A 142,259-nucleotide genomic window follows, 5' to 3' on the forward strand; every position below is an offset into this window, starting at 1 on the left:
CCTTTGTTTTGGGTCATGATCCCGGGGTCCTGGGATCGAGTCCTGCATTGGACTCCCTGCTCATCGGGGAGCCTGCTTCTCCCTCTCCCTCTGCCTGCCGCTCCCCTTGCTTGTGCTCTCTCCCTCTCTCTGTCAAATAAATAAATAAATAAATAAAATCTAAAAGAAAAAAACAACAACAGAAAGAAATTTGGGAAATCCTTGAATATTTAAAAATTGAACAATACGTTAATAAATAGCCTATAGATCAAAGAAGAAATCACAAAGAAACTTAGAAAATTTTTCGAATTAAATAAACATGAAAGCACAACAGATCAAAATATATTGGATACAGCTAAGGTTGTAGTTAGTGGGAAATTTATGGCTTTAAAATCCATAAAAGGAAAAAAAATCAGTAAATTAGAATTCATTGAAATTTAAAACTTTTGCACTACAAAAGACATCATTAAAAATGAAAAGATAAAAAACAAACTGGAAGAAATATTTACCAATCATATCTGATAAGAGGCTTCTATCCAAAGTATAAAAAGAATTCTTGGGGCATCTGGGTGGCTCAGTCGGTTCAGTGACCCGCTCTTGGTTTCAGCTCAGGTCATGATCTCAGGGTCATGCGATTGAGCCCTGAGTCAGGCTTCCCACTCAGCAGGGAGTCTGCCTGAGATTCTCTCTGTCTCCCTCCTCCTTGCCCCTCCCCCTGCTCATGCGCTCTCTAGATAAATAAATGAATAGATAAAATTTTAAAATAAATAAATAAAAATTTAAAAGACAATACCAAGTGTTACCAAGGATGCAGATAAATTAAGACCCTTGTGCACTGCTGGTAGGAATGCAAAATGCTAGATCCACTTTGGAAAAGTCTGGTAGTGTCTTAAAAAATTAGACATAGATTTACCATAGGACACAGCAATTCAATTCTTAGGAATCCACCCAAGATGGAGCAGGCTCTTTCAGCTGGGCTGCAATCAGTATTCCAGACAGCCTGAGAGGTGATCTGCCCGGAGGAGCAGGGGGCTGGGTTTTGGAGTGGAGGCTTGGAGCTGAAATGGGATTTTCAGTAGGATCACTGAGAAGACAATACAAGAGTCACTCCTTTGCTCTACTCTAGGATTGGGAACTCTATGAAGAGGCAGTCTTTCCCTTTCAGTAGAGACATCAGGGACACTTATATGGCCTTTCCAGCTTTGGGAGAACACCAGGCAACACAGCCCGGAGAAGGGTAGGATTCACTCTGCAGGCTGGTGAACCACAGAGGAGGTTTGGTGAGGCTTGGCATGAGAAGGACCCTCCCAGGAATATCTGAGGGGAAGAGAATTTCACAAGTGGCAGCCTCAGGAGTTACATAAAACCTTGATGTTAGATTGTTGATGTATCCTTAGTGATACCCAAAGTCAGATGAGCTTTAGGGATAAACTGGGTAGAGGAAGATGTAGCCTTTGGCCTTTCCTTTGGTCGATAAGGATGGGACTCAGTTTCCTTCCATTCTAGATTGGTTTCAAAACTGATTTCTTCTAAGAAATTTTCCCTGATGATTCTCCCGTCTCAAATGCCTCGTGTATTCCTGTCTCCTTAGCACCACTAGTTATTTATGGGATGGGGAAAATTATCTTAAATTTATTAATATATTTATTCATTTGAAAAGCTGTGACCAAGGCCCCTGGGTGGCTCAGTCAGTTAAGCATCTGCCTTCAGCTCGGGTCACGATCTCAGGGCTCCCTCCTCAGCAGGGAGTCTGCTTCTCCTTCTCCCTCTGCCCCTCCCCTCCACCCATGTGTGTGGGCGCTCTCTCTCGCTCTCATATAAATAAATAAAATTAAAAAAAAAAGAAAAGATGCCACCAATATCTAATTAAGTCGGTCATTCACAGGCCTGTTACCCTATGTGCAAACTCTTAGCATGCATCATGCTATAGCAACATGGCCCGGGCAAAAAGAGAGTATGGGCTCCATTGGAGGTCTCTGGATAGGAGGCATGGGCCTCACCTCACAGTCACTGACACCTTGTAACTCTAGGTTTCACAGTGTCCTTTGAGTGCAACTCACGGAGTTATTTTTCTATTTTCCTTCATCTCTGTGTGGGAGTTACTGCATCTAGGAAGAACAGGAAATAGAGGAGAAAATGACTCGGGTGCCATATGGACTTAAGCAGCTTCATCCTACATGTTGAGATGTGAGTGTCTCTAGAAGGTATTCCTGTCCTCACAACTGTCACTCTAACCCAGAATTCCAGCAGCAGAAACTGGAGGGACATTTGCTCCTCTAGTTAAATTCCTCTAGGTAGCATCCAGAAAAATGTAAGCTTCCCCAGGAACAGAGCTCTGTGAGGACAGGGACCTCATCCTGTGTCCTCCATGCCTTGAACACTGTCTGGAAAAAGGACTTGTTTAATGCAGGTTTTCTGGGGTAGAAGAGTATGAGTGGCATTCTTCAGGGAGGGGTGTTGAAAGGCTCTGTTGAAGGAGGAGGCAGTCCTACCTCCAAAGTGCTAAAGAGCAACCAAGACCTTGGTCTAAAGAAATAGTGAGTCTTATCTTATTCAGCACAATTGTGAGATAGAAAATGCTAGCTAATTAAAGGTTTTGATTAATGGGGACTTTATGATCCATCTGGTACATGGTTCATCAGTTTTGGAAGGGTTAATACACAAAACATTAAAACTCCATCTAACACACTTTCATTTGACCTTGATGATGATGATCAGGGCACTTCAAAGACTTTCGTTGAAGTAGTGTGGTAAATGTGGCAAGAAAGTTACAATGGGAAGACTTAATAAAAAGGTTGACTTTGAAATTGAGGACGCTGGCTTCAGTGAGCCCTTGCAGTCTTTGATGTATGGGTAGATGTGAGGAATGCTGTGTTTTAGAAAGATTAATTTAGTAATGATGTTCAGAGAAGACTGGAGAGGTAAAGGGGCTAAAGCAAGAAGAGCAGCTAGAAGACAGGTGTGAAACCCAAAGCACAAAGTGATTGTGGTAATGTTAGAGATGCTGAGAGAAAAAGAATTTTGACTTGTTTTGGTGTCTAAGTGTAGGACACAAAGAGCAGAGAGGGGAAAGGGTAGTGGAGGATTCTGAAGCTTGTTTCTTAGGCGTATGACCCTTAGGCCCATGTAAGAAAGGTCCTTGCTTTAGAGGCTCCCAGTCTGACCCTACTCTAGCCATGTCCCTCCCTATGAATGAGACGTTTGTAAGGGCAAGGGGATATGGCCCCTCCCCCCCTTTCTAGACTATGCTAGGTACCTGAGAATCAGAATTCATGGTCCAAATAGCCCAGCTCTTGTCCTGAGCCTACACTGGTTTCTTCCCAGGTCTATTCTCCCAAGGGTTGATGACATTGCTGGTATGTACATCCCTAGGGCTGGGCAGTGACCAAATGGCAGCTGTATGTGGGAGGTGCTGGGTGAGTAGATGGAGTCAAGGAAGGGAGGAAACAGGGGCAGGCCATGGGTGGAGGCCAGGGCCTTCTCTCCCAGTATTTCCAACTTCTATGGCAGAAGGCATTGAACTTCTATGAATCTGAGAATTCTAAAACTCTTGGCCTTCCAGGTCATCCTTATCATTATATATTTGTAAGGCGGGAAGACAGACATTTTATGTAGCAGCTTATGGGCATGGTTTATAACTTTAAAATATTTAGACATATGGTAGACATTTGTACTCTTGCCCTGCAACTATTAAATGTGGCCTTGCTTTTTAGCCTAACATATTCCTTATTTAGTGTCTTCCTATGACTCTTCTCCAAATCCTCTCTTGTGCTGAGAGTTCACCTGTTGGATTGTCCCTTAAAATATCTAGCTCAATTCTTTTGTTAATTGGCTTGCCAGTTTTTTAAATTATTAATTTGTAATTCCTCATGTTCCTAAATATGGGTCCTCTGGCAGATATGTATGTGTACACACACACACACACACACACACACACACACCAGACATCATATCCTGTTCTGTGGCTTTCCTTTTCATTCTCTGGATGGTGTTTTTTGATAAAGAAAAGTTTCTTATTTTTAAGGGTGCTAATTCACTAGTTTTTTCCTTTATTCCTAGGGATTTTTGTGTCCTCTTTAAGATCCTTACCTAGTGTAAGATCATAAAGATTTTCTCTCGTGTTTTTCTGTTAAAAGCTTTATGGCTTTACTTTCATATTTAGATGCATCAGCTCACAATGACTCTGGCAACTGATTTTGTGTGTGACAAAGGTCAAGATTAATTTTGTTTTAGTTGAAAATAGAGCTACCATATGATCCAGCAATTGCACTACTGGGTATTTACCACAAAGATACAAATGTAGGGATCCGAAGGGGTACGGGCACCCCAATGTTTATAGCAGCAATGTCCACAATAGCCAAACTGTGGAAAGAACCAAGAGGTCCATCGACAGATGAATGGATAAAGAAGATGTGGTATATATACACAATGGAATATTATGCAGCCATCAAAAGGAAAGAGATCTTGCCATTTGCAACAACATGGATGGAACTGGAGGGTGTTAGGCTGAGTGAAATAAGTCAATCAGAGAAAGACATGTATCATATGACCTCACTGATATGAGGAATTCTTAATCTCAGGAAACAAACTGAGGGTGGCTGGAGTGGTGGGGGGTGGGAGGGAGGGGGTGGCTGGGTGATAGACATTGGGGAGGGTATGTGCTATGGGTAAGCACTGTGAATTGTGCAAGACTGTTGAATCACAGATCTGTATCTCTGAAACAAATAATGCAATATATGTTAAGAAAAAAAAGAAGAAGATAGCAGGAGGGGAAGAATGAAGGGGAGTAAGTCGAAAGGGGAGACTAACCATGAGAGACGATGGACTCTGAAAAACAAACTGAGGGTTCTAGAGGGGAGGGGGCTGGGGGGATGGGTTAGCCTGGTGATGGGTATTAAAGAGGGCACGTTCTGCGTGGAGCACTGGGGGTTATGCACAAACAATGAATCATGGAACACTACATCAAAAGCTAATGGTGTAATGTATGGTGATTAACATAACAATAAAAAATTTTTTTAAAAGATTAATTTTGTTTTCCAAATGTATATCCATTGACCCAGCTTCATTTATTGAAAAGTCCACCCTTTTCCCCACTGATCTCCAATGTCACCTTTGTCATGAACCAAGTGACTACAGCTATCAATCGATAGTCTACTTTTCTCTCCTGTGCCCAAACCATACTTTCTTAATCACTGTAGCTTTGTACTTAAATACCATAACTTTTATAGGTCTTGATATCTGGTAAAGTCTTCCAACTTTCTTCTTCAAGACAGCTTTTGTTATACTTCGACCTTTCCATTGCTGCATAAATTTTAGAATTGCCTTTTCAATTTCCCTTCCGCAGACATGGGATTGTGTCTTGGAACGTTTCATTTTTATCCACAAATCGTCCCTTTGGAACAGTGGGGGTGGGAGGGGAAATCCTCCGCTGGCACCGCCCCCTGGCTGGGACCCGGGACTCACTGGGACGCGCGCTGTCTCCGATCTCCCCCGGTCGCACATTCCCAACGCTGCACCAAAGCCGCGCTCGCCCCCGCCAGCCTCCGGGGAGCCCCCACCTGGGCCCAGGACGCTCTGCCGAGCCGCAGCGAACACCCGCCCCACCCCAACCCGGCCCGGGCGGGGGCGGCCGCGCGGCATCACGGGGCGGAGGCGGGGCCGCGCCGGGAGTTGATGAAGGGGGAGGGGGCGCGGCCTCCGGGATGACGCGCGGGCGCCCGGGCGCGGCGCCACCGGGACCCCAGTGGCTCTGGGAGCCGGCGCGGCGGCGGGCGCCCGGGCGGGTTCTGCGCTGAGCCGCCACCTCGGCCGGCTGGTCCCTGCGGCGGCGGCCCGGGCAGCCCGGGCGCACGGCCCTTCGCCATGTACACCTTCGTGGTGCGCGACGAGAACAGCAGCGTCTACGCCGAGGTCTCGCGGCTGCTGCTCGCCACCGGCCACTGGAAGAGGCTGAGGCGCGACAACCCCAGGTTCAACCTGATGCTGGGCGAGAGGAACCGGCTGCCCTTCGGGAGACTGGGTGAGCGCTTCCTCGTCCCCGCCCTCCTGCTCCTCCCACGGCTCGTTAGCACCAGCGCTTTTGTCTTAAGGTCATAAGTCTCCCTCTCCGTCGTTCCTCGGGCAGAGAGAAAATGGATCCATAAAGGTCTAAACCCACCGCTTTGCATGCCTTCTCGTCCCGTAAATCGGATTCGGGGCCGCCGCTGCCCCGGGACAATGGCAAGTCCCTGCAGCCGGGGAGCCGGGGCGAGGGGCGGGGGGCGTCGGCCGCTCACTCCCGCACTGCCCCTGCCGGACGCCCCCAAATCGCGCGGGGTCGAGCTGGGGCGGGGCCAGGTCCCACCGAGCCGCCGAACGACCTCAGGCTGGAGTCTTCTTGCGAATTTTCTGCACTGAGGATTCCACCCTGCCTGATGTTGGCGCGGGAGGGATCCTTGTGTGTGTTGAAAACCCTGAGGATTCAGCTCCCCGAAGGCTCAGATAAAGCTGGGGATTTGTAAGAGACCTCCGGATTCCAAAAGCAGGAGTTTCAGAAGTAAGCCAAGCCAGGGAGACTTTTCCGTAGCTTCCCCAAAGAATGTGTTTCCACAGTTGTGTGTTGAATGCAGATTTTACAGGGCACTGGTTTCACCCTGCGTCCCACTTCTCCGCCCTGCTCATCCCGAGGGAGTTACCTTCACTCACATGGTTGATGCTGGCTTGGCATCATATGCACATCCTCGCCTATAGGGAGGGGCAGGGGAAAGGAGAGGACCAGCAGCTCCTATCTAGATGACGTAATCCAGAAGTTGTGCAGATCACTTCAACTTAACAACCCGTTGACCTGAACAGGCTCGTGGCTTCTCACTGCGCAGTCATCCCGGAGATGCAGCCTCTCTCACAGTAGCCAGGTTCCTTGCCAAAATTCTCTTGGGGTGGGGACCAGATCGAATTGCCAAAGGCAGGAGAGGAGAATCAATAATGAGGAGAAGTCATCTCTGCCGTGGAGGGCAACCCAGAGAGAGCGGTGTTCAATGTCCAGCAGAGGAAACGGTTTTTAGAAATAGGTGTGGTCAGAGGATGGAGAGGTTGAATGGGCAGATTGAAAACAGGCCATTGGGAACTGACTGGCCACTGGTGGACTGCTATTAGAGCCTTTGGGTTGGGGGGGGTGTACAGTTGTAGTGATTTCAGGAATGAAGGGTGTTTAGCATAGCCTTATGGAAATTTTTTCTTCGGAATGGTACCATGGACAACTTTTTATTGTTTTACAAATTTAGGATGTATGTATGATGGAGACTCCATGGAGGGGCTGAATCCAACCCCAACCCCCAGAAATCTGGGACTACAGGGAATATGCCTGGAGATTCCCTTTGGTTAACCTGTCTCTCCAGGAAGCCCTCAGCAAAGAGAATACCTTCCCTGAAAGAACTACCTATAGTTGAGAACATATATTTCCTTCTTGCTTTTGCATTTCCCTGCCCGACTGACTTATTTTCCTCTGTGGAAAGTCTCTGACAGGGCTGAAGCAGGGGTGGTTGGCATTGCTAAGGTGCTAGGGCTAGAGGGAAGGGGCTAGAGGGAAGGAGCAGAAATGTACAGGGTCCAAATCCTAAACAGGTACCACAGAGTCTACAGATGATAAGTAAATTTTTTTATGGAAAAGAAAACAGCGTCTCACAGCCATGTGGTTATATGTCTTCACTGTTAGGGATATTTAGTTTTTGCTTAAAGTGTGAAACCCAAAGAGATGGCTTATAGAGCCAGGTAAAGTCTCGGGAATGCTGGTGCCATGGAGATGAGAAGGTAGGCAGTTGAGGTGTGAGCCAGGTTCATCTGCCCCAGGGAGACAATGAGAGCTAGTTAGTGCCTAAATATTTTTATTTAATTATATGCTATTCTCAGATGTAGGCTTCTTACCTCTGGCATCTTCTACTCAAACTCCCTTTGTTTGGTTTTACTTTTTTAAAAAAAGATTTTATTTTATTTATTTGAGAAATAGCGAGTGAGAGAGAGAAAGAGCATGACCTGGGTGGGGGGGAGGGGCAAAGGGAGAGGGAGAAGCAGGCCCCCCCTACACTGAGCAGGGAGCCGGACATGGGGCTCCATCCCAGGACCTTGGGATTGTGACCTGAGCTGAAGGCAGATGCCTAACTGACTGAGCCACTCAGCGCCCTGTTTGGTTTTACTTTTATTTTTGTTGCTGGAAATTCAATGCATTTTCTTAGGATTTTAAACAAAAGTGAAGGCTTTTGTTTTTGTTTGTATCCTTTCTGCTCTATTTTATAGAGGAGGGGACATGCAATAAGATTTACTGAAGATGAGTTTCTCTGTGGAGGATACACCGAAGAAAGTCCTCAGGGCTTCTGATTTTATAGACATGGCTTCTCCACACCTTCGTTCACCTCTTGTGGCTCTCCTAGAAGCTCGCAGAGGTAGACATGCTTGAGAACAGCAATAGCATAGTTCTACTGCCCTCCCTGCTGGCTGTAGAAAAGCAAGGTTAAGGGTGTTGAAGCATGACTGTTAAAGTTGTATTGTACAGAAATTATTAAATTCCTCTGTGTTAAGCCAAGAATGGGGTGTGGTGGGGATCAAAGAGAAGTGACATAGAAAATACCCTTCCACCCTAAGAAGAAAAATAAAGGCAGCAGTGGTCTTTGGCAGACCTGGGAGGTTGAGACCTTAGTATCCACTGTGGGGCGGGGGAGGGTTTCCAGTGCCATGCTGCGGAAGGGGAGTACAGGTGCAGGGCAGCGGAATGTTCCATTTCCGCCAACCAGTCCTGAGATGGGAGGAAGAAAAGCTGGGCATGACACAGCTGTTCTCTCCTATATGCTGGTGCTGACATTGTCATTTCCCACCTGTCCTCTTTCCCTTCTGAGCCTTCTGTTTCCTTTGTAGGTCACGAGCCTGGGCTGATGCAGTTGGTGAATTACTACAGAGGGGCTGACAAACTGTGTCGCAAAGCTTCTTTAGTGAAGTAAGTGTTTAAGATCCTTTCAGTGTATTACATAAATGTTTTTACCTTTCATCCTGAAGGAACTTAAGCAAAAATGTGGGATTTTTTTTTTTAAAGGATAAAAATACTTTTATCTAAAAAGCCAATGATATTAGTTCTGGAGCATCCTCTGTGCTACTTTGATTGCAGTCTAAAACATTGCTGTTTGTGCTTGATAAAGCCTGTCTGTCTCCTAGGTGAGGCTCCTGAGAAGTAGAAGGGGAAACCAGATTTCTCGTGTGGGTGATTGTTGGGGGGAAGAGGTGGAGGCTCCTGGGAGAAGCTCACTTGGAAGCAAGCGGGGGGAGGACAGACAGCAGGAGAAGAAGCCAAGCAAAGATGCGGTTTCAGCTGAAGTCTGTCCTCAGCCTGACTCCATGGAGCTCAGGAGTTAAGGGTACCTCACAGTTGAGACAAGAGGACCTGGCTTCTGTCCTCCAATCTCAGGCACTGGCTGTAGGGAGGAGTGAAAAATGTAGGGCATCCCCCCCCCCATTTCTGGGCAGGGCCTAGACCCTGGAGAAAAGGCATGCATAAGCTCTTGGAAGCCACCTCACAGCAGCCAGGGGTCCCCTCAGAAAGGACACCCAGGCAAGGTCTAACAGTAGCTGCTACACCGCCTGTCTCTGAGCAGTGCGGTTACGGCGAGGTGTCGGAAGAACGGTACCGTAAGGTGGAGGGAATCACTTAGACAGTGATTAAGATCTAGGATCAGAAGCTTGTGTTTTAATCCCAGCTCTTCCTCTTCTTAGCTGGGGCAAATTTCCTCATTCCTCTGAGCCTTAGAATCTACCTCATAAGGTGGCTGCAAGGATTAAATAGGGAGACAGTGTAAAGTGGTAAATAGTATTTGACTCTGCCTTAGTTTCCTTTTCTATAAATAAAATGGGGGTAGTAATGGTAATAGTAACTACCTCAGGGTTGTTGTAAGAATTAATTGAGTTAATTTGTATACCGGCTTTGAGTAATGTCTGTCTCATAGTTCACACTACATAAGTAAAAGCTCTTCTTACTATTGGTATGGCTGTCACTGCTATGACTGTTTTCATTTGAGTAGGGAAACACTGGGTAGTGCCCCTAAAATTGGGGCTGTAACAGGTCTGCAGTATTCTTTCCGTGATGACCAATGAACACGTGTGTATAGCCAAACAAATCACCTGGGGAAGAAGATACTGGAAGATATGACTCAATGTAAATGCTCTTTTCCCCACTCACATTTCTCTCTGGGCTCCATCTATTTACTAGGTTGGGTGTTCATGGCATTATTTTCCCCTTTTTGTTTACACTCACTGGCCCCAGTAACGTATGTATCCACTTCTCTCTGTGTTGGATTTTCATGATTCACCAGCTACCCCTAAAGGTGAGCAAGGCTTTGTGAAGTCCTGTTATTACCTTTTTTTTTTAAAGATTTTGTTTATTTATTTGACAGAGAGAGGGAGAGTGCATGCACAAGCAGGGGGAGGGGCAGAGGGAGAGGGAGAACCAGGCTCCCTGCTCAGCAGGGAGCCTGATGCGGGACTCCATCCCAGGATCCTGAGATCATGATCTGAGCCGAAGGCAGATGCTTAACCGAGTGAGCCATCCAGGTGCTCCTTGTTACTACATATTCAAATATTTAGAATGCAAAAGATTGTTTCACCAGGACTAAGAGTAGAAGTGGGACATGATTGTTTATTTAGATTATTCGTTTAGAAAATCTCTAAAAAGGTGTATTCAATCTTTTTTCTACTATGATTTTTTAATCTGAAGATAAAGGTAGAATTTAGCTTTTATAAGTATGAACAGAGGATGCTGTAAAAATATATATGTATATATATATAACATTCTACATATTTGCGTAGTTAGCAGCTATAACAAAGTGGAGTCAGTACATGGCTGGAGTCATGATCGGGTCTGAGTAGGTATCTAGATCTCTGTGACCATGGGCAACGCCACTCTGAATCCCAGTGACCCATCTGTAAATGTGGATGGTGGTGATCATACTTGCTCTGTGTCCTTCTGTGGCATGTGACATGGTCTGTAATGGCACCTTGTAAATGGTGACATGACTTATGCAGGCCGGGGCTTGTCATCATCCACATAAGCTTCCTTCATTCTCTCAGGTGTCCTGCAAGGGATTGTGGTAGTTCCAGGAATTGATTGTCCCTTTGTCATTTTGTCTCATAATTTTGTATGGCTCGAAAGGGCTCCAGAGAGTTAAAAATGTAATTTTCTCATTTTAATGTGGGACAAAATGGCAGCTCCTGGAGGACAGCTGGGTTGCCCATGGCCATAGCAGTTAGTGTTGAGCTAAGACAGTTCTAATCTGTACAAATGGGACCCATGGGCTGTATGACTGGGCATCCCTCACAGGGCTTCCCAGAACCTCGATAGGGTTCTCCACTGGACCATTTACAGCAAGTCCCTTCCTCCTGATACTTCAGGGAATTTCAGAAATTCATCAAGGCCCTGAGGCTGTAGTCTCAGAGCCCTGAATGGCTTTTCTTCTGACCCAGGGTGGAGGCTTTCTTTTCCTACTGTGAGTTTTTCTCCCTTGTATACATAAATAAGTCTCCTTTTGTGATTTCTTTTCAAATGGGCTTATGAGGAAATGCAGCAATTGCAAAGGATGCTGTCCAGCAGAAATAGAATGCTAGCCACGTGTGTAATTTTAAGTTACCTAGTAGCCACATTAAGTACAAAGAAAGAGTGCAATTTATTTTAATAATATATTTTATTTGGCCAGAAAAATCCAAAATAATCAGTTTGACATGATATTAATATAAAAAAACAATTAATGAGATATTTTATGTATTTTATTTTCATTCTGAGTCTTCAAAATCTGGTGTGCATTTTACATTTTTGGAACATCTTAATCCAGACACTAAATTTTCATCTGAAACACTTGCCCTGTATTTAGATTTCATAAAAATTTATGGTTGAAAAAGTAGATTTACATACTTAAGTTGTTCCCACATAACCTTTTTCAGTAACTGAATGAAAAATCCTTTTTCCTGTAATAGTCACATGCACATTGACAAAACTGGTTCATACTTTTAGAAGAGTTGACTTGACTTTTCAGAACTATGTCCAGGTTAAGTAAATTTGCTAACTCTTGTGTCAACACAGTATCATTAATATCAAATTCAAAAGAAATATTGAATAAATTAAAAAGAAATTCTAAATTTAGCAATATCAACCAAGTGTTCTTCAAATTTCTCTTTAGTTTTTGCAGCCAATTAACGTAATGCTATTTCAACTTAGATCTACATGTTGAGTCATGTTATAAAAATATGTCAAATCATTATTATTGACTTGTATTATGAAGTTGAAACATAAATTTTCACACTTGTATGGCTAGGTCATAAGATCTTTTCCCTTCCTTGGACCTTTAAATTTAGCTTGATCATATGTAGTGTGGATATTGGTGAGAAAATGTCAATCCCACTGCCATGTTTCATCTTTGATTATTGAGTGAAATAATTATTTCTTGATTTGGGAAGCATTTTCTTTTATTGCAAGGAAATCTGATTTGGAGTTGACAGTACAGTGAATTGTAGAACTTTATCTCTCAGTCAGTGAACACTGGCAGAGAACACAGAATCATTAAATTCATTGTCTTCTGTTTCTTTCAACAGTTCCATACTGGGGAATCATTGTAGCATTTGCAAGTATATACTAAGGCATTTCAACAACTGTATCTATGATAGTTTTCATAGAGCCTGCTTCAGAAAACTGAGTGCAAGTGTTTCCAGTATGTAACATACAGTACAATGAAGCAATAAAAGAAACATCAGTCTGTTAAAATCCCAGTAAGTCAGATTTCAACCCAACCTAGCTGAAGTACTGTCACGATAGAAATTTTCACGTATAAGTGAAATTCGTTTTTGACAGATGTAAAAGATTAAAAAAATATCTACACCATAAGGTTAATAGTTTTAAGGTTACAATTCAGTAATATTTTTTCATGTATTTGAAAATTGTTTGAGACAGAACATACCCAAAGTATTAATTGGGCAACATCTCGTGTCATAGAACTCAACTAAAACTAAAGAAAAATATTTGAGATTTTTTTACTTTTGAATCAGTCTTTGATATTATTAGAAAGGTTTTATACTCCTTGGGCAATGTTTGTGACTTAGCCAAAGACTGTTCACTTTTTGTAAAATATCTTTTTACTCTTTTCCTCAGAATATTTCCTCTAACTGTATTTCTATCTAAAATGGTATTCTTTTTTTTTTAAAGATTTTATTTATTTATTTGAGAGAGAGAGAGCATGGGGGGGCAGAGGGAGAGGCAGAAGCAGACTCCCCACTGAGCAGGAAGCCCTATGTGGGACTCCATCCCAGGACCCCGAGATCGTGACTTGAGCTGAAGGCAGACACTTAACCGAATAAGCCACCCAGGTGCCCCTAAAATGGTTTTCTTTTGGGGCTCCTGAGTGGCTCAGTCAGTTGAGTGTCCGACTCTTGGTTTTAGCTCAGGTCATGATCTAAGGGCCGTGAGTTCGAGCTCCTTATTGGGTTCTGTGCTTAGTGGGAAGTCTGCTTGAGATTCTCTCCCTTCTTGCCCACTGTGTGTTCACACGCTCGCACTCTCTCTCTCACTCTCTAAGAATAAATCTTGAAAAAAATTGTTTTCCTTTTTGTGCAAGAATCCATGCCATTTTATCACTGACCGGAGTTACAAGCTCAGAGCCTGTTAAAATTGTGTTTAAAATTTTTTTGTAAGGTATTTAATTCTGACTTCAGCCACAAATTTCACTGATTTAAGTTTTTATTTAAATTCCAGTTGGCTAACAGAGGGTGTAATATTAATTTCAAAGTGTACAAGTTAGTGATTCAACACTTACATACAACACTTACAACACTTACATACAACACTTACATACATACCCTGGCGCTCATCACAGCAAGTGCACTTCTTAACCCCCATCACCTGTTTCACCCATCCCCCCCACCTTCCTCCCCTTTGGTAACCATCAGTTTGTTCTCTGTAGTTAAGAGTCTGTTTCTTGGTTTGTCTCTCTCATTTTTTTGTTTTTGTTTTGTTTGGTGGTTGAGAGGAAACTGCTTATGAAATTCACTATGTATTTGCTGAAAATGCCTCCTTTGTACAGCAGACAAACTTTCATTTTACTCTGCTATAGCAAGTTGCAATTGCCATTCATTATGAAATTTCTGACATACTTCTGCCAGTTCTTTTTTTTTTTTTCCTTTACTGTTCTGGTCATAGTTCTAGCTTTGGCATCCTCACTCAGTTCTCCATCAATCTTTGATTAAAAAATAAGAAGAACCAAAAACTGAGAGAAGAAGAAATTGCTTACACTCTCTAACAAAGCCATGCTAAATGCATATCTTCTATACACCAGAAATGTGCTGGAGGATGTGTTCATGAAGTTGGTTGTCAGGTTAAGAGCTGATAAAGGAATTCCAGCAATGAAGATGTGGATAATATACAAACTCAAAGGGAATAAATCTATCACATTAACTTGACAAAAAAAAAAAAAATTCGGCATCAGTAGTATTCCTTTGTTTTAAATTTAAAAATTTGTCCATACTTATTTTTTAACTTTACGTTTCACATTAGTTACCAATTATGATTTACATAGCTATCATTGTAACTTGTGCTGTCTGCGTAATAAACACCAGATAATGTCTCATCAGTGCATGGAAGATAAAGTCACTTGAACTGAATCAATCTATTGTCCCTGAGTAGAACAGTGATGTGTTTATGTATCCTACTAGAAACACATGCGCCTGACATGCACGCTGCCGTACCACAAAAATATCTTGGGTCGTGCGGTGATTAATGTCATCTTACCAAAAGAGTACAATTGTGATTAATGGAAAAATATTTTACAATACTTCAGTTTTTACATTAAAACTAAACAAAGTTTAAAATTCAATTCCTGTGTCACATTGGCCATATTTGAAATACTCAGAGGCCGTGTGTGGCTAGTGGCCACCTTATTGGCCAATGTAGATAGAGTTGAATATTTAGTGAGTTAGAAATATATTGGGTTTTGGGGGCGCCTGGGTGGCTCAGACAGTTAAGCATCTGCCTTCAGCTCAGGTCTTGATCCCAGGGTCCTGGGATCAAGCCCCTAGTCGGGCTCCCTGCTCAGCGGGGAGCCTGCTTCTCCCTCTCCCTCTGCCTGCTGCTTTCCCTGCTTGTACACACACTGTCTCAAAAATAAATAAAATCTTTAAAAAAAAAAGAAAAAAGAAGATTGGGTTTTGTTCCTTTGAATTCAAGTAATTGTCATATTCTATTGCCTTTGGCTTAAAAATAACTTTATTTTTTTAAATTTTTATTGTTATGTTAATCACCATACATTACATCATTAGTTTTTGATGTAGTGTTTCATGATTCATTGTTTGTGCATAACACCCAGTGCTCCATGCAGAATAATACCCATCACCAGGCTAACCCATCCTCCCACCCCTCTCCCCTCTAGAACCCTCTGTTTGTTTTTCAGAGTCCATCATCTCTCATGGTTTGTCTCCCCCTCTGATTTCTCCCCCTTCATTCTTCCCCTCTTGCTATCTACTTTTTTTTTCCTTAACATATATTGCATTATTTGTTTCAGAGGTACAGATCTGTGATTCAACAGTCTTGCACAATTCACAGCGCTCACCATAGCACATACCTTCCCCAGTGTCTATCACCCAGCCACCCCATCCCTCCCACGCCTCCCACTCCAGCAACCCTCAGTTTGTTTCCTGAGATTAAGAATTCTTCATATCAGTGAGGTCGTATGATACATGTCTTTCTCTGATTGACTTATTTCGCTCAGCATAATACCCTCCAGTTCCATCCACATCATTGCAAATGGCAAGATCTCATTCCTTTTGATGGCTGCATAATATTCCATTGTGTGTGTGTGTGTGTGTGTGTGTGTGTGTGTGTGTGTGTATATATATATATATATATATATATATATACCACATCTTCTTTATCCATTCAACTGTCGATGGACATCTTGGCTCTTTCCATAGTTTGGCTATTATGGACATTGCTGCTATAAACATCGGGGTGCACATACCCCTTCGGATCCCTACATTTGTATCTTTGGGGTAAATACCCAATAGTGCAATTGCTGGATCGTATGGTAGCTCTATTTTCAACTGTTTGAGGAACCTCCATACTGTTTTCCAGAGTGGTTGCATCAGCTTGCATTCCCACCAACAGTGTAGGAGGGTTCCCCTTTCTCCGCATCCCCGCCAACATCTGTCGTTTCCTGATTTATTCATTTTTGCCATTCTGACTGGAGTGAGGTGGTATCTCATTGAGGTTTTGATTTGTATTTCCCTGATGCTGAGCGATGTTGAGCACTTTTTCATGTGTCTGTTGGCCATTTGGATGTCTTCTTTGGAAAAATGTCTGTTCATGTCTTCTGCCCATTTATTGATTGGATTATCTGTTCTTTGGATGTTGAGTTTGATAAGTTCTTTATAGATTTTGGATACTAGCCCTTTATCTGATATGTCATTTGCAAATATTTTCTCCCATTTTGTCGGTTGTCTTTTGGTTTTGTTGACTTGTTTCTTTTGCTGTGCAAAAGCTTTTTATCTTGATGAAGTCCCAGTAGTTCATTTTTGCCCTGGCTTCCCGTGCCTTTGGTGATGTTTCTAGGAGGAAGTTGCTGCGGCTGAGGTCGAAGAGGTTGCTGCCTATGTTCTCCTTTAGGATTTTGATGGACTCCTGTCTCACATTTAGGTCTTTCAACCAAAAAATAACTTTATTTTAAATCTCAGTTAAAAATTTCTTTTTGGGACCCCTGCGTGGCTCAGTTGGTTAAGCATCTGCCTTTGGCTCAGGTCATGAGCCCGGGGTCCTGGGATCAAGTTCTGCATCAGGCTCCTTGCTCAGCAAGAAGCCTGCTTCTCCTTCTGCCTGCCACTCCCCCTGCTTGTGCTCTCTCTCTTACTCTCTCTCTCTGTTAAATAAATAAATAAAATCTTAAAAATTTTTTCTTTTCATTATTATTGTCATTATTTTCATTATTCATTTCTTTTCATTATTTCTGCAATTTGCTCATAGATTGGTTTTTGCAAGTGGATCTTAATACAGGCTTAACATTAATAGTTCTAGACAGAGGAGGGAGCACAGCTTAAGGAAGGCCTGCAGATGTCTTTGGGTGAGTTCCCTCCTGCCTCCGATTCCTGGGGAGGAAGTTTCGAGTAAGGACTGGGAGTTTGGGGCTTGCTAATGGCTGTTTCTTAACTACCTTTATGATCTTGGGAAATTTACTTCTTTGTGACCCATTGGCTAATCTGTGAAATGAGATGCTAGTGCCGCCCCCACTGAGGGTCTGACTGGAGAGTAAATGCAACGGGAAGCCCTTCATAAGCCCTTGTGTTTATTAAGTGCCTTGCCCATGGCCTGACTTTATCTTCCGCTGTGTTATATTATTTTGGGGGCCAGAGGTACGTTTAGTTATGACCACTGTAGTCGTGTGCCCCATTAGAAAGTTTCCTCCTTTACATGTCATTGAAGCCAGGCTGAGCTAAAAGCAAGAAATGAAGAACTAAAATAAGTCTTCAGATAATTCAGATTCCTAAGGAGTAGCCTTTGCTCTCCAGAGAGTTGGGCCAGGATAGTATTTTTTCTAGTAAGCCAAATAGTTTTCTAAGTTCTCTACTTTGTTTTTTTTAGCATGTGTCTTGCTCAACCACAACGTGTATGTTGAAAAAGTATTGTCTCAGAATTACTTCAGTTTTCCTTAGAGATGCATTTTAAAAGGCGCTAAAGTCCTGGATATTGAGCTCCTTTTTAACTACTTGAAGCATGCCTTTAGGGTTGCATGTTATAGCTGAGTACTGCCCAGTAGTGCATTACAGGTCAGCTCAAGGAGGACAAGAGCAAAGAGTGGGATAAAAAGACTGGCTCCTAAATAAATAAATCTTAAAAAGAAAAAAGAAATGAAAAGACCAGCTCCCAGCCCCAGTATTGTCCTGCCTCTTTGACAAGCTCTGGGGGAAAGCACTGGCTTTTCTGAATAGAGTGAGTGGCAGGGTGTACTAAGAAGGGAAACTGACCTTCTGTCGTCTGTCAGGCTAATCAAGACAAGCCCAGACCTGGCTGAATCCTGCACATGGTTTCCAGAGTCCTATGTGATTTATCCAACTAATCTCAAGACCCCAGTTGCTCCAGCACAGAATGGAATTCACCCACCAGTCCATAATTCAAGGACAGATGAAAGGGAGTTCTTCCTGGCTTCTTATAACAGAAAGAAAGAAGATGGAGAGGGCAATGTTTGGATTGCAAAGTCATCAGCTGGTGCCAAAGGTGAGTTGGCGTTATTGTCCCCTCCTTCCTTTCCTGTAGGTTCTCATGTATTTTGTTCAATTGTGTATTAGAATTCAATGATATCTTCAGATGAGTGAATCTGAATCCTCAAGGGTAGAGACCATGTCTAGTTACATAGTTTTAAACATTTATCTAGGTACTGATGACTTCTACATGTATATCTCCAGCCGAAGTGTTTCCCTTTAAGCTCAGATCCAGTGTGGTGGGCCTTTCAAATGTAACATGTCTGATATAGAACTCTTCATTTCCTGCCCAAGTTAACCCACCCCAGCCTACCCCTCTTTCAGTCTTCCCATATAGTATGTGATCCCACTCTGCACCCAGTCTCTGAAACCCAAAACCTAGGCTTCATCCTTGACTGCTCTTTTCTTTACAGTCCATACCTGATGTATCAGCAAGTCTTGCCTGCTCTAGCTTCAAAATATATTCTGAATTAGACTTTTTCTTTCCATTTCCACTGCTATCACTTGAAGTCAAAACTACTTTCTAGTCTGTATAATTGCTATGCCTGCTCACAGCCAGTTTTCCTCTAAGACAGAGCGATGTCTAAAAACGTAAATCTGGTCATGTTACTCCCTGCTCAAGACTTACCAGCTGGCCTGCCAATGCAGTTCAAATAAACTTCAGATTGCTGATGGAGCCTACACTATTTAACATTTGCTTCTATCTCTGGTACCGTCTTCTATTCTTGGCCTTGCTCACTGTTCTGTAGCCACGCCTGCCTAGAGTCCTACAAATACCCTAAAGTTGTCTGTGTATCTCAAATGTCCTTATGGATTATTTTCTATTTTTTTCAGCTCAGATGTTGCTTTGTCAGAGAAGCCTTTTCTAAAATAGCCTTTATGTCCATTGCTCTCTGTCCTTTTTCCTGCTTTATTTTTCCTCCTTGCACTAACCTGTTTCTAGCACTTTTATTACATATCTGTTTATCTGCCTGTCTCCTCTCTCATACCATAAGCTCCATGTAAACACAGACTTTCTTAACCAACTGAGCCACCCAGGCACCCTAAACACAGACTTTCTGTCTTGTTCATCTCTACCCTCCCCAGAGGCACTCAGTAAATGTGTGTTGAATGAATGCATAGAAGGAGTGAGGTTTATAATATTGACTCAAGCTCAAAATACAGGCAGTTCCCAGTGTAGTGAACACATAAACACGGTCTATCTCTATAGCTACCATCATATGCTCCTTTTAAAACCATTCTATTTTGAACTTACTTCTTCTTTTATTGCCTTGGAAGACCATCTGGCCATTGGTACTCATTTCTATCCCTGGTCCAGTGGACCTCACCTTCTTTTCCACCAACCATGAGACAGGAGGGCATCACCTGGAATTTCCTGAAAGGGGGAGAGTTGGACTCTTGCCACAAGCCAGGTACCTCACCTACTTCTCTCTCCCCTCGTATGACCTCTTCTCAAGTACTGTCCCCTAGTTTGGTTCTAATGATAAATGAGGGAATTGGAAGAGGAAGTAGACATCTGCAGTATTCGATATTCCTTCTGTGGATTTGGGCTCGAGTCAGGATGGCCACTGTAAGGACATCTTGTATAATGGAGCCTTAGCTGGCGTGAGAATCAGGAGTGAGGCAAGGCTCTCAGTGAAGCGCGTGTCAGGTCATGGCTGCGATCCCACCGGGGTCGTGTCTGAACCCTCACCAAGACAAGTCAGTAGATTGATGGTCAGCATCAGGAAAAGGTAAAGAGAGAATAAAATGCCAAACAAAGAAGAAATTTTGCTTTAGGAAGTTGAGATAAGTGGTATGCATTTGTTTTGTTTGGGAACTACAAAATGAAACCAATAGGATGAATGAATGGCTTTTATTCTTGTTAAAGAAGTATTTAATGTGTACCCATTATGGGAATAGTTGGCTCAACCTTCACACTATATCCAGTATAAAGACCCCCTGTTCACCGCCTCTACCACCGATCTTGGACCCGAGCCACGTTCACCTCTCACCTGGAGCACTGCTCCTTGTCCTCCTGCCCTTGGCCATTCTCCAGAGTCTACCACAGTACAGCAGTCAGAGATCCTATTAAAGCACAGTCAGACCCTGTCACATCTGTTCAGTGCTGTCTCCCTGGTGCTGGGGCAGCACATGGAACCCAGCAAAAGTTCAATATATGTATTGAGTGATGAATGAACGAATGAATGAAATAATGAGTGTTTGGAGATCCAGGGATAAATAAAATAGATATAATCTCTTGCCCTTATGGACCCAATCTAGTCAGAAAGAAGGCTAGTGATGCATCTATTTCCAGATAAATAGTTGAGATGAGAACAAATAACAAAAAAAGACTACCACCTTGAAGCTCCTTAAAGAATTGCAGAGTTTCTTCATAATTTCTCCAGGTTTAGTTAGTGAGGATATAAAGAAATAATATTAGAAATACAGTTAACGAACACATGGAAACATGCTACACTGGTAGGCAAAACTTACAAAATATAGGTAGATTTTATGCATCATTTTATACCTACAAAATAAGAGAGACCTTCAGTGATACTGTTGCTGAAAGTTTGTTATGAACTGCTTCCTCTTAGTTGTGATACACTGCCTTTTGAAAAAGCAATAGGATAATACAAAGGAAGAGCCATAGAGAATGCATAGGCTTTGGCTCACTAATCTCATTCCTGAAAACTTAACTCCAGGGAAATACTTTAAAAGAAACAAGAGTGATCTATAGCAAAGACATTTACTACTATGTGACCTGTAACAGCAACATTTTATTTAGAAACAACCCCACTGTCCAGCAATCAGTAAACAAATGTGTAATTTTCTTCAGCTGCTAACATAATTGTAATGTTAATGTAGAAACAGTGAAAATATTGACAACATGAGAAAAAAATTGACAACATAAGGTGAGTTCACTATGACTGAGCCAGTCTTTGCCCTTATGGAAAGGAAGGTGATATTAAAAGATAAAAATAATTATATTAGGAAGTAAGACTAAAGATAACTTTTCTATTTTACTTGAATGCCATGTTTTTATTTTCAATAATAGTTCTTTAAAGTTATCAAAATGTATCTTTCTACCTTCTTCCATTATTTTTCCCATCTATCAGCATGAGGTATATTTTGAATAAGAAATAGTTTACATAAGGAAATAGCATTAAGGGAAACAAAGTTGGAGCAAATAGGAGGGAGTGTGAGTATATTATGGAGAGCAGGACATCAAAGGTGGTACAGTTCCAGGGCATTAGTAGGAAGGGACGTTTTAGGATAACTATTTTATTTATTTTTCTTAAGATTTTATTTCTTCATTTGACAGAGAGAGGTACAGCAGAGGGAGTGGCAGGCTGAGGGAGAGGGAAAAGCAGGAAGCCTGATGTGGGGCTCGATCATGACCTGAGCTGAAGGCAGACACTTAACCGACTGAGCCACGCAGGCGCCCCTTAGGATAACTATTTTAGAAGAAGTGAAATGGAAGAGAGACTGAGGTCTGTATAAAAAAATTGGCAAATGGAAATAAAGAGGAACCAGGATATCTCAGTGTAGTTCCTGAGGGAGATGAAACAGAAAGAATCCTGTTCCTACAAAAAGAGAGGAAGGAGCTTTTCCAAGTTGATTCGCAGTTTCTTGTTTAAGAGCTAACCACATGATGGACCAAGTGACAAAAATGAGATAGTTGTAAAAGGGGTTGGCTTTTAGGAAAGTTGAATTATTAAATTAATTAACAAAATTAAATCAATTTGTACTGAAAGCATGAGACCCAAGTAGAGATGAGCTATAAATCAAAGCATAGGTCAGAGGTCCTAGAACTAAAAAACTGAGTTCAGCAAGGTTGCAGAATATCAGATCACACAAAAATCAGTTGCATTTCTGTATATTAACAGGGAATATATTGAAACTAAAATTAAAAACAATACTTTTTAATAGTTACCCCAAAGAAAATGAGATGCTTAGGTATAAGCTTAGCAAAACACGTAGAGGATCTTAATGCTGAAAATTACAAAACAGCTGAAGTTCAGAAAGGATGTAAGTAAATGCACAGACGTACCATGTTCATGGATTTTAAGACTCAACATTGTAAAGATGTCAGTTTACCTCTAATTTGAGTTCTTGAGGCTTAATGCAATTGCTGTCAAGACCTTAACCAGGATTTTGTGCAGACATAAAGCTTCTGCTAAAATTTATATCGAAAGGCACAAGCCCTAGAATAGCTTAAACAATTCTGAAAAAGAAGAATCAAGTGGGAGTAATCACTGTACCTGGTATTAAAGCATACTACATTAGTACAATAATCACTCCACTGCAGTATCGGTCGGGGGACAGAAACATAAATCTGTGGAAGGGAGAACTCAGAAATAGACCCCACGTATATACCCACCTGATTTTTGACAAAGGTGCAAAAGCAGTTTAATAGAAGGACAGACTTTTTGGGATGCCTGGGTGGCTCAGTCTATTAAGCATCTGCCTTCAGCTCAAGTCATGATCCCAGGGTCCCTGCTCAGTGGGGAGTCTTCTTTTCCCTCTCCTTCTGCCCCTGCTTGTGCTCTCTTGCTCACTCTCTCTCAAATAAATATAATCTTAAAAAAAAGAAAAGAAAAAGGCTCTATAGATTAAAAAATAAACTAATGAAAAGATTTTCAATATCATTAACCATTAAGGAAATGCAAATGAAAACCACAACACTCCTGTTAAAATGGCTAAAATAAATGGTAATGACAGCAAATGCTGCAAGGGTCAGGAGGAACTAGATCAATCACACAGTGTTGGTGGGAATGTAAAATGGTACAGCGACTCTGGGAAAAAGTGTGGTAATTTCTTGTAACATTAAACCTGTAACTACCATATAACCTAGCAATTGCACACACTTGGGCATTTGTCCCAGGAAAATGAAAACTTATGTCCATGCAAAAACCTGCACATGATTGTTCATAGCAGCTTTATTTGTAATAGCCCCAAACTGGAAACAGCTCAAATTCCTTCAAAAGCCAAATGATTAAGCCAGCTGTGGTGAATCGATACCTTGGAATCCTCCTCAGCAATAAAAGGGAATGAACTATTGATACATGCAACAACTTGGATGAATCTCCAGAGAGTCATGCTGAGTGAAAGAAACCAATCCCCAAAGATCACATACTGTATAATTCTATCTATATAAAATTCCTGAAATGACAAAATTATGGAAATGGAGAATAGATTAGTAGTTGTCAGTAGGGTATTATGGGAAGGGAGGTAGTTGTGGCTTTAAAAGAGCAACACTGAGGGATCCATGATAATGGAACTGTTCAAAACGGGAGAATATATTTGCAAATCATAGATCTTGTAAGACACCTGTATCCAGAATGTGTAAAGAACTTGGATAACTCAATAATAAAAGGACAGCCTAATTAAGAAAAGAACAAAGAACCTAAGTAAACATTTCTCCAAAGAAGATATACAAATAGCTAATAAGCACATGAAAACATGCTCAACATTGTTAGTCATTAAGGAAATGCAAATCAAAACCACAATGAGATGACCACTTCACACCCACTAGAATGGCTATCATCAAGAAGACAGTGTTGGCAAGAGTGTGACAAAATTGGAACACTCATATATTGCTGTTGAGGATGTAAAATGGCCTGGACATTTTGGAAATTAGTTTGGCAATTTCTCCAAAAGTTAAACATAGAGTTACCATATGACCCAACTATTCCACTCCTAGGTATATTCATGAAAGAATTAAAAACATGTCCACACAAAAACTTATGTGCAGATCTTCATAGCGGCATTATTCATAATAGCCAAGCAACAGTGGAAAAAACACAAATGTCCAACAGTTGATGAATGGATGACAAAAATGGTATATCCACACAATGGAATATTATCTAGTCATGGAAAAGAAGAATGAAGTAGTGGTACATGCTACAACATGGATGAACTTTGAGAACATTATGCTAAATGAAGAAGCCAGACACAAAGGCCACATACTGTATGATTCCATTTATATGAATCATCTAGACTAAGCAAATCCAGAGACAGAAAGTAAATTAGTAGTTGTCAGAATAGGGTAAGGAAGGAATGAGGAGTGTACCGCTAAGGGATATGGGTTTATGCAGGGAGGTAATGAAAATGTTCTAAAATTGTTAGTGGTGGTTGCAAATCTCTTGGATATATGAAAAATCATTGAACTGAATACCTTAAAAGGGGAAATCTTATGTTATGTAACATATATCTCAATAAAGCTGTTGAGAAGGATATTGTATCATTTATTTAAAGTTGATGGACACTACATTTATCAGATTTTTCCTATTACAATGCTGTAGGGAATTGACTTGTACAGTTGTGTTTATGCCCTAACTTTCTGGATATTTCTATAAGCTATAGTGTTGAGAACTGGGTTTATTAAAGTAGCCGAGTGACCAACAGTAAAGTGGCATTTACTTAGGATGCTTGGATATCTTGAATGTCTGTAAAAATAAAGTTACATATTTGGAGCCTGTCAAGGTAGTGTTTACAGTCGTAGGTGGAGAAAGAGTTAATGGCCCTGGTGCTGTTGTGGGCAGAGGGGAGAATGTGAGAGATTGGGGAAGTGATGGGATGGAGGAAGAAGAGTGAGCAGTCCAATAGAAGCCCCTCTCAGTTTTCTCCTGCTGTCAGTATTTCTCTTCTGGTTTTCTAGAGACCTTTTCCTCTTGGGATGAACTGGACTGATTTCTGTTACAATTTTGCCCTGTTAGGTGAAGGCATCCTCATCTCCTCGGAGGCTACAGAGCTTCTGGATTTCATTGACAACCAGGGTCAGGTACACGTGATCCAGAAATACCTTGAGCACCCTCTACTTCTGGAGCCAGGTCACCGCAAGTTTGACATTCGGTAATGCATTGGCGCCCAGAGTTTTTGTTACTAATCTGAGAGAAATGCAGTGGTGGGTAATAAGGGTAACATGGAATGAGAGGAAGTATTTGACCATGTTTAATACATAGCCAAAATTGAGCACAGCTGAAGAGAACTGACCCAAGTTTCTATTTTTCCTTCAGTATTTCTCTTTTCTTTCTAGAAAACATTACTAAAATTATGGGTTTTCCTTTTTTACATATATTCTCTTTAATCAAAATGACTTTTGCCTCCAAAGAGGAGAGTATAAATGTATGGGGCTTGCTTATGGAAGCAGCTGAGAGATGAATATAAAACATAATTCAGACACAACAAATAATATGTCCTTGCTTCATTACTTGTGTCCTCTAGTTTTTAAGGATTTCGTAAACACACCTCACATACCTTTTTGGATTCTAACTTGCATGAGCAAAGGGCCTGGCATAGAATAAGAGTTGTATCATGCCTTCTAAAGCTAAACAGCCCTCTCCCCAGCTTTCCTGTGGCCTTGCTGACATCTCCTCACTGAGGATTCCATCTTCTTGTTGTCTTCATAATGACTTGCTGCTTCTTGAACTCCAATCCTAGGTCAGATCAGCTTCAGGATAAAGAGTCTTCCTCTTAAGATTACTAATAGAGCAAACATGGCAAATGGAGGTTTTGTGGATAAACCTTAGGACCCAACCCATCCAGATCTCTTCAAAATGCTGTCCTTTGAACAGATCAAAGGCTCCTTGTCATGTATGGTAAAATGTTTTATTTGCCTCATTACAGTGGTAATCCACTATCTTGGCTAATTGTCATGGCTTGCCTCATAGAATTTTAGAACCTATCTCCTTCCTCTACTTCCCTCCAAAAATGTTAAAGTGTGGTGATGATGTATGTACTGTGGAGAAACTTTGAATGACTTGAGTGAAACTGTTTTTATTGACTTGCAGAAGCTGGGTCTTGGTGGATCATCAGTATAATATCTACCTCTATAAAGAGGGTGTGCTTCGGACTGCTTCAGAACCATATCATGTTGATAATTTCCAAGACAAAACCTGCCATTTGACCAATCACTGCATTCAAAAGGAGTACTCAAAGAATTATGGAAAGTATGAAGAAGGGAACGAAATGTTCTTTGAGGAGTTCAATCAGTACCTAATAAGTGCTTTGAACATTACCCTGGAAAGTAGTATCTTACTACAAATTAAACATATAATAAGGTAACTTAATTGTATCTTTTTTGGTTATGTGTCTTGAAGAAGCTTTGGGAGTTTGTGCCTTTCAAGGAATTATTCTATTTAAGCTGTCTAATTTAAGGACAAAAATTATTTGTAATATTCCTTTATTATCCTTTTAGTATCTATGGGATCTGTAATGGTGTCACGGCTTGCATTCCTTATATTCTCTGTTTTACCAGGACAGATTGGCTAGAGATCTATCAATATCATTAATCTTTTCAAAAGGTTACTTTTTGGTTTTATTGATTCTCTCTGTTGTTTTTGTTTCTTTGATTTATGTCCCTTATTATTTCCTTCCTTCTGCTTTTTTGAGGGATTTGTTTTCTAGTTTCCTTAAGGCAAAAAGTTAGATCATTGATTTGAAAGAATTCATTTTTTAAATGCATTTAAATGCTGTCAGTTTCCCTCTGAGTACTCATTAGCTGCATCCCACAGGTTTTGCTGTGTTATGTTTTCATATTCATTTTATTAAAATGTTTTCTAGTTTTCCTTGTTACTTCATCTTTGACTTGTGTTATTTAGAAATTTTTGCTTAATTTCCAAGTATTTGGGAATTTTCCAGATATTTTTCTATTACTGATTTTTACTTTAATTCCATTGTGGTTAGAGAACATTAAAATTTGTTGAAGTTGTTTTATGGCCCAAAATATGGTCCAATTTTAGTGACTGTTCCATGTGCACTAAAAATGTTTATTCTGCTATAGTTGGGCTGAGTGTTCTATAAATGTGAATTAGGTGAAGGTAGTAAGTAGTGTTGTTCAAGTCTTTTATATCCTTGCTGCATTTCTGTTCTACTTCTTCTGTCCATGATTGAGAGGAAAAACATTGAAGTCTCCAAGTATAATTATGGATTAGTCTATGTCTCCTTTAGACTTAGCAGTTTTGCTTCATATATTTGGAGATCCGTTTTTAGGTGCATATACATTTAGAATTATTACCTCTTTTTAGCAACTGACTACTTTAACCTTATGTAATTTCTGTCTTTATCTCTGATAATATTTTGAAAGTCGATTTTGTCTGATACTAATATAATCACGCTAGCTTTTTTTGATTAGTGATATGTCTCCATCCCTTTAATTCTATCCTACCCTATTCCATTCTATATTTAAAGTGGGCTTCTGGTGGACAGCATATAGTTAGGTTTTGTTTTTGTTTTGTCTAACAAAACATCCAATATGGTAATCTCTACCTTTCTAATTGGTGTGTCTTTATCATTTAAATTTAATGTAATTATTGGTTTGGTTGAATTTACATGTACTATTTTATTATTTGCTATCTGCTCCCTTTTGGTTTTTTTTTTTTCATTTTCCCATTTCCTGCCTTTTTATTTTTATTTTTTTTAAAGATTTTATTTATTTGTCAGAATGAGGGAAAGAGAAAGCGCGTGCGCGCACAAGCAGGGGGAGCAGAGGCAAAGGGAGAAACAGACTCCCCGCTGAGCAGGGAGCCCGATGCGGGGCTCGATCCCAGGACCCTGGGATCATGGCCTGAGCCGAAGGCAGCGCTCAACAACTGAGCCACCCAGGCATCCCCATTTCCTGCCTTTTAAAATTTATTTAGGGTTCCATTTTAACTTTTCCGTTGAGTATTTGGCTATCTCTCTCTCTCTTTTTAGTGGTTTTTCCTAGGGATTATGATTTATATACCTAATACTTATTTCACAGCCTTCTTAGAATTAATAATTTACCACTTCAAATAAAATGCAGAAAACTTACAACCTTATGGTTCCTTTAACTCTCTCCCTCTATAGTTGTGGTGTGCATTACACTTACGTACACTGAAATCTCTACTGCATAATATAATTCTTGCTATCAATAGTCATATATATTTTTATTTATATGTTAGATTGTCAGGTTGGATTTTTAAAAAAAAATATATATATAAGACCAAATGGTATGCTGTCTACAAGAAACCCACTTCAAATATAAAAAGAGAAAAATATTCTTTTTTATTTACCCAGATATTTGCCCCATTTTATTCTCTTCCTTCAGTCCTAAAGTTCCAAGTTCTCTCTGACATTAGCATTCCTTTTAGAGAAGTTCTTTAGGTAATAACTGTTTAATTTTCTGTCATCTGAGATTGTCTTTTTTTCTTTTCTTTTTTTTAAGAAATTTATTTACTTGACAGAGAGACAGCGAGAGAGGGAACACAAGCAGGGGGAGTGGGAGAGGGAGAAGCAGGCTTCCTGCCGAGCAGGGAGCCCGATGTGGGGCTCGATCCCAGGACCCTGGGATCATGACCCAAGCTGAAGGCAGACGCTTAAGGACTGAGCCACCCAGGCACCCCTCCTGAAGGATATTTTCACTGGTGTTACATAAACATTATATATATATATATGATGTATACAGATTGATTGTGTTCATATAAATTGAAAAACAAGCAGAACTAAATAAGTTATTTAGAAGAATGTTCATGTATGGTAAAAATAGAGAACTGAAAGTATGAAAAACACAAAATTCAAAATAGTGGTTGTCTCTGAAGTGGAAGGAGGAGGGACCCAAGAAAGAGGCTTAAAGGAATTGGATTGTGGGTAAATGCATGGTCATTAATGCTACCTATATTGTAAACTCACACAACATTATTATCATTATTATTATATAGTTAATTTAGATTTCCCCATACATTTTTACAGTTTATGTTGCTTCTCTTTCTTTCATGTATTTTCTTAATTTTGTCTAGGATCAGTTTCCTTATTCTTTTTTTCTTTTGAGAGAGAGGGAGCATGTTCAGGGGTTGGGGGGGTGGAAGGAGAATCTGAAGCAGACTCCCTGCTGAGTGCAGAGCCTGATGCAGGGCTTAATCTCATGACCCTGAGATCTGACCTGAGCCACCCAGGCGCCCCCAAAGCAAATGTCTTTAAAAAAATAAAGAAGGAGGGCGCCTGGGTGGCTCAGTTGGTTAAGTAACTGTCTTCAGCTCAGGCCATAATCTCAGGGTTGTGAGATCAAGCCCCGTGTTGGGCTCCCTGCTCAGTGGGGAGTCTGCTTGAGATTGTCTCTCTCCCTCTGCCCCTCCCCCTGCTTTCTCTCTCTCTCAAATAAATAAATAAAATCTTAAAAAAAAAAAAAAGACACTTGCTTTGGAAACATTTCTAAATCAGTAGAATCCTTTTTTTTTTTTTTAAAGCACTTTGAAGATGGCTTACCATTGTCTTCCAGCTTCCATTACATAGGCATTATAGTGCTTCTTGAATCTGTGGCTTCAGGTCTTTTATTTGTTTTGGGATATTCACGGCTACTATCTTTTCACTTATGGCTTTTGGCCCATTCTTCTCTCCTGTGGGACTCTATTTACATGAAGCCAGTCCTTTTCACCTTCTCCCGTTTCTCCCATGTGTATGATTTGATCTCTCTCTTCAGCAACTACAACCTATTTAAAAAGGAAAAAGCCGTTAAAATTTGTTGTTAAACTCATCTGTTGAGTTCTTGATTTTAGGTATTATACTTTTCAGTTCTAGAATTTCCATTTGACTCTTTTTAGATTATAGTTCTTTTGTGAAATCTCTCACTTATAACATCTTGAAAATGTTAATGGCAATTCTTCAACATCTTTATTTGATTAGTTTGAAACCAGAATTACCTGTAGTAGAGGTTAGCAAACTGTGTTCTATGGGCCAAATCCAACCTAAAGCTTGTTTTCATATATGCCACAAGCTAAAAATAGTTTCTACATTTTTAAAAGGTTATTTAGAAATAGAAGAATATGTAACAGAGACCATATGTAGCCTTCAAAACCTAAAATAGTTACTGTCTGGTCCTTCGTAGAAAAAGTTTGCCAACCCCTGACTTTTATAGGTCTTGTTTCTATTGTCTGTTTTTTTCTCTTGGTCCTGTTTCTTAATATGTCTGGAAATAATTTTTTAGTGTTATTCATTTATTATAGTTTACTAAATCCAATGGAGATTTTTTTTTAAATTGGGGTGTAACATGCGTATGGTAAAGTCCACAAATCGTAAGTGTACAGTGTAGTGAACTTTTAATTATGCATACACTCAGCTAATCATAACACGAATCAGAATATAAAACATTTACAGGGCGCCTGGGTGGCTCAGTTGTTTAAGCAACTGCCTTTGGCTCAGGTCATGATCCTGGAGTCCCGGGATCGAGTCCCACATCAGGCTCCCTGCTCAGCAGGGAGTCTGCTTCTCCCTCTGACCCTCCTCCCTCTCATGCTCTCTGTCTCTCATTAAAAAAAAAGAAAACAAACAAACAAACAAACATTTACAGCACCCCCGAGTACTCCCTTGGACTCCCTCAAAATATATACATCATGCCACAGAGAGCCACTCTTCTGACTTTTATCATCATAGATTCCTTTTGCTTACTCTTACATTTTATGTAAATGGAATTATACTGTAGTTCCTGTTTCGTGTTCCAACTTTTTTTATGATTGTATCTACGGATTTCATCTGTATTGTTGCACAGAGCAGTGATTTACCTTTTATACTGCTGTGTAATATTTCATTATGTGATTATTACACGGTTTATCCCTTCTATAGTTGATGGACATCTTGGTCTTTATCTTTTACATTTTAGACCTATAATCCACCTGAATTGTTATATATCAAGTTTCATGTTTTTCTACGGGGTATCCTGTTGCCCGAGGACCATTTGTGCTTAAGACTGGCCTTTTCCCACTGCATTTAGTGAGCTTTTATTATAAATCAGGTGGCCATTTATATTAGGGATCTCCATTCTGTTCTGTTGGTCTGTTGTCTGTTGTGTCATTACCACCTTATCACAATGACTGAGACTTTTTCCTTAAGGTATTCTTACATAGAGTCTGGCAGAATAACTAGTCCTCTTTCTTCAAGGATTGGAGGTGCTTAGAATTCTTTTTTTTTTTATTTTTTTATTGTTATGTTAATCACCATACATTACATCATTAGTTCTTGATGTAGTGTTCCATGATTCATTGTTTGTGCATAACACCCAGTGCTCCACGCAGAACGTGCCCTCTTTAATACCCATCACCAGGCTAACCCATCCCCCCACCCCCCTCCCCTCCAGAACCCTCAGTTTGTTTTTCAGAGTCCATCGTCTCTCATGGTTCGTCTCCCCCTCCGACTTACTCCCCTTCATTCTTCCCCTCCTGCTATCTTCTTCTTTTTCTTTTTTCTTAACATATGTTGCATTATTTGTTTCAGAAGTACAGATCTGTGATTCAACAGTCTTGCACAATTCACAGCGCTCACCACAGCACATACCCTCCCCAATGTCTGTCACCCAGCCACCCCATCCCTCCCACCCCCCACCACTCCAGCAACACTCAGTTTGTTTCCTCAGATTAAGAATTCCTCATATCAGTGAGGTCGTATGATACATGTCTTTCTCTGATTGACTTATTTCACTCAGCATAACACCCTCCAGTTCCATCCACCTCATTGCAAATGGCAAGATGAAGGTGCTTAGAATTCTAACACTAGATAAATCAAGTGTGCTGAAGAAAGGTTTCCTATTTTAGGCAAAGATTTATTGGATATTTGTTACTTCCCTCCGTCCCCCCCTTGTTCTGTACAGTTCAGAGATTTTTGCTACTTTGGTGCTATAAATGCTCCTAACAGCTCTCATGGTTTTATTTCCCCCCCAGCTAGCCTCCCCCTACCTTCCCACTCCTGCTGAAAAAAGATGTACTGTATAAAGTCTCTGATGATGAAAAAAAATTCTTTAAAGTGAATTATTAATCTTGAGCTTCTAGCAGATAAAAAAATAATATTTAATTTTGACTTGCTTCTGGCTCTCAGTTTTTCCTTTATGTGTTTGAGCCTAGTGTTTCTTTCACTTTGTTGGGGTATTTCTTCTTTTTTTTAACCATGAGTCTCTATTATATGTAAAAGTTTTCTTAATTATAATATTGGAAAGGGTATTTTAATTAAAACAAAAGTTAAGGGTATTCCCTTATAGAATCGAGATAAAGCTATAGAAAAAAAAAGTGATATGTGGCTTACCAGTGCAGGTTAAAGATGATTGAGAGAAGAAATTTTCATTCCAGTTGATTCTTAAATGGTTAACTGCCCAAAATTACTTTTAGAGGTTTAAACATAAGCATAGAAATATTTTCCTATTTTGGTGGTGGGGGAGAAGTAAGTTGATACTTGGGCTGGGGTAGGGGGATGTAGTGGTGGAGGGAGGTTGGGGGAACAAGACTCTGGCTCCAAGTTCAGAGAGGTCTCTGTTCTTTAAAGTCATGAGTCAAGACGTACCTGTATGGATACATCTTGGAGTTAATCACATGAAAGCCAGTTCCTTCATTTTTCCTTCTAAACATACAGTTGTGTAGGAGGAAAGCTATTTCTGGTAATCTTAGAGTCATCATAACATATTTTATGACTAAAATAGATATTTTGCCCCAACATTCAGTTGAGGGAAAAAGTCAGGGAACATCTGCATAAAACAGAAATGACCTAGGTTTTCTGGGATGGTTATTCTAGAAAACAGTGATTTATTATTAGTAAGGTTTATATATATATATGTGTATATATATATTTTTTTTTTTTTAGAAAGATTTTATTTATTTATTTGACAGCACAAGGGGGGGGGCGGGGCGGTGAAGGGCAGAGGGAGAGGGAGAAGCAGGCTCCCACTGAGCAGGGAGCCCAATGTGGGACCCCATCCCAGGACCCTGGGATCATGACCTGAGCCGAAGGCAAACACTTAACCGACTGAACCACCCAGGCACCCTCGTAAGTTCTTCATGTAATTACCTCCTTGAACCATCCCAGTGCTAGGACTAGGTATTATTTTTACCCCTTCCTTTATGGATAAAAAAATCAAAGCTTGGCTAAGAGAGGTTAAAGAACTTGTCCAAGATTCTGGCCTTAGGCCCCTGACCTTAGATCTCATGTATTAACTCAGTATGTTTCTGAGGTTCATGTTCAACATTTTTGTGTTTTCAGTTTTCTGTGTTTTTTTTTTCCAATTTTTTTGAACAGTAGTTGATGTTAATAGTAATTCTATTTTGTATTTTAATATTTAAATCTTTTAATTAGTAATAATTTGGCATTAGAACCAGAGCTAATGAAAGTATGAATGAGGCCAGCTTCACTGCAGATTCTGCTCTTCACCAAATGGCAGTCCATTTCTTTTATGTGGCAACAATGCATGGGAGTGTTTTATTTATTACAAACATGGTGGCCGTCTCCTGTTGGAGGAATCCACATTTCCAGGGTCTGTGGTGACTTAGCGCTGTGCTGGGAAAACAGCCCCTACCTGTAAGAACATGAGTATTGGCAGAGTTTTCTAAAAAATACCTTGATAAATAACATTGTCTTAAATAATCTATTGGTAATTAAAAGAGAATTGGGGCACCTGGCTGGCTCAGTTGGTGGAGCATGCAACTCTTGACCTCTGGGTTGTGAGTTTGAGCCCTACACTGGGTGTAAACATTACTTCAAAATAAAATCTTTAAAAAATAAAATAAATAAATAAAATTAAGTCCAAGTGGATTTTTTATCATCACTTTTGATATAAAATCATCCAAGCACATCTTCCATGTTCCTTCTCCCTCAACCAGCCCATTCTCAGTGAGCTCTCCCCCTTTGTCCTGCAGAAGCTGCCTCATGAGCGTGGAGCCCGCCATCAGCACCAGGCACCTCCCTTACCAGAGCTTCCAGCTCTTTGGCTTCGACTTCATGGTGGACGAGGAGCTGAAGGTCTGGCTCATTGAGGTCAACGGCGCCCCAGCTTGTGCTCAGTAAGCCTGAACACCACTGTGTTTTAACAAATGGGAAGTTGGTTCCACAGTTGAAATAGCCTGTCTTGGCAAGGTGGTGAGCTCCCATCTCCAGAGTGTTCAAGCGTAAGCCATTTAACTGCTGTTAGGGAGGGTGGCCTTTGGCAGGACCCTGGCCAGCAGGGGGCTCTGCTGCTGAGTCAGTCCTTCCCAATTCCCCCATGTGTGTTGACCAGTAGTCTGTGCTCAGGTGGGTGGTAGTTGCTATGAGAATTTCAAACGAAGCTAATAACTGTCAGAGGAGACCCTCTTATGTGACCAGTTCAGGGAATGGGGTCCTGTGAGTTGGAGGGGACACTGATAACCAAGAAATTGAGGGTCTCTCCAGGCAGGAAGTGTTCTGAGAAGGCACTGTAGACACAGTGGAGCTAGAATGGGGATGTAAGGGAAGAGTGTCACATGTACCATGGAGAGGAAGGGAGAGTCTTCAGAAGGGGGGCAAAGCATCCAGTGGGACCCTGCCCTGTGCCAGGCTCTGTGGGACATGCACAGATGAGGAGAACATGCCCACGAAAGCCTCATGGAGGCCATAGAAGTTAGGGGAAGTCCCCTGGACATGATCCTTGAATGCTGCTGGTTCTTTTAAAGATTCACTTTCATCAGGTCAAGACCCCTTCATGGTTCCCCACATCCGTGTCTTGGAGGAATTGAGGTGATGTTCCACAGGTTTCAGAAAAAGTCCTGGACCTACAAGGGGCAGCATTAACACACAAGTAGCTCTTTCATTAGGAGCCAGGCCTTTACCACTTGCTCAGTGACTGTGACATGGCAGGTGTGATTCGTCTCGTTCGGCAGTTCCTTCAGCTAACCAGTATTCATTAGCACCTCCAGTCTGCCAGGCCCCATAGTGGGGCCTGGGTCACAGTCATGAGCAGAGACACCGGCCCTTGTCCTTAGAGAGACTGTGGGCATGACAAAGGACCAGACAAATACAGATTACAAACTGGGACATGCTTTATCCTTGATAAAGGATGTTAAAGGTAGTATCATTGAGCAAAGGGCTGCTATTGAGCCGTGGCTTTTGGAACTGAGTCGGAAGGAGGGAGGAGAGGTGAGCAGGATGGCTCACATCTTCCCTTCACCAGACCCACAGCAGCGTGCCTGTTTTCCCCTGTCCTTCTAATAAAGGTTCAGTCCTCCCTTGTGCTCTATGCCCTGTCCACCCCTCTTCCTGTCCCGTGTCCCTTTGCCTTCCTCATTCACGGTGTCAGCCTCTCCCACCTTGTTCCCTCTTCGGGGTTCCCATCAGCATGTGCATATGCAGCAGATTTCCCCAGCTGGTGAAAAAGTGCCCTCCCCTGATGCCACATTCTGCTCCGGAGGCTCCTCCTCCCTGCACCTGTCACAGCCAAACTCTGGAAAGCAGTGTCTGCTCAGGCTGTCCCCTCTTCCTCTATCCTCACCCATGCTGTGGTCCATTCTGGGCTGGATGCCATCCCCTCCACCCCATAGAAATTGTTCTTTGAAGGTCCCCAGCTAAGTCCATATTGCCAAGTGCAGTGGCCCCTTTCTGTGCGGACATCCCTGGACCTCTCAGCAGCATTTGAGGCAGCTGCTCACACCTTGCTGAGATGCTCTTCTGCTGGGGCTTCGGGCACACTCTCTACTGGGAAGGTTCGACTGAGGAGGTGTGGGCGAGATTGACCTCTTGCTCCTCATCAGCGGACCCCAGTCAGTGCCTCAGTCTTGGGTGTTAGTCTTCTCTCTCCACGGCGCTTTCTCCGAACGGGATCTTACTCAGTTTCAATTCAATTCAATTTTAAAACCATCATATTACATCACAGCCCAGAGTTCCAGACCAGGGTCTGCACCTGCCTGCCCACCATCCTACAAGGATGTTTGTGGGTGTCTAAGAGGCACCCCCTGCCCCAGACTCGCCCAACTGCGTGGATGTCTACCTCCCCTCCCCACAGAATCTAAGCTGGAATGCTGATCAAGATCCAGCCTCCTTCTTTCCATTACCCTCAGGTTCTGTGCATTGGGACCGTGTCCGCTCAGCCTCCAGCCCTGGCAGCCTCTGCTGTCCGCCCCCACTGTCGCTCTCCCACAGGTTGTCCTCCGTCACTGTGGAGGCTTTTGCAGAGAGCCTTCTAACGGGGACCCCCCCTTCTGCTCTTGCCCCAATAAAATCCACTCTCAGTGTGCACTACTCCTGCCATTGGCAGAGCCCGTCTTCTCCCCCTCCCCCAACGCACTCTTTCTCTCCTCCTCCCTCCTTCCTTCCCCCCTCCTTCTCTCTCTCTGGGTGTATCTCTCCTCTCCCTCCTCTTTTCTGTCCTGTCATCCACTGTCTGACTTCACTCATTCCCCAGGTCTCAGCTTATTTGTCACCCTGGAGAGTCTCTCCTAGAGTTTGCTCAGCCACGCTGAAGGTGCTTTCCCTCCAAGTATCCCCACCACAGACAGGCACGATGGCTCTCACACTCGATTGAAGTTGCCCGTCTTCCCTGCCAGTGAGAGCAGGAGTCATTTGTCTGTTCACCTGAGACCTTCCAGAAATATTTGTTGAGGGGATGCTTGATCTTCGTGCAGCATTTGTATGTACCATGGAAACCAATACTATGAATTTGGTCGTGAGGTGGAACATCTAGGGCAGGTCCTGGTGAAAAAAACTTTGACTTTTCACGTGCACGTTGAGGAACATCTTCAGTGATACTCTTTAAAACACGTTGCAGGAAGCTTTATGCAGAACTGTGCCAGGGCATCGTGGACATAGCCATATCCAGTGTCTTCCCGCCCCCGGACGCGGAGCCACAGCACGTGCAGCTGGCTGCCTTCATCAAGCTGTGACCGAGGGAGGTGCTCAGAGCTGCCTCAGAAGAAGCACGAGCTCCTGCTCCAGGGGAAGGTGAAATGTCAGGATTGCTCATTACCAAGCCGGGACTGGAGAAAGAGAGGCAAACCGCAAAGCCGTGATCCAAGGGAGAACACAAGAAGAAAAGGCCACTTCCCCAAAGAGTGGTGGCTCAGGGGTTCCCAGGGGGCACTCTCAGCACTGCTATGGAGATGTGAAAACTGAAGCAAATTTCTCTGAGGAGAGAGCAAAATATTCTTCTAAGGGGAAAAGACAGGGATTTGATTATTTTACATTCTCACCCTTTAAAAAATCCAATTTTTATCCTAAGGCAGCATTGTGAGCAGCGCCTCTCCTCCCTGAGGGTTGAGACTGTTGGACCTTTGGTTGGTGTCTTTCCACCTGCTGCAGCCCTAGTGCCTTAGCTCTATGCCCAGCTGCAACCCTCCGTCCGGGGCAGGGATTGGGGGGTTGCCGAGGAGTTCCCTGCCCGTCCCTCTCCACAACACCCTGCCCTCGAAGGTCTGGACAAGCATGCACAAACAGTCCTTGGTTTTGTGCTGGGCGCCACCTCACAGCAAAGGGGGCTTGCCTCCTCATGTTCCTGATGGCCTTTGGTCAATCACCTGTCAGGATTGGTGTGGGCTGGGCACCAAAACAGCAAATGCTGCTCTCGATCTGCTCTGTGCATGTTTTAGAAACCAAGCAGCAAGTTTGCCACAAACCCATAAGCATCAAATAAGCATGAGAGAGAAAAAAAAAAAAAACAAAAAGCACGATGTCTTGCTTTACTTAATAGTTGGGTGTGGTGGGTCTTTGAAATACGATGATTCTCAGTTATCTTTGTTTTAACCAGAATTCTACATGCACTTTTGCGAAGTTCCCTTTTGTTCGTTTTTTTGTTGTTTTAACTTTTGGAAAACCCCCTCTAGGGGGCAGGAGAAGTAGAATTACACACACACACACACACGCACGCACACACACCAGGTGGCACTGCCCCAGACACAGGTTGCTCTCCCCCATTTTCTTGTCCTCGAAGCACCTTCTGCAGGAGCTGGAAGGGCAGGTTTTGTCCCAGGGAGGATTATCTGCCTGTTTGTGCCTCTTCACATCAGGGCGAGGGTCTAAATGAGTGTATGTCTGGCCTGAATGGGGGAGTCTCCTAAAATGGGAAAGACGTGGTTTCAGAGCTCCACACAGCATCTTATAAGTCAACAAATGTGTCCTGTTAGGTGTAGTTTCCACTTACTGGATCAAATGTTCTGTAGATTTTTTAGGAGGCTACATCACTAGCAGTGGGAAGAACAAGATGCTACTTGTGTTCATTGTGAGCTGAATGAACAGGTCCTTCCTAGAATGTACTGGGAACCACAGGAGTCCTCCTGTCCAGTAGAGTGCTGTGTTCTTCCTTTGTGTATATGTGTGCTCCATTATTCTTTCTATGTGGCACCAGACAACAGTTCCGCAGTCAGGGAGACTTTTCTAAAAGGAGAAAAGAGCAATACCTCCTGAAACATGAGATGTGGGAGCTTACAGTGAAGAAAGGAATAAGGAGTATTTCAAAAATGCAGCAGTGGGTGTAGGATGTGGTGGCATTATGTCGGGGTGAAGGAGAAAGGCCCAACTGGTTTGGCTCTTATGTGAATTTGGAATTACAAAATATTCTGGTTACCCAGAATACAGATAATAAACTTTGCATCCAGAGCAAAATAAAACAGCAGTGAAAGTCACTCGTGGAAGCCCAGCACTGTTGGGTTAGTGTTTAGGGACTTTGATCATAACAAGGTGCACACCCTTCTAGAAAGTGTAAGATACTGAGTCCTTGAGAAGTCTCTGTGGACTGGTGACGGGGAAAGCATGGAGGTTTTTGTCGTACTATCGCATGTGAACATAGATTTGTAATGATCTTTTGGACCTGAATTAAAGGGACATTTGAGAGTTTTCCAGTTCTTACAGTGACAGAGCTAAGAATGTAGATGTTGCAAGTCCATGGATCTTGATGGATTTTCTAAGAAACATAAATCACTGGCATATATGTGAGGGAAGTAAGGGTTTAAAAGAAAGTTATGCTTCATTCCTCACATGGTTTCAAATATGTATCTGTTTTATGCATTTGTTTTTGATCGGGTGGGATGGTTGGCTCAGAACTGTTCCATACCCTTCCATGATACCCTTGGCACAGATGGTCATGCCTCGCTCCTCAGTCTTTATACGTGCAGTATGTGTCCGTGTCGCCAGTTGCTGGGGGAGGAGGTGTTCTTTATTTAGAGATGTTAATTCCAATCTTGCCGCTGTCATTTGGCCTCACAGTGTAATATGATCCCGTTAACCTCTCTGTGCCTTGGTTTCTTATCTCATGGAGGAGATTGTTGCCTGACCCGGGGACTACCTCAAGGACTTTTAGTGAGGACAGGTGAGATTAGGAAGACTCAAGAACCTGTGGTACCAAGGTTCTCTGTGCTGACTATATGCTGGAATCACTTGAGAAGCTTTTTAAAAATGTTGGTTTCTATACCCTCTCTTTTTCTCCCACCTCTGACGAATGAAATCAGAAACCTGAGGCATCAGTCTGCTTTGAGATGCGTTGAACCACTGCTTGAGAAGGAAGGACAAACACATTGTTACCTTAGAATAATCAAATAAGACCTAGGACTTTTTTTAAAAGTTCCTTTTGGAAGGACAGCCATTTCTTTAAGAATGACTGTTGTTGGTCAACATGTTGACCTACGTATTCATGATACAAGCAACTGCTGTCTAAGCATGTTCTCTTTTTGCTTCTTGTCCCAGATTTGTAAACTCAAAACGTGCTCTCATTTCCTTAAATAGTTTGTGAAGTCTTGACAACAAATGTAAACAGACAGGAATTTATAAATCTGCTAAATATGTGTTAAGGGTATTCATTACTGAGAGAAAAGCCCCTTCCCTCACTCTGAACTCCTGTGGAAATTATAAACTCGATTTTACCCAGAACATTGAAGTGCCTCAGTGTCTGTATGATTCAGTGCAGCGGGTACTGGCATGCTTACCGGCTGACTTGCTGTTTCACTAGCGCCTCAGGATGATTATTCCAGACTAGGAATATCTGGTAGTGTTGGAAATGTATGGGATCCACAGAATCCGCAAGCAGCAGCAAAGCTACAGAGTGTGTTTTCATTGACAGCCAAGCTTGTGTCAGGCAGGTGTGGATCCAGCCCTGGTGTGGGTGTGGGTGTGTGGGGGTACTCTGCTGGAGAAGACAAGGGGCCAGAGTAGGTCCCCTGCAGCATGTGGGTGCTGTGGAGAAAATTCAGTGATACACTTGTCTCTGATTCTAGACACAGAATCTGTACCTAAGAGGAAATGAATTCTGAAATAAGGCGATTTTATGAATGTTTAAAATGCCCAGAGCATTAAAGTAATATTTCAAGCGTTTTTGTGCCCTTTGGTTCTATCATCTTATCATGGTGGTTGACTGTCCTAGGATATCACTGGTTATTTGAGTCCATGATTCTGTTACTCAGGTAGGCAGACTTTTTCCGGAAAGGGTCAGATTAGTAAATATTCTAGGCTTTGCAAACCAAACAGGTTCTTTGTTACATATTCTTCTTTTTAACCACCTCTTAAAAACAAACAGACTTAGTTCATAGGCCATACAAACGCAAGCCAGATGTGGCCATTGTTTGCTGACATAGCATGTTATTCAGTACATAAGCCAATAGATTGTCTTTTGAAACTGTAATGAGCTCCTCTAAGGTGAAGCATTGAAATAATTTCTGCTGCCAAAATCCAGTCCATCTCTTACATGTCTTGTGTATTGTCTGAATCATGATACAGATGGTCCGGTGAGACCCATGGTTTTGAGAAAGGATTATGTGTGCCTCAAACATAGGGAGTAGGTAGAGGGGCTTCTAATATGATTCTGCATTCAGCCAGAGGCCATGAAGTCCTAAGAGTTCACTAAGGCCACGTATATAAATACCTGTAAGTCTCACACACCTCAGCCATTTAGTGTCATTTATGTAAATTGTAGTTAACTTGTAACTTCCTGTGTAGAGAGACTGAATGCTTCGGACTTCTTTCCCATGTATGGCTGCTTTCACTCCATAAACATACTTCTGGCACAGAGATAAGGCCTTCCACAAATGGAAACCCTGGCTTAAGCACTCCAGACAGGTTTCTGATATGATATGACACACACCTACCAGACTCAGTGTAGCTTGCATGGGCAGGGTGCAGGGACAGGCAGACATGGACCCAAGCAGGAAACTACTTAGGATCCTGAGAGTGGACAGGTTCAAAGCCTTCAGAGGACTTCTCTTCGTGGCTGGTCCTGCTTGCTGTCAGTAGCTGCCCCTTCTCCTTAAAGAACCTGAAGTTATCCCATAGCCCCAGAGGTTCAGTGATATTTTAAAGATGTCTCCCACAAAACATCCCTAAGGTCAAAGGAAAATGAGCCCCTGTCCCAGGGGCTGCAAGCAAAATTCCTTTTCAAAATTCACATGAGAGGACATCAGTAAGAACAGCAGGGTAAAACCTCTGAAAATCCTATCTCCATGAAAGCGATGGGAACACTGGCAAAAACTTTCTAGAAATTAACCAGAGGCTTGCAACAATGCAGAAACATTTATTAAAGAAAAGTGGTACCACCTTGGTAAGAATAGCAAGTTTTGTGATGTTTTAATTCACCCTATTTTCATCCCCCTTTTCCTAGCTCCAGGATAGCCTTGGAAATGAAAAGCCCCACAATAGTAAAATCCAGGAGTCTAGCAACAATTGGAGGGTACAGAGTGGGGTTGGAGCTCCTCCAAAAAGCCCCATCCCCAGTGAATTGTCATTATTTGACCTGTGTGGCAGTTCCATGTAAGTCCTCATCTCAGGGCTTGTCTTTGACATTTCTCAAAGTGTGCCCACTGTGAACAACCTTTTCCCTAGGTGAGTTTGTTAAAAATAATCAGCAGCAATTGTTTAACACCTCAGCTTCCTGAGTTGGCTAAAAGAGTTGGAACAAACAACAAGCTGACCAAAAAACTTAGGAATAGATGGGGAATGAGATATCCATTGGAAGTTTTGAAAAGTTTCTGAAGAACATAGAAGGCCACACACATGTATAGGGCTATGTGCAGGCCTGGGGAGACCTGAATTCCCTCAGCCTTTTTTTTTTTTTCCTTTTTAAGTAGCATGGAGCCCAGCACTTGAACTCACAACCCTGAGATCAAGACCTGAACTGAGAACAAGAGTCAGATACTTAACAGGCTGAGCCACCCAGACCCCCTGAATTCCCTGTTTTTACCTCTATATGACCAGGAGAATCTACACAAGCCTCCCTGGCATGCGCGCACACACACAGCCCCTTGGCAAAGACTGGGAGACTTACTGGTGCAAGTGTTTAAGGAAATTAGTTCTAGATTGAACTAATGTTCAATCATTAGTTGACCACTAAGCTAGCAGCAGAAACTTCAGTGGCCACACACATCAAAGAATATAGGCTTTACAGAATTATTTCAGGAAACTCTAAATATTTAATCAATGACAACAATAAACCCTGGAGAGGATAGAGTATCTGGTTTCCAAAGTTGCCCCATCATATTAGATTTTTCTAATTTTCAGCACAAATTATGAGACATGCGAAGAAAAAAGAAAGTATGGCCCATGAAGGGAAAAGGCAATCAGTAGAAACCATCCCTGAGGAAGCCCAGACATTGGTCTTATTACACAAAGACTTTAATTAGCTATTTAAAATGTTTAAAGAACCAAAAGAATGATGAGAATGATGTGTCACCAGAGAGAGAATATCATTAAAGAGGTATAAATCATTTTTAAAAATAGAGCCAAGTAGGAATTTTGGCTTTAAAAAGTACAATAATGCAAATGAAAAATTCAGTAGAGGTGTTCAAAAGTAGTTTTGAGCTGGCAAAAGAAGGAATCAAATATGAAATCGATTAAGATTATCCAGCCTGAGGAACAGAAAAAAAAAAATGAGGGGCGCCTCTGAGGTGGCTCAGTCGGTTAAGTGTCTGCCTTCGACTCAGCTCCTGATCCCAGGACCCTGCTCAGCCGGGAGTCTGCTTCTCCCTCTCCCTCTGCCCCTCCCCCCTGCTCATGCACACATGTGCTCTCTCTCAAATGAATAAAATCTTAAGAAAAAAGGAAAAAGAATGAAGAAAAATGAACAGTGCTCCAGAAATGTATATGTATACCAACATACACATAACAGGAGTCCTAGAAGAAAGGAGAGAGGGAGGCAGAAATCATATCGGAAAAAATTGTGGCCAAAAACTTTCCCATTTGATGAAAAACATTAAAATGCATCCAAGAAGTCCAACAAACTCTAAGTGGGACAGGCTCAAAGAGATCCACACCAAGACACATCAACCACTAAGATAATAACTCTAAATACATAGTAAAAGAGACAAGGGAACTAAAATGTTACACTAGAAAATATCTTTAACAAAAAAACAAGGCAGTAATAAAAAAATGGAGAAGGTAGATAGAAAGCATATAGAAAACAAATACCGAAATGACAGACAGAAATCCTACCTTACCAGTAATTTCATTAAATGGATTAAATAACTACAACCAGAAAAGCAGACTGGCAAAATAAATAACAAAAACAAACGTAATCCAACTTCATGCTATCTATAGGGACATACTTAAATCCCAAAACACAAATAGATAAAAGTAAAAATATGTAAAATGTATCATGGAAATAGTAGCTCAGAAACCTTGAGTGACCATACTAATATTAGACAAAATAAACTTTAAGGAAAAAAAATGTGGGGCACCTGGGTGGCTCAGTCAGTTAAGTGTCTGATTCTTGATTTCAGCTCAGGTCATGATCTCAGGGTTGTGATATCTAGCCCCACATCAGGCTCTGCGCTTGGTGTGGAACCTGCTTAATTAAGACTCTCTCTTTGTCCTTTGCGACTCCACTCCCTACCCTACCAGCTCATGTGTGTGCTCTCTCTCTTAAAAAAAAGAAAAGAAAAGAAAAGAAAGAAAAATGTTACTATAGGCAAAGAAGGACATTTATAGTGGTAAAAAAACTTAATCCATCAGGCAGATAGAACAGTTATAAACATATGCACCTAGCAACAGAACCCCGAGATACATGAAGCAAAACTGGCAGAACTGAAGAGAGAAATAGACAATTCAACGGTAGTTGGAATTTTCAGTCCCCCATTTTCAGTAATTGAAGAACTAGTCAGAAGATCACCAAGAACATAGAAAACACTGTAAACCAACTAGATCTAACAAATATAGATAACTCCACCCAACAAAAGCAAAATACATTCTTCTCAAGTAACACATGGAATATTCTCTGGAATAAACCATATGGTAGACCTTAATGACTCAGTAAATTAAAAATTATTGAAATCAGGGGCCCTAGCTGGCTCAGTTGGTAGAGAGTGTGACTCTTGATATCAGGGTCATGGGTTCAAGCCCCACTTTGGATATAGATACTACTTTAAAAAATTAAAATTATTGAAAGGTTTAATGGTGTCAGCATTGGATAGAAACAGAAGATGACCTTTAAAAGAGATATAGGAATGAAAACTTCCATCTGATGTAGGTAAAGGTAAGATTGACAGAAGGGATGGATTCCCAAGGGGCAGGAGGACACTTGTAGGATTGGTGGATTAATTCATTATCTTAATTGTGGCAATGGCTCCACGGGTGTATACATAGGTCAAAACATCAACGTGCACACTTTAAATGTGTGGCTTATTTTATGTCAATTATACCGCAATACAGAATACAACTGTTAAATACAAACACAGAAGATGAAGTTGGAAAACATTTGCAGGTATTCCTTGATAAACCCATATTTTGGGGGGAGAAGTGATTCATAGGACTTATGGAAACTCAAAGGATCTTTTTTTTTTTTAAAGATTTTATTTATGTATTTGACAGAGAGAGACAGTGAGAGAGGGAACACAAGCAGGGGGAGTGGGAGAGGGAGAGGCAGGCTTCCCGCCGAGCAGGGAACTGGGTCCCAGGACCCTGGGATCATGACCTGAGCGGAAGGCAGACGCCTATCGATTGAGCCACCCAGGCGCCCCGAAACTCAAAGGATCTTAAGGCTGGAGGTCCCCTAGGATGTCCGGACCTCCCGGCCCCCTAGGAATCAGGTCTAGATGTGGGGAGAGGGGTAGCGAGGACAGACCACTCCCTCACCATCGCTGTGAAGTCTTTACGACTTAAGAGTTGGGTGGTGAGAGCAGTCGGTCTGGTGGCCAACATCTGCTTTTTTCCAGAAGTCAGGGTCAGCATCAGGTATCGGCATCGGAAAATGATCAAGGCGAACAGGGGGGTAAGGAATCTCTGAAGACCACCCTCCTCCAGGCCTAATCGACTGCGCGTATAAACGCTAAACAGATCACAGGCTGAACAGAACGTGGAGCTGACGTGAAGCGGATTTCTGCCTGCCTTCTGCGGAGAGGGGAATGGGTGGGGCGGCCGCGCTCTGGCTCTGTACAGTTTTAGACCGGCCCATTCATTCCATGGTTTAGATTTTCAAGTCGACCCTGTAAAATCGAAGGGCCAAGGTCCGGCGGAACCAGAGGAACTACATTTCCCAGCAGGCTGTGGGTGCCGGGGTGCCTGCCCTTCTTCCCGGCGCGTGCGGAGCGGTAGCTGGCTCCCGGTATACAGGCGGCCGCATGGATCCGGCCGGCCGGTGGCAGAATCTGCCCAGCGGGCCTAGCCTAAAGCACTTAACTGACCCGTCTTACGGGGTTCCGCGGGAGCAGCAAAAGCCAGCGTTGCAGGAACTGACGCGGGCGCATGTTGAGTCCTTCAACTACGCTGTGCGCGAGGGGCTCAGCCACGCGGTGCAGGTAAGCGCGGCGTCCTCCCAGTTCCCGTCGGCTCTGCGTTCCCTGGCGCCGCTTCCCCCCTGCGCGGCCCGCGACGAGGCGAAGCGCGAGGCGGGCAGAGGAGAGGGGCCCCGCGGGGCTGGAGGAGGGAGGCTGGTGGCAGGATGCGTGTGTGGCGCTGAGGGAGAGGGAGATCCAGGAGGCGGGGGTGAGTGGGGCCTGGGCGGAGTGGGGCACTGGCCTCGGGTAGAGGTCCCAGAGAGATGGCTGGGAGGTCCCACTATAATCCCAAATAGTTGTACCCCTTGATCGCGCCAGACTCCGCGCCGGGGCCTGGCACTTGTAGTCGAGTCGACTAGGGGAATACTAGATGTATTTGTGATGGGAACCGTAGTGTTCTGTAGGACAGTTTCACCGTGCGGTGAGAGTGAGGAAGTGCCCCGGGTGGGTGTGCTTCCCAGCCATTCACAACGCACGCGCTTTCGTATCCCTGGGAGTTTTACTTCTCCGAGAAACTTACTGAAAAGGTTCTGAGCCTATTCGCACATAGACTACTATGGGAGGTCATCCTTCCACGGTTTTCTTCTCTCAGAGCTTTATCGGGAGAAACTACTGGACACCTGTTCTGAATTAGGTGGGTGTTGAGGAAGATACAGATGAGCATAGAAGCGAGATTGAGTAGCAGTAACACTTGGTCAACATTAAGGGATTGATCTAAAGGATATAGTAGCAGAGTTCAAGTGAAGATGGTGGGGGGAGGTCGTGTCTCATTTAGTCAGCATAGCCAGTGTCTCCAGGTACTAGGCTCTGAGGGTGAGGAAGAGGCAGTCCTGTGTGAGACACAGTTCTTGCTTTTGAGTGCTTGGTATCATGTTTTGCCAAGTGGAGTGGAGGTGGTGGAGACATGGAAGCAGTCAGTGCCAATACTCTTGAGAAATGCTCTGCCAAGCAGGGTGTAGGGTACTTGGGGAGCACATAGGAGGTGCGGCTAATCCAGGTGCTTGAGAAAAGGCGGGGTGAGATGAATTGAAGGGGGAGGGGAGAGTGCATTCCCTCCAGGGGAAGTGAAAGAGCACAGCTCAGGGGACACTACTGTGTGGGTTTGTTGGGTAGGATTTGTGTTGTGAGAAATAGGGATAATGGAGAGCTTTGCCAGTTTCTGATACTTGAACTCTCCAAATAATATGTGAGCCATTGAGGTTTCTTTGAAGATTAATTAATACTCCTTCACCTTTCAGCAAAAGATAAGGCTGATGGGAAATATTTGTATCGTATCTGTGCGGAAAACCATTATCTAACTAAAGGTTAATTGGCACTGGGGTTTATTAAAATGGTGAAAAAAAGAGTCTGGGATTGAGATGATCAAGGAAGGCTTTCTCTAAAATATAAAAGCACATGTACGTAAGAATTTTTATGAGGAGTGATATATAGACTGGCAGTTCTCAAACTTTTTGGCTCCAGGACCCTCTCCCACTCTTAAAATTCTTGAGGGATCCTAAAGAGCTTTTGTTTTTCAGTATTTATTCTATTAGAAATTAGAATTGAGAAATTTTTAAAACACTAATTCATTTAAAAGATAAACCAAATATATATTAACATTTTAATAAAAATGTTTTTGGGGAGGAAGGTGAAGATGGTGGCGATCAGGGTGTGGGTCCTGGGAGTCTGATGGCTGCAAAAGGGCAGCTGGTGTTGTTGGGTGCACAGACAGCCTCCCACATTACCAAGGACATGCTCCTGGGACCCTATCCCAAGACCCCAGAAGAACCGGCCACCATCACCAAGAAGTATAATATGGGGGTGGAAGACTACCAACCAGTCAGATGACAGCATAGGGTGTGACAACTACCCGAAGCTCCCTGACCGCTCATGGCAGAAGAGTCCATGGTATGACTGGGACCACCCAGACCTGAGGTTGAACTTGGGTGAGCCGATGCACTGGAACCTTGACATGTATATCCTGAACCTTGTGGACACATCCCCCATGCCTGTTACCTGAAATCCCATGTGTAAGCACCTCTTGGGTTTCGTGGTCTTCATGGTGTTCATGTTTTGGGTTGGGGAAACTTACCCCACCTACCAGCCCATGGGGCCAAAGCAATGTCCTTATAATAATCTGTACATGGAACAAGGGGGCAGTTCCACCAAAGAGCCTGAGCTGGTGGTTCTTTATGATATTTGAGGAGGCTTCATCAGCTTTGTGCCCCCCTTATTTCTAGAGATTTAACCTTAATGAAATCCCTGATAAAACTTAGTGCTGTGGTTTAAAAATTTTTCTTTTCTAAAGCAGAAAAAATTAAACGTAAATGATATTTTTGCATATCTTTTAAATGTCTGGCTTATTAGAAGACAGCTGGATTCCCATTTCTGCTTCTGTATTGGATGTCTTATGATACATTGTTTTGATTGAAGTACATGTAGAAAGTGTAGCCTGTACAAATAATGATGCTGCAGCTTAGCTGGTACCATAAGACTAAGTGAAAATGTTGTTACAGAAAACACAGTAAAGTAAATGAGGGAAGAATAGCCTTTGTCATATTTTTGTTTATTTAGAGGTTTGCCCAATTCGGGGGGCAGGGGGATGGGTTCTTTCATTCTTTGAGTCCAAATTGATGCCTCACAGTCATCTTTTCGGAATACAGTCGATGCTCATTTTTCAGGAATTCATATTTGTGAATTGCCTACTCACTAAAATTTATTTGTAACCCCCAAATCAATATTTACCATGTGCAGAGTGGTGAAAAATTTGAATTGCCCCATGTGCTTCATCCCAACTGAGGTCCAAGAAGGTGATGCTCTCCTTTCTTGTTTCAGGCTCTCAGACTGTAAATAAGTATCTTTTTCAAAGTCTGTCCAGTTTTTCTTATTCTGGTGCTTTTTCTTGGTGATTTCACTTGGTCCTCAAGCACAGTGCTAAAGTGCTGTCTAATGTTCCAAGTGCAGAAAGGCTGTGACGTACTCCTTAAGAGAAAATCTGTGTTAGATAACCTTTGTTCAGTCATGAGTTAGTGCTGTTGGCTGTGAGTTTAGTGTCAATGAATCAAAAACATATACTGAGGGGCACATGGGTGGCTCAGATGGTTGGGCATCTGCCTTCGGCTCGGGTCATGATCCCGGGGTCCTGGGATCGAGCCCCGCATCTGGCTCCCGGCTCGGTGGGGATCCTGCTTCTCCCCCTCCCTCTGCCTCTCCCCTGCTCGTGCTCTCTCTCTCTCTGTATCTCTCTGTCTCAAATAAATAAAATCTTTAAAAGAAAAAAATATATATACTGAATAAGGTATCCTTAAAACAAGGTTATGTATTGATCAGTTGACGAAGTGTGATCAGAGACTCACAGGAACCTAACCTTGTATTTCCCCTAAGAACAGTGATTCAGTATTCACTACTTCAGTGTTTGTGGCAACATTACAGACCATAACTATCTCAAGTAATGAGATTGTATTGAGATAAAGATAGTGCACCCGTGGCTTGAAAAAGTGAGTCTTCTCCCTTCTAAAAATTAATGCTTCAGGGCGCCTGGGTGGCTCAGTTGTTAAGCATCTGCCTTCGGCTGAGGTCGTGATCCCAGGACTCTGGGATCGAGCCCCACATCGGGTTCCCCTGTTCAGCAGGAAGCCTGCTTCTCCCTCTCCCACTCCCCCCTGCTTGTGTTCCCTCTCTCGCTGTGTCTCTGTCAAATAAATAAATAAAATCTTTAAAAAAAAATTAATGCTTCTTCCTTAAATAGGACAGATTAAAATTTCATTTTAGAATAAAATAATAAATTCTAAAACAATACCAGCTTTAGATAAAATTTTAAAATTTAGAAAAGGTCAACTGAACTGACATGAGGAGAAGAACCTTCTTTATACTCTTGGCTCCATTTTTGGCATTCTTATTCTAACGCTAAGGCTAGGAGGTTGTTCACAGTTCATATGTACGAGAGCCCAGTGATACCCTTTCCTCAGAACAGCAGTGCTTCCCCAGGGAGTGGTGCAGAGAAGCAGCTGTTGTGGAATGGGAAAAACCTAACATCTAGGAAAAACCTAGACGCCTAACAACTGAGCCACCCATGCGCCCTGAAGCATTAATTTTTAGAAGGGAGAAGATTCACTTTTTCAAGGGCCCACCACCTGTGTGGTTCTGGCATCAGTATGAGGCCACTGGAGGATGAAATGTACAAATATCAAAGAAGGGCATTAGAGTGTCTGGTCCTACATCAGGAGGATGTTTCCAGATCCTTCCCTGTTAGCCACAGTCCCATTTGTCTTACTATGTATTTAGCAGACGCCAGGTATAATAGAGAAGGTAGGCACTTGATTCAGAGAACAGCTTTGTTCTGTACACAACTGTACCCTAGAGCCTACTATGAACTTGACATGTAGTAGACACCATCTGAAGTAGCGCGTTATCATTTCAGGGACTTGGGGTATGAGTAGAATGGATGTAGCTTTAACCATCTTCCTGTATAGGTCACCTTTGGCATGATGGGCATCGGTGCTTGTAGAACATGTGGGGTTTGGAAGGATCTTACAGAAAGAGGGCCTTGGAAATGCAAGCAGTTCATAGTGTGACTTGTATTTCAGGCTATCCCTCCCTTTGAATTTGCTTTCAAAGATGAGCGGATCTCTCTTACTATCGTGGACGCTGTCATCAGTCCACCCATGGTTCCCAAAGGGAACATCTGCAAAGAACTCAACATTTATCCAGCCGAATGCCGGGGTCGGAGGAGCACCTATCGGGGCAAGCTGACCGTGAGTACAAGTGACAGCATGTGACCCTCACACTGTATGTTTGCGAGAATAAGGCTGATGCCTAATACAGTGTATACCACAGTTCTGTTCTTTGTACTGTCATCTAAAAGAGATACCATCTTCTAAATCTAAAGCATAAAATCATTTACTTTAAGGCCTTCTTCCTTACTCTTTTAAAATACTTGTTCTTGTAGATCCACATAGTTTCTTTTTCTTAAGTATTTTTTCTCTCTCCTTTTCCTTTAGGCTGATATCAGCTGGGCAGTGAATGGAATCTCCAGAGGAATCATTAAACAGTTTCTTGGCTACGTTCCCATCATGGTGAAGTCTAAGCTTTGCAACTTACACAACCTTCCCCCCAAAGCCCTCATTGAGCACCATGAGGAAGCAGAGGTAACTGCGGGCGGCCAGTACGTACGCTGCAAGGCCAGGTGACGCTAGAGAAGGCCTGAGGTGGGGGTGAGAAGATACGACACGTGTCAGTGGGAGTCAGGTTTTCTTTCTCTGCTTCCATTTCTGGATAGGGAAAATGGGGCTGGCTGCCTTGTTGCATCCTGTGCAGGGCTCAGAATGAGGCTCAAAGGAGACAGTGTATGAAAAGTGGTGGTCCAGTTAGAGAACAGTATTACTGTGGGGGAAGAGTTGATAGGACTTTCCCGAATTTTCTGTAGCATACATATTTAGAGATGTCTGCTTTACCAGCAGTAAGATTGTGTGAGCACATTAAATGCTTCCCCTGCCTTCTCTTTGGCATCTCTTTTAGCTGCGTTAAGTGGTTTTGCAGTATTGAGTTGAAGTGATCAAGAATACAGACTCTGGGGCGCCTGGGTGGCTCAGTTGGTTAAGCGACTGCCTTCGGCTCAGGTCATGAACCTGGAGTCCCGGGATCGAGTCCCACATCGGGCTCCCTGCTCAGCAGGGAGTCTGCTTCTCCCTCTGACCCTCTTCCCTCTCGTGCTCTCTATCTCTCATTCTCTCTCTCTCAAATAAATAAATAAAATCTTTAAAAAAAAAAAAAAGAATACAGACTCTGCCTGCAATGGGAGATAGTGTAACGTGGTGGAATGAGGGTGATGGTGTCAGATCTGGGTTTGACACCCCGCCGCTCCACTTACCAGTTATGTGGCTTTGGGCACATTCCATCTTTCTGAGCCTCCATTTCCTCTGCTGGGCATAACAACGGTGCCACTCGTTATTATGAGGATTAAATGGGGTGGAGACACAGAGCAGCCCAGCATGCTTACGCCTGCTTCACAGTGGGGCAATGTGTAGTAGCTTTTTATTTATTACAGAAATGTGATACCAGAGCTATGAAAAATAGTTTCCTCTTTAGCTCGTCTGAATGTCTGGTTTCCAGAGTGTTTGTACAAAGTTTTTTTTAACTTATTTGGGAAACCTTATTTGCCTGGAAGCAAATGGCTATTGTTTTCATCTCTTTAGAGTAAGTTTTTTTGTTATGTTTTGCTTTTAAATATCATTTGAAGACAAATCGTTTTAGGGGACAAAAGGGCAAGTTAGGTCGAGCCTGTCCGTGGAAGAAATTACCCTGATTTTCTTCCATACTTTTCTCCCAGGTCCCTAGAACCTTTTTAATGCACTTGAGAAGGCTGTTAGTTCACACGCTGACAGTTTCCAAGGGGGTCTGTAGACCCTTTCGCCTCTGTGTGCCTCTTGTGCACGTTACACTGTATCTGGCAAGTAGCTTCATGTTTACAATTAATGTATCCTTGTCCAACAAATTATAATTCATCTCTTTGGCAGGAAATGGGAGGCTATTTTATAATCAATGGCATTGAAAAAGTCATCCGAATGTTGATTATGCCTCGGAGGAATTTTCCCATTGCAATGATAAGACCAAAATGGAAAACCAGAGGGCCTGGCTATACTCAGTATGGTAAGCTGTAGTGACTTTTGGAATGTTCTCTTAGAAAAGTTTTTCTAGTAAGCATTTCTGTGTTAAGATTTTATAGTGGGAAATCCTACTTTCTATTATGTATCATTTTTTCCATATTGAAAGAACACATGTATTTATGGTATTGATTATGAAGGTGGAGGTTGGCCTGACTTAACCAGAGGTAGGTATGGGCCTCAGAAGTCCTCTGGTGCAGGTTACCATGGCATTCCTCTTGGGGTCCCTGGCTGACAGCCACCTGGCCTCTGAGCACTCTTTGTGACAGTGCCTGGCTTCATAAGACAACATTTTACATTTCTTGGGAAACCCTGCAATTAAATAATTTATTCCAATAATTGAGCTAAAAATCAGCCTCGAATGATAGCCATACATACTGTATTTAGAATGATGGCGTCTCCGCAAGTCAAAATGGCTAGTCATTTGTTCTTTTGCACCACTGATCCAGAATGTCTTAGCAATTTTTGTTTAACACTGAAACAAGCTTAAAATCTAAAATTCTGCTTTTTTCCATTTGAACTCTTGGATCAAGCCATCATCTCCTCACCAGATTCCCCAGGGTACGAGGGATATAAAATGCTATATGATCAGGCTCTGCAGGGTGCTAGCGATATAATGTGTTATAAGACATGGACCCTGCTCTGGAAGGAAACTTTGAAGTTGGATTAAATTTCTGTAGCTTTGGTTACTTTGAGAGGTTTTCAACCCAGGGAGATTTTGCACCCTAGGGGACATTTGGCAAGGTCTGGAAACATTTTTGGTTGCCAGTCTTGGCTAACCTTCATGATTTGGCTCTATTTTTAAGAGAGTAAAAATAATTCAGGAAAAAAAAAACAATGATGGAAGCAATTATAGTATTACTGAGTTTCTGACTTCTTGCTTTGTTTCAATAGGCGTCTCAATGCACTGTGTGAGGGAGGAACATTCTGCAGTCAATATGAACCTTCACTACTTGGAAAATGGCACTGTTATGTTGAACTTTATTTATCGGAAAGAACTGTTTTTTCTTCCTTTGGGATTTGTACTTAAGGTGTGACTTCATGAATATATTTCTTTTGCTATGAAGAGCTTCACTGGGGGTCACATTCTGTGCAGAACGGATGGAAAGGGTCTCGTTGGTGGAGTCCATGCTGTACCAGCTGCGCACCGCTCCATAACAAATTACCCAAACTTCAGTGGCTTAAACCATCAGTAAACATTTCCCTCTTACTACTTCTATGGCCGGGAATTTGAAAGTGGCTAGGATTGGGGGTAGGTCTGCCTCAGGGTGTCAGGAGATTGCAGTGAGATGTCAGTAGGGGCTGCGGTCATTCAGAAGGCTGGACCAGGGCCAGAGGGTCCACTTCCAAGGTGGTCGCTCACGGCTGGCACGTCAGTGCGGGCTGTCGGCAGGAGGCCCCAGTTCCTCCGAGTGGGCCTTTGCAGAGGCTGCTTGAGGTAGCTGTCTTCCCCGAGAGGGCTAGCCAAGAGAGCAAGGCTGAACCCACAGTCCCTTCTATGACCTGTCCTTGAGAGTCACACATCCACTTTTTCACCATATTGTCTTGGTCACACGGGCCAGCGCTGACTTAGTGTGAGAGGAGGCTCTGCAGTACCAGAAGGCGAGGATTGCTGGGGCCATCTTGATGTCTTCTTATCATACAAGCCAGGCCTTATCTTGGAGAATTCATTTCGATTCCCCAATAGTGGAGTGCTAATTTGTCTTGGGTATTAGAAAAATAGAGGATTGTTACCTAATGGGTAAAATGGTTTAGTTATTACAAGCAATTAAAAAGAAAACTTTTTTTCTGTTCTAGGCACTTGTCAACTTCTCCGATTATCAGATTTTTCAGGAGCTCATCAAAGGCAAAGAGGAGGACTCTTTCTTTAGGAACTCCGTTTCTCAGATGTTAAGGATCGTCATGGAAGAGGGTTGTTCCACACAAAAACAGGTCCTTAACTATCTAGGTGAACGCTTCAGAGTAAAGCTCAGTCTTCCTGACTGGTGTCCAAATGAACAAGCTGCAGAGTTTCTGTTTAAGTATGTGTGCTTTTGCTTAAACTGTTTTTTGTCGGGCGGAAGATGTCAGTGGTTCTTTGTATTGATTGTAGTTAGGGCTGGTGAGTCCGCTGGGGCTCAGAACGGACCTGCAGGTAGAATTCTGGTCTAAGGAAGTAGGGGCTAGCTCTGTGGCTATGGCCATCTTTACCTTTCCTTTTTATGGCATTTTCATTTTATTTTATTGTACTTTTATACTTTTCTTTTGAAACAACTTCAGACTTCTAGAATTGCTGCAAAAATAGTACAGTGGACACTTTTATTCACTCGTTGTTAATCATTTTTACTACATTTGCTTCTTAATTTCTCTGCACATAAACACTTTTTTTTCTGCAATATTTGGAAGTTGTGGGCATGATGTCCCTTTCTTTCCCCAAGGCAAAGACTCTGTGTTCCGTAACCACTGGATAGTTCTTGGCGCCATCCAATATGGAGCCACAAGTCCCATCTTGAGCCCTTGAATGGCCAGTGCAACTGAGAAACTGAATTCTTAAGTTTATTTAATTTTAATTAATTTAAATGTAAATGGCCACATGGTGCTTGTCACACCGTGTTGTCCAGCACAGCTCTAGACCTTGTGGCCATGTCCTATCCTTTTGCTCATGCTGCCAGTGAAGATGAAAAGCAATTTTTTGTTTATTTGTTTATTTGTTTGTTTTTAGATTTTATTTATTTATTTGACAGAGAGAGACACAGCGAGAGAGGGAACACAAGTAGGGGGAGTGGCAGAGGGAGAAGCAGGCTTCCCACGGAGCAGGGAGCCCGATGTGGGGCTCGATCCCAGGACCCTGGGATCATGACCTGAGCCGAAGGCAGACACTTAATGACTGAGCCTCCCAGGCACCCCGAAAAGCAATTTTTTTAAAATGAGTAAAGCACTTCTAGTAAACAGGGATTGGGGACCATGGTCAGTAGATCATCAAGTACTGGTAGCAGCTAAACTGTTTTAAGCTTTGCTTTCTCTTTTGACAGCCAGTGCATCTGTATCCACTTGAAATCCAATACTGAAAAGTTTTACATGCTTTGTCTCATGACCCGGAAGCTCTTTGCTTTAGCCAAAGGAGAGTGCATGGAGGACAATCCTGATAGTTTAGTGAATCAGGAAGTCCTGACGCCCGGTCAGCTCTTCCTTATGTTTCTGAAGGTAAGCGCCTACTGCTTTCACCCCGGCCGGCTGTCCCTCTCTTGGAATGGTGAGGCACTTCCCAGCAGTATTGTTTCCTATGTGTTTATGATTTGTAGTGTGGGCATTTTACAGAGTCTGCCTTTTCTTTTTGTTTGTTTGCTGAGCAGTAAGGGACTTAATCAAAGATCTTAATTTATACCAAATTCAGAAATTTCCCTCGTGTTTCTTAGAGGCTAAGTGAAGACATCACATCTTGGTCATCACCTTAATGATAACAGGTAACTGTCCTAACGTGTGTGATCTCCTTACTTTTGCACCAGCTTTGTGTTAAGCTTCTGAACCTCTGAATGTGGGACACAGTAAGAATCTTCAGGAAGGTACACGACAGTGACATAATCTGAATTGCAGACTTCATCGGCCATTTCAGCTGAGTGTTGCAGCAGAGACTGAGGTGTCCTGTGATTTCTGTGCTTGGTTCTGAGGGCTTCTTAATGGTGAGGAAGCGAGAGAGATTGCAGAGCTGCCCTTGCTGAACTTGAGAACAGATAGGCTGGGCCCCGTTCATCATCTTTTGTGGTGTCTCCCCTCCTGCCCTAGGCACTGTCTGCTCAGCTTTATATGCCTCAGCCTTTCACTGGAAAGGCTGGTGAACCTCCCAGGAGGGCTTCTGAGAGGCCGCTCTGGCTTTTCTTGCTGTGTCGTGCGCAGCCTGTACATACATACACGTCCCCAGTCACTCAACTGCATTTCTAAATCCCGAAAGTGCTAGCACCTAAAAAATGCGAGTTGGCAGGAAAACCTGACCTGCACTGCAGGAGGCTATTTATAATTTTTATTGATTCTACTTAGTGTGACAGTTTGTGTGTTTCACTGTAGAAATGTGTTTGATTACGAGTCAGTGCCTCAGTCTTCGTAATAGGTGTTAGGTTTATGCACTTGCTAACTTTCTAAAGTCCGGGAAAAAAAAATTTTTTTTTTAAAGATTTTCTTTATTTATTTGACAGAGAGAGACACACAGCGAGAGAGGGAACACAAGCAGGGCGAGTGGGAGAGGGAGAAGCAGGCTTCCCGCGGAGCAGGGAGCCCTATGTGGGGCTCGATCCCAGGACCCCGGGATCATGACCTGAGCCGAAGGCAGACGCTTAACGACTGAGCCATCCAGGCACCCCTGAAGTCTGGAAAATTCTTAATACTGAAGTACATTTGGCCCAAGTGGTTCTGTAATGTACTGCTTTTTGAGGAAATGTTTGTTGCGAGGCTTAAATAAATATGCAGAGTGCCAGCATACAGTACGTGCCCAAGAAATGCTACTTGCTCACCTTAGCAAGTTAATGACAAAGTGACAGTAGGCAGACATGTGACAAGGGAGAAAAACCAGCTCCTCATTCCCCCAGTCTCCTGTCTTGGGCTACAGAGCTGCTACCGGTGTCTCTGTCTGTCTTATTTTATTTTCCATTGTGTTTCAGATTTCTAGAAGAAGAAAGAGTCAGTCTTTCCTACTGGTTTGTCACCCATCTTGTATGTTGGGTGTCATTTGGAGACTTTGACCTCTTCTTAGTTATTTGTTTTTTCTTCTTACTTTGTTAGGATAATAGGCTGCTCCTTGGTCTCAAAGCTTTGTTTTTGTTGTCTGTTTCTGCCTGTTGGAGCTGTTTTGACTGCGTGATAAGAGCATTTTAATGACAAACTTTTCTAAAGTCAGAGCAAACCATTATTGTCGATAGTCTTGACTGGGAGCAGTTTTGCCCCACTGCAGGGGACATTTGATGGTGCCTGGAGACAGTTTTGATTGTCACAGCTTGGAGGGTGCTACAGGCATCCAGTGGGTTAGGGCCAGGGACACTGCTGGACATCCTACACGCATGCTCGGCCCCTAAGAACTATCCAGCCAGAATGTCAGTAGTGCCGAGGTGGAGAAACTCTGATCTATAGGTGTTTGTAGCTTCTGTCTTAAGAATGTCCACCCATTGAATTCTGGTTTTCAGGTTTATAGGCCAGATGTTTTCCATGTCAAATGTATAAACTAGTGGGCCTTTGTTGGCAGACGTACAGATTATGTGGGAGTAGATATGAAACGTGAATAATTTGAATTTAATGGCTTAAATTTTATTTCAGGAAAAAATGGAATCTTGGTTAGTGTCTATTAAAATAGCTCTAGACAAGAGGGCTCAGAAGACGAATGTGTCCATAAACACTGAAAATTTGATGAAGATTTTTAACCTGGGAACAGACCTTACAAAACCATTTGAATATCTTCTTGCTACTGGGAATCTGCGTTCCAAAACAGGTAAAATTAAATCGATTGGCTACATTTTAGTGACATTTCATTTGCTCAGCGTAGATTTATGTATTGCTGAGAGAGGTTCTCTTTGAAAGTGAACTTGTCCCTTTCAGCAAAGACTGATTTCATGTTGTAAATTTGACAAGTGTGTATCAGTCTGAAGGACTTGAGGCAAGGTATCCGTAGAACTTCACACTTCTCATTGTCACATGCATCCCTGTGGCTCCTTCCAGAATACTAAGTACAGTGTAAATCTGTGAGGAATGGTCCCTGGGACAGGTAGTCTGGGAGGGTTGTAGATATGTGCCTGTCCCTAAACCAGTGCGTCAGAAAGGCCTACGTGGTCACCGAGGGCCCAGAAATCTCGTGGTTTTTTTTGTTTTGTTTTGTTTTTTCTTAAACAGATGGTACTGATGCAGATAGTTCTTAGGAATAACAACGTCTTACATATTCTCTAGCCCTCTCTGATGAATCCCATTTAGTTACTTGCTGTTTCATACTCATTTAATGTTCCCACTAAGGAGGTAATAGTAGAGGAGACAGGGAACCAGGGGCACTAATATAATTTGGGAAATCGGGAGTTTTACTGCCTTTTTACTACTAGTTTTGTAAACTCTTCCCACTCATTAGAGCTAATAAACTTCATAGTAACTCTGTGGTTTGTACTGTGCTCTGAGGTGTTTGTCCTCAGAGCCTCAAATCAAAATAGACTTGTGTTTTTAAGTTGAGCCTGTTTCTGAACGATTTTTGTTTTATGAAGGTCTTGGCTTCCTGCAAGATTCTGGCCTTTGCGTTGTGGCTGATAAGCTGAACTTCGTACGCTATCTCTCCCATTTCCGCTGTGTGCACAGAGGGGCCGATTTTGCCAAGATGAGGACCACCACGGTGCGCAGGCTGCTGCCGGAGTCCTGGGGCTTCCTGTGTCCCGTGCACACCCCAGACGGGGAGCCCTGTGGCCTCATGAACCACTTGACCGCTGTGTGCGAGGTCGTCACACAGCGTGTGCACACGGCCTCTGTTCCCGCCTTGCTCTGCAGCCTGGGTATGTGGCGTGCGACCGGAAGTCGTTGGTTTGGGGCTATGCACTTTCACAGGTGCAGACTGTTAAGGTTTGCTTCTTTGGGGGCTGAGCAGAGAATTCCAGCAAGAATTCTGTTTCCTCTTCTGTGCAGGAGTTGGTCTGGTCTCTTGGCTCTTCTATAGGTCAGGTGCCTTTTTTTGAGAATGAGTGAAGAAGTTAAATGTGGTAGTTTTGTTCTTTCACCATCACCCCCCACCCCACGCCAAAAAAAGTTGTCAAAGCGTTTGAAATAAAGCAGTATTCAGCATTTAATAATCAGAAATAACATTTGGGGTCACTCTCCTTGCGTCTGGTGGCGCAACCGCTGCATCTCTAAGTAGGAAACTGTCATTTTGCAGGAAGACAGTTAAAAAGGAGTTGTCTAGTCCGTACTCTGATCAGAGACATAGCCTTTGTTCCCGGGGACCTTCTAGCTGCGCTCTCTGCTTTGGCTGAATGTCCGGGAATGACCACAAAAGCAAATACATTTTAGCAAGTAGACGAATTCACAGGTGTGGAATCCACAAATAATCAGGATCAAATGTAGTTAGGTTTTGGGGAAAAAGTTAAATCTATTTACATGGTTCAGATCAAAATACAGAAGGTAGACAGTGGAAAGCCTCTCTTACACCCTTGTCCCCCAGCTGCTCTCCCCCCCCAGACAGAGTCACTAGTTGCCCATGTGTCCTTGCTGAAATGACCTGTAAACACTCAAGCAATACAAAAATGTACTGATTTAGAGGTAAGATAACTAGAGGTCTAAAATGACGAAGCGGTTGCTGAGCCCATCTGGAGGGAGTTCGGGCTGTAGGAAAAAGCATTCTGAAGTGAGCGTTCTGTTTGTTCGTTTCACCAGGGGTCACTCCGGTTGACGGAGCTCCACATCGACCATACAGCGAGTGCTACCCCGTCCTGCTGGATGGCGTCATGGTTGGCTGGGTGGATAAGGAGCTTGCTCCTAGCACTGCAGATTCTCTTCGACATTTTAAGGTGATCTTGCATCTTTGTGAATTGTACTATGCCTTGATCTTGATTGTCGGTCCTTTTCTCGTTGTTGAGGTAGCCCCACGGCCGTCTAGAGTGGTCAGGGGGTCTGGAGGTCAGAAGCTAATTCCACAAGGGCCCATATATCCCCAAAGTGGCAGAGTCTTGTCTTGTGCTGGCCTCATAGGTTGGAGTCAGTGACAGATACTTTGACCTGAAGGCATTTTTTTGGGTAGTTTCCTTGAGGCCCTAGTCTAGTCTAGTCTAACAAATGTTAACTTTTTTTGTTTTGTAAATATTAGTGACATAAAGGGAGCCTCAAAATATCTTCTTTATATTTCAAGTAGTATTAAAGATAGGCAAGATATAAGTCCTATCATATTGGCTTCTGGATCTTGAAAGTATATTTTTAAAAAGTCAAAAAGAACGACATCCTTTAACTAACCTACTTGGAATTTTCCTAACAAGAGTGTTGCTACGAAGAGTGTTGCATTGAAGAATTGTTCTTTGGCAAGAGGATGAATTGTAGTTCATGCTCTGGTCTATTTGGTTTAGTTTTGGTTTTGTAGTTTTAAAATTGTTTTACTTTGATATAATTGCAAATGTAAAGATGCTTGAACAGCACAAAGAACAGCACAAAGAACTCCCATTACCCAGATCCACCAATTGTTATGTTTTGCTCCACATGCTTTATCCATTTGTACGCTCTTTATAAATAGGTACGTAGTTTTTTCTTCTGAACCATTTGAGGGTGGTAGACAGGCAAGACCCCTTTTCCACAAAGATTGCAGCGTATTCTTCCTAAGAACAAGGAGTTTGTCTCCTCAATAACCACAGTATGCTTTTTAACATCAAGGAAGGCCAGGGTGGTGGAATGCTCGGCTGATACTCAGAAGATGTCAGTTGTCTCAGTCATGTCCTTTATGGCATTGTTCTTGCCATCCTGGGCTGGGGCCCAGGCCGGCATCATGTATTACATGTAATTATCATGTTTCTTTAGTCTCCTTTAATCTGGAACAGTCCCTCAGCCTTTCAGGTCTTGACTTAAAAAAAAAACTACAGGCCAGTTATTATATAGATATTCTTTAATTTATGCTGGTGTGGAGCTTTTTGATGATGAGATTCGGGATATCCTTTCAAGAGGCACATGATGTTGGCTTGTCCCACAACTGGTGATGTTAATTATGATCACTCTAAGGTTGTGTGCTCTAGGTTGATCCATTGTGCTATTACCAGTTTTCTGTGTAATTAGTAATTTGTGGACAGAGATTTGGAAGCTACATGAAAGCCCTTTCCCTCATCAAATTTTCCCCCTACGAGTTGGTGACTTCTTTGCGGAATTATTACTATTCCATTGATGATTCTTTGCTGAGTTATTACTTAGTGGCTGCCAAATGGTTCTAGCTCCATCATTCCTTCCATGTTTATGAGTTGCTGTTTTGTAAGGCAGTTTTCCTTTCTCCTTCATTTGTTTGTTTATTCACATCAGCATAGATTATAAGACGCTTGTTTTATTTTATGAGTATTCTGTTGCTGTTGCTTATTTTGATGCTCAAATTGGATCCATTTCCACACTCTCCAGAAAGTTCCCGTGGTTTGGTTTTGTGCCATTAAGCACATTCATATTGTTGTGCAGCTATCACCCTATCCATCTGCTGAAGTTTTTCATCGTCCCAGGCTGAAACCCTGTGCTCATTCAACAGGAGCTCCCCATTTCCCCCTTCCCTAATTCCTGGTAACCACTATTCCGTTTTTCTTCATGAACTTTGACTTTGCTAGGTACCTCATGTCAGTGGAATCATACAATGTTTGTCCCTTTGTGTCTGGCTTATTTTACTCAGCATAGTATTTTCCAAGTTCATCCATGTTGTAGCATGGGTCTGAATTGCATTCCTTTTTAAGACTGAAGAGTACTCTGTTGTATATACTACCACATTTTGTTGAGCCATTCATTCGTTGGTGGACACTTGGGTAGCTTCCACCGTTTGGCTATCATGAATACTGCTGCTATGAACCTGGGTGTACAGGTACCTGTTCGAGTCCCTGCTTTTGGTACTTTTGGGTGCCTACCTAGAATTGGAACTGCTGGATCATACAGTAATTCCGTGTTTCATTTTTGGGTATATTTGGGGACAGATCTGTAATATTTTCCCTTAGATGTGCACTGAGTGTATTATATTAATTTATTCTCTAATAATCATCATTCTCTCATGAATAATGAATACTAAATTCCTGGAATAAATCCCACTTGCTCTTGGTGTATTTTTTTCTTAATTGACATAAGTATCTGCTTTATAAAAAGAACTATAAAGTTTTCCTTTGTTTTCAGTGCCCTGGCACAGTTTGTGGAGCATTGGGTTATCTGGGCCTAAGTCTGCTAGAATTCGCCTCTGAAACCATCTGGCTCTAGTGCTTTCTTTGGGGTTAGTTTCTGGATACCTTTATTTCTAAATGGAAATTGATCATCTTTTAAAAGACTTTCTACCTCTATTGAGGTCTGTTTTGGTGAACTGCATTTTATCCATTTCATCTTGATTTCTTAGAGGTATGCAGAGTATACCCATGATTTTAAAATTTAGTTTCAGTGGGTTTTTTTTTCTTGTTGTCATTTCTTACTCAGTACATTTGTGTGTATGTGTCCCTGTTTTTTTTCTTGAATAGTTAAGTGAGGGATATTTGTTGATTTTTTTTCTTTTTTAAGAATGAAGAATTTTGATTTGCTTTGAACCTTTTTCAGTACTATACCTCATTAATTTCAGGTTATAGCTTTGTTAACTTGTGGGGTTTTGTGTGGTTGTGTGTCTTTGTTGGTTTTCTTTTTTTTTTAGCTTTTGCATTAAGAATTTAATCCATCCATTTTTCTTGATGACTTGATTAGCTGTGACTGCCCTTAAGTTCTGATATATAGGTTTCATTATTATTTTTTTAAAGATTTTATTTATTTATTTGAGAGAGAGAGAATGAGGGATAGCACGAGAGGGAAGAGGGTCCGAGGGAGAAGCAGACTCCCCGCTGAGCAAGGAGCCCGATGTGGGACTCAATCCCGGGACTCCAGGATCATGACCTGAGCCGAAGGCAGTCACTTAACCAACTGAGCCACCCAGGCGCCCTAGGTTTCATTATTTTTTCACATTTCTGTAATGTGGGTTTGTATTTTACCCAGGAGTTGATTAATAAAAGTTTTGTTGTTTTGTTTTTTAAATTCCAGGTAGAAGGGTCTTTTCATTGAATACAGTTTAAAATAAAACCAGTAATGTACTACATTCTAGACATCAGAGGACAAATTTTCATTTAGTGTGTTCACACGCACCTTCTTGGTTTACCTTTTCCCTAGTCTCCCCCATTACCAGTTTGCCGCATAGTGAGGCTGAGCCCCTCAAAAGGTAGGGCTTTTGCCAACTCTGGATGCTGGGTGAGTGGCATTCTGTGTGGTGATGAGACTGGCAGGGCACTAAGTTGTTACTGGCATAACTAATTTCCTGATACTGCTTTTTATATTTGACCTCCTTTCGCATTCTGCCCACCTCCTGGGTGGCAGGGAGGTAGATGTAAAACACATCACTCCTTAATTGAACTCTCTTTTTGTTGAAAACAGGTGTTGAGAGAAAAAAGAATTCCTCCTTGGATGGAAGTGGCCCTTATCCCCATGACAGGAAAACCAAGTCTGTACCCAGGATTGTTCCTGTTTACCACTCCTTGTAGACTGGTGCGGCCCGTGCAGAACTTGGAATTAGGCAAAGAAGAACTAATTGGAACTATGGAGCAGGTACGTAGAGCATTGTGATTGGTTCCTCTGTGTGCTCGTGTAGTATACAACTTTCGGAGACTTAATAACCACTGTTTTTTAATAAAGATTTTGCTTATTTATTTGACAGAACACAAGCACGGGGAGCAGCAGAGGGAGAGGGAGAAGCAGGCTCTCCACTGAGGAGGGAGCCCAACGTGGGGCTTGATCCCAGGACCCTGAGATCGTGACCTGAGCCGAATGCAGACACTTAAGCAACTGAGCCACGCAGGCGCCCCAACCACTGTTCTTTAAAAGTGTTATTGGGGCGCCTGGGTGGCTCAGTCCAACTCTTGATTTCAGTTCAGGTCATGACCTCAGGGTCGTGGGCTCGAGCCCCGCATCGGGCTCCATGTTCAACGGGAAGTCTGCTTCAGACTCTCTCTGCCCCTCCCCCTGCTTATGTGCGCTCTCTTTCTCAAAAAAAAAATTTTTTTTATAAAGAAAGTGTTGTCATTGTTTAGTAACAATTGGGCATTTGAAAGAAAATCAGAACTTACTTTCTGCCTCCTCTGTGACCTCTCGCACATCAAGAGAGGGGATTGGTGGTCACATTACCTGCCTTCCCATCCTGTCCAGCTCTGCCTCAGGTGGTGAGGTGGGAACTTTCCATTAGACTCACAGTATTTGCCTACATCTTCACAGTTGCAAAACTGTGGGCTTTGTGCTACTTCAGAATGTCTTTCTTCCTGTCCTTTTCGGTTGGACCAGGGTGGATTTGGAATGAAATGTGCCAAGCAAACATTATTTCTGACTGGAAGCTTCCCAGTGGATCCCATCAGTGTTCATGATGCTGAGTGGGGAAGGTTTTTGTTCTGGTCTTTGGGTCCTAAACTCTGAGAGACAGGACGAGTTAATACGTTCGCAGTCAGTTATTCTGTGCCTTGAATTTCCCCGTCCTCCTCTTTTCCAGATCTTCATGAACGTTGCCATCTTTGAGGAGGAGGTTTTGGCTGGAGTTAGCACTCACCAGGAGCTCTTCCCTCACAGCCTGCTGAGTGTGATCGCCAACTTCATCCCTTTCTCCGATCACAACCAGAGTCCCCGGAACATGTACCAGTGCCAGATGGGTAAGATGGAGTGGAGGGCGGTGGGATTCACACAAGAGAGGCGCTTGTAACTTTTTTATTGTGAAATAATTTCAAACTCAGAGAAATGTTGTGAGCACAGTACCAAGAACTCCTATAAGCCCTTTATGTAGATTCTCTTAACGTTTTGTCCCATGTGCACCGCTTTCCCTTTGGAGGTAAGTTGCAGACACGAGGCCCCTTTACCCGTAAGTATTTCATGTGTATTTCCTCACAGTAAGGGTGTTCCCTTGCATATTACAAGGGCAAGTATTAACATCAGGAAGTTTAACATTGGTGTCATCATACTGCTTTATAGTTTTTACTCAGATTTTGACTGATTGTCCCAAAAATATGGTTTATGGCAAATTTTTTCTGTGCAGCACCTAATCCAGGGTCACACGTTGCATTTAGTTGTCGAATCTCTTTAGTCTTTTAAATTAGATCCTTAGCCTTTGTCATTTTTGACCTTTTTGACCTTTTTGTACCTTGAACAAAAAGGTAATTTATTTTGTGGAATGTTCGTCGATTTGAATTTGTCTGAGATCTTGTGATTTGATTTTTGAGGAACACAGGCTGTTGTCATCACCCACATTTCACCACTGCTGGTGCTCTGCCTGCCTGCCTGATGATTCCGGTTTCCATTGAGTGTCGTATCCCTTGAGCCTGAAAACCTTCCTTTAGCACTTTTTTTATAGTTTAGGTTGCTGGCTACACATCCTCTTAGTTTTTATTTCTCTGAAAATGTCTTTATTTGGTCTTCACTTGGAACTGGATGTATGATTCTGATTTGACAGTTATATTTTTTCAGCACTTAAGAGATATTACTGGGTCTCTTCTTGGTCTCTGTCATTTATGCTAGAAGTCAGTGGTTATACATGTCATTGTTTGCTTGTATATAATGTGTTATTTTCCCCTGTCCTTAAGATTTTTTCCTTATATCTGGTTTTTAGCTGATTGAGTATGATATGCCTAGATATGATGCTCTTTGTGCTTGGGGCTTACTGGTCTTCTAAAATCTGTTTTAAAAGGTTTCATCAAATTTGTAGTTTTCTGTCATTATTTCTAAAAACACTGCTTTTGCCCCATTCTCTCATACCTCCTCTTGAGTTTTCAGTATGCGTCATCTATGTTAAACCTTTTGATAATTGCCCTGTAAGTCATTGGGTTTCTAGTTCTCTTTTTTCCTTTGTTTTTTTTCTTTCTTTCTCTCTCTCTCTCTTTCTTTCTTTTTTCTCTTTTCTTTCTTTCTTTTCTTTTTCTTTCTCTTTTTCTTTCTTTTCTTTCTTTCTTTCTCTCTCTCTCTCTTTCTTTCTTTCTTTCTTTCTTTCTTTCTTTCTTTTCTTTCTTTCCTTTTCTTTTTCTTTCTCTTTTTCTTTTCTTTCTTTCCTTTCTTTCTTTCCTTTTTTTTTCTTTCCTTTCTTTTCTTTCTTTTCTTTCTTTCTTTCTTTCAAGATTTGATTTATTAGAGAGAACACGAGCAGGGTAAAGGGCAGAGGGAGAAGCAGACTCCCCATGGAGCAGGGAACCTGATGTGGGACTCGATCCCGGGACTCCGGGATCATGACCTGAGCTGAAGGCAGATGCTTAGCCGACTGAGCCACCCAGGCGCCCTCTTTGTTTGCTTTCTCTTCATACTGGATCATTTTTATTGATCTATCGTTACCCTCACTGACTTTTTATTCTATTTCAGATATTTAATTTTTCAGTTTCTTTTTTATAGTTTGTGTTTTCTCGGAGATTGTTATTTTCTTTGTGAACGTATTTTCCTTTATGTTTTTGTTTTGTTTTAAAGATTTTATTTATTTATTTGACAGAGGGAGACAAAGCGAGAGAAGGAACATAAGCAGGGGGAGTGGGAGAAGCAGGCTTCCCGCTGAGCAAGGAGCCCGATGTGGGACTCTATCCCAGGACCCTGGGATCATGACCTGAGCCACCCAGGTGCCCCGCTAATTCCAACATCTGGGTCTTATCGGGATCAGTCTCCATTGATTACATTTTTTCTTGAGTATGGGTTGTGTTTTCCTGTTACTTTATATTTCTAGTACTATTGAATCATATCAGGAACATTGTGAATGATAGGTTTTAAGACTCTGGGTTCTGTTATGTTCCTTTGAAGAGGATTGGTTTTTAGATTTAACTGATAGCTAAACACAGCAGTTGAAGTTCTTTTAGTCTTAGGTGGGCTACTTAGATCTGTCCCATGCATGCATAGTTCAGTCCACCAAAGATTTGGACTCAGTTTATATGTAGAATTTAAGGCTCTCCCTTTATGGTTCTTCCCTTTCTAAAATGTTCCCCCTTACTTTCCAGTTGCTGTTGTGCTCTGAACTCTGTTCCTTGACTCTTCAAGCCAGTAAAACTGTAGGTTTATATCTAGGTTGTAGCCACTATAGTGACTGGACCATCAGGCCAAAAGAAACAAAAACATTAAAAACCAAAAAAGCTAGTAGTTCGCGCTTTTCCATTTCTTTTGTCCAAGTGTAAATTCCTCTCCAGTTCCTGACCACTTTTGGTTACTCTCCAGTGCTTTCAGATTGTGTGTGTGTGTGCACATGCCCATGTGGTGATTTTTTATTTTGTATTGTTCTGGATCTTATGTGCTGAGGGTGGTCTTGTAGGAGTACCCTTCTATTACTGAAAGCAGGAAGTCTCCTTTTCTGCATTTTAAAATGCACATATATATATTTAATCTTAAAAATCATTTTATTTCAGATTGATTCTCTATAATGTAAAGTAGTAGAAAGAAGTCTTATTCCCTACGCTCTGTACCCCATACCCAGAATTATCAAATACTGACATTTTGCTCTGTGTAAGAAAATAATCTAATAATAGTTACTGTCCCCTTTTCACCCCTTTTCTTCCTCCACTAGTAATATCCTGTAGTTTATTTATATCCTTTATTATCCCCTTTTTATGCTTTTCTTACATTATACACATGTCCACAAACTAGGTATGGAATTGTCTGGGATGTGTTACAAATGTACATAAATCATCCAATATTAAATGTCATTCTGTGCTTTTTCCCACTCAGCATTGTTTTAATGGTCTGGTTACATACATACATGTGGTTCTGCTTCATTTTCATGCTGTGTTATTAGTCTGCCACGATTGATTTATTCATTCCCCTATGACGAATGTTTTACTGTTTCCTATTTTATTTTTATTTATTTGAGAGAGTGGGGTGAGAGGCAGAGAGAGAAGCAGACTCCCCACTGAGTAGGGAACCTGATGTGGGGCTTGATCCCAGGACCCTGGGACCATGACCTGAGCAGAAGGCAGACACTTAAACGACTCCGCCACGAGGCGCCCCTCCAATTTTATATATGACCTTTATAATCAAGGGAAACAAACAAGATGCTAAAGTTTTTTTTTCCCTTTGTAGGGAAGCAAACCATGGGCTTTCCACTTCTCACTTACCAAGCTCGGTCAGATAATAAACTGTACCGTCTTCAGACTCCACAAAGCCCTTTAGTGAGACCATACATGTATGATTATTATGACATGGATAACTATCCAATTGGGACAAATGCCATCGTTGCTGTTATTTCTTATACTGGCTACGATATGGAAGATGCCATGGTAAGTTCTGCCAAGAGATGTAGTTCCATTCCTTTCCATTTGTAAGTTTTTTGTTTACTGTTTTTCTGCGTCCTGGTGCGTGAGTGTTCTGTTAAATGATTAATTGCTAGTCTCCATTGAAAGTGGCAAGCCCTGAGGGATATTCACTAAATATTCAGATATGCATATATTGTGCATACTTGAGTGCATAGTATGAGTAGATGTTGAATGAATATAGTCTTGAATATATCTGCCTTTTATATTTATGCATAATTAGGTTTTAAGCCAATTTATAAGTGGGTTTTAATAGTGTAGGTGGCTTAGAAAATGTGGAGTGTTTTGTTTTGTTTACAATTTTATTTGAGAGCACAAGCAATGGGGGTGGGCAGAGGGAGAAGGAGAAGCAGACTCCCCGCTGAGCAGGGAGCCTGACGAGGGGCTCGATCCCAGGGTCCTGGAATCAGGACCTGAGCCAAAGGCAGATGCTTAACTGACTGAGCCACGCAGGCGCTCCTGAAAATTTGCAGTTTTTAAATTAGAATGCCAGTTATCCTAAACCAAGTATTTTAATTCTAACCATTTTTATTGTGAAAATCCCCATTTGACCTCAGTCTCTTGAATTAATGATTCTTTGACTTTGTAGATCGTGAATAAGGCCTCCTGGGAACGAGGCTTTGCCCATGGAAGTGTCTACAAGTCTGAGTTCATAGATCTGTCTGAAAAAATTAAACAAGGAGATGATAGTCTGGTGTTTGGAGTCAAACCTGGTGACCCGCGGGTTTTGCAGAAGTTAGATGATGATGGGTTGCCGTTTATTGGAGCCCAGCTACAGTATGGAGACCCGTATTACAGCTACCTAAACCTCAACACCGGGGAGAGCTTTGTGATATACTATAAGTAAGTTTGGGTACCCAGTGCTATTTTTTAAAGGCTGTTTCTCAGTGAAATTGCTGAGGTCAGTGAAAGTTATCTTGTAACAGGAGAATTTTGGAGAAGATAAAAGTGGTAGCTCAGTTACTAACTCAGTCATAACTGAATTGGCATTTTTTTTTTTTTTAAGATTTTTCTATTTATTTATTTGACAGAGAGAGACCGAGAGAGAGGGAACACAAGCAGGGGGAGTGGGAGAGGGAGAAGCAGGCTTCCTGCTGAGCAGGGAGCCCGATGCGGGGCTCGATCCCAGGACCCTGGGATCATGACCCGAGCCAAAGGCAGAAGCTTAAAGACTGAGCCACCCAGGTGCCCCTGAATTGGCATTTCTTAAATGAGACAGAGTTCCGTGTCTGCTGGATGGCCTTTGTTTTTCTGCTTCTCTTGTCAGTGTTACGACTTGACAAGCTGCCTGTGACTTTTTAAAACTCGGCTATTCAAACTTGGTCATCTCTCTCATGCATGTTGTTAGGGATTTCCCTAGCTAAAAATGTCAAGTTCATGATGCCTCTCTTTAAAATTAAAAATGTTTAGTTTATTTTCCATCTACGAAATGGTTTCAGCAGTAGGTCTTCGTAATAGTGTTTTGGTGGTCTCTTGCTTTTCTTCGGATGAGCAGAGTTCTGTAGCGAACAGAATCAGTAGCTCTGTTCATAAATATTTTTAGGGATACCAACTCTATTTGTACTGGAGAAGAAATGTGAGAATATGTTTTGCAAATATCCTTTATGAAGCAGTAATTATGTCAGTGAAACTTGGGTGCATTTGTCAGTGTAAAGAAAATAGTTTGACCTTCTGTCTGCTTTTTTCCCCCAGGAGTAAAGAAAATTGCATTGTGGATAACATCAAAGTGTGTAGTAATGACACTGGCAGTGGGAAATTCAAGTGTATTTGCATCACGATGAGAGTCCCTCGGAACCCAACTATCGGAGATAAATTCGCTAGTCGCCACGGGCAGAAGGGCATCTTGAGCAGGTTGTGGCCAGTTGAGGACATGCCTTTCACTGAGAGTGGGATGGTCCCAGACATCCTGTTCAATCCTCACGGTTTTCCCTCCCGCATGACCATCGGGATGTTAATTGAAAGTATGGCAGGGAAGTCTGCTGCTCTGCATGGTCTCTGCCATGATGCAACACCCTTCACCTTTTCAGAGGAGAACTCGGCCTTAGAGTACTTTGGTGAGCTGTTAAAAGCCGCTGGCTACAACTTCTATGGCACCGAGAGGTTGTATAGTGGCATCAGTGGCATAGAACTGGAAGCAGACATTTTCATAGGCGTGGTTTATTATCAGCGTTTACGCCACATGGTTTCAGACAAATTCCAGGTTAGAACCACGGGAGCCAGAGACAAAGTCACGAACCAGCCTATTGGGGGAAGAAATGTCCAGGGTGGAATCCGTTTTGGGGAAATGGAGCGGGATGCTCTTTTAGCTCATGGTACATCTTTTCTCCTTCATGACCGCCTCTTCAACTGTTCGGATCGCTCAGTAGCCCATGTGTGCGTGCAGTGTGGTAGTTTACTCTCTCCGCTGCTGGAGAAGCCACCCCCTTCTTGGTCTGCCACACGCAACAGAAAATACAACTGTGCTTTGTGTGATCGCAGTGACACCGTCGACACTGTTTCTGTGCCTTACGTTTTCCGGTATTTTGTAGCTGAACTGGCAGCTATGAACATCAAGGTGAAACTGGACGTCATTTAACTTGATGTGGCCTTTTGGGTTAGGAGAACTCTCAGATTAAAACCAAATATACCTTGAGCTCAGTGAAGATATGACTTGGTTACTCTGGAGTCTTTTTCAAGGGTGTTCAAGTTTTCCACCAAGACCTGGCAACTAAGAATTCAGGATTTCTGAGTCTGACCAGTATGGTAACGACTGAAGTTGATTTTCAGTATATTTGTTAAAAAATTCCACAAGTATCTTCTTTAAAAATGATACACTGATAGAAGGATATATAGGGAAGTCTTTCCAGCCCCAGAGTCTTTGTACCTTACTTTCAGTGGGCAGTGACCGTCGAACATTTTTCCATCTAGAACCGAGCAATCCAGTACAAATACCATGCAAGTCACATATGTAATTTTATATTTGCTTATACCCACATTAAAGTAAAAACCAAAAGTAGCTCCATTGAAGTGTAATTGTTACACAAAACTGTGCATAGTTAACGTGTACAATTTGATGGGTTTGAGCATACGCATACACCTGTGAAATGATCACCACCATCGAGGTAGTAAACATCACCTCCAAAAGATTCCTTGTGCACTTTGGGGTTGTGTGTGTTTTTGGTAAAAACACTGAATTTGCTATCTACCCTCTTTACAAATGTTTAGGTGTACAATAGAGTATTGTTAACTACAGGCAGAATTGACTCATCTTGTATAAGTGGAGCTTTACACCTGTTCAATAGCAACTCCCCATTTCCCTCCCACCAGCTCCTGGTAGCCATCACTCTAGGCTATGAGTTTGACTCTTTTAGATACCTCATATAAGTGAGATCATGCAGTATTTGTGCTTCTGTGATGGGCTTACTTCACTTAGCATAATGGCCTTCAGGTTTATCCATGTTGTTGCATATGGCAGGATTTCCTTCTTTTTTTAAGGCTGAATAATATTCCATTGTGTGTGTATAGCACATTTTCTTTATTTGTTCAATTTTTTTTTTTTTTTTAGATTTTATTTATTTGAGAGAGCAAGAAAAAGCACCGGCGGGGGGGGGGGGGGAAGCAGGCTCCCTGCCAAACAGGGAGCCCAACGTGGGGCTCAATCCCAGGACCCCACAATCATGACCTGAGCCGAAGGCAGATGCTTAACCAGTGGAGCCACCCAGGTGTCCCTATCGGTTCATCTCCTGATGGACATTTAGATTGTTTCCATACCTTAGAAATAATGTTCATATACTATATTTTACTTAATGTCATATAATCAAAATGCCATTTCCACATATAACAACAATTTATGGAGATATTTTACATTCTTTTTTCATATTAATCTCTAAAATCCAGTGGTTGTTTTTCTTTGTACATTTCATTGTACGTACGTGCTGTCCCCCTGTTGGCTTACACTTGGGTGGCCCCGTTCTTTGGCTACTGTAAACAGTGCTGGCAGTAGATAACCTTGTATTCGCTCGTGAATCATGCTCTTTGATGTTAAGCTTCACTAAGATAATTTTTGAGTCTGGCTTTAGGTGTCTGTTACTAACTAGAAGGTGGATAGGGCTAGACTGAGAAAAAAGTATATCCTGGCTTTGCTTCATGAAACTGTTGGGGAAAAAAATAAGGAAAAATGCCTTAAATCTAGTGGCTGATACTTTCACCTACTGTTAGTAGAATCCCAGCTGAACTTTAGACAGTCTCTGTCTATCTCACAATCCCATAGCTGAGGTATGTTGTTCCAAGTCTCCTAATTTTTTTAGGAGCACTAAAAATGGTAATAAGTTTGTTTTAACTTTTACTTGTTTTAAGTTTGTATTTAAATTCCAATTAATATATAGTGTAATACTAGTTTCAGGAATAGAATTTAGAGATTCATCACTTCCATATAACACCCAGTGCTCATCACAAGTGCCCTCCTTAATCCCCATCACCCATTTACCCCATCCCCCTGCCCACCTCCCCTCCAGCAACCCTCTGTTCTCTAGAGTTAAAGAGTCTTTTATGGTTTGCCTCTCTTCCTCCCACCCCTTGCTATGTTCATCTGTTTTATTTCTTAAATTTCACATATTAGTGAAATCATACGTCTTTTCTCTGGCTTACTTGCTTAGCTTTTTTAAATTACAGATTCACAAAATTGACATTGGGACAATTCACAGAGTTTAGTCCTATTTCCCCAATTTACATGCACTCGTTTATATATGTGTGGATGGTTCTGATCAATCTTATCACACTTGTAGGTTGATGTAACCAACATGAGACACAACTACAAACCATAAGTGACTCTTAATCATAGGAAATAAACTGAGGGTTGCTGGAGGGGAGCAGTTGGGGGGATGGGGTAGCTGGGTGATGGACATTAAGGAGGAAAAGTGATGTAATGAACACTGGGTATTACATAAGACTGATGAATCACTGACCTCTTCCTCTGAAAGTAATAACATACTATGTTAATTAATTGAATTTAAATGAAAAAAAAAAGATGCACAAGTATTCCACGCCACAAGGCTCTGCCATGTTTTCCCTTTATAGCCAACCCCAACTCCCTCCCCCAACTTTAACCCCTGGCAACCACTAGTCTATTCTCCATCTCAATCATTTTGTTGTTTCAAGAATATTATATAAATGGAATCATACAGTATGTGACCTTTTGAAATTGGCCCACTCAGTCCAATTCCCCTGAGATCCACTGAAGTTCTTGCATGTATCTGTAATTTATTCCTTCTTAACTGTCACTCAGCACTCCATGATATGGAGCAGTTTATACTTTTTTATTTGGGTTTGGTTCTTGGTAGATCATGCTTTTGGTGTCATGTCTTAAGAACTCTTCAAGCCCAAAGATTTTATCATACTATCTTCTAAACGTTTATAATTTTATGCTGTACACTTAAATCTGTGATCCATTTATCCCTTTTGAGTTTATTTTTTTTAAAGATTTTTTTAAAAAGATTTTATTTATTTGACAGAGAGACAGTGAGAGAGGGAACACAAGCAGGGGGAGTGGGAGAGGGAGAAGCAGGCTTCCCTCAGAGCAGGGAGCCTGATGGGGGGCTCGAACCCAAGACCCTGGGATCATGACCTGAGCCGAAGGCAGACCCTTAACGACTGAGCCACCCAGGCGCCCCTTGAGTTTATTTTATATTTTTTAAATTTATCCCTTTATTAGAGTGTGCAAGTGGAGGGGGTGGGGTGAGGCAAGGCAGAATCTCCAGCAGACTCCCTGCTGAGCAGGGAGCCCGAAGCAGGGAATGAAGCGGGGATCAATCGCAGAACCCTGAGATCACCACCTGAGCTGAAATCAAGTCGGATGCCCAAATGACTGAACCACCCAGGGGCCCCTTGAGTTTATTTTTGTATAAGGTGTGAGGTTCAGATCAAGATTCTTTTTTTTTTTTTTTTTTTGCCAGAGGATTGGGTGATGTATTATGTATCATTTTGAATGTTGTGCTGGTATAACACAAAGCAGTGTATGCAGTGAAGGGATAAGGTATAGACAAGATACATATTTATACAAATTGAATGTTGTTACAAAACAAATACCTTCGAGGGAAGGATGGAGATGTAAAACTGAATGTTACATCTATGAATGGAATATTGCATAACAATATTTTAAAGAAGAAAATACAAAATTGAATGATAGGGGGCACCTGGGTGGCTCAGTTGTTAAGCGTCTGCCTTCAGCTTGGGTCATGATCCTGGGGTCCCGGGATCAAGCCCTGCATCTGGCTCCCTGCTTCCCGGGAAGCCTGCTTCTCCCTCCCCCACTCCCCCCTGCTTGTGTTCCCTCTCTCGCTGTGTCTCTCTGTCAAATAAAGCTTAAAAAAAAATTGAACAATAGGTTAATTATCTGAATAATACATGAATAGATTAAAAACCGCAATAAAATAGGGCTGTATGTTATATTTCTGTATTGTTTATAAGTTTCTGTATTGTTTATAAGTTTCCTAATGAAAGAACAGAACTACACACAAGATGGAATAAATAACTTGTCTCTGTTAAGAATGTTGATCCAGAGCGCCTGGGTGGCTCAGGTGGTTAAGCATCTGCCTTCGGCTCAGGTCATGATCCCAGGGCCCTGGGATCGAGCCCCACATTTGGCTTCCTGCTCAGTGGAGAGCTTCCGTCTCCCTCTGCTGCTCCCCCTGCTTGTGTTCTCTCTATCAAATAAATAAATAAAAATCTAAAAAAAAATGTTGATCCAACAAAAATGAATTGCCCCACTGTGGTCCTTGAAACTAACCTGTTTTATTTAATGGACACTCCATACACCCAAGTGGTTGTAACAGGTACTGCAAGTTGTATTATACGAATAGATGTTTCAAGTATGTGTGATACTTCTTTTGATGGTAAGAAGTGTTCCTGTGGGGCAGATCTACAGTGAAGACAGTGCCAGTGGGTTGAGTATCTCTGTGGGACCCAGCAGGCGCCCCAGCCCAGCCCTGCGGTGTGGGGGAGGCAGCACAGGATGTGGGGAAGAGCCCACCGCACCAATGGAAGAGCTGGTCCAGGCAGGAGCTCTTCAGACCCCCTTCCAGCAGGCTGTCCACACTGCCCTCCCCCTTTGACCAGCTAGTCCTGGTGAGCCTTTTCAACTGCGTTACTGACAATGATACAGGGTGCAGCCTGTGGCAAAGGGATGTAGGTGAAGGCTCCCCTTGGGGTTTTGGCCTTTGTGTCCTTGTAAAAGAACACACAGAGAAGGTGATGTGAGCAGAGGCAGAGATGGAAGTAATGTGTCTACCAGCCAAGGAATGCCAAGGACTGCCTGTAACCACCGGAAGCTGGGAAACAGGCATGGGACAGATTCTTCAGAGCCTCCAGCAGGAATCTGCCCCCACCTCGATTTTGGACTTCTGGCTTCCTGAACTGTGAAAATGCATGTCTGTTGTTTTAAGCTACCCAGTTTGTGGCAGTTTGTTACAGCAACCTCAGGAAGCCAATCCCACTGAGGCTCAGCTCCTTACAGAGCACAGATTAGCATGGGTTCTAAATGTGCCATGCCTCCATGTGGACAGAAGGTAATACTGAGATTGGTGAGGAGGCCCAGATTGGCTGTAAGGGAAACTTAATTAACCCTTCCCACACTTCCTTTTCCTTCCCAAGTGGTGCAGTGTTCTATTTGAAACATCAAATGCCACGTCTTGGAGGCAAAGCCAAGAAGTGAGGGCAGTGTCCTCTATCTGGGACCGGTTTCTGCACACCTCCCTTTCAGCCTGTGGCCCACAGCTCCCGAGGACCTGGAAGAGATCAGCACTGGGATGCGCTCAGCAGCAGCAGCTTCTGAATCTGCATTTCCTACACCTCAAACCCCATGAACCTGCAGTGGATGAGGAAGGCGCACATAGTGCTGCGGAGGTGGCCAGGCCCACGGGAATCTCAGTCTCAGGCAGCCATCCAGTGTGGGAATAAAGGAATTGTCCTGGGTCAGCTGTCAAGGTCTTGCCTAAGACCAGTCCCCGGGGGGCAGAATAGAGCCGAGCAGACCTCATCACGAGGGCACCACACCCTGTTCTGCTGCCTCACACCCATCATCAGGTAGGAAGGTTGTTAGCTGGTGTTTTTGTCAGTTCCTCTAGGGCAGAGCCCATGGCTTTCCCCTCCTCTCAAGCCCTCCCCTCACCCAGCACCAGAGGGAAGGCAGCACCCTTAATACAGGCCTGTGTGCACAGCACGGCAGGACCCAACAAGTGGACCCTTTTCCAAACCACACCGGCCCTTGCCTAGACTAACAAATGGCTGGAATCCAGAAGCAGGAGGAAGGGATGGGATTCATTGCAGTTCCCGGGAATCCTAAGGCTTTGGGCTCTGGAAGAATAGATCTGGGAGGCATAGGATCCAAGAGACACTAATGAGAAAGTGGAAGTTAAGCTTCAAGCAAAGTGTTCATTTCTCTCTTCTTTTTTAAACTAAGGAGCTTAATGAGGAGAAAAAAAGAAGTCAAGAGCTGGGACACCCCCTCAGAGTCAGAGTATCTTGTTTCCTCTAACAAATTTCTGTGCTACTATTTCCAGAGGAGGAATGATCCTGAAGCTCTAGGTCACTAGCCACCTGGCTAGTGAGAAAAGATGTAATGTGGCTGGAAAAGCGTGCTCACTGCCATCCTCAGCTTGGAGATTTTACATGTATTGGGCTCATCAGGATGTGCCTCCCACCCATCATATTCTATAAACTTAAGATTAAGAGGGAGAGCTTCTAGAAAAGAAAAACCCAGATGAAGGTGGCAGTGAAGCCACTGAGGGGAGGGAAGGAGCCCTCGGGAGTCCTGGAGACCCTCTCCTAGTCAACAACACTCTTCTCATAACACCGTTAGGAAATCCCTGACACACCCAGGCGCCATCCCTTCCTGCCACATGGCCCCTTCAGGGGGTCAAGGGTCAGGACTCGCTGCTGCCAGCTCACGGGTCATCTGGTCAAAGTCGTTTCTGTGCTGCCATTCATGGAGGCTCTCAGTCTGGCCAGGGATCGAAGCATGGGACAACTCCCTCCAGGTCACATTCTACAAGTGCATCCTCCCACCCACCACCCTGTATCCACCCATCATACTCCCTGCCCTTCATCAAGTCTGACATGCCCCACCTGGAGGGACTATATGCTCGGTGAAATACGCACAAAGACAAATATCACATGATCTCACTTATATGTGGAATCTAAGTTGAACTCACGGAAACAGAATGGTGGTTGGCAGGCCTGGAGTGTGGGGGAAATGGGGAGATATTGGTCAAATGGTATAAACTCTATTAAGATGAGTAAGTTCTGGAGACCTAATGTATAGCATTAGATAATAACAACATATTGTGTACTTGAAATTTGCTAAGAGATTAGATCTTAAATGTCCTTATCACATAAAAAATGTTAACTACGTGAGCTGGTGGATATTACTACGGTAATCGTTTCACTATGCCTATGTATACCAACACATCCCATTGTACACCTTTTTTAGCAGTATGAATTTTGGTCTTTTACTTGCTGTTTCCCCAGTTCCTGGCACATATATAGCACTTAAGTATCATACGAGTCAATGAGTGGATCTCATTTTATCCTCATGCAATCCTGTGAGCAGATGGTTTCATTTGTCCCATTATTACTCTGCCAGACCCCATGCTATGGAGGGGATCCAGCGGTGACCATGAGACAGATACAAGGCCCCTTCCCTCATGGGTCTTGAAGAAGGCAGAAAATAAGCAAATACAGTAACAAATTCTGATAAGGCTAGAAAAAGGAAAGTACAAAGTGCTCCACACCATGTGCTCTGCAGGTATCATTTCAGTCTCTGCTCACAAGGGCATCCTGAAGCAGCTGTCATGGAGGAAACTGAAACCCAGAGAGCAGATTCTGTCCAAGATCTCTGATTCAAACCCAGGTCGCCTTCACTCCATAGGTCTGCCTTGCATTTGATCCCTAGAGAGGAAGTTAGTCTTGAGCTACAGCCCAAAAACAACCTAGAAGCTTGGAGGCACAGGTATCACACTTCCCAGAGTGGGTGTCTCCTCTTGGGGTCTTCATCGTACCTACTAATGAGCCCACGTTTGAACACCTTCTCTTGAGGAAGCACATTACAGGGACTTTGAGATAAGACTCAGGAAGCGCCAAGGTTAAGATTTCATTTTCCCAGGAGAGAAAAATATGAGGATTCAGTCCACAATTGAAGCCAGAGTGTTCTCTGTCATTGAGGGTGTGCTTCCCCCCCCTTCTCCCACCAAGAATACACACTTGGAAGTTTTTGCAAGAAGGAAGAATAGGAGGGCTTTGGTTGAAAAGCTTTCCTTCGGTGCCCATAGCTCCAAACCTACTCCTGTCATCCGAGGCAGGTTCGGATGGTCAGTGGGGCAATCATATGTCAAGGGCCAACCAGAACAGCTCACAGTAACAGGCTCCCGTGACAGGTCTCACTTATCCAGAACTCCTGAGGGTCCACGCTCTGCCCTAAACTGTTCACAGGCACTCTGCCCTATGTAAAGGATCTCACTATCATTATCCCCATTTACAGATGAGCACACTTGCTCACAAATAGCTCTTGTTCCTCAACACTATGATGAAGTGCATTTTGTGTTCATTTTGGCTGGAGTCTGGGAAGACATCCACATACTAGATGGCTGGGCTGATGCTTAGTTTTTCTCTGATCATGGGATACTCGTGCCCAACCTCAAAGAGGGGAAAACGTAACCCCAGGCCTCACACCGGAGGACAGATCAAGAGATGGAAACGGTACCCCACCAGGAGGAATTAGAACTACACATGCCCATAATGACGTGGAGCCAATATTAACACTCAACTCCGGCCTGGCCCCACGGTTTATGCCAAGAAGGAGGTGGCCTGGTCTGGGTAACCCAGGCTGAGCCGAAGGGACGTCCAGGCCGGTTGGTCCCACTCTTGCGGTGGCCCCCTTCCCGCGGCTCCGCGCGCGCGCACGAACCAGCATCCCGAAAGGACGGGGAGCGCCTGCGCAAGACAGAGGTGGCTAGGCGTCAGGCTCCCAGTCCCCGCGCCCAGCAGCCGGCAGCCACGGCGCCCAACCTGGCCACCAACGGCGCCAGGTTGAGTGGCCAGAGCAGCCGCTCGCCACCAGCTCCGGGCGGGCGGCTAGGACAGAAGCACACGCGGCGGCGCCCATCCCTTATTTCCGGCGCCCATCCCTTATTTCCGGCGGATTCCGCCGGGGCCACGGCAAGCCGGATGTAGAAAGGGGTAGAGCAACCGAGCCGAATGGGGGCCCGCGATGGCTGCGCAGGCGCGTCCAATACAGGCGGGGCCGGAAGGAGAGACAGGGCGCCGCCATGACAGGTTGGGCCTAAAGGGAATGGAATGGTCCGCTTGCCGGCTCTGCGACCGGAAAAAACGAGGCAAGGACAGCGGAGTTGGGGCGCCGCCATGACAACCTGTACCGGAAAAGGCGGGACTTTCCTCCCTGACTGATTCCCTACCGGCACCGGCCTGGAGATGTGAGTAGCGGGAGCGCCTACCCCGGATATGCCGCCGCACCCCCTCTCTTCCCGTGACCTGGACCTACGCCAGGACTCCGGGAGGAAGGATTGGCTTCTTTGTTCCTCGGCGATCCGACCCTTAGGATTCAGCGCAGTCCATTACAAGTCTCATCCCTCCGAGTGTCCAGGCCCCGCCCCCTGACCATTTAGACTCCTCCCCTCTTCCTCGTGGTAACTGGGAACTTGTCAGGTCCACCCTTAACACCCACCCAGTCGCTGTCCCTAGGACCCCTGGCACTGTCCACCACCAACCCTAGGACTGCAGAATTGTCGCGGGACCTCTACGATTCTTAGACCCGTTCTTAGAGCTCTGGGTTCATCCCCCTAGATCACCTAACCATACCTTTTGAACCTTCGGGTCTGCACAGTATCCCAGACCTCACCTGTAGCACCCACAGACTTGTTCCTAGACCCCTGGTCCCGCTCTAGATTTCCAGATCTTGTTCCCAAGAGCTTACTTGTAGGAACCTCCAGATCTATCCAAGAGACCCACCCTAGGACCCCCAAACCCACCCCAGGGCTTCAAGTCTCATCTCCGGTACCCCTGTCCTCAGGCCTAATCTTTAAGACTCTGGCCAAATAGACGCTTCCCCAGGACCAAAGACCTTACCCCTTGGACTTCTAAACCTCTTTTTAGAACTCCAAACCCCTTTAGGGCTCCCAGGTTTTCTCCTAGAACTCAAGATCTTACTTCTAAGGCCCTATTGAGGGAATGCCTGAACTCAAGGACCCTTCTTCCAGGACCCCAAGGCTTGCCTTCGAATGATTAAATCTTTTTTGGAAAAGATCTCCACCATCTTCCCAGAAGCCCCCAGGCTGTTCCACAATCCCCAGGGCTCATGCCTTACCTCCTCCTCCATCTCCCTGGCTCTATCCCAGGATCCTTCAGACTCCCGGATCTGCCCGAGATCCCTAGTGTTGTTCCCTGCTCCATCCTCCTACCAAGATCAGAACTCCCTTTCTTGTCTGTTGTCTGGAATTATCCTCAGCCCACCATGTCCCACAGGCAGGCGGCCCTGGAGGTCACTGCTCGCTACTGTGGCCGAGAGCTGGAGCAATATGGCCAGTGTGTGGCGGCCAAGCCTGAGTCATGGCAGCGGGACTGTCATCACCTTAAGATGAGTATTGCTCAATGCACGTCCTCCCAGTGAGTGTGGGCAAGAATGGGACAGGGTGTTGGGGCGGGGGGGGAGGCGGTGGAGTGGAAGTGTGAATGCCTGAAATGCCCTTCCTCCACAGCCCAATCATCCGTCAGATCCGCCAGGCCTGTGCTGAGCCTTTTGAGGCCTTTGAGGAGTGTCTTCGACAGAATGAGGCAGCTGTGGGCAACTGTGCAGAGCATGTGCGCCGCTTCCTTCAGTGTGCTGAGCAGGTGCGGCCAGCACACTCACCCTCAGCTGTGGAGGTGAGGCGGGGGGGGGGGGGGGGTGGGGGCCGGGGGGCGGGGGGCTCATCAGTTCTCACCCCCTTCATCCTTCTGGTTGCTCAGAATAAAGACCTGGGAGTTATTCTCAGCCCCACCCTACGCCCCACACAGACCTGCACCGTGCACCCGGGATCCAGAACATGATCACCTCTTGCCCCTTCCCATAGTCCCTGCTTGAGTCCAGACACCTCCCCGAACTGTTCGTCTCCAGGATCCCTGCCCCAGCCTTTTCCCTGACTCTCTGAATCCCCTCTCACTTGCCCCCCACACAGTGGGCAGAGAGAAGATTTAGGAACTGAAAACTATTCACATTACATATTTGCTTAGAGCTCTTCAGTAGCTTCCCATTCACAGAACAAAATCCCAGGTCCTTGCTGGGTTCTCTGTGTTCTTCCTTGGGCTGACCTCAGCCACCTCCTTCCTTACCTGCTCTCTTATTCCCTTCCTTACTGTCCCTCAGCTGTACTGGGTGAGGGGGTGAGGAGGGGGCAAATGAGTCTTACTCTCTTTAATGTATACAGTACATAAACAGATATGCAGTATAACTATGGGATTAAGATTTCATGGATGGCTGCAATTTTTAAAAGCTGTCTTAAAAGACCCCTTGGTGAGCAGTAGTAAAAACAAAGTTGAGAAATGCTCCTTTATTTATTTATTTATTTTTAAAGATTTTATTTATTTAACACAGAGCCAGCACAAGTAGGCAGAGCGGCAGGCAGAGGGAGAGGGAAAAGTAGACTTCCCGCTGAGCAGGAATCCTGATGCGGGACTCGATCCCAGGATCCTGGGATCACGACCTGAACCGAACACAGACGTTTAACTGACTGAGCCACCCAGGCGCCCTGAGAAATGCTACTTTAGATATTTACTGCCTCCCCTCACCGGACTGTGCGCTCCTAAGGCAAAAGTCACATCTTGCACCACCTCCCTCTTAACATTCTCTCATTGGAGCCTCTGTGCTCTGTATTATCACTTTCAGTCCACTCTCTGTGATGGTCCCAGAGCCATCCCAAAGGAAATCTGACCATGTTCTGTTTCACTTATCTATTTTATTTATTTATTTTTTTTTGAGAGAGAGAGAGAAAGAGAGTGTGAGCGGGGAGGAGACAGAGAGAGAGGGAGGGAGAAAGGGAATCCTAAGCAGGCTCCACACTGACACGGGGCTCAGTCTCACAACCCTGAGATTGTGACCTGAGCCAAAACCAGGAGTCAGACGCTTAGTTGACTGAGCCACCTAGGCACCCCATGTTCTGTTTCACTTAAAAACCTTTCAGTTAAGCGTCTGCCTTCAGCTCAGGTCATGATCCTGGGACCCTGGGATCGAGCTCCACGTCAGGCTCTCTGCTGGGCAGGGAGCCTGCTTCTCCCTCTTCCTCTGCCACTCCCCCTGCTTGTGCTCTCTCTCTCTCTCTCTCTGTGTCAAATAAATAAGATCTTTAAAAAAACAAATAAAAACAAAAAAAGCTTTCCATGGCTCCTCACTTCCATCAGGCCAAATCTAAAGTCCAACACAACCTGTATAGGGCCTTGCATGGTCTGGACTCTGCCCCCACCCCCCACTCTCCACTTTCTACATCATACTCTGTGTTCTGGCCCTGGTGAAGGTGCAATTACTCAAGTGCATGTCTCTCCTGCTGGCAGGCTTTTATCCAGCTGTTTCCTTCTGCCTGGACTGCCCTTCCTAGGCTACCTGGCTGCTTGCTATTCCGGCTTAGATACCACTCCCTCCGAAAACCTCTCCTGTGGGCCCATCCCCTCCCCGGGCTCACATGGTCTCTGAGCTCCTTCCATTATGGCTTATATCTTACTGCCTTGTAACTACTCCATTCCCATCGCCTGTCTCAGAGGAGTTCTGGGCTAAAGATGGGGGAGATGCCCTTCTACCAGGCCCTGTAGTCCTTGTTTTGTTTTAATATGGCAGTAATGAGTGAAAGGTTCAGGCCCTAGGAGCGGACACCAGCAGGAAGGACTTTTAATTCTTAGAAATGATTTAGTAATGATTGCGTACTATTCATGTTAGTTTCTTAGTCTGTATATTGGCTCTGTGTTAGTCATATGTTCTTTCTTTCAAGTTCTTTGGGCATCTGAACAGTAAAGGCCTCACCTTTCCAGCTCAGAGCTCGTTGTTCCCGCCCTGGTTAAGCAGCCAGCTTCTCCCTGGTCTTCCTGTGGCCATCCTGCCCCGAAATCTGCTCTCGCCTGGCAGCCACAGGACCTTGTAAAAATGGAAGTGAGGTCATATCTCTCCCCTTTCCGGCCTTGTCATGGCTCCTGCGTGCACCCAGAGTGATTCCTCCCACACCTGGTCCTCCTCACCGTCCTCCTTCCGGGTGATGGCGTCCCTGCTGCAGCTTCCCCCCTGACTGCAGGCAGTGAGATTTGGGCCGCCTCTAGTTTCTACTCTACACACAAGCAGTCTCATCTCACAGAACATGATACAAAGACATCTTGTGTTCACATAGCTGGCAATTTGAGATGCTCCTTGTACCTCCCCCTCCGCATACACCTGTGTTCTTTACCCTGATTTACTTCTCTTTGTAGACAGTTGACATCTTTTTATTGTTTATTTGTTGCCTGTCTCTTCCTAGAGTCAGAGATTTGTGCCTGCTTCATCCGTTGCCCTGTAACAATGCCAGGCACACTGCAGGTGCTCAGTAAATACAGCAAATGGTGCCTTCCCTGCTCCCAGTGACAGTTCACTGTGTCACAGGTGTTCACATGGCAGATGGCCAAGGCCATCACCTGATACCCTCTCTCTCTCCAGACTCTGGACTTGGCAGGGGCAGCCTCTGCTGTCTACATAACCTCCCCCAGCGGGGGCCCCAGGGCCAGGCACAAAATAGCTAGTAGATGCTCATGTGTTTTTTCCATAGGCAAAGCCACTTCCTGCCTCCTGAGGACTCTTTGAACCATAGGAAAACTGGACCTGAGCAACTGGCCACTTGATGCCCCCAGTCCTGAAGAGTGGCCAGGTGGAGTCATGAGGGGCCTGGATGGGAGTCTGGCTTCTCTGGACAGCAGGACTCACAATAAATAAAGACTCTGTATACCAGACTGACTTCTGCCTTCAGCAGCTGAGGGGAAACTGAGGGGAGAGCTGGCTGGGCGGAAACCCTGCTCCTCTATTCCCCAGCTTCACGCAGTGTGCCTAGGAAGGGCCTGCTCACCAGGGTTAAGACGACCCCTCTTTCCTCGTTAATTCTGCCAACAGCCACTTCCTGTCTCCTGCCGCACAGACATGGGAAAAGGCTCTTTCTCGCTTCCACTCGAGCGTTTACCGAGTCTTTATTGAGTGTTTCCTTGAGGTTTAGGGAGCAATAATATCACACTTCTTTTCCTCCTGAGTTTTGAGCCAGTTGTGTGATAGACATGGGCTCTAAGCAATGGGGATGAAAATACTGGCTTTATTACTGGGAACAGCTGCTCTGAGAAGTGTGGGTTAGAGTCTGCTGTCCTGGACTTCTGTTCTGTCTTGGTTTGTGTTCTTCCAGAATCCAACCCTGAGAATTGGAGTGCAGATAGAATATTTGGAATGTGATTCCAGAAACATTTGGAGGGGAGTGGAGTGGTGAGACAGAGAGGAAGGCAGCCAGTAAAAGGTGTGTTATCACGCCAGTTAACACAGTGGGCGATGGGCTCAATCTAAGGGGCAAGGAGGTTGGGATATAGATCACCAACTGCCCGTCTGTCACTGGGGGCAGTTTTCATGGGCATTGACCGTCTTGCACTTCTGCCTGCCCCATGTGTGGTCACGTGCCCTGCCATCAACGAGCCCTGAGCAGAGAGTAGCCAAGAATCAAGTAAGCAACGTTCAGCACCCAGAAGAGTGCTGAGTGGATGTGGGCGAGGACCAGCAGTGGCTGTGGCAGCTTCTCAGTTTCTCCTCATGAGTACATGTTCTGTGGGCCCGGCTGGTTGATCACCCAGCTCCCCAGCACGGGGCAGGTCCTAAAGGGCAGAGGGCAGACAGGCACGGATGCAGGAGAGAGATCGCGGCGTGTCCGGCTGAGTGTGCCCAGGGCCTGCACCCAGTTTCCCCATTCAGACAGGCCACTTCCCCCTGGAGGTGACTCCACAAACTTCCAGAAATTAGAAGTGACTGGCCATTGCTGCCTGGACTGGCTGTTGGAAACCCAAGGCTTGTGCTCTGATTTGGAAAAATGAGCCAGAGTGTCTCCTGGGGATTTGATCTTTAAGACAGACTTGTCAGTTGGCTTGGGAGCTAAGGTGGGATCCTGCAGTCAGGGTTGTGGGAGCTACCAGAAGCCATGTGATGCAAGCCAGAGAAAACCCAGGGAGAGAAAGGAATGTGATCGTTCTTGTGGTTTCTGAAAAGGCTGCTTGGGTCCTGATGGCTTTCTGTTCCCAGCTTCAGTTTTCTTGGGCTGTGGATTGAGTCCTCAGATTTCTTTGTCTGTTTTCAGCCAACCCCACTTTCCTTGGGTAAGCTTGAGTTGGGGTTCTGCTCCATGTAATTAAAGGAGTGTAACAAGAGGGCCCTGGGTGGCTCAGGGGTTAAGCGCCCAACTCCTGATTTTAGCTCAGGTCATGATCTCAGGCTCATGGGAACAAGCCCTGTGTCAGGCTCCATGCTCAGTGGGGATTCTGCTTGAGTTTCTCCCTCGCCCTGTGCCCCTCCCCCCCAATTAAATAAAAGAAGGTGATAAGAACAAACAAAACAGGTCGAGACTACGTTTTAGAATCTCTTAAGTGGCCTGTCTTCCAGTAGGCTAGATCAGCTTCCTTAACTGGTGGTATGTCAGGGGTCCAAGAGAGCAAAAAAGGAAACCTCAAAATCATCGTTTTTGTCACCTTCTATTGGTCAATGCAAGTCACAGGGCCAACCCAGATTAAAGGTGTGGGGAGACCACCTCTCAATGGCTTTTGGCTGAAAGGAATTTTGCGCACATTTAAACTACCATAAAAACTTAAGAGTTTTAGGGCGCCTGGGTAGTGCAGTCAGTTTGGTGTTGGACTCTTGGTTTTGGCTCAGGTCGTGATCTCAGGGTCGTGGGACTGGGCCTGGCATCATGTCTGTGCTTAGCAGAGTCCGCTTGGGATTCTTTCCCTCTCCCTCTGCCCCCACAGTGTGTGCTCGCTCGCTCGCTCTCTCTCTCAAAATAAATAAATCTTAGGGATGCCTGGGTGGCTCAGTTAAGTGTCTGCCTTCGGCTCAGGTCATGATCTCAGAGTCCTGGGATCGAGTCCTGCATCAGGCTCCCGGACTCTGCCTCTCATGAAAAAATAAGTAAGTAAATCTTAAGAATAGTTTCTATTCTATTCTATTTCTATTCACTATTTCTATAGTGTCTATTTTGATGAATTGTATTTAGGGAGTTTTCACATAATCTGAATTTTCAAATTGCTATAAATTTGTTCACAATATCCTTATATAATCTTTTTAAGACCTACAGAATCTGTAGTGAAAGCCCCTTTCTCATTTCTGACATTGGTTATTTGTGCCCTCTTTATTTTTTTCTTATTCCATCTTGATGGTATACCAATTTATTAATCTTTTATTTACTTGCCAGAATTTACTTTTGGCTTTGCTGGTGTTCTTTGTATATTTGTTTTTAACTTAATTATCTTTTTTATAATTACCTTTTTTGGATTTAATTTTGTATTTTTGAAGTGAATGTTTAGCTCACTGATTTTTAGCCTTTTTTCTTTTCTAATGTACACACTTAAATTCCCCACAAAGCAAGCTTTTCTATTTTGCATTTTTCATTGATCCCAGATTATTTAGAAGTTTAAAACTATTTTTAAATTTCTGAACATGTGGGGATTTTTCTCGTTATCTTGCCTAATTGCAATTGGATTAGGGACATTTTATATGGTTTCAATCTTTAGAAATATGTTGAGACTTTCACGGCTTGGCATAGGGTTGGCTTTTGTTAATGTGCCATCTGTGCTTGAATCATAATCCTTGGTTCATGATGCACTATCTTAGGTTGGGTTCCCCCAGAAACAGATTTTGAGGCAACGCTTTTTGGGAGATGGCCTCAGAAAGCACTGGCAGGGCAGAGGGAAGTGAGACAGGAAGGGAAAGCAGCATATCAAGGCTGCATTATCAATTGCACAAGTTATCACTGGGCAACAGCTTAACTCTCTGGGGAACTCTGGAAACTGGAGAACATACTCTTCCTCCACAAGGGATGGGGGTATTTATACACTAACCCCCATCAGGAATTTTGTTCAGGGTCACTTAGGGGGCTGGGATTTTAATTTCCGTGCTGCTTCCTGTTTGCCAGACACACAGGCAGAGTGGGCTTTGGGGGAGAGAAAACTCCAGCAAAGATCAGCTTCAGTGGGGTTCACTCAGTGGGAGTCACCCTGTGGCCATTCATTGCAATGAGACCCATGGCCACAGCCACCATTTTCCCAGCCTGTCATGGCTGCCTCCGCAGCAGCCACCATCATCTCAACTCCCTTTGCTGCCGTCACTGCTGCCTCCCATGACTGCATCCCACCACAACTACCATTGGTGGAGGTTTTGCAGTAACACAAATGCTTTCAAAATGCTTGACTCTGTTCACAAAGGATGGCTCCATTCAACCCAGGAGGCCAACTAGAAGTGGTAGGCATGAAACCTAAGGGAGTATTGAGAACGGTGTGGGGAAGAGACAGGTGTCACTGTAGGGGTACATGTGCAGATGTTGAAGTGGTCCAGTGAGCTGATGACCCTCAGGATTCTGAGGAGGCAGAATGTGCCCGTCAAAGGAGTGCAGAGGTGAGGAGGTAGGGTGTGTTAACCAGAAAGCAGAGTATGTCATCGAGAGTCTCCATTTCACCTTTGGTGGTTGAACTGAGGATTTGTGCTTGCCATTGAACATACTGACTTTGTTGATAAAGATAATCAGAATAAGAATGATAAATATTTCAGTTAGCACTCCCTTCAGTAGGTAAGCACTTGGTTTATGCTGTGAAAAACTTTTGAGCAGAATCTGTACAAATAGAGGCCAGATTCTCTAAGGAAATTCATAATCCTGAAAGAAAATAAGCTGGCAGGGCACATGGCTGCCTCAGTGGGTAGAGCATGTGACTCTTGATCTCAGGGCTGTGAGTTCGAGCCCCATGTTGGGTATAGAGCTTACTTAAAAATAAAATCTTTATATTTGTGTATATATATATATATATATATATATATATATATATATTTAGAAATAGATTTTAAAATTGGGATAGATATATCCCATTAAACTACCATAAAAACTTAATAGTTTTAGGGCACCTGGGTAGATATATATATCCCAATTTTAAAATCTATTTCAATATGCAGGCAAGGCTGAAACCACTGCCTAGTGGAATTCCTCAATTTTGTTTGACTGTGTTTTATAATATTAACATGCTCGGAATTAAGGTTTGAAAGTTGTCAAACCTACTTTGATGCCCCTGGTGTTACAGAGGTTTCAGAGTCCAGGGAGTCGATGTGTGTCACAATAGTATTTCTTTTTGAAACTCAATAAATATTTACCAGCGAGATGGTGACGTGTAAGACAAGGTCAGACCCAAATAATTCAAATCCCTTCCTTCTTCTCTGATGGGCCAGAAATTATGCGATGCATGGTGTGTTGGGTCAGCTGGACAGAGGAAAGAATGTCACTCTGAAAAGTATTAAGAAGCAGCAAAAATGCCAAGGACACAGACAAGTTTGTGTAATGAAGGGACCTGCACTCCTGAGGCTCTCAAGGGCAGATGCCTGGACACCGTCCCTGGAGCTGCCTTTGCTGCAGAGCGTGGGCTGACAGGCAAATCTCATCCTTCCCAGGATAAGCCACATGGGATAACACCATGACTGGTGCAACAGTGCAGGGGCCTGGTGAAGAAAAGGAGGAAATGCAGACCAGAAAAATGAAGAACCAGAACGACCCCCAGGCATCTAGTCCCAGCAGAGCACCAGCCCCAGGGAACTGGGTCCAGGCAAGCATGTATGTTCTTAAGCTACATAAGTGCAAGACTTTTAAAAAGCAGAATGTAAACCCAATAGTACTAATTAAAAAAAGCAAGTTACCTCTATTGAATAAAAAACAACCACGTGTTTCTGTCTGATACAGTAAGAGTTTTTCTTCTTTTTTTAAAAAGATATTATTTATTTGTCAGAGATAGAGAGAGAGCAAGCAAGCACAAGCAGGGGGAGTGGCAGACAGAAGGAGAGGGAGAAGCAAACCCCCGCTGAGCAAGGAGCCTGATGCAGGACTCAATCCCAGGACCCTGGGATCATGACCTGAGCTGAAGGCAGATGCTGAACCAACTGAGCCACCCAGGCATCCTCAGTTTTGCTTTTCCCATTTCCTTTTCCAGTAATAATTCTCCAAACTGCCTGCATTCTTGAGGATGTCCTTCTCTTTTATGTGGTGGTAAAACTGAAAATCCTAATTCTTCCATGGTCTATGCTTTTGTTGAGAGAGTAGTGAGCTTGATGGCATCACATCAGACTGACACCAGGAATCAGCGTGATGTGGGCTTGCTGAGCTGCAAGTCAAAGCAGATTTTATGTAATGAAGTACAAGTGATCAAGTAAAAAATCTCATTAAATGCTTCTGTACATTTTGAGGAAATGGAAACATGACCAAAATGCACATTATGAAAGCCTCAGTATCATAGGTAAGTAAATCACATCTCTGTTTTAGCAATGTTGTACATAAGATGTCCAGGACATCTAACAAGTAGGATCTTTTCATTTTCCTTGGTAAGAAACATGGACTGAATGGGATGGGCCGAAATTTAAATTTGCACTGCCTGCCAAATATGCAAATAAATAAGAAAAGCCTAGTTTGTCTTTGATAAAAGATCAGCAATCTTTTATGTTTTCTGCAATTTCATTACAGTCGTCACAGAAATTAAGAAGATGATTGAAACTCTATTTTTCAAACCAAAGTACCTAAGAGCTGGGGCGGGGGGGGGGGAAGGGGGGCATTTCTCGTTGCTGCCATGCTGCAGTTGCTCAACTATAGGATGAAGAACTATAGCATGAATAACTATAGGAAGATCTAATACAATCGGTTTTGCACCCTAAGGGGCCACTTCTGTTATCAGGATTTCCCCTTTAGGGTTAGGTTAGCCTGCAAGACATTTGAGTTGCAATATCTCAGTCAGGAAATAGAAGGGTGCTCAGTTTTACAGAGCATTTGAGGGAACAATACAATATAATGATGTCTGCTTGTTCGTGTGGTGTGCCCAAGCCAATTCAGTGGTTGCTAGTTTCTACTGAGCATTGGTATGTTTCGGGGAGACAAAAACACCTCCACTATTGATAGATTTAGAAGTGCTCACCTGCCTTACGCGGAACTTGTAAGACTCCGTCTCTGTGTTTGCCTATACCTCTCTGCACATGCGCAAGCAGACACTGCTTTCTGCGCAGTGTGCGGTGTGATCTGCTCGGGTTACTTCCCTAATCCAGTTACAGATGTCCTCCCGTTTGTGATGAAACTACCTTAATCATTTAGTCTTTGTATTCGGTGATGTCTGGGTCATGCTGGCATCTTATCTGAGTTATCCAGACTCCTAGAAAATATAGTCATGATACTCACAATGTTAAAAATTAGAGGGGCGTCTGGGTGATGCAGTCGGTTAAGCCTCCGACTCTTGGTTTCGGCTCAGGTCATGATCTCAGGGCGGTGGGATCGAGCCTCACGTCAGGCTCCACGCTCAGTGCAGAGTCTGCTTCAGATTCTGAATTTCCCTCTCCCTCTGCCCCTTCCCAACTCCCCAAAATAAATAATCTTTAAAAAAAAAGGTTAGACTAGTATTGTCTCCCTATAGAACACAACACTTAATCCGCAAAGACAGACTGTTAACACACAACTACAATGTTCTTAAGCTGCACACATAAGTCACTGTCGTTCAGAGTCACGCGGCCAGGCATGATTTATTATTCTGAGTCATGCAGTATAGACCGGGGGTGTGGGGGGGTGGGGTGGGGGAGGGGCACAGCAACAGCAACTATGGAAGATAGTCAACTTCTGAAGTTGCTTTTTATTTTTTTAAGATTTTATTTATTTCAGAGAGAGAGAGAGCACGAGCAAGCATGGTGGGGAAGGGCAGAGGGAGAAGCAGGCTCCTGCCCTGAGACTCAATCCCAGGACTCTGGGTTCATGACCTGAGCCGAAAGCAGACGCTGAACCAACTGAACCACCCAGGCGCCCCAACTTCTGAAGTTTAATTTCCACTCCAACTTGTCTCCCAAACTCCAGACTTGCAATCAACTGCCTGCCCAACATCTCTATTTTGATGTCTTGAAACATCTGTCTTCCCAAGCTCAGACCTGAGCCCCTGATCCTGCTCCCAGAACCAATCCCTCCACCCTCAGACTTCCCTAACTCAGGCGGTTCCATTCTTCCAGCTATTCCCATCAAAGACCTCGGAGCCTCCTTGACTCCTGTTTTCTCAGGAGCCAGTGTATTAGGAGATTCTGTTGGCTCCATCTTTAAAACGGAGCCACACCTCCTGTTACGAAATCCGGCACAAGCCAATGTCACTCCCCCTGGTTTCTGCAGCAGCCTCCTCCCTGCCAACCCGGTTTCCACTTCACTCCCACCCTTGGGTGGGTTCTCAGTACAACAGCCAGAGGGATCCCTTTTAATGCATAAGTCAGAACACATGTCACATCTCTGTCTAAAACTGTGCACGGGCACATCAACTCACTCAGAGCAAAAGTCAAAGTCCTTACAGTCACCTCGGAAGCCCTCTGTGATCTGGGCACCCTCCTCATCATTACTTCTCTGACCTCATTTCCTTCCACATTCCCAGCCACACGGCCTTCTTCCTGCTCTCTGAACACTCCAGGCTTGGCCTTTCTGAAGGCAGTGTGGAACTATCTCGTTCCTTCTGTTGGAATTTAGGTTTCGTGTGTACAAACATGAATGGACAGGATACACCGGCTGTAGAGCTTAGAATAATGAATAGTTGGAAGTAATGGTTTGTCTCTAAAATGGGATGCATAGAATAATTTGAAAATGAAGATAGTTCTCCTTATATTGTCATATATGTCTAACAAAATGCAAATTATAATATCTCAGGAAGAATATTCTTATACTAATTTCTTTTAAAAAAAGTCAAACTGACAAGATGCTAAATTATTCAGCATCCTATCTTCCTCCCATGATAAATATATATTTACATTAACAAAATCAAAAAACATGTATAAAGCTATGGCTATAGATGATAAAAGTTGACTTTTTTTTTTAAGATTTATTTAGGGGCACCTGGGTGGCTCAGTTGGTTAAGCATCTGCCTTCAGCTCAGGTCATGATCCCAGGGTCCTGGGATCAGGCTCCGCATTGGGCTCCCTGCTCAGCGGGAAGCCTGCTTCTCTCTCTCCCTCTCCCCCTGCTTGTGTTCCCTCTCTTGTTGTGTCTGTCTCTGTCAAATAAGTAAATAAAATCTTTAAAAACATTTATTTATTTGAGAGAGAGAGAGAGAGAGCATGAGCAGGGAGGAGGGGCCAAGGGAGAGAGAGAAGTAGGTTCCCCACTGAGCAGGGAGCCTGACACAGGGACTCGATCCCAGGACCCTGGATCATGACCTGAACTGAAGGCAGATGCTTAACCCACTGAGCTACCCAGGCACCTGAAGGTTGACAACATTTTAAAGATGACTACATTTAATATTTATTGCTCATGTCCGGATAATTGATGATGGTTGGATGGGTAATAAAATAAAGACAAGTAGAATTCAGAATTATTAAATATTTATTTTTAAATTATTTTGCCTTCATTTCAGCAAAATCACTTGTTAAAATCAAGATTTTTACTTAATTTGAGAAGAAGCAATAAGGTGGGTGCTTAGTGGGTGCTTTTCACTACTGTGAAATATGAAATTCATCATTATGCAAGAACCCATGGTATTCATGATATCATACATTTCTGGTGGGAATGCAAAATGGTGCCACTGCTTTGGGAAACAGTCTGGCAGTTCCTCAATCAATTAAACATGGAGTTACCATATGAGCCAGTAATTCCCCTCCTAGGTGGATTCTACCCAAGAGAGTTGAAAACACATACTCACACAAAAAGTTGTGCAAGGATGTTCATAGCAACATTATTCATAATAGCCCAACAGCGGAAAAACCCCCACGTATTTATCAACTGAAGAATGAAGAGAATATGCTATCTCCATACAATGGAATATTATTCAGCCATAAGAAGGGGTGAAGTACTGTATATGCTATAACATGGATGAACCTTGAAAACATCATGTTGAGTAAAAAGAGACAGTCACAAAGGACTATATACTCTGTGATTCCATTTATATAAAATGGCCAGAATTGACAAATCCAGAGACAGGGAAGTGGATTCATGGTTGCCAGGGACTAGGGAGAGGGAGGAACAGGGACTGAATGCTCATGAGTACTGCGTTTCTTCCTTTGCTTGTTTGTTTCTTTCTTTCTGCTTTCTCTTTTTCTAAAATTAATTAATTTGTTTGTTTTTTAATGTTTCAAGTTTTTAAGTTCTAGTTAGTCAAAGGGCACCTGAGTGGCTCAGTCAGTTAAGCGTCCCGACTCTTGGTTTCAGGTCAGGTCATGATCTCAGGGTGGCGAGATTGAGCTCTGTGTCAGGCTCTGCACTTGGCATGGAGTCTGCTTGGGATTCTCTCTCTCTCCCTCTGCACTTCACACCCCATGCACACAAACATACTCTCTCTCAAAAAAAAAAAAAAAAAAAAAATCTGGGCTGACTGCCTCTCCTCGGCTGGCCTGCCCACTGACCCCTTGTGGCGTATTTGATAAACTTCTAACTCCTTTAAAAAAAAGGGGGGGTGGGGGGCGCCTGGGTGGCACAGTTGGTTAAACGTCGGAATCTTGCTTTTGGCTCAGGTCCTGATCTCAGTATTGTGAGATCGAGCCCTGCTTGTTGGGCCCTGTGCTGGGCATGGAACCTGCTTAAGATTCTCTCCCACCCTCTCCCTCTGCTCCTCCCCTCTTCCAAAAAAAACCAACCAAACAAAAAAAAAGATTACCCAAAATTCTGGTTCCTTAGATCTCTACATTTAATTACACTTTTCATTACGGATAATTTATTTTATTTATTTTATTTTTTTAGAGGGGAAGGGACAGAAGTAGAGAGAGAGAGAGATAATCTTAAGCGGGATCCAAGCCCAGTGTGGAACCTGATGTGGGGCTTGATCTCACAACCCTGAGATCATGACAGGAGCTGAAATCAAGAGTTGGATGCTTAACCAACTGAGCCACCCAGGTGCCCCCTCATTATAGAGAATTTAAAATAAATACAAAAATAGACTAGAATGATGAACAACCATCCAGCCCAGTGACCACTCTGGAAGATCAACTACAGTAGGGCCAGTCAGCACAGTGGGCTGAACGGCCTTACCCCAGAGTTTCTCAACCTCATCACGATTGACATTTTAATTAATTAATTAACTTATACTATTATTTTTTTAGTGAGCTCTATGCCCAATGTGGGACTCAAACTCATGATCCCGATATCAACTGTCACAATGCTCTACCAACTGAGCCAGCCAGGTGCCCCTCTAATGACATTTTAGGCTTCATAATTCTTTGTGAGAGTGGAGGGAGGTCCTGGGCATTGTAATATGTTTAGCAGCACCCTGGCATCTACCCACTAGATACCAGTGGCATCCCAACCCACAGTCATGGAGATCAAAAATGTCTCCAGACATTGTCATATGTCCCCTGGACAAAAATCAGTCTTGGTTAAGAACCATTGCTTCATTTTTAAAATTAATTTATTATTTTTTTAATTGAAGTATAGTTGACACACAATATTACATTAGTTTCAGGTGTATGGCATAGTGATTCAATACTGTTATATCTTATGCTCTGTTCACCACAAGTGTAGCTCCCATCTGTCACCCTGCAATGCTATTACAGTACCATTGACTGGGTTTCCTGTGCTGTACCTTCCATCCCCCTGACTTATTCATTCCATACTTGGAAGCCTATACCTCCCACTCCCCTTCCTCCATTTTGCCTTCCCCCCACCCCCTCAGCTCTGGCAACCACCAGTTTGTTCTCTGTATTTATGAGTTTGTTTCTGCTTTGTTTTTTTTGTTTTTTAGATTCCACATATAAGTGAAATCATATGGCATTTGTCTTTCTCCGTTTGACTTATTTCACTTAGCATAATGCCCCCTACATCCATCCGTGTTGTCACAAATAGCAAGATCTCATTCTTTTTTTTTTTTTAAGATTTTATTTATTTATTTGACAGAGAGAGACACAGCGAGAAAGGGAACACAAGCAGGGGGAGTGGGAGAGGGAGAAGCAGGCTTCCCACTGAGCAGGGAGCCCGATGCGGGGCTTAGTCCCAGGACCCTGGGATCATGACCTGAGCCGAAGGCAGACCCTTAACGACTGAGCCACCCAGGCGCCCCTAGATCTCATTCTTTTTTATGGCTGAGTAAAATTCCATTGTATGTATCTACCACATCTTCTTTATTCGTTCATCTCTCAATGGACACACCTCACTTCCATCTGCATCTCGGCTATTGTAAATAATGCTGCAATAAACATAGGGTGCCTATATCTCTTCTAATTAGCATTTTTGTTTTCTTTGGGTAAATACCCTGTCGTGAAATTACTGGGTCATATAGTATTTCTAATTATTTGATGAGGCTCCACACGGTTTTCCACGGTGGCAACACCAATTCAATTCAAATGCACAAGGGAAGATCCATTGCTTTAGATTGATACTCTACAGAACCAGTCATATTTTTACTGACTCTTGGATCGTCCCCAGTGGACTAGCCATCTGCTCTGTTACTTAAAACTACTGACTGACAAATTAAAGACACCCCTCTTTGGACTGCAAACTGAAAAATAGCTGTGGTTGGTGATTCAGCATACTGGGCCCATAAGGGCCCTTTCTCTGAGGAGAGTGGAGTCAAGGTGCTGGTCAAGCCTGTGTGGTCCAGACTGTCTCCTGGACCCATGGTCATCCTGAACATGGCACTACAGCCACCATCATACACTGGACACAAAGCCGAGGACCCTGTTTCTGATGCAGAAGCTTCACTGCATACCAGACTTGTGACTTCTGCCAAAAGTTGGCCCCTTTATCTCACAGTGAAGGAAGCCACAGGACAGAGGGCATTGGCTCTATCCACTCTTGATGGATTGACTACACTGGACCTTTTGACTCTCCTTTTTTGGCTTCCAACAGTGCTTCACTATTGTTGACACTTTTTAAGGTTATGATGTTGCTGTTCCAGTCTGATCAGCTGACTCTGGGCCCACCATTGTGGTCTTTGAAACCAAACTATAGTGTATTTGGCTCTCTGGAACATTTACAGTTTGACAATGGTGCACCTTTTGTAGCAAAGCCTGCAAAGCCACCCAACAATGGACTCAGAGTCCAAGTATTCAATGAATCTATATGCTCTCTATCATCCACAGGCTTCTGGTATTGTTGAGCTTTGAAACATCCTCCTCAAAAATCAACTCTCTCTTCTCCTCCTTATCCAAACACCTGGGGAAGGCAGTTTGGTCACTGTGATGTCTTTGTAGTGTGTCAACTTGGCTAGAGTGAACCATATTTCCAAATTCCCACAGCTCAGTGTTGGCCTCCCTTGACGGCAGATTGGACATTCATCAATGTCATAGCCATAGCAGCCTTTGTGAGAAAAAAGCCATTTTGTTGAACCCATGCATGGACTCCATTACTCACTATGGCCAAGCCATGTCATACAGGAACTGTTCCATGTATACTATTCCCACTTGTACATGGGCCTGCTGAGCATTGGTATCATCACCTGATTAAATTTGTGAAAACCTATCATCTGGATTTTGTACATTCCAAACATGTAAGTTAAATGAAGATATGTTGGGAATCACCACCTCTGCATCTTTTGAGTTCTGGCTGGTGGTAATTCTGGATGGTGCTAGCAAGAGAGAGGGATGCCCCCCTCACCCCAGGGATAGGGCATTGATTTTTGGTTGAGTATCTAAGGTGGAGGTGGGGAGGGAGACATTCTAGAAGCTTTCACTTGACCTGTCCCATCATAATAGGTTTTATTCTTTGGGTCAGGGAAGAAACGTGGGGATTTCACCAGTTGGGAAGTATATCTGATGTGCTCAGGGAAATAACCATAAGATTAGTTCAGGGTCTCACCTGACCCACTGTGAGACGGACTGCTGCCAAAACTCTGTATCTACTCACCTCCATAAGCTCTTCCCTCTCCAATGGACAATGGGGCACTTTGCCTTTCCAGAGATTAGGTTCAGATATGAGCCAATATGCACAATATGGCCTCTAGGGGAATGAGCACAGGCTTTAAAATCGACCAGAATCTGGGGCATCTGTGTAGCTCAGTTGGTTCAGTATCTGCCTTCGGCTTGGATCATGATCTCGGGGTCCTGAGATGGAGCCCCGTGTCGGGCTCCTTGCTCAGCAAGAAGCCTGCTTTTTCCTCTCCCTCTGCCTTCCACTCCCCCTGCTTGTGTTCTCTCTCTGTGTGTCAAAGAAATAAATAAAATCTTTTTTCAAAATTAAATAAAAAATACATCTGTATTCCCTATCTTAGGACTTAATTTAGCAAATTATTTTTTTTAAATGTTGGTGAGGGTGTAAGAAATTGTGTTCCAACCATAGCTAATAGGAGTATAAGTTGGAGAAGCGTGTCTGAGAGACTTAATAAGACCAAGAAAAATATCAATAACTTTAAGGCAGCAATCCACTGCCTAGAAATTCATTTATTTTGTCTTTTTGCAACTTTTTAAGTTAAATTACTTACATGGGTCTTTAATTTTTAGCCTTTAGTTTTCTCTAACATGAGCATTTAAGGCTATAATGTCTAGACAGCGTTTGTGATATGGTAGTATTGTCATTGTTTTTCATTTCTACATCCTAAGTGATTTCCACTATGGTTTCTTCTTCAACACATGAATTATTTAGAAGTAATTTTATGAGGGGGCGCCTGGCTGGCTCAGTAGGTAGAGCGTATGACTCTGGTTCTCAGCTCGTGGGTCCAAACCCCACTTTGGGAGTGGATCCTACTTAAAAAGTATGAATAAAAAAAGAATAGAAGTTATTTCATGCATTTCCAAATATGATGTTTCCTAATTTTCTTTTTTGGTTAATACTTCCTATTTAATTGAATTGTGGTCAGGGAGTGACATCAATCCTTTGATATCTGGTGAAAAATGTGATGTGGGGTCCTTTTTCATAAAAGTTCGATGTGAGGTTCAAAATAGTATGTGCTGCACAACGCTTGTTCCATTTCGGCCTTTGGCCGTTGGGTGTAGTCAGTATAGTAACATCTGGGTCAAAGTGTTGCAGGAAATGCTGTGTAAAGTATCCCATGGATAGTAGTAGTGTGAATTCCTCCTGGTAGTTCTGCCCATTTTTTATTTATATACAGTGTTTTATGCTATTTAGTTAGGTTTGCACCAGTTTGTATTTATTTCATGTTCTGATGAATTAAACCTTTTATCGTAATGGGGTGATGATCCTCTTTATCTCTAGTAATGCTTTTTGCCTTAAGTTCTATTTGGTCTGATAATAACATAGCCACATCTGCTTTCTTTTCCTTAGTTTGTCTAAATATATCCTTTTGCATTCCTTTACTATAAATCTTTTAAGTGAAAATTTTCAGTTATTTGTGTGTGATATACATTCTATTACAATTTATATGATAATCAGCAAGCTGTTTGGAATATTTTGGCCATCTTATTTTGTGCTTTCTATTTGCCTTCCTTTCTAGTTCTATTTGTCTCTGGCTTCTTTTGTACTGATTAAGTATTTGTCTATAATTCCTTTTTTTTTCTTTGAATAAGTGTGGGATTTCTATCTCTAGCCTAATAATTTTTACCCTAGATATTTTGACACTCGTAATTAACTTATTAAAGTCTAAAATTAATGAATAGCTTTACTATCCTTCACATCATACAAGGATATTTGAATACATTAACTTCCCATCCTCTGTCCCTTATTTTGTTTCTCATCTTGTTATTTTAAGCCTGGCAGACATTTTTATCATGTTTTGCACCGTAAATGTTCTTCTTTCTTTCCTTCAGGTTTTTTCTGGAATGCTCTCCTTCTTTCTAAAATACATCCTTTAGAATTCACTGAAGCTCTGTTGGAGGCACCCCCTCTACTTTGTTAGCTTGAAAATGTCTTCATTTTGCTTCATTCTTCAGGAGTATTTTTACTGATTGCAAAATTCCAAGTCGACAGTCAGTGAAAAAAAAAAAAAGAATTAACATAGCAGGCCCAAGGCTGCTATCTTTAGAAAGGACTGCTTACAAGAATGGCCCTTGGCTGGCATCTGGGTCCTTGGCTTTCAGAAGGGTTCCCATCATTCCCTAACTGACAAGAATGGCTTCCTGTGTTGAAACCGTAGCATATGGCCTATGCTGAACATCTGCTCTCCAACTGGGAGGCTGGAGTTTTGACATGTGCTAGACAGAGGTGCCTACGTTACCAGTTCCCAATACAAATCTTACACACTGAGTCTCTAATGAGCTTCCCTGGTGGACAACATTTCACACATGTTGTCACAACTCTGCCGGAAGAATTAAGCGTGTTCGGTGTGACTCCACTGGGAGAGGACTCTTGGAACTTGCATCTGGTTTCCTTTGGACTGTGCCCCATGCACCATTTCCTTTTTTTTTTTCCTTTGTATCTTTTTACTCTAATAAATCATTGCATGAGTCTGACTGTATGCTGAGTCCTGTGAGCCCTCCTGGTGACTTGTTGAACCTGAACCTGAAAGAGCCCCGACACACAGTCATTTCCTCTCAGAACACTGGGTAGATTCCATCATTTTCTGGCTTCCAATCTTGCTGGCAAGAAGTTAGCTGCAAGTCTAGATGTTATCCTTATATCCTCAGCTCAAGCACAGTGATTGTCATATGGTAGGAACTCAAATACTTGCCCAAACATGGTGGAGAGAGGGCTTCTACAGGAAGGGGCCTTCGGTCGTTAAATACCCAGAGGCTTTCCTGCTCATCATAACTTGTGACCTGGGCTGCCTGAAGAATGACTCAGGCCTGGAAATGAGCAAGCAGCTGTCTCCAGGATGAAAGATTAAAATATTCTTTTAGAGGAACTCAGGCAGTCTGAGGCACCTGCCTGTGTCTGCTGGACTCACAGGTCGAATGTGGGAGGCACAGACTGAGAGCCGTAGAGGCTGAGGGTCAAGGATTCCTGATACTGGCAATGCCGGGAGGGGAGTTAAAGTCCAACAGGTAGGAAGAGGCTGGAGTTCCCTGCTTCGTTTTAGGTGAGGAGGGGCAGGTCTCCTTCTCCTGTTTGGAGCAGCTAGGGAGGACGGTATAATAAAAGCAGAATTTGCAGGATGGGGTCAAGCCCCAGGGCAGGGGAGGCAGTGGGGAAAGTTGGTCTTTGGGAGAGACGCTACAGGGCTTGTAGAAGTAACCCCTTTCCTTGCTTCCAATGTTTCTTGCCCCAGTCCATCCTGAGGGAGGAGAGCAGGTACTAGAAGAGAATCCAAATCCCCAGAGCTCTTGTTCCAAAAGGGAGTTCTGTGCTCATTAGGTTGCATATGACTGCAGTTATCTGGAAACACTTTTAGTTGAACTAGGTGCCAGAAGAGGTGTTGGTTATTATACATACCCTGCCTTGACGGGTCAGCAGAAAATCCAGGCAATGTGATCATCCATCACCACTCACACTAGAGAGTTCAGGCTGTTTATGAGCGGCAGGCAATTAGATACCTGATATTCACTGTAAACAGTACTGTTCACTTGGGGCAAAGATATATTCGAAGTGTAATGTCTAGCTATCATAGCCCAGCCCAACCTCAACACTGTGTCCCGACCAAGACGACTTAGATTCTGCTAACAGTAGGTTTGAGTCACCTTAGCAGTAGCATTTTGTTGATGTGAAGTCAAGGTCCAGTTCTTGCAAGACTGGGGGCTGGGATTAACCACGTAAAGGAAATTTAAGTACCAGAAAAACCTGTAAGAGAGAATACTTTCTAGAAGGATACTTCCACAGTATTCAAAGGAGGAACTCTCAAGCTTTTGTCAGCAGGGTCAAGAGGGTAAGACAGATTCAGCAATCAAAGGGAATTTTGTATGGGTTTTGGGGGGGTTAAAGGGGGGAGATCAAGCTAAATAGAATCCTAAGTATCCTGAAAATTAATTCTTTTGATGTGTTGGGCTGAGATTCTCTACTTTGAAAGTCCTTAATTTAAGGTCTCCACTAGAATGGGTGTCCTGTGGTTAGGTTGAGGGCAGTGGTGATGGTGTGGGACCAGGTTACCAAAGTACTGGAAGATGACAGGCCCAGCCAGGTGTTGTGCAGGCGAGAGTCAAGAGAGGTCTAAGGTATTCCTTTACCACGAGCCTGAGTGGTTGCTCTCCTTTCCTGCTCACAGGATCGGTATATCCAGGCCCTGCAATTCATTGACTACTGTCCACAAATCAGTGAAAGTAGAGCAAGGTCCATTTTGGAGGGTTTATTCAGAACAAGCATAACTAACTCCCACTCTGTCTACTGGGAAGAGTTTTCTTCTTTGTGCAAAGTTTTAAACGCTTGTTTTCTGTCACTGCACAAGCTGCAGGGGCCAAGGGCATTCCAGTGGCCTTCCACTTGGCTGATCCATCTATGAACCAAGGCCCAGGTGTCTTCAGAGACCTGGGTGCACTAATGCCCCCCAGAAGCCGGGGGTGCTGGCACCAACTTTCCCTCTGGGCTTGCTGCATCTGGGGATGTCTGGCCACGTTTTTATGCAGCAACATGACTCCTTTGATGCCTGAAGGCTCCAGCCTGTGGAGCAGCCAGTCACTGGCTTTTGCAGTTTAAAGGGTTCACTGGGGGGGCGCCTGGGTGGCTCAGTCGTTAGGCGTCTGCCTTTGGCTCAGGTCATGATCCCAGGGTCCTGGGATGGAGCCCCGCATCGGGCTCCCTGCTCTGCGGGAAGCCTGCTTCTCCCTCTCCCACTCCCCCTGCTCGTGTTCCCTCTCTGGCTGTATCTCTCTCTGTCAAATAAATAAATAAAATCTTTTAAAAAACTTAAAAAGAAAATAAAGGGTTCACCAGGACTAGCTGGTCAGAGGGGGAGGGCAGTGTGGACAGCCTGCGGGAAGGAGGTGTGAAGCGCTCCTGCCCGGACCAGCTCTTCCACCACATCCTATGATGCCTCCCCCACACCGCAGGGCTGGGCGGGGGTGCCTGCAGGGTCCTGCACGGATAGTCATCCCACCGGCACTGTCCTTGTAGCATCCACCCAACGGGGTCTCTTACCATCAAGAGAACTTCTACATATACTTGAAACCGCTGTGTGTCCCACATCGTGGAGGGTGTGTGACCTTGGATGCAATTGTTCCTGTGGGCCAAGGTCATTCTTGGAAGGGGACTCAACTGTGGGCCACTAGCAGTTAATACCCCAGCAGCTGGAGGAATGAGTCCTGATGGGGATTCAGGGAGGTGCCCTCGGGTCAACTACAGACCCTAAAGTCCTTGTGTTCACACTGCCACCACAACCGAGACTCCAGCAGGCCGGGCACAGCATTCTGGGAGGCTATCTGCTTCTAGGAGATACGGCATGTGGTAACGTCAGGGGATTCCGTGATTTGGGCACACTGCCCACATTTTTTGTCATAAAATAGTGTCTCATGGCCAAATAATTTGTGGGACACCCTTGTAACTGAATAAGCAGTTGCAAATCTATGGACAGCGATGTTGGCAGAAGTGCTGTGGGCAGGTAAGCAAATCCATACCCAGAAGATGTTTGTGTTCGCTTGCCTTCATTCCCCACCAATAGCCTTTCACACTGACCACACAGGGCAGGTAAATGCAAATGTGGTAAAAATCATTAGCCCTGAGTCTTTCAAATCTTTATGGAACTAATTTCTGCGATGTCCCAGAAGCACAGAATTTTGGGGTATTATCTTGGCTGTAGGAGGCCCCGTTCAAGGACTTCATTTGGCCATTCTTACCATAATAGACCTATTCCTCTGGTAGGGGAAGCAAGGCTGGCAAAATAGCCCCATGGTGAGTCTGGGATCCCACTTGACCTTCTATAAGATGGACTCTGGCCAACACTTACCCTCCTCCTGACCTCCCTAATCCTCTCTCCAGTGAATCACAGTGCTCCGGGGATTAGGCTCAGATAAGCACCAGTATCTACAAACGTGGCTTTCAGTAAAATGAGCACAGACTGAGATTAAAGCACCTGACTGCGGATCCTGTCTTTTGCTAGGCGTGTTATCGGGCAAAATCCTTAAACTCTCTGAGCCTGTTTGCTCATTCGTAAATTAAAGCCACAGATATTCTTCTGATTGTTTCTTGTTTGTGCTGATGTGGTAAGATTACACACCGAGTGCTTTACACACTGCCTAGGATACAGCCTAACACCCATCAGTACCGTCTGCGGCTTCTTCTGGACATTGTAAAGAAGGATAGAAATATATATTACTATCTATCAGTGTTTTAATAGCTCATTTTATGCAATTTGATTATTTCGCATTTATTTCCAATTCTTGTTGCTTCTTAATAACATAGAATTTAGGGATAGGAACTTAGATCTAAGTCAGTCATCAGTTTGAATGAATATTCTTACATGACAAATTGGATAGTAAGGCCCAGAGAATCAAATGCCTTGACCATTGTTTTTGAAGAATGGAGCTATAAGATTTATCTTTTACTTCTTTTTTTAATAAAGATTTTTATTTATTTATTTACTTAAGAGAGAGAGAGAGATTGAGAGCAGGAGGGAGGAGCAGGGGGAGAGGGAGAAGCAGACTCCATGCTGAGCAGGGAGCCCGATGCGGGGCTCGATCCCAGGACCCAGGGACCATGACCTGAGCCGAAGGCAGACGCTTAACCACTGAGCCACCCAGGTGCCCCTTATCTTTTACTTCTTAACATTTAATCTGCACCCCTAGTCTAGGATTTAATTTGGGAAAGATTTTTTTTTAATTCATAAAACTGTAGAAAATGTGTGCTCTAACCATAGCTTGTAGCGATGTGAATTGGTAAAGCATTTCTGTAGAGCAGATATCAAGACTAGTTAAAACACTGATTTCTGGACTCACGCCTTAAATCACGATCCAGTAGGACTGGGGTGGGGCCAAATAATTTGCATTTCTGACAAGTTCCCAGATGGTACTGAACCTGATGCTGCTGGCCCGTAGACCACACTTTGAGAACTACTGATGGAGAGTAGTCAGAGTATTCTGGTAACTTTTTTTTTTTTCCTAACAGAGAGGGAGTGAGGGAGGAGCAGAAGGCAAGGGAGCGAGAGAATCTTGAGCAGGCTCTATGCCCAGCACAGGGCCCGACGTGGGGGGTTGATCTCACAGACGTAGGGCTCAATCTCATGACCCCGAGGTCATGACCTGAGCTGAAATCAAGAGTCAGACACTTAACTGACTCAGTCACCCAGGCATCCCATATTCTGGTAACATTTAATTAAAGCCAGGGGCGCCTGGGTGGCTCAGTCGGTTAAGCGTCTGCCTTCGGCTCAGGTCATGATACTGGGGTCCTGGGATTGAGCCCCATGTCGGACTCCCTGCTCAATGGGTGCCCTGCTTCTCCCTCTCTACCACTTGTGCTCTCTTGCACTCTCTCTCTCTCTCTCTCTCTCAAATAAATAAATAAATAAATAAAATCTTAAAAAAAAAAAAAAGAATTAAAGCCGGAAAAATATTCACAAACTTTGGCCCAGGATAAATGAAGATGAGCAGCCCCCACCCCAACACCTCCTTTGGTTGCTCCCCAATTGATCCCCCAGGGCCTGCCACAGCCCCTCCTTGCAGTAGGAAGCACAGAGGAGGCATGACTCATGGGGGCAGGCGGCAGCCCCAGGTTCTCTGGGTGTGGCTGTGGCAGCAAAGAGGAAGGGCATTCGGGACCAGGCCCCAGACTCTCACCCTACTTAAGTGTTTCCCATTGCCAGTATCAGCAGCTAACACATCACAGATTTGATTTATCTCATTTACTGCCCAACTCCCTCACCTCTCTGTGGAGTGTAAGTTCTCTAGAGCAAGAATTTTTGTGTGTTTTGGGCAAGAACAGGCCATGGATCATAGCAGACGCTCAGTAAGTACTGATTGAATGAATGACTCTGCACATGTGTCTGTATGTTCATGATACTATTTCTATAAGGATCCGCAAGGAAAAGGCAGCAGACCTCCCGTGGGAAGGGGAATGGGAGAAAGAGTGGGAGTGACTATAATTTTCACTGACTCTATTCAGCCTTTGAATTTTTCCTACCAATTGTTAAAAACAAGACAACAGGCCCCAAATAAAGTTGTTCATGCTGAGCCCATATCACCAAACCAAAACTTAGTTAAACTCTCATGTCTCCCAGAAAGGAAATACTAAACCAGTCAATCAGGAGCCATCTGATGAGCACTAGTTAGACAACCTGCCTGGGAGACCCCTGCCATGCCCTAGAGGAAAGTAACCTTGCGATACCCTATCCACTTTTTTTTTGCCTAGTGTGACTTTCTTCCTTGTTCCTGCTCCCATCTGGCTATGAAAGTCTTTCATTTGGTATAGCTCCTCAGAGCTCCTTTCTATGCGCTAGACTGAATGCTGCCAGATTCAAATTGATTTTTGCTCAAATAAACAATTTTTAATGTGCCTCGGTTTAGTTTTTTTTTTAAGATTTATTTTACTTATTTTAGAGAGACAGAGAGAGCATGAGTGGGGGTAGGGGCAGAGGGAGAGGGAGAGAATCCTCATGTGGACTCCCTGCTGAGCGTGGAGCCCCGGTCAGAGCTCAGTCCCAGGACCCTGAGATCATGACCTGAGCTGAACTCAAGGGTCGAACGCTCAACCAACTGAGCCACCCAGTTGCCCCTATCTTTTAACACAATATATTTTACCTAGCTAATCAAAAATAAGTTAGATCCCTAGTCTTCTTCTTATTAAGTAAGCTTTACATCCAATGTGGGGCTTAACTCACGACCCTGAGATCAAGAGTCCCATGCTCTACCGATTGAGTCAGTCAGGTGCCCCTAGATCCCTATTATCGATCAGGAAAAACAAGTTGTAAGAGAAATAAGCATAACGGGGCAAAACATAAGGACCACACACACTAAGTATGGTGAGATGGTTGCATGGGGCGGTGTAAGAATACCCAGACAGGCTTGAAGGAAAGCTTAGCGCTTGCGGAGTATCCTGCCACGTGGGCCTGGTCCTGAGGCCCCCCCTCAACCCCTCCCTGAGCCTGGCCTTGCCCCCAGACTAACCCCGGGCGGTTCCCAGAGGTCCCTCCTGGAAACCAGAAGTTTCCAGCCCTTCCCACCCACATCTTAAGTTACAAGTTTCAAGTAACAACAGTCAGTTGTTAATGGAGGAAAGAGAGACTTGCCTGTCGCTGCTGTATGAAGGAGACACTATCTCTACGTCCCATGAACTAAAAGGCCAAAAGAGAATCCAGGGGCCCAGAGGGAGACAGAAGAACATACATAGAGAGAAAGGGGGGAGAAGCTGTGCATTAGGTCTCATGTGATTAGTAAGCATCTCTGGGTGGGAGTGGGGGCGCTGGGAGTGGGGTTAAGGAGTTAGAGGCCCCTGAGACCAAAGGAGGAAGGAAGCCCAGGTAGGATCACCAAGACAAGCAGCTTGGAACCAGGAGAGCCAGGCAAGAGGTCTGTTAGAGGAATTTCAAGAAAGAGAGACAATAAACTGTAAATGCTCCGGGCGCCTGGGTGGCTCAGTCGGTTAAGCGTCTGCCTTTAGCTCAGGTCATGGTCCCGGGGTCCTGGGACCGAGCTCCACACTGGGCTCCCTGCTCGGTGGGGAGCCTGCCTCTCCCTCTCCCTCTGCCTGCCGCTCCCCCTGCTTGTGCTCTCTCTCTGTCTGTGTCAAATAAATAAATAAAATCTTTAAAAAAACAAAAACTGTAAGTGCTCTCCTAAACAAAGCCAGGAGCAGTTTCCACCTGAGATGATTGCTGACCTAATTATTTATTCAATAAATATTTATCCTTGTGCCAGACCTTATGTCAGAAATATCATTTTGATTAACTGCAGAAGACTTGTGTGACCGGAGACTGTCTCACTAGAGGCCTTTTAAGAGGTGCTGATACCCAAGGAGACCAAGCATTCCTGGGAAAGCGGTAGAGCGGCGGAAGACCTCACCCACACCTAACGCTCTTCTCGCCCTTCACAGACGCAGAGACTCCAGGAGAGGGGCGCCTATTTCCCCTCTGGATCTTTCTGTTGCCTCTGACCCCCACAGCAGCATCTGTGCTTGCCCAGCAGAGGGCAGCCGGAGCCTGGGCACCGCTTCCCTGGCCACCTGCTTAGGAACCAGACAGATGGGCACCTAGCCCCCTCACTGCCCACTGAAGCTTGGGCATGGTGCCCACTCGCTGGTGGCAGCAGCCCGAGAGAAACAGGATGCACCAGGAGACTGCAAAAAAAAAGAGGCTGTTTTGAATCCTCTCTAAGCTGCGGCTGTTCTGCCTGGCAGATGCTCAGCCTTGGCACTCTGCCCCGTTCACCCTCTCTAGGGTCCTGGGACGAAGGATCATTTCCTTCTCATCCCAGTGCAGGCTGCTTGCCCTATTTCTACTCACTGTTCAGACTCTCTTTTTCCGAGGCCTGGAATCCTGGAGCCCCAGAGCTGGAAGGGACTCTGGAGCTGCTGGTCCAGGAGCTGCCATTTCAAATAACTTCAAAGGCAGGCAGGGAGCCTAAATTTGTCTCACTGACTCAGGGTGCTACAGTGGGGAGTGACCGTGGCTGTGGGAGCTGGAGACACGAGCCTGCGCCAAAGCACCTACATTCACCAGCTTCTCACTGAGAGGAAAGGAAAACATGGCCACGGGCTGAGCTGGGATGCTGGCTGCCAGGTCTCTCTTTCAGGTCCGGGAAGGGAAACCAACTTGCCCAAGATCGGGCCCGGTTCCCCTTCTCACCAGTCCGGTCCCTTCAGTGTCGTTCCCCCCTTGTGCAGGGTGAGTATTAAACTCAGTAGCTGGGGACGATTTGGACTTCCAGCCCCGCCTGCCGTGCAGGCTGCCTCGTCTTGGATTACTTCATTTCCTTCCTTGGCCACCGATCCCCCCCCCGTTTGGAGAAAGTAGCCTCCCCCAGGATACAGGGCCCTCCTTTTCTTCGCAGTGAGTCACAGCCTCTGAGCCGACTTGTGGACAGCTTGACTCCAACACAGAATCCTTCCCTCCCACTGCTTTTTCCAATGAATACCTCCAGCTGTGGCGCTCCACTTCCTCCGGCCACCTCCCTACGACTAGACACTTCCATTTACTCGTCTTTTCCTCCTCCTTGAAATGGGGTCCCACAGAGAAGGACGCAGGGGACGTGCAGCCTCGATTCCCCAGAACTCACCAGGAAGTAATGACCACGAGGCATGAAGTGCTGTTTCCCCGTATTGTGTGAAGAAGGTCACAGGGATGCAGCCTGTTTGTAGTGGCTTTGCAGGTATTGAGTGTGGTTTTTCAAAAATCCAGGGTTAGGTAATCGTATACTCCACGCGGTCAGGCTGGCTGGCACGGTCACCCTGTCCTGGAGAGTCGGCAGGCGTGGCGGGGATGCTTCGTTAGGGCTCAGCCTCCTGAGTGGCAGGAATAGGGCTGTGGCCTCATGACCGGTCCTAGGGACACCTTTGGGACCTGGGGCAAGTATTTGATAGAGCCAGTCCGGTGAGGAGTGTCAGTCGTTCTCACCATGCGGAATCCGGGCGAGGACTCGGAACAGCCAGCCCCCCCTGTCGGGGGGCTCCCACCGTCTGGGGGCTCCCGCTCCCAGCATCTCCCATGCAGCGGTGCAAGAGATGACTGGGGTCCTGAAAAATCCGGTCTCTGAAGCACGTCCTCTCAAGAATATCATTTGGGGGGAGGAAATAAGGACATTTACCGACTTATTAAGGGGAAAAAAAGAGAAAAAGTGGAAAACAGACTAATGAGATTAGTTAGCTGCAGGGCACGGCGGGAACAAGGATGGAAAGGCCAGAGGGAACGAGAAGGATGACATTTCTCTGAAATACCTTCTTTTCTGACTTGGCTCTGGGAACCTTTTTAATGTTTCTCGTTTCAAAAATAAATAAAAATAAAATAAAACTCTAAAACGGAATATACTTAGAAATAAGCACGTAAGAAGGAATGCCCTTTGACTTCTGTCTTACATTCTAGTAGAAATAGTTGATCCCTTACTATGTGTCAAACATTACCCTGCAGTTCACTTAATCTGGGCAACATCTCTAAATTCTAGGTACTTTCCTATCCTAGTTTTACAAGAGACGGAGTCATGTCTCAGTGAGATTCAGGAAGCTTCCAAGTTCCCAGGGACTTGAACTCGGATTTTGTATCAGATTTGTAGGAGGTCTCAGTTCTGAGATCATATGATACACTCAGCTCTGTACCAGGCACAGAAGTATAAGTTAGTCCCTGCTGGGTTCCAAGAATCTACAGCCTTAGTGACTAACATTTAACACCATGAGGCCATAAAAATATGGAAATGAATGAGTCCCTCATCATTCATAAAGATTTAAAGGCCATAAAGACTTCAGGAATTCTGAGCATTCCTTGAGCGCTGGCTTCCTGGAGGATATGGGATTTGAGCGAAACCGAAACCTCCTAAGCAGGATTCAGGCAGGTGTGGGAAAGGGGCGAAGGAATTCCAGGCAGCAGAACCCACTGGGAGCAGAGGTGCAGAAAGGGGTTTGGTGCGTGGGGGAGCCTTTGCAGAAGGATGGACAACATGGAAGGGCACATACGTAACCTTCTTGGAGACCTGTTGGAGTTCAAAGTCAAGTTGAACATCATGGGAGGAAGGTGTCCACAATGAGGCGGGGATGAAGTCAGTGAATTCCCAGGCCCTAAACGTTAGCTCTTTAGTAGCTGCATATTGATATTTGATATCTGTCTAGTCCCTTTCCAGTTACTGGTCTCAATGAGCTTACCAGGAAAAGGTAGACACTACATTCTGGATCAACAGGTTAAAAACTCTTTTTGCATAAAGGGGAAGTAAAATGCGAGCTCCTGTGGTTGCTTTTGCTCTTCTCTTCCAGCTCTACTTTCTCAGCGAAGATTTACAAGCAGAAAGAGAAGCCACTCCCAGTTTGTTTGCTGAGCTGAAAGGCAGACTGTTAGCCTTGCACCTGTCTAAAGCCAGCCTGAGGGCAGCCCCCGGGCTATGCAAGGAGAAGTGTTAGGGGAAAGCACTTCCCCTTCTCATCTCCTCCCCAGCTGGAAGGCTTGGTGCTCAGCAAGGATAATGAGAGGAAATGAGAAGAGAAAGCCAGGAGGCCCTGTGATTGGAGGGAAGGAAAGCCGGCCGAGCCTGGTGGGCAGACACCAATGCTGGTTCTGGCTAAGCAGCAAAGCGGGAACATGAAGAAAATAAAAATATGGGCATCATTATCAGACTCCTGGTTAACTGTATCCTGGGTTTTTATCGGCACCCATATTCAGATAAACTTGAAAAGTTTATCTTGAACCAGGGACTGTCACAACAATGGCTTTCAGATTGCTGCCCTCGGTGTGGTGTGGTGTCATCATCTTTTGAAACAATAGAACTAATCTCACATCGCTCAGAGGATAAAGTCATCATCTGGCCCCTTCTGATCTTCTCATTGCTGTCTGACAGCACGGCCCCCAAGCCTTGCCTTAGCCCAGCTGCACCAGCCCCCCTGCAGTTCTGTGTTCATCCCCGCCCCCAAGCTGGGAACACCACTTCCCTTTACCACCACCACCACCCCCCCCACCCCCCCAGCAGCCACTTTTCAGGACCAGCCACACACCACTTCCTAGGGCAGAAGTGGGACTCTGAGGCAAGGCGGTGGCTCCCTCCTCCTGCGAACTGGGGGGGGGGGGGGTGCACACCCCTCTGTCAGTGTGGTTTTCACATTCTACCCTGGTGATGTGTTTGTCTTCCCGCCCCCAGGCTCAGAGCCTCTTAAGGACAGGAGCCAAGTCTTGCTTTTTTCTCCACTAGACCAAGATACAGTTTTTGATGGTATTTGTCTACTTGAGGAATGGATATTTCCCCTTAAAACAATGTTTCCTAAACTTTTTAATCCACAGCTCTCAGTAAGAAATATTTTTTACACCACGACCCAGTTTACACAGGCTCATACACACACACACACACACCTAACTGAAACAAAAGTTTCAAGAAATAATACTTACTAGGTAGGATGTACTCTGAGATTTTCTCTTTTATTTCTCTCTCTCTCTTTTAAAGTGCTTATTGGGACTTGCAGGTGGAAAGCCACGGTCCTAAAGTACAAAGAGAAGCTGTCATAGCTAAAATGAGAAGAGCTTCCCTTCCAAGCCAGGATCAGATTAGGATTAAGCTGTAAACAAATGAGGGCCTCCGTCAGCTCGAGGATGTGCAGACCATAAGGGTCTTGGCCTTACTATGAAGCAGAGGGCTCTGTGGGCTTTATCGACCACGTGATGGACCACAGCTTGGGGCAACAACGACCCTTTGGCAGCTTTCCTGTTCAGTCCCTCATAGCTTTCCTTCATTCCTTAACACACACCTTAACCACCACCACCCCCCCGCCCCCGCCCAAAAGAGTTCCTCCCGTTGCACTCGCTGCCCCAGCTATATTTTGTTCAGCCCTCTATGATTGCTCTTATCACGCCAGACTGTAATGCATACGGTGCTGGCTGCTCGACCTAATTCCTGGACGGAGCCTGGCATGGGAAAGGCTGTCAAGAAGGGTTCGGTGTGCGGCTGAGAAGAGATGAATGGCTGCACTTTTGGGGTCTGCAGGCGCCCATCTCTTCCTCATCGTGGCCTGGGTAGGGGGTTGCCAGGGGCTCAGGAGCATGAGAGCAGGGAGAAGCAGGCCAGGTCCAGCTACTTTGGAGAAGGATGGGCAGGTGCTACCCAGAGGCAGGAAGCAGTGGCTGAAATTCAACAGGGAGTTTACAAAGCCCTCTTATCTCTTCCCTTTGTGTAGAAACCTCACAATTTAAGAAAGGAAGATGATAAACCTGAGCTTTAGGGTAAACTTTGACACTCAAAAGCAGGCTCTTGGGACTAGAGTTGCTGAAGAACTAATTAGAATGGCAGGTGGCAGTCAACTCAGGGCCCAGCACTGAGTGCAAAGGTGACCCACCTGAGTCCTGTCCTGGCTGGTTAACCCAACCCCAGAGACTGGTTAACCCAACCCCAGAGACTTCAGAGCTCCCGCCTCTTCTCCGCTGTGCCTCACCCTGAGCAAGTAAGTGGAATACAGGGAGGGAAGGTGGTCAATGATGCGCCCCCCACCTCTCAATCCAACATGCTAATCGTCCTGGTAGAAAATTTCTGCGTAACTGTTGGAAATGACACAGATCATGAAACATGAGTTGCACATAAATCACATTACATTGGGAAACGTAAGTTATGCTTCTGCTTGTCCTATGATAGTGGTAACCACACTTTCACAAAGCAAGAAACAGGGCGCCTGGGTGGCTCAGTCGGTTAAGCGTCTGCCTGCGGCTCAGGTCATGATCCCAGAGTCCTGGGATCGAGCTCTGAGTCGGGCTCCCTGCTCAGCAGAGAGCCTTCTCACACTGGCTCTTGTGTGCACTTTCTCTCACAAAAAAAATAAAATAAAATCTTTTTAAAAAACCCAAACAGACAAAAAAAAAAACAAAGCAAGAAACAACAAACATCTCCAGCTCCATTCTGTACAGGGCCCAACACCACAGAAGGGAAGCTGGAATCTGATTCTAGAACATTCCAGCAGGTTTGTGCCTGCCTCTGGGCCCCACTCCCTTTGTGTTTTTGTTCTTTCAACTTAACTGAATGCCTTGTAGCAGGATAGCATTGTGGTGTCTCCCACAGGGGAGGAAATTTACCTTGAAGAAGGATTTGAGCAAGCAACTCTGTAGGTTAAAAATAAACGAAAACGAATTCCTCTCAGCTGTTCGCCTAGTTCTGCTTTCTGTTACACACCCAAGTTATAACCCACCGTAAGGATTGTTTGTCACACGGGAAAGAGAACCTGGCCTTCGTTCCCCTGAGCTGACCTCTCCCACGTAACTAAGGTAAAGGGAGCGGGCCGTTGCCTGCAGAGGACAAAGGTCTGAGCGAGCATTGTGGTCTTGGAAGGAGACAGACTCCTTCTGCACCCGGTTTCTTCTCATCTGTAGAAGGAGGACCACTCTACTGCTCCCTAGGCTTCCGAGAGGAGGGGAATGAGGGGAAATACGTGGGAACAGCTAACTTTCTGAGGTGACCATGCAAGCCCACTGGCTTCAGTGCACAGAAGGGAGACAGAGGTGACCAGCCAGCCTGGGCAGGGTATGTTTTTTCTGTTGTGAATCAGTGGAAAATGAAGCTGGATGGTCTGAGGGCCCTGTCATGGAAAACCTTCGTCAGCCAGAGCCGGCTGCATTTGGTCCTGTAGGCCATGGTAGCTGGTGAAAGACTTCATGAAAGTAGTGGTTTGGCAGATTAGTCCGGCCTAAAGTCTGGTTGGAAGTGGGGTGAGGCTGGAGGCTGGGAATAGGGGTGAGGTGCTGGACTTAGAAGGCTGGGGGGGGCAGGTGTGAGAGGCAGACCCCCGGAGGAGTCCAAATTGGGTTTCCAATTGCTCTGTATGTTTCCCCCACTGCTTCTTTCCCCCCTGTCTTTGCTTTTTCCCCTTCTTTTCCTTCTGTCTCTACCCCTGCCCCCACCTCCATTATCAGCCCTGTGTCCCTCTACCACCTAAGGAGGCACGCAAATGCGGCGCAGCAAATGCTTCGGATGATAAAGATGCTGCCCAGTGGGCCTCCCTGGGTAAGGCTGGTCTGGCTGGCATTGATTGGATCATGAGTGGGGAGGGCAGGCCCATGTTTTCTTTGGTATGTGAGTGAGAAAAGCTACTGCAGGTTAGGCCTCACAGGAAGCTAGAGCCAAGTCACAGCCCCTGACATCAAGTGCGGCACAGTGGGGGGGGGGGGGGGCGGTGTGAGAAGAGAGGTGACAGCTCTGGGCTGCTGAGGCCCGTTGCTCCTTCTACTCCAGGCCAAGGAAATCAGGTCACCCGATTCACTAGCCAGGCACTGAGGGACTGACTGCTGCCTCTGGAAAATCAACCATACAGAAATAGTCGTGGAAGAGTGGCCAGGACATAGCACCTGGGTGAGGATCTCAAACTGGTGGCCACAGGTCTGTTCACCCTGCAGATGGGTTTTGTTTGGCCAACTCAGGCCCCCGCACCCTCTCTTATGTTACACATCACCCTTGCTCCCCCTCTGCCTCGTATATTTGCCTTCCTAGTCTCACCCCTGAGCTTATGAATTTACCAATCCCATCCTGGAAGGCACAGAGAAACACAAAGATGTTCCAGGAGCTTCCAACATTGCTGGGAAAACGAGACAAATACACAGGCCAAGAGGCTAGGATGACAGACCCAATGTGTGGGGCAGACACTTGTATTTTGGAGTTGAGTTTACATAGGAGATCTTCTCCCCCTAAGGTCATGAGAAAAGGCTGTGTAGAAGTCAGGGGCGACTTGCTGGAAGAGACAGGTCTCAATGGAGATGAGGTAGGGGTGCTCCTGGGTGGGGACAGGCAGGGGGAGCCAGCCTGGAGAAGGAGCACACACACAGCACAGGATCTCGGAGGTGTTTGCACAGGGCAGTGATGATGAAAGCACAAAACAATCCAGGAAAGGGAGAAGGTAGGTGGGAGCCGAATTAGGGAGAAATTTTTTTTTAAAGATTTTATTTTCATTTTTTATTTTTTAAAAAGATATTTTAGGGCGCCTGGGTGGCTCAGTCGGTTAAGCGACTGCCTTCGGCTCAGGTCACGATCCTGGAGTCCCGGGATCGAGTCCCGCATCAGGCTCCCTGCTCGGCGGGAGTCTGCTTCTCCCTCGGACCCTCTTCCCTCTCGTGCTTTCTATCTCTCATTCTCTCTCTCTCTCTCAAATAAATAAATAAAATCTTAAAAAAAAAACCTTTAACTAGTTTTATAAATAAGTGATTAATCCACCACCTTCACATCAGATTATTCTGAATTTTACTATATATTCACCTTTACCAATGAGATTTATACTTTCATGTTTTCCTGTTACTAATTATAGTGCCTTTTCATTTCAGCTTCAAGAAGTCCCTTACAGGGGCGCCTGGGTGGCTCAGTCGGTTAAGCATCTGCCTTCGGCTCAAGCCATGATCCTGGAGTCCCGGGATCGAGTCCCGCATCGGGCTCCCTGCTCAGTGGGGAGTTTGCTTCTCCCTCGGACCCTCTTCCCTCTTGTGCTCTCTATCTCTCATTCTCTCTCTCTCAAATAAATAAATAAAATCTTTAAAATATATATATATTTTATCCAGGGGTGCTTGGGTGGCTCAGTCAGTTAAGTGTCTGTTTTTGGCTTAGGTCATGATGCCAGGGTCCTGGGATGGAGCCCTGCATTGGGTCTTCTCCTCGGTGGGGCGCCTACTTCTTTCTCCCTCTCCCTCTGCAGCTCCCCCTGCTTGTGCTCTCTCACTCTCTCTCTGTCAGATAAATAAAATCTTTAAACAAATTTTATCAATTTATTTGAGAGAGAGCGTGCAAGAGAGCACAAGTGGGCGGAGGAGGCAGAGGGAGAGGGACAAGCAGACTCCCCGTCAACTGAGCAGGGAGCCTGACGTGGGGCTCCGTCCCAGGACCTCCAGATCACGACCTGAGCCAAAGGCAGACACCTAACTGAGCCACCCAGGTGCCTCGAGATTTTATTTTTTTAAATATCTCTACACCCGGGGCGCCTGGGTGGCTCAGTCGTTAAGCGTCTGCCTTCGGCTCGGGTCATGATCCCGGGGTCCTGGGATCGAGCCCCGCATCGGGCTCCCTGCTCCGCGAGAAGCCTGCTTCTCCCTCTGCCACTCCCCCTGCTTGTGTTCCCTCTCTTGCTGTGTCTCTCTCTGTCAAATAAATAAATAAAATCTTTAAAAAAAAAATAAATATCTCTACACCCAACGTGGGGCTTGAACCTACAACCCCAATCAAGAGTCGCATGCTCTACTGTCTGAGCCAGCCAGGCGCCCCAGAAATTTTGAAGATGTAAAGACTGGCGCAGGGTGGGAGTCGAAGGATCCAAAAGGCACCAGGGAAGCTCCAGAGCATCTTAGAGACTCTGCTCTCGTCCTTGCGACAGGGAAGTCATACGAAGGCAGCTGCTTGGGGTGGGGTGTGAGAAGTTGAGAGAAATTTTGATTGAAATGTGTTACATTTGATGGAAGAAGTATGCAGCTGCCATCTAGGACGGAGATGGAGGTGGTGATGGAGGGCTGCAGTGGATTAAATGGGAGACTCCCAAGGGAGATGAAGTGGGACAAGGTGGGGAGAGAGAGACTCGGGAAGGGAAAGGTGGAAGCGAAACCAGGCAAGGAGACTAACGTGGAATCGGAAACAGATGTCAGCAGAGGAAAACGAGGTCTGTTAGCATTGTTAACTACAGCGGCTTCCAGAGGAACGGAGCAGAGAAAAGCCCAGGGTTTGAAGCTAGGAGGTGATAGGGATTTCTGCTGCCATGGAGAAGGGGACAACATATTTCAGAGTCAAGGAGAGCAGGTGGAGGGGAAGGTAACAGGTAGAGGTCGTTATCTCAAGGAGCGTGTAGCAGAAAGAAGCCACAAGTAGGAACAAAAGGAAACCCACGAAAGTTTGAAGGTAGAAGGAAGGATCCAGAGGTGAGAGAACTGAATCCGCTCAGGAGAACGGATAAAATGAGGACCGGACCCAGAAGAGGTCGATGGAGATGCTCATCTTGGATTTCACAACTTCTGCATCTCCTTGCCCCTCAATGTTGGGCCAGGTCCTGGGTCCCCTCACTGACCACGGTCCTCATTCTTGTGTTTAGGCAGCAGAAGGAAGTCTGCAAATGGCGAGGGCGTTCTTCCCCCGGGGGCTGGGACCCAGAGCACCAGCAGTTATCCCTTTCCCCACGGCCGGCCACGGACTCCCTCTCTTTTCTCTATCGGACCTGGTCAGTGCGGGTGGCTAGACACCGTCCAGAGGGCTGTAGACAGTAGTGAAGCCTCCAGCCCCGATTTTAGGCGCGCAGGCACAAGCAGGCAGACAGGAAGTGAAAGTGGGGTGACCATGAGGAAGAGGGGGTGAGGACTGGGTTAATCGTCTGAATTCTAAGCTGCAAGCTCCCAGCCAGTGCTGAGATGGTGAATGAGTAACTACAGATACAGAATTCTTAGCAGCACAGTCTGTGTCTCTTCAGGGTCTGGTCACCTGTGCTGAGCACAGAACCACCACCACCCCAGCAAGCCAGCGGCGGTAGGAGCATCAACAAGCAGGAGGTGTCTGTGAGGGTGACCTCACCAGAAAAGCAAACACACCCCTGGAGGGGAAGGAGGTGCTTGCTCCCTGCTGGGCGGGGGGAGGCTGTTCCTGAGAGTACGGGGTGGGAAGACAGATCTAAGCTGGGAGGGACAGCATGAGAGGAAAAAGGCTGGTGCAGGGATGACGAGAGTGAAAGGGGAGCGGGTGGAAGCCCACTGCTGGGGCTGAGTCAGAAAGTTTCATTCTGACTGAGCGTGAAGACGCTCTGAAGGGGTAGCTTGTGTGGATGGAGGTCTGGGTGGGCTATTAGGCCCTGACCACGTGTCATCTGAGGGAGATCCAGAACGTCCTGAGCCTCTAAACTGTCATTTTCCTTTATATGCTGGGTGGGTGTCGATATCATAGAAAATGAAAACATTCACATAGCCCATGGCCCAGCTACTCTACTAGGGCACACACACACACACACACACACACACACACACACACACACACACTTTATAGTGGACTGTTATTCATGTAAGAAAAGGAAAGAAACAAAGAGCTCTATCTGTAATGACATGCAAAAGTATCTAAGACGAGGTTAAGTGAAAAGAACAAGTTGTATAATTGTGCATGGTAGTATTTCAATTGATTAAAAAAAGAAAAATGATGTATATTATGTATTATAAAAAATATGAATATCTTATATGTTTTTGCATGTGTATCACAAGGAATTTTTTTTAAAAAACCACTTTATTGAAGTATGACTGACATACAAAAAGCTGTATATATTTATACAGATAACTTGAACTGTTAGTCATTATTTTGGGGATTATAATCCCCAAAAAGCAATTATAGATTATAAAAATAGGGTTCTATGGAGGGGCATTTTTAACTAGATAGTATTCCGTGTTAAAAAAAATTCAGGGGCATCTGGGTCGGCTCAGTTGGTAAGTGTCTGCCTTTGGCTCAGGTCATGATCCCAGGGTTCTGGGATCGAGCCCTGCATAAGGCTTCCTGCTCAGCGGGGAGCCAGCTTCTCCTTCTCCCTGCCGCTCTGCCTACTTGTGCTCTCAATCTCTCTGTCTCTCTGTCAAATAAATTAATAAAATCTTTAAAAAAAATTCATACAACCCCTCCCCAAACTTGGGGTGCCTGGCTGGCTCAGTCAGAAGAACATGAGACTCTTGATCTTGGGGTTCAAGCCCCATGTTGGGTATAGAGATTACTAAAGAAAAATAAATCAACTTTAAAAAGTTCAAGATCAAATTGGCTTTGTTCATCAATTCCTGAATCAGGCAGAATCCCATCTAGCAAATAGAAAGAAGCTTCAAGCAGCTACACAAAATAGAAGGATTTTATAGGCAGAAACAGGCAAATGGGGGGCAGGGCAGTGAGGATAGAACAATTAGCAAAAGAAAAGAAAGGATATTTTCAGGCAAGGTCTTCTTAAGGGGAAGAGCAAGGGTCTTATTAGGTGGATACCTCATCTTCCTTTGGGGGACAGAGAGGGCCTCTGTGACAGATGACCTCATGGGTGTTCACCAGAAAATTCCTGGCCAACCGGTTAAGACCACATTTCTTTTTTTTTTTTAATATTTTATTTATTCATTCATGAGAGACAGAGGGAGAGAGAGAGAGAGAGAAGCAGAGGGAGAAGCAGGCTCCCAAGGAGCAGGGAGTCCGATGCGGGACTTGATCCCAGGACCCTGGGATCATGACCTGAGCCGAAGGCAGACGCTTAACCATCTGAGCCACCCAGGCGCCCAAGACCACATTTCTGGGGAAAGCTGGAACTGCCATTAGGTTAAGGACTAAGCCCCAGTTTGGTGACTTGGCCTAGCATAAGTGACTCCATTTAGGGCCTGGATTTCCTTTTTAATATCTGCGCGGTGTGGTTTTTAATGGGAGCACATATTATTTAGCTTGATAGTTTCAGTGACCACATTTTGTGAACAGATAGTCAGAACACAAGGCTGATACATATGAATTTTTATGGGGACAATGGAACAGAATATTTGCAAATTGAGGTCATACTAGGAAATGAAGTACATTCTCCTTTCCTTCTCTCTCCTTTATCTGGCCTGAAAGCCTCACTCCTGTAAACAGCTTCTCTGGTTTAAATCTGGAGGGAAGAACGTTGGCCTTTGAGTTATTCATTCACTGAATCCCTGCCAGGGTCCACTGTGCCAGTGTTTCAGGCCCTAGTCCTCTACTCACTCTCTGGCTGTGGGCTCTTGGACTTTCATATCCCTGTAAGATGGGGTGGTAATACTTGCTCTGCCTATGAAACCACTTAAAAGCATAGCGTTGAACAAAAGTCAAAATGGCTGCACTAATGCTTCTGTAAGATGGGGCGGTAATACTTGCTCTGCCTCTGAAACCACTTAAAAGCATAGAGTTGAACAAAAATCAAAATGGCTGCACTAATGCTTCAGCGAAGCTTGATTTTATTTTTTTATTTTTATTTTTTTAGTGAAGCTTGATTTTAAAGTAACCTTTTTCCTCTCTTCTTCAAACCTCCCCTCTTCGCTTCTTCGTCACTCATTTCAGGAACCTGGTAGCATCCTGAAAATGACGAATGATGGAGGAGGCTGGCAGCATATACACAAATTTTCCCTATAACTCGCACCCCAACCCCAAGCCCTTTCCTCCAGGCAGGCTTGCAGTCTTTGAAGGCCATAGCCTGCTGCCAGGCAAAGCAATGAAGCTATTATTACTCTTTATCCCAACCTCTATCTTTGCATTATATTTTGGCTCCAAAGCAGGAGGTCGGTTTTCAACAACATCTATATCACACAGATGTGAAGATGAAATGAAAAAGCTTTTGGAGCTATCTAGAACCAGGAGGATAAGAACCTTATATACAGATTTGAGGTTTTTATGAGTCATCATTGGAGGCATTATCCAAGGTCACAGTCAAAAAAGTTAATTCCTGGGGCATCTGATTGGGGGAGTGTGTGACTCTTGATGTCAGGGTTCTGAGTTTGAGCCCCACATTGCATGTAGTGAATACTTAAAAAAAACACCCCAAAACTTCAATTCCCTGCAGTAGTTAGTATCCAAAATCTATACTTATACAACTCAACACACAAAAACCAGATAATCCAGTCAAAAATGGGCATGAACAGACATACTGATGGCCCACAGACATATAAAAAGATATCAACACCACTCATGATCAGGGGAAGGCAAATCAAAACTATGATGAGCATGGCTCAGTTGGTTAAGCGTCTGCCTTTGGCTCAGGACCTGCTTCTCCCTCTACCTGCCACTCCCCCCTACTTGTGCTCTCTCTCTGTCAAATAAATAAAATCTTAAAAAAAAAAAACTACAATGAGATATCACCTCTTACCTGTCAGAATGGCTAAAATCAACAACACAAAAAACAAGTGTTGGTGAGAATGCAGAGAAAAAGGAACCCTCTTGCACTGTTGGAGGGAATGCAAACTGGTGCAGCCACTCCGGAGAACAGTATGGAGGTTCCTCAAAAAATTAAAACTAGAATTATGGAGGTGGGTGGGGCGATGGGTGAAATAGGGGAAAGGGAGGAGGAGTACACTTATCTTGAGCACTGAGTAATATATGGAACTGCTGAATCATTATATTTTGCATCTGAAACATAACATTGTATGTTAACTACACTGTTAACTATATAAAATATAAATAAATAAATAAATAAATAAATAAAATAGACTCAACATATGATCCAGTAATTCCACCAGTGGGTATTTATACAAAGAATATAAAAATACTAATTTGAAAAGATATGAGCCCCCCTATGTTTATTGCAGCATTATTTACAATGCCCAAGATATGGGAACAACCCAAGTGTTCATATATGATGAAGGAATAAAGAAGATGTGGTACACACACACACACACACACACACACACACACACACACATACACACACACACACACCATGCACAATGGAATATTACTCAGTCATAAAAAGACTAAAATCTTGCCATTTGCAATAACATGGACGGATCTAGACAGTATAATACTGAGTGAGATCAAATCAGAGTAAAACAAATACCACATGATTTCACTCATATGTAGAATTTAAGAAACAAAACACATGAAGGAAGAAAAAAACCTAGATAAACAAAAAAAACCCGACTTTTTTTTTTTTAAGATTTTATTTATTTCTTTGAGAGAGACAGAGAGAGAGAGGGGAGGGAGGGAGAGAGAGCGCGAGTGGGGAGGAGAGGGAGAAGCAGGCTCCCCGCTGAGCAGGGAGCCCGACCCAGGACCCTGAGATCACGACGAGAGCCAACAGCCGACCCTTAACTGATGGAGTTACCCAGGTGCCCCAAAAAACCAGACTCTTACCTACAGAGAACAAACTGGTGGTTACCAGAGGGGGTGAGGGTGGGTGGGGGGATGGGTTAAGAGGGTGAGGATGATTAAGAGCACACCTGTCATGATGAGCATCGAGTAATATACAGAATGGCTGAATCACTATATTGTACACCTGAAACTAATACAGCGCTGTATGTGAACTATACTGGAATTAAAAAAAAAAAAAGATGGAAAGAAAAGTTCAATTCCCTGCAGATGGCACGTATGGAATAAATTAAACGGACATTCCCGAAATGGATGTATTTTGGAGTGACGGTAAGTTGCCCCCAGGAACTTTGGAAAATAAAACTAGGAAGAATCCGTGCATAATTGATGAGACCATCAACTACGGAAGCATTTCAGCCTAAAAGATGGTAAATGTAGTGCGTAGGAAACTGGGGGACACCCAAATCCAATTAGTATCCCAATGTATCACGTGCTTGCTAAATGCCAGGTACAGTGCGAGCACTTTAGTTATTCCATCCTCATAACAACCCTGTTATTTCCACTTTATAGAGGAGGGGTGTGAGGCACAGAGAAGTGATTTGCCTGCGGTCCTAGCGGGGATATGGTAGAGCCAGGATTCTAATTTCAGATCGTCTGACCCCAGAGCCTCCTCTGCGAACCACTCCTCAGGAAACTGAGACTTCATATAGAAAAAAAAAAAGGGGGATGCCTTTTCAATGTCCAACTGAAAAAGAATGTGTTAACATAATGTTTCTAAACTTACCAGGTAACAAGAACCATTATTCTTCCCGTAATTGCTACTGAAGCTGTCATGTACGTATGTATCACATGGTGACCTTGTTAAAATGCAGATTCTGATTCTGTAGGTCTGAGTGGGGCCCGAGACTCTGCAAACTGCCCTGCTGAGGGTCTGCAGACCGCCCTTTAAGGAGCAAGGCTCTAGGCGGAGGGCAAGAAGGTGCCCGTCACTGGAAATGGATTTGCTCACTGAAAACGAAGAAACTGGGTTCTGCTCAGATCCTCAGTCTCCCACGAGGCAGCTTCCACCAGCTGAAGCCCTTCTTTGAGTCCCCAAACACCTGAATTTCTGGACCTCCCTAGGCTCTGATCTCTTCCCCAAGACAGACAGCTTTTTCTTCAGCTTCACCCACGGGGCCCTGTGGGGTTCTTCTTGGCCAGCTTTCTCTTGCTGAGGCGATTCGAAGACTGAGGGACCCTGAGCCAGCTGAGGGGGGAGCCTATGGAGAGCGGGAGGTGGGGCAGTGTGGGGGTAGACTCTGGGATGAGTGACCTGGCACTCTCTTGGGCCCTGGAAATGTTCGCTGAGAGAACAATAATAAGGGTGTACTGGAAAAGGAGCCGTGTGAGCTGGGTACAGGAGTGGGAGTTCTGGCGGGGGATAGAAGGTTGACTTTGCCTCCTTGGGTGTTGTGTCTGTGGCCAGTTCTCAGTGTGAAATTCTAGATGTAAGAAGGAGTTTGTGTTTTGTGAGGGCATGGGCTGGTCGATCTTGTTTATCTGCCAGATCTAAGGCGAACTATTTGTTGAATGAATGAACCAACGAAGAGCTAGGGGAAGCGACACAGTGCCTGGAGCCCTTACCCTCTACCTTGTCCTTGGAATGGCTATGTGGATGACTCACGTCCTGCTGCCCACTCACTTTCTCAGCCGAAAACCACATGTCCTGGGGTGTGGTGGCAGTGAGCTGACCTCCTCCCCCCACTTCTGCCACAGGATCTTCATGACACACAGTTCCTGAGTTTCCAGCAAGTTGCCTTTCCTCCCTGCTTTCCCGGGAAGAGCTGAGAAATTTGGGCCTTGGAGAAAATGGAGTCCCAGTTTAGGTCTCCCCAGAGAGAGGTGTTTCTGAAGAAGTGTTCAAAAACACTGGGCTGTCCTGAAAGCTGGCTCGAAGGAGAACTAGAGACTTCAGAATCATTTCAAGCTCTAAGAACTGTACTTTTGCCCCCTCTGTCTGGGTCCTAAGGCCCCATCACACCCAAATGCATGAACTCAACACCAAGGAGATACCAGGCGATGAGCAGTCAGGAGGAGGCACATAAAGTCTGGAGCGGGTGGCCCTGTCCTCCACTCTTTGGGTGGGCAGAGGAATGGACTGACCCATTTGCCTGAGGCAACCAAAATCTGGCTCTTTATTGCTGTGGGACACTGGCCTAAGATGGGTCTCAACCAGTGTCTCCACATCAGAGCTTGGCTGTCTGAGTGCTTGAAAGCACCCTCCCCCTACACTCCGTCTCTGTCTGGAACTTTCCTTGGACCTGGTGGGCAGAGCCATGGATACTGGGTGCCCAGTCCTATTTGATGGGAAATGAGGAAACGTTTGAAGGCAGTGGCCAGCCATATCCACAGCAGGGGGGAAAGTGCTGGTGGTGATGGTGATCCGTGGTCCTTACTTTATTATTATTTATTATTCACTTATTATTATTAATTATTTATTCTGAACCTATTACCTGTAAGAATTGACTACAGGTGGGCGCAAGATAGATTTCCTTTCTTTTCTTTTAAAGATTTTATTTATTTATTTGACAGAGAGAGACACAGCGAGAGAGGGAACACAAGCAAGGGCAGTGGGAGAGGGAGAAGCAGGCTTCCCGCGGAGCTGGGAGCCCGACGCGGGGCTCGATCCCAGGACCCTGGGACCATGACCTGAGCTGAAGGCAGACCCTTAACGACTGAGCCACCCAGGTGCCCCTAGATTTCCTTTCTTGAGAAGTCTCAAGAGAATGGAGTTTTCAGTAACTCTGAAACATGGTCAGGCTACTGCCTCGACTTTATTTCTGGAGAGAACCTGTGCCCTTGGCTTCCTGCCTCCTCTTATTCTGGGGAAACTGGGGACAGTCTTGGAGTCAGGTCTCCTAGAAATGCCCTTTCTATTCCAACAGGACTTGAGGAGGCTTAAAATGCAGGCAGTAAAAGCAACAGAATTAATAAAAATAAGGAGGAAAGAAGGGGGAAGTAAATGTGTTAACTTAAGTGCAAATAAGAGTTAACACCTAAGGGCATCATATTTGCCTCCCCTGCACTTACTGACAGCCAGGGAAGAAGCACCTATAAGCTCACAGTTTGTTAGGTTCTTTACTGGTTTACCTGTTCCTTCATTCTCTGTGCCTCAGTTTGTCTGTAAAATAAGGTACATCAACTAGAGGTTTATGGAGAGCCTTCCATGAGATGATACACACAGACCACCTGAAACAATGCTTGGCACATTGTAAACATTTAATCCCAACCCTAGATATTACAACCTCATTCATTTGTGACTGTAGCCAAGTGGTAGGGAGTGGTGGGTAGAAGGGAGGTGGTTTTCCTTTATTCAAAGTTTCCTACCTTCTCTTCCCTGCTTCATCCAAGTCCTAATGGACAGCCTCTGAAATTGCCTCTGATCCTAGTCTGGCTCCACAATGTTCCCATTCCCACTGTAGTCTCTGCCCCTCCAAGTAGATTATTTCCAGAATGCTTACTTCCTGCTCATTGAACAGTGACCTCAGATGCATTTCCTTGACTGCAAGCCTCTCGGGTTCAGGAAGTGCAAAAGTGGTGTTGCCTCCTTTTGTCCCACTTCGGCAGGTCTGGGGGTGCTGGTGGGTCTGCTTTCCCAGCTTTCAGAAGCTTAACTCCAGCAAGTTAGTGAGAGATGGAGACATCTCCAAGAAAACTCCAAACCCATGGTGCCCAAGTTGATCTTTAGCAGCACGTAGTAGGCTTTCTGTCCTCTTTGAGGATGAGGATGGGTGAGGGACCCTTGGGCATGTGAGCTCAGTGACAGTGACTCTGATCTACCAAAGATCCTATGGGCAGTCGGGGCCTGCGCCAGGCCCAGGCCTCCCACTCCCAGGCCAGTGAGCCCACCATGTGTCCTCTGCCACACATTGCCCCTCCCCCTCTGGCAGCAGGTTCCAGTTTTATGTGGCCCCTCATTTTCTATGAGCAGCGGGAGAAGTCTGAATGAGCTTTTGGCCCAGATGGCAGCTCTGACAGCTGACATACACATAGTAGGCCTTCAGCAGTTGAGTAAGGAGAGTATGAATGCCTAAGTAGTGCCAGCCATGTGTGAGAACTTTAGAAGAGTTTTATATACCTTGAGTCCTCACAATGGCCCTATAGAGTAGGAACTCTCAACATCTCCCCTTTACAGATGAAAAAAATAAGGCAGAGAATTTATTTGTCCTTGGTCACATGACTAGTGAATAGCAGAATAGGTAGTTTGGCTTTATAGTCTGTGTGTTTAACCACCAGACCAAATGGCCTCACTCAGATCCTAGAGAGTGTGCACCGACACCTTGATTCTAACAGAGAAATGTTATCCTTAGGATCTCTGTCTTCTTTCCGAAGTTCAGCGATAAGGTCGGAACCAGAGCCATTTGTGTTTGACTTGGCGGTCTTCCTACCTCCTCTTTCCGTTTTCAGCGCACTGTAACTTCTCTTACAGGCAGAGTCCTACCTCTCCTCCCCCCTGGGAGGATGAAGGCATCAGGACCAAGGCAACTCCAGGTCTCTAAGGGCTGTACCCCACTGATGCTCTCTCCCCTGGTGAGGTGGTCAGGACCCACCCCAATCCCCAACTTCTCCCTCCTTGTAACCTGGTTGGCAGAGGCACTCTGTTGTCCTGAGGAAGGATAGGACCAGCCTACAGATGTTAATGTAATTCACCTGTAATGCAAGGGGAAGTCTCTTTGAATCTCTGCCCCAGGGCTCTCCGACTCCCTGCAAACCCATCCCAAGGGGCCTGGGCTATGCTCTCTTACCCTGATGGCTACTCACAGTGGTTGCCCCACCCCCTGACTCAAGAGGATGTCCAGTAAGTATCTGCCAACTCGAAGAGCTAATACCACTGACCAGAAAAAGTATGTCCATGGACAAAAAGAAAAAAAAACCAAAACAAGACACACATGCTGTGAAAAGTCCTAAGCAATTCCCTTACAAACAATTGCTTTGAAAATTATTTTTAAAATTTTATTTTTTAAATTCAAATATAATTAACATACAGTGTTATATCAGTTTTAGGTGTATGATTCAGCAATTCATCACTCCGTACTCATCACCCTAAGTGTACTCTTAATCCCCTTCACCTATTTCACACACATCTCCCCCAACCCAAAATCATCGTTTTAAAAATGGCAGAACACTAAGGACCTTTAACAGCTCAGTCCTTCTATTCAATTTTTTCATAACCTTGGAATGAATTGAAGGTGGAGGGAGGAGTACATTTTAAGGTGCCAGAATTACATCAGAATTGCATTCTAGGGTCATTGCATTCTAGGGTCATTGCTCCCAGGCATGCACTTTCTGCTTCAGACATGACCTTGGGACCTAGAGCTTTGTAAGGTACTCACAGAACTCCATCAGATGTTCTAGATAGGTCAGAGAATACTCATGAGCAGTTTAAGCCTTCATAGATGTCCCAGACAGAGCATCTTTGCTTCTGCTCTTCAGTGCCCTGCTACTAGAAATGGCAAAAAGGTGGAAAGGACTCTAGAACATTCTAAGCCTGGTAAGTATTTCTGGTTGAAATTCTTCAATCTCACTACAACCCCGACAAGAAAGCACGACTTTAATCTCCCGGCATGATTAGTTTTGATCTTAAGCTGCACAATAGAATAAATGCCCCCAAATGTGCAGAGCAAATCTTATTAACGTCAAAACTGTATTATATACCCTGTAGGAGCCCAGAAATCAATTTTTACATCAAAAGAATAGAAAAGCTTCTGGGATGCACAGAGACCGTCCCCTTCCACCCTTTCCTACATCCTAAAACAGGCATTTTTACATTAAGAGCAAACCGGAAATTAGCATTCTGTGCCTACTGAGTGCTGGTCACATTCGCGCTACGTTAATTTAAGTCCTGCCACAAAATAGGTACTGATTGTTAACATTTTACATTAGTGACAATGCAGTCTGAGAGATCTGGAATTTTCTCAAGGTGACACCCTGCAGCAAGTAGGAGTCAGGACTTGAATCCGAAGCAGTGTCCTTCCTCCCGCGCCACAGCCACGACGTAGAAAACGCAGGTCTACAGGAAATTAATGACCCACAGCCTTCCTGAGGCTCTGCGCCATAAACGGGGAGACAACCTGGTTCTCGTGACTCTTCAGTCTTTCTGTTTTCACCCAAGTGCATGACTGCGGGAGCAAACCGACCACGTGAGCCTTCTCCCTCCCCCCGCGAGGGCCAGTGCCTGTCTGGCCAAGGGCAAGTCACAGGTGCGACAACGTGCCAGGACTGGATCCGGAGCCCGAGGGCTCGAGCTCTGCCGCAGCGTCACTGGACGGACCGGAGGGGAACTCGGCTAGGTGTAGCCTCTGGACGCGGCAGGTCACTAGTGCGCTCAAAGGAAGCCTGGAGAAGCGGTCAGCACTGTGAAACGGGGCCCGCGAGATAGGGGGACTAGGAATGACCTTGGTCGCGGCCTCTAAAACCCCGCATGACGACCTCCGGCGGCAGCGCTAGGGTCCCCCACGGTCTCCACCAGGAACTAACCCGTGTGCCGAGACACTACACAGACGCCAGGGCGAGGCTGCAGAGTGGGGGCTGGCCCTCCCCACGTGGACAAGCTCCCCGCTGGGGGCGTGGCCGCCGGCGCGGGTCCGGCCAATGAGCGCCGCCGTCGGGCTCACCCGGTTGGGCACGCCGGCCGGTGGGGGCTGCACCACCCCGGGGGCGGGGCTCTGGAGCCGGGGCGAGGCGCGGCGGGTCACGCGGGTCGCGGCGCCGGGCTATAAGTAGGGGCCGGCGGGGTGTACCGCCAGAGTGATGGCTGCCGGAGCGCGCTGCGTGCTTGCTCTTCTCGGCCGCTGAGGGGCCCGCGGGTGCTTCCAGGGTGGGTCGCTAAACCCCGCCGAACCATCCCCGGAGCCTCCGCCCCGGGCCGTCTCCTCCTCGACCCCAGGTGCGTGCGTCCGTGGCTCCAACCCACCGCCGCAGCCTGCACCTCTCGTCTCCCGCTCGGCCCTTCGTTTTCTCTGGTGAGTGGTGGCGCCACCGTGGATAAGGCTTTCTTCTTCCCGGGGCCAGGCGCCGACGCCGTGGCGCGGGAGGCGGTCGGGTGGGCCGGTGCGGGCGGTGCGGCGAGATTCTGGTTTCGTTTCTGTTCGCCTCCCTCCCCCACCCCGCCCGCCCGCGGGCCTTTTTGGCGGTCCCCGGGCGGCGCGCGCGCGCGGGAACGGCTCTTTTCCGGTTTTCGTGGGGAGGGCGCGCGCGGGCGGGGGGCGGGGCGCGGGCTGGGCGCGCGCCGGCCGAGGGGGTTCCCGGCGCCACGTGCCCACCGCCTCGCGAGCCCTGCTCGGGGCCCGGGACGGGGGGTGCGGGAGGAGGACAAGGCCGGGTTCCCCAGCCGCGTGGGCCAGCGCGGGGTGCCGCACGCGTCCCCCCAGGGCTCGCTGTTATTGTTATTTTCTTCCCCCCCCCCCCCCCCCCCCCCCCAGGATGAACTTGCGTCCTTTCTCTTCTCCGCCATGGAATTCTCCTTGCTTTTAGCCCTCCAGAGCCAAAGAAACCACAGACAACAGATGCCCAGACTCAGCGTATAGCAGTAACTCCCCAGCTCGGTTTCTGTGCCGTAGTTTACAGTATTTAATTTTATATAATATATATTATTTATTATAGCATTTTTGATACCTCATATTCTGTTTACACATCTTGAAAGCCGCTCAGTAATTCTCTTATAATTAAAAAAAACAACAACAAACCACTAGTCTAGAGAATGGCATCTACCGTGACAACGCTGCCTACCAGTACTTTTGCTGCTGCTGCTGCTTCTGGTCCATTGGTGGACTACCTATGGATGCTGATCCTGGGCTTCATTATTGCATTTGTCTTGGCATTCTCCGTGGGAGCCAATGATGTAGCAAATTCGTTTGGTACAGCTGTGGGCTCAGGTGTAGTGACCCTCAAGCAAGCCTGCATCCTAGCGAGTATCTTTGAAACCGTGGGCTCTGTCCTACTGGGGGCCAAAGTGAGCGAAACAATCAGGAAGGGCTTAATCGACGTGGAGATGTACAATTCGACCCAACAGCTGTTGATGGCCGGCTCCGTCAGTGCGATGTTTGGTGAGTTCTTTTTATGTATGCTCCTTAGTGGCGGGTGAGCAAATGGGTAGTTCCATTCCTGTGCTCTCCGTTTCAGATTTTTTTCTTCAGAATGCAGTGCGTTCCTAAGAATTTTGCCATTTAATAAAACTTGCCTGTGTTTCAGGTTCTGCTGTGTGGCAACTAGTGGCTTCGTTTTTGAAGCTTCCCATTTCTGGAACCCATTGTATTGTTGGTGCAACCATTGGTTTCTCCCTTGTGGCAAAGGGGCAGGAGGGTGTCAAGTGGTCTGAACTGATAAAAATTGGTATGTTTAATTCTAAATGGTTTTTTAATTTTTATTCTTGTCGTGTGGTACCGTGGCATTATATGAAATATATGGTGTAAAATAGAAAGTTTTGAAGATAGAATATTAAAATTTAAAGTGGTTTTTTTTTGTTGCTACTTTTCATTAATTGACTTTTTTTTTTTTTTTTTTATTGTGTTCTGTTCCAGTGATGTCTTGGTTCATCTCTCCACTGCTTTCTGGTATTATGTCTGGAATTTTATTCTTCCTTGTTCGTGCATTCATCCTCCGTAAGGTAATCTTTCTCTCTCCTCTATTATGACCTTTGATGGGTTATACTCACGTGGTATTCAGACTGTTAGCATTCTTCCAGATGTGATTGGTGTGGCCTTAGAAAGTTAAAAAATTTATGTTCCGTATATCTCTTGTATGTTGCTGAGTTCTCTGAAAGAAACAAATTTTCCGTAACCAAGAATGAATGCATTCAGAGGAAAAATTGAATGAGTACTATGGTGTGCCAAGAAATAGGAGAGGCTGGAAATGAGAAAATAAGGAAATTTATTCAGGGTGGCTTTGTACAGGTGTTTGTTGATTACTGCTTTACCTAAACCATCATATGCAGACCAGTTTGACTTACAAGCTTGGGGTTCAATAAGTCACAATGTCTCTTGTGGCTTTTTTTTTAGCTGATAGTTAAATTGAGTAGTTTGGGTCTCCACGTAGTTACTTCTGTAGTGCTGATTATCATAACCAGTTTATAAGCTTCTAGGTGGGGACTTTACCTCTCACAGTGACTCGACTCTATAATTTCTTAGACTAGGTAAAAGAGCCAGTAAAGGTAGGTTTTGTTTTGTTTTGTTTTTCTTGGCAAAAAAAAAAAAGTTTCCAGACAGTCATTTAATTTCCTGTCCCATTTGAAAATCCCTTTTGAGTGACCCAATAGCATTTTTATCAAGAAGTCTGATGCTGGCTCCAAAATAAATGTAGACAACAAGGGATGTTGTCATTGGACTGAGTTACTTAGTAAGAATAAATGCATTTTTCTCAGGAAACAAAGTTGTCTTTTTTCTGAGGGGACTGGCTCTTAACGGTCCATTGTGAGTTCTTAAAAATGCTCCTAAACGGTAGAAATCTGAGTGAAGAGAGATAGGTAGCTTAATCCCAAGGGGTAAGAATATATTCAGATCCACTTGTTTGGTCTAGTTGTAAGCTTCTGTAGGGAAGGATTTGTACCTCTGTAGAAATACCGTGATTCATTAATCACTTTTCCTCGGACCTGAGTCTGGCAGAATATAGCAGTTGAAAATTTGAAACATCTATAGGTTGATTATAATTTGGGAGTAAATAGTTCATTGTTACTATTAACGGCCTTGAAGTTCGGTATTGTTCTACTTAGCAAACAGGTATGATGAGCACCTACCTCCCAATCCCCAGAACTGTTGTAGCATATGATAACATGAAGCTTAGATTTGAGCTGTACCAGTAGTCACTGGTCAGATCTTTCAGTCTTCTTATTAGAGCCATATAGCTTGCTCCATACCAGAGAACCAGAAGAATTAATAGGATCCCGTTAGGGATTCCTGCTTTATAAAAGTTTACATTGGGTCTTTGTTGATTACTGGGAAGCAAATTGTTCTGATTCTGGAGAGGCTTTGTGTGTCTCAAGACAAAACAAACTTGTCTTCTTTCTTGGAGGGGGAATGGTGGTGCTCTGAGGTGTGAGGAGGGATTTTTAGTGCCCAGAATCTCTGATTTGAGAAATGCACGGGCAGGTATTTTTTACCCACAGTTGAGAGCTAAAGTTAAATATATTAACTTCTTAACTGTATATTCTTTATGTGGGAATGAGGATGGACATGATTAAGAATGATTGGAATTGTGTTTAAAACAATTTTGACTTTGAGAACCTTCCTGACCTCCAAACCCCCCTTTCATCCCCATGACCCATATATACCCTTGTGCCCAATCTATCAGTGAGTCTTTAGGTGATGAATGTGAATAGTTCTGGTTACCTTAGGTTTTAAATCTCAAGAAAACATCCTTAATGCTGGTAACCTTTGGGGGTCCTGGCTGTTAAAGTCTGAATATTTGACCATTAAGATGCTTTCCAACTTAAGATTCTGTTTTGGAAATTAACATTAAAATTTCTTTTTAAAAGTTTTCTGTTTTCTCAATGTCTGTTTCAAGGGTATTGGGTGGTCTAGTAGGAAAAAGGAGAATGGAGGTGAGGTACTTCCCTTTAAAGGACTGGGGGCAATAAACAAGGAATAGGGGCTAAGGGAAAGTTTCCCTGTTGGGTATTTAAATGCTAGTTAGAGAAAACAGGTCGCTCAGCATTCTCCCTTTTGTTAGGAATCACATTAAATCTAGGACATCTTTTCAAACTCAGAGGAGCCTTTTTCTTTAGACAAAGGTTTATGGGAACATCCAGTATGTAAACAGTGGACTATTCTGGTTGAAGATGGGGAGTTATGAAGACCCCCCTTTCACATCTCACATAACTGGATGGTGAGATATTTACATTATTTTCAGGTAAAGATTCAAGTGTGTGTTAGATAAGTCATACAGTAATAAAAATTTTATGAAGTTGTTAGCCTTGGTTACCTCTTGTGAGTGACTGAGAGGAGTCTGGAGGGAGTTAAAGGGAGAACACGGTTTGTTTTATCACTCCCCCCCCCCCCCCCCCCCCGGCTGATTTATGAACTTAGCCCTTTTTTAGGCTAAGCCTGTATTTCTTTCTTTTTTTTTTTTTTTAAGATTTTATTTATTTGATAGAACGTGAGCTGGGGGAAAGGGAGAGGCAGACTCCATGCTGAGCAGGGAGCCCCGCTAAATCCCAGGACCCTGGGATTATGACCTTAGCCGAAGGCAGATGCTTAACAGACTGAGCCACCCAGGCGCCCCTGAGCCTGTATTTCATAATAAACCAGTAGTAGCATCATTCATTCCCTACCTTCCCCCCAACTAATTAATTTTTGGTTACCTTGAGGGAATACATAATTGGGCTATACAGAAAAATAAAAACATAGGCTACTTCCTCCCAACTCTATAATTAGTTTGATTTGATACCATATTACCAAATAGTATTTGAGAATCTGTTAAGAGAAGTCCCTATGTAAGGTTTATGGAACCCTAATGGGTTTTGATTTTGGGGAGGATCTTGAAACCATGGATAGTTCTTAGAAGAAAAATACATATTTAAAGTATGGATAGGGAAGCTAAAATTCAAAGTGGTTTTCAGTGAGGGCTCATCTCTACTGATTTGGAATGGCATCTTCTGTTGTGTTCATCTTCAGCCACTACCTCCTTCTTCCCAATGTATTGATTATCTTAGTCAGAAGCTGTATTTACTTATTTGTTTTTTAAAGATTTTATTTTTAAGTAATCTCTGTGCCCAGTGTGGGGCTCAAATTCACAACCAAGATCAAGAGTCACCACCGTGACTAAGTGCTCCACCGACTTAGCCAGCCATGTACCCTTAGTCAGAAACTCTAGAATCACTTTGGGTCTTTCTCTTCTTTCTCAAGATTTTCTTTTGGATTGTCATCAAGGCAGCATTAAACCTTTAGGGTAATATCTTCATAGTTTAGTTTTCCCTGTATATTCAAATCTGTGTTCTCTTTAAGTGTTTGACTTCGATGTTTTCCTGTAGAATTAATACATATTTGTTGTAAGTGCAACTCTTCTTATTTCCAGTTACACTGGCCTTGCAGTTCCTTAAACATCTGGAGTTTTTGCCTCAGGGTTTTTGCACTTGCTGATATCTCTGTCTGGAATACAGTCCCCGCCCCCCCAAGGTGGCTTGCTTTTTTTCCACCCTTAGGAATGCACGTGGCTTGTTGACTTACCACGTTTGTGTCTATGTTCCACTGATACTCCCCAGTGTGCCCCTCCTTCCATCACTGCCCCTTACCCTCCTTTATCTTCTTCATAGTATTTATTGCTACTTTTTTCTCTACTAGAATGTAAATGTCAGTTCTCTGAGGCCAGGAACTTTGTCTCATTCGTTTCCACATTTTAGTGCCCACAATAGTGTTTGGCACAGTCTGTTGAATGAGGAGGTGACTTAGTGTACAGTTGATTTTTATTTTAGCAGTTTGGTAAATTATTAATAATGGTATATCTGTTGATGTCTAGAAAAGATGTTTGTTGCAGGTAAATTCTGCATGTTTTGGTTTTAAGAAATCTTTTCCAGGGGTGCCTGGGTGGCTCAGTCGTTAGGCATCTGCCTTTGGCTCAGATCATGGTCCCAGGGTCCTGGGATCGAGCCCCTCATCGGGCTCTCTGCTCGGCGGGAAGCCTGCTTCTCCCTCTCCCACTCCCCCTGCTGATGTTTCTGCTCTCACTGTCTCTCTGTCAAATAAATAAATAAAATCTTTAAAAAAAAAAAAAATCTTTGCAGACATGGTGAGAAATGTCCTAACATCTCATAGTCTGTTTCTTGACATCTTTTACAAATGTACATCTCAGATGTATGCTCAAATTTATATCTGGACATCAGATACCTTAGAACACTGGGTGATAAAACTGATTAATTGGGACATTACCAGTCACTGGGATAGGTAGCCTTGTTAGAAATAGCAGCCCCCTCCCACATAATAATAATAAACCAAACATAAACTTAAATCCAGGTAGATGTAAAAGATGAGGTCAGCCTTGGTAGGGAGACTTCCAGGAACAAGGCCAACTGGGCTTTTCCTACTGCTTGGAGACCAGTAACTGGCACTGTAATTCCCGAACCTGCCCTTTTACAAGGTTCTGTGGAAATGAATTAACTTTAACACCTTTTAAGGTATTGATCTTACGATCTTTTACAGGCAGATCCAGTTCCTAATGGTTTGCGAGCTTTGCCAGTTTTCTATGCCTGCACAGTTGGAATAAACTTTTTTTCCATCATGTATACTGGAGCACCTTGTAAGTACATATCAAAATATTTAAATGTGAATTTAAAGTTGTTTATAAAACTTGCATTAAATGCCCAATTTACCCCTTTTTGCTTTACAGGGCTGAAATCTCCTAGAAGGTGGCTGGCCTGCGCCCATTTCAGAAGGCTGCAGGCTAGTGTATGCTGAGTTAACCTAGATAGTTTTTCAACCAAAGAGACCTGCTCAGATTCTAAATCACTACAGACCTTTACTCTTTAGTCTTCACAGGATCCACCGATAATATGACCTTCTCCCTCCCTTTCTCCTATCTATGCTAAAAATACTGGAAGTGATACCTCAACTACTGACTACTGAAGAGTCATTAGTTATATTTGGTCTTCAATAATCAGTCATTTAGGACTGGTTTGCTGGATATTCTCATTTTTCTCTCCCAAATGGAGCTACCTTTGTTTCTAAGCACTAAATTTACTTCCCTGAATCTGCTTGAATGAGAAGAGTTGGGATGTTTAACAACTGGTCTAAGTGCACTTGGAAGAAGAATTCATGCAGCTAAGAGGAAAAATAATTTGAGGATATAAAGATTGAAATTATTGCTTTTATTTTGGGACTAAGGCAAAGCATGGATTAAATTATGATACGTGTTCAATTTAACAACTGAAAAAGATCAATCACTTGTAACTTACAGGACAGTACATGCTTTGATCAGCTCAGTTTTGCTATCTAGGGTCATTTGACTTGATGGTCAAGTCAATGGCTTTTAATCTTTTCACTGTGACCTACTGGAAAAAATACATTGTACATTGCTGCCCAAGACACCCATGTAGAGAAAGAGGAAGGAAAACCAGAATAGTATTTTGAAACTATTTACTCTTACTGTGTGCTGTGCACTCATATTTTCAGATAATTCTCTTTAGTTTTTAATTTTCATTGGGGCCCACTAAATTGATTACTTTTCTGACTAATGGATTGTAACTTGCTTCTTAAACTTCACTGAAGTAATAAGTCACTGACCAAAAATGGAATTAGCTAAGTATTTTTAGCCTTGTCTTTATTCTTGGAATAATTAGGAAGGAAAATGGACAACTTTATGACAATATTGATCTTAGGGGATACCAGACTCCTTGCTAAATGGTACAGGCAAAGAAAAACATGCATGCTGCATTTTCGTTCTATTTTAAATTGAGTTCTTTGTGCTAAACCTCACAGGAGAGGCTCTAAGCACTGTTTTATCTGGTAGCAGCAAAGCTCATAGTTCAGTGAAATAGAGACTTAAACTTTCAGTCATTTTTGAAAAAGGAACTTGGGATATTTTTGTTCTGTTCTTTGTGGATCATTTACAAGAAAAATTTCCCCTTCTCATCTCCCCTTTTTGACTTGGAACACAGGCAAATTTAAATTGTGATAGACATTGATTAAATTTCATATATATTTTAGTTTGTGTGACTAAATACATGGTTATAATTGATAGGAATTAAAATGGAAAGATTTATAGTCACTATAGAACTTTAGTTTTGAAGGGACCACAATTTATATGTGATTTTTAAATATTAATCATTGGGGGGACAATAGATTTTCCATTTTATAAGTAATTTAATTCCTAATCAGAATATTTTTTTATTTTTTATTTTTTTTTAAAGATTTTATTTATTTATTTGAGAGAGAGAGAATGAGACATAGGACGAGAGGGAAGAGGGTCAGAGGGAGAAGCAGACTCCCTGCTGAGCAGGGAGCCCGATGTGGGACTGGATCCCAGGACTGCAGGATCATGACCTGAGCCGAAGGCAGTCGTTTAACCAACTGAGCCACCAAGGCGCCCCCCCCTAATCAGAATAAAGCAAAAGAACTGCAGGTAGCCAAGCTATTCTTGGATGAACTATAGATCATTATAACATCTTTTAGGCTTAAATAGAATTCTGTAGTGCTTTGCTTCAGTCATTAGGCTGGTGGCTTGGAGCCTGTTGGCATTTAAGTGATAAACAGATGAGGACTGATACTAATGATCCCAAAGCCAGGTGAAAAGTAGGCAAGTCTCTAAGATACGGCTTGTTAATTAAATTACCACTAAACTATTTTCTTTTTGTGAAAGATAGCCCTTTGAACTATTATCTTTTGATAATATTCTGGTTTTCTGTATCTTAGTTTGATAATGCCTCTTAAGAGATAATCTTGTTAAAGGATTTTACTGGAGGGTAATACAATGGATGTGATAACTTCCACAGAGAATTCTGTCAGTATGACAAATATGAGTCTTGGGGCCCCTTTCTTTTTTAACATCAAAATCTGTATGTGCAAACATAATGTGTGGCAGCTACCATCTGGAGGCTTAGGGAGTGGAAGGTTTCCATTTTTTCATAGCTAGTTGCAGATGCTCAGTATAGTTGATCCTTATTATCTTCTAAGTAAAGAAAGGAAAACTAGTTTTCGAAGGAGCTTGGGAGACACGAATCTAATCTAGCAGGTGTGGAGAGTGAGCCAGAGGTGGAGGTGTGGGTTTCAGATGACCATGGGATTTCCCCCCCTCCAAATTTGTGTAGTTATGAGCACAATTAAAACCTTGTGGACCTAAGGCTGGCAGCAGTTATAAAGGGTGATGGGTTGGCTTGGGGAACCCCCGAGTCCCCAGAGGAGGGTTTACACATTGTTGCAGGGGGCTGTTGCCCTGGGGTTTTCAAGATGCACCATTTTATCTCCTAGTGCTGGGCTTTGACAAACTTCCTCTGTGGGGCACCATCCTCATCTCGGTGGGATGTGCAGTTTTCTGTGCCCTTATCGTCTGGTTCTTTGTATGTCCCAGGATGAAGAGAAAAATCGAACGTAAGTAACAAATTGTAGCAGAACATTTTATCTAGCAATGTGCTTGTTTTTTTGTGTGTGATCACTTAATAAAAACCCACTATTTGGATAGATTGGCAAAGTCAAAAATTTTAAATGAGATTTCAGGAGATGGGTTTATTGTCCAAACTATGTTTTTATTGACTTGAAATGACCTGAGACCTACTCATAAGGAATAGTTGACATATAATGGGGGACAAACTGGTCATTCAGTCTACTTTTTACTGCGTCACTTGCTGGTGACAGAAATACAGAGAGAAGTAGCTTAACATTAATTGGAAGTGTGAGGATATCTTAATGTGTAATAGGGGGGTAGGTACAAAATATTTTCAAGGAGGAAACTTTATCCTAACTACTTCTGTGTGTAACTTCAGATTTAGACATGCAAAGCTAAGTCACATATTTATATCTGACTTTCGATTTGGTTAATTCTCTGAATTGTCACCCAAATTCTAGAGGTAGATATTTTCCAGTGTTAATGTGAAGGAATCATTTAGACCATTACTACATAAGGGCAGTAAAGTGTAATTAAATACGGAATAAAGTTCGTTAGTGTCAGTCTTATTTAAATTTTGTATTTGTTTCCTTACTGGCTTGAGATCTGTTAAAGTAACCTTTTTCTGCCCTTTCCATCTGCAAATGCTTGGTTAGTGATTTCAAGTTTGTCGTTGGGCAGTGGAGGGATGCACGTACTGCTGGGCACTAGGAGGAGTGCTGTGTCATGCAGCTGCACTGAGCCCTCTCGGAGAGGCTCTAGTCTGTGCTAGTCTGCCTGTGCCGTGTGCACAGTGGGAATGAGACTTGCATGACATCCCGACCTCATTCTTCCCCCAGTCTGGAAGAAGAGGAGACAAGTCTCGCTAATGTTTTATGGTTCTACTCTATAGCGTGGTTGTGCTGCCTGAATGAACATGTAAACGTACTGGGCATTGGTAGACTGAGCAGAAAATATTCCTGCCTAGTCATGGCATTCAGCACCAGAAGGCAGAACATTAAAGCAGACCTCTGTTTTACAGAGGTGGGAATTCAAGTGGTCATCTTTAGTTGCCTGCATTGAGCTGTGTTCCTTTGCTTGAACTCCTGGACTGAAATTTGGGGGCATTCGTTTTTTAAAAAGAACATGAATTAGATGCAGTGTAAAATTTCAGTTTGTCCATCTCATGCTTTTTAGGTACCTTTCACCTCAGAATGGGTCAGCAGGGAGCTAGGAATAGTTTTTATCCTTGTAAAACCAGAATCTTTGTTTTGTGAAGGAGAAGAATATGCAGCAGAGCCCATAAAGCCTAAAATATTTTACTGTCGGCCCTTTACTGAAAAAGTTTGTGACTTCTGAAGCATTGCTGATTTCTTTCCAAAGGAAAGATAGGAGATAAGCCAAGTGAAGCAGACAGGGAAAATTATCCTGAATTTTCACCAAAGTATATTACTTTGAGATGGATTTTTTTTTAGATGGGGAGACGGGAGATCTGGAATGAGTTAGTTTGGTCAAAACCAAACCAAAAAAACCCCCCTTTTTTCTAGGAGAAATAAAGTCTAGTCCTTCTGAAAGCCCTTTAATGGAAAAAAAGAATAGCTTGAAAGAAGACCACGAAGAAACAAAGTTGTCTCTCAGCGATATTGAAACCAGGAATCCTGTTTCTGAGGTAGGGTCTGCCACTGTGCCACTCCGGGCTGTGGTGGAGGAGAGAACAGTCTCGTTTAAACTTGGAGACTTGGAGGAAGCTCCAGAGCGAGAGAGGCTTCCCAGCGTGGATCTGAAAGAGGAAACCAGCATAGATAGCACCATGAATGGTGAGTAGAGTTTCTTCAGTGGGGAAAATAAGAGTTTGGCTTTGTTACCTATCCTGGGGAGGAGGCTTGCTGTTTGGACCTGATGCTGTTTGTTTTTAATGTTACTGTTTCTGGTCTTGGCCAGGGGCAGTGCAGTTGCCTAATGGGAACCTTGTTCAGTTCAATCAAGCCGTCAGTAACCAGATAAACTCCAGTGGGCACTATCAGTATCACACCGTGCATAAAGATTCTGGCTTGTACAAAGAGCTGCTCCATAAATTACATCTTGCCAAGGTGGGAGACTGCATGGGAGACTCGGGCGACAAACCCTTGAGGCGCAATAATAGCTATACTTCCTACACCATGGCAATTTGTGGCATGCCTCTGGATTCATTCCGTGCCAAAGAAGGTGAACAGAAAGGTGAAGAAATGGAGAAACTGACATGGCCGAATGCAGACAGCAAGAAGCGAATTCGAATGGACAGTTACACCAGTTACTGCAATGCTGTGTCTGACATTCACTCGGCATCCGAGATGGACATGAGTGTCAAGAAGGCAGAGATGGGTCTGGGTGACAGAAAAGGAAGTAGCGGCTCTCTAGAAGAATGGTATGACCAGGATAAACCAGAGGTGTCTCTCCTCTTCCAGTTCCTGCAGATCCTTACAGCCTGCTTTGGGTCATTTGCCCATGGTGGAAATGACGTCAGGTCAGTTGACTTGGAATCACAGCATCACGCTTTCTATTTTTGTATCACCTTACCCCTTTTATAAGGCTATGCTTGTGGCTTTGGTCCCATACCACCCCGTGGGACACGAATAAGCTAGAGAGGGTGAGGTAATAGCAGTTATTGACTTAATAAAACAGGCAGTAAAATTTATTTTATAAGGGTGCCTGACTGGCTCAGTCGGTAGAGCACACGACTCTTGATCTCAGTTGTAAGTCTGAGCCCCAGGTTGGGTGTAGAGATCACTTAACATCTTAAAAAAAAAAAAAAAATTTTTTTTTTTTTTTTCCTTTAGAGAGATTACAAAGAATGTTTCTGTAGATGATAAACACAGATATTCTTCATGGAGAGGTCTTGTCTATCAAGATAGGATCCAGTTCTGTGATAGTAAATTCGGTGAATACTGAGATGAAAAGCTTAAAAATCACTGCCCTAGGGAATGAATTTGGAGGTTGTTGGCCGTAGTTCTGTCGTTTGTAAACTGGTCATTGGAACCAGAGTTGTTCTAGGCTACCTGTTGGAGGATGGGCCACCAAATGCATGGGACCCTTCTCTGAGAGCAGCTTCCATTTTTTTCTGCTGTGTATTTATTTATTTCTTTTGAAAGGACTGTTTGCTAAATGAGCTTGACAGCTTTGCTTTAAATAATCTAGTAGGTCATTTAGCAAACTGGATCTTGCCAAGTTCTAGTTCTGCCTGAAAAATCATCTTTGTCCTCTTTTTTTCTTTCAGCAATGCCATCGGTCCTCTGGTTGCTTTGTATCTGGTTTATGACACGGGAGATGTTTCTTCAACAGTAGCAACACCAATATGGCTTCTGCTCTATGGTGGAGTTGGTATTTGTATTGGTCTGTGGGTTTGGGGAAGGAGAGTTATCCAGACCATGGGAAAAGATCTGACACCAATCACACCTTCTAGGTAAGTTGGTAAAGCAGGTCTTAGGCTAATGCTCATTTTCTTAGGATACATAATACTGTGTAGTGTTACCACACAAATCTTCAGCTAATGTAACCCAAGCTTGTATAAGGTCCTGATGTTACTCTCATTGTTGTGAACTTTTTCAATTTTACATGTTGTCTGGCCCTTAAACATAATTTTGGTCAAATACTCATCTCCAGTGGTCTCTTAATAATATGACTTTTCTGAGAAAGGTGTGTGTGTGGAGTGAATAGCTCTGTATACTTGTCCTTTATTTGTCTTTACTTGAGAGCTAAGACTGATGTTTATTAAATTCTTCCAGATAGAAGTGCAAACTTTAATAATGGGCTTCTAGGAACCCTTAAAACCTCAAAAACATTAGAGAAGAGGGAAGAGAGCCTGATTTAAATTAGATTTCAGGGGCGCCTGGGTGGCTCAGATGGTTACATGTCTGCCTTTGGCTCATGATCTCCAGGTCCTGGGATCTGGCCCCACATTGGGCTCCCTGCTCAGTGGGGAGTCTGCTTCTCCCTCTCCCTCTTACCACTCTTCCGCTTATGCTCTCTCTCTCTCAAATGAATATTGAATAAATAAAATCTTAGAATAGATTTCAGGACCTACAGCAAATTAAAGATGTTAGGTTAGTGTCAGGTTTTGTCACTGAGTAGAGCACAGTAAGATTGTGTTAACTTTGAGGTGTAATGTTAGCTTATAAAACAGCTTCCATTCTTGACAAGTAATCTTTTTATGTCTACAGTGGCTTCAGTATTGAACTAGCATCTGCCCTCACGGTGGTAATTGCATCAAATATTGGTCTTCCCATCAGTACAACACATTGTAAAGTAAGTGTAATGTATATGTGCTGTGTCTATTGAATGGTTCTAGTAATATGGAGAAGTTTTTTGTTTGTTTTTTCAAGTGTGATAACTGTAGTTTAGAAAGTTTTATGCTGTTGGAGTCCTGAAGAGTTCACAAATTTAGGACAAATGACTGCAATAATGTAAAGGCTTACAGTTTACAATTCCTTGGGTCTAGTACTCTTATTTAAGCCAATACTGTATGTTCTCCCTAAATGATGGCAAAAGTCCTTTTCTGTATAGTTAGCTCATCTATGAGGCTTGTTGGGCTGTTGAAGGGCAGCGTTATTTATATTCATAGCCTCAGAATTGAAGTACGGAGAATCTTGTTGAATTCTGAAGTTGCTTGATGGCCATGTAATAACTAGAAAAAAAAAACTGGCTTCCTTAAGGC

General features: G+C 44.1%; 4 protein-coding genes across 12 annotated transcripts in view; all 4 read left to right on the top strand.

Annotated features, from left to right (window-relative positions):
• The first annotated feature begins 5,671 nt into the window (after nucleotides 1-5,671).
• On the top strand, nucleotides 5,672-41,339 carry TTL (tubulin tyrosine ligase). Of its 2 annotated transcripts, none has more exons than XM_027621252.1 (7): nucleotides 5,672-5,998; nucleotides 8,863-8,941; nucleotides 18,000-18,232; nucleotides 24,918-25,053; nucleotides 25,992-26,261; nucleotides 33,828-33,971; nucleotides 36,323-41,339. In XM_027621252.1, exons 1-7 carry the CDS (start codon nucleotides 5,842-5,844, stop codon nucleotides 36,378-36,380), a joined length of 1,077 nt encoding a protein of 358 aa, XP_027477053.1. In that variant the 5' UTR covers nucleotides 5,672-5,841; the 3' UTR covers nucleotides 36,381-41,339. The 2 variants fall into 2 exon arrangements, with proteins under 2 accessions (XP_027477053.1, XP_027477051.1); XM_027621250.1 differs by having other exon boundaries at nucleotides 5,674-5,998; nucleotides 36,686-41,335.
• Nucleotides 41,340-45,443: 4,104 nt separating this feature from the next.
• Nucleotides 45,444-71,659, top strand: POLR1B (RNA polymerase I subunit B). Of its 4 annotated transcripts, none has more exons than XM_027621246.2 (15): nucleotides 45,444-45,620; nucleotides 50,165-50,332; nucleotides 50,579-50,725; nucleotides 52,094-52,226; nucleotides 53,135-53,271; nucleotides 54,038-54,261; nucleotides 55,252-55,423; nucleotides 57,521-57,692; nucleotides 58,447-58,728; nucleotides 59,603-59,736; nucleotides 63,326-63,496; nucleotides 64,428-64,584; nucleotides 67,967-68,163; nucleotides 68,786-69,039; nucleotides 69,889-71,659. In XM_027621246.2, exons 1-15 carry the CDS (start codon nucleotides 45,444-45,446, stop codon nucleotides 70,769-70,771), a joined length of 3,408 nt encoding a protein of 1,135 aa, XP_027477047.1. In that variant the 3' UTR covers nucleotides 70,772-71,659. The 4 variants fall into 4 exon arrangements, with proteins under 4 accessions (XP_027477047.1, XP_027477050.1, XP_027477049.1 ...); XM_027621249.2 differs by having other exon boundaries at nucleotides 45,498-45,620; nucleotides 50,196-50,332; nucleotides 69,889-70,771; XM_027621248.2 differs by lacking the exon at nucleotides 45,444-45,620 and adding an exon at nucleotides 45,711-45,807 and having other exon boundaries at nucleotides 69,889-70,771.
• Nucleotides 71,660-79,464: 7,805 nt separating this feature from the next.
• Nucleotides 79,465-84,178, top strand: CHCHD5 (coiled-coil-helix-coiled-coil-helix domain containing 5). Of its 5 annotated transcripts, none has more exons than XM_027624082.1 (4): nucleotides 79,465-79,658; nucleotides 80,690-80,818; nucleotides 80,938-81,105; nucleotides 84,000-84,178. In XM_027624082.1, exons 2-4 carry the CDS (start codon nucleotides 80,696-80,698, stop codon nucleotides 84,021-84,023), a joined length of 315 nt encoding a protein of 104 aa, XP_027479883.1. In that variant the 5' UTR covers nucleotides 79,465-79,658; nucleotides 80,690-80,695; the 3' UTR covers nucleotides 84,024-84,178. The 5 variants fall into 5 exon arrangements, with proteins under 5 accessions (XP_027479883.1, XP_027479882.1, XP_027479884.1 ...); XM_027624081.1 differs by having other exon boundaries at nucleotides 79,473-79,658; nucleotides 80,707-80,847; nucleotides 80,940-81,105; XM_027624083.1 differs by having other exon boundaries at nucleotides 79,473-79,658; nucleotides 80,707-80,818.
• Nucleotides 84,179-126,538: 42,360 nt separating this feature from the next.
• Nucleotides 126,539-142,259, top strand: part of SLC20A1 (solute carrier family 20 member 1) — a 17,108-nt gene continuing 1,387 nt past the window's right edge. Inside the window, exons 1-10 of the mRNA XM_027621709.2 lie at nucleotides 126,539-128,529; nucleotides 128,989-129,612; nucleotides 129,758-129,898; nucleotides 130,087-130,172; nucleotides 134,695-134,791; nucleotides 137,458-137,577; nucleotides 139,117-139,386; nucleotides 139,511-140,072; nucleotides 140,823-141,008; nucleotides 141,766-141,850. Of these exons, the coding sequence (XP_027477510.1) occupies nucleotides 129,267-129,612; nucleotides 129,758-129,898; nucleotides 130,087-130,172; nucleotides 134,695-134,791; nucleotides 137,458-137,577; nucleotides 139,117-139,386; nucleotides 139,511-140,072; nucleotides 140,823-141,008; nucleotides 141,766-141,850 (1,893 nt within the window). The 5' untranslated portion in view covers nucleotides 126,539-128,529; nucleotides 128,989-129,266. The remainder of the gene's footprint in view (nucleotides 128,530-128,988; nucleotides 129,613-129,757; nucleotides 129,899-130,086; nucleotides 130,173-134,694; nucleotides 134,792-137,457; nucleotides 137,578-139,116; nucleotides 139,387-139,510; nucleotides 140,073-140,822; nucleotides 141,009-141,765; nucleotides 141,851-142,259) is intronic.

This window comes from Zalophus californianus, chromosome 8 (assembly GCF_009762305.2).
Source record: "Zalophus californianus isolate mZalCal1 chromosome 8, mZalCal1.pri.v2, whole genome shotgun sequence".
Taxonomy (NCBI): domain Eukaryota; kingdom Metazoa; phylum Chordata; class Mammalia; order Carnivora; family Otariidae; genus Zalophus; species Zalophus californianus.

Coding starts and splice junctions, on each gene's coding strand:
- TTL (XM_027621250.1), top strand. CDS start 5,842: ATGTACACCTTCGTGGTGCGCGACGAGAACAGCAGCGTCTACGCCGAG. Junction 18,233..24,917: donor GTCATCAGCTGGTGCCAAAG/GTGAGTTGGCGT, acceptor TTGCCCTGTTAG/GTGAAGGCATCCTCATCTCC. Junction 26,262..33,827: donor CAAATTAAACATATAATAAG/GTAACTTAATTG, acceptor TTTGTCCTGCAG/AAGCTGCCTCATGAGCGTGG.
- POLR1B (XM_027621246.2), top strand. CDS start 45,444: ATGGATCCGGCCGGCCGGTGGCAGAATCTGCCCAGCGGGCCTAGCCTA. Junction 50,726..52,093: donor AGCACCATGAGGAAGCAGAG/GTAACTGCGGGC, acceptor TCTCTTTGGCAG/GAAATGGGAGGCTATTTTAT. Junction 69,040..69,888: donor AGCTTTGTGATATACTATAA/GTAAGTTTGGGT, acceptor TTTTTCCCCCAG/GAGTAAAGAAAATTGCATTG.
- CHCHD5 (XM_027624079.1), top strand. CDS start 80,696: ATGTCCCACAGGCAGGCGGCCCTGGAGGTCACTGCTCGCTACTGTGGC. Junction 80,848..80,939: donor GCTCAATGCACGTCCTCCCA/GTGAGTGTGGGC, acceptor CTTCCTCCACAG/CCCAATCATCCGTCAGATCC. Junction 81,106..83,999: donor ACTCACCCTCAGCTGTGGAG/GTGAGGCGGGGG, acceptor TTTTTTCCATAG/GCAAAGCCACTTCCTGCCTC.